Source organism: Lethenteron reissneri, chromosome 19 (genome assembly GCF_015708825.2).
Source record: "Lethenteron reissneri isolate LAM-NWPU_2019-01 chromosome 19, ASM1570882v1, whole genome shotgun sequence".
Classification (NCBI taxonomy): domain Eukaryota; kingdom Metazoa; phylum Chordata; class Hyperoartia; order Petromyzontiformes; family Petromyzontidae; genus Lethenteron; species Lethenteron reissneri.
The window spans coordinates 4397418-4541596 of record NC_083797.1 but is presented as its reverse complement, the minus strand read 5'-3'; the positions used below and the strand labels follow the sequence as shown (position 1 = coordinate 4541596).

Sequence of the window (144179 nt, the reverse complement as noted above, 5' to 3'; positions counted from 1 at the left end):
CCTTAATGTCGACTGTAGCCTGGTTCTTAATCGGAGTCAGTGTACTGGCAGTCTATAATGTAGACTGTAGCCTGGTTCTTAACCTCGGTGAGCGTACTGGCAGTCTATAATGTAGACTGTAGCAATGGGTATTAAACTGAGTGAGCGTACTGGCAGTCTAAAATGTAGATTGTATCAATGGCTATTGAACTGAGTGAGCGTATTGGCAATTTATTATTTATATTTTTATAATTTTTGTTTTTATTCACTTTCTTTTTATTATTATTTTTCTATCTACGTGACTTTCCCGAGAGAACCAAAGCATATGAATTCCTGCAGTCACGAAAGTTTTAAGTCAACATTTAAACGTACACTGCGGTGTCATCCGTTCTTTTCCATTAAAAAAAACCGATAGTCCCGTACAAGTGTTAACATTGTTTTGAAGCACCCTGTACTGCAAGAGGGCGGGGGTGGACTTAACGCGATGTCACCGCCACCAAACATGGGCAGCCCCCCCCCCCCCCCGCATCAAACGCGCCGTCTGTCTACAAATGCGCGGCGGTCGAATGGAACGCGTGGCTCGTGCTCGATAACTGCAAACCACGCCACAATGGGGCAGAGGTCGCAAACGGGTTTTGATTCCTTACCCGTACCCGGCCGCACCAGGGTCGCAAACGGGTACCCGTACCCGGTCGTACCCGTAGGGTACGGGTATCGGGCACCTGATTGCGACCTCTGGGATGAAGCCATGTTGCAGGCGAGGGTGGGTTGATTCTAGGAACTTGAATTGTGAGAAGAGACAAGACGTTGGGAAATGAGTGACAAACGGTGAATCACCAGTGACTCACGGCCTACCCGTACCCGTACCCGGCCGCACCAGGGTCGCAAACGGGTACCCGTACCCGGCCGGGTACGGGTAGCCGGGTATCGGGTAGGGTACAGGTATCGGATACCCGTTTGCGACCTCTGCAATGGGGCTACGATGTACGGCGGCTTGTCAAGTGCTCGCGTTGTCTGTGCTAGCCGCCCTTCAATCAACCCACGCTGGGCAAGTGTGGGCATTCAGTTCCCGTGGGAAGGCCCTCCCTCATCCAGCAGTGGGTTGGCAATGGGGCTGCGGCGTTTTGCGCGTGTGACGATGGAACGGGGCATTGGCTCGGCCTCAAGAGACGGAGGGTGATTTTTAGATGCCGCGAAGTCCCAAGAGGCCAATGTGTGTTGAGGACAGAGCGGTAAACAAGCGGAAGACTGTACATATTTATTGGGCGTGCGAAGATTTACCCCAACCCCAACAGCGCCCCAGGCGATTCTATGGATTTTCACGTTAGCAGGGTTGTGTTTAATTAAAGAATATATTTGTTTTGTCTTCATGTTGCTGCCTCCTTTGGTGTGTTTGTAATTATATTCATGTACAGTCACTGTTTAATGAGGGCCTCCCCATGCCATGCGCCAGCAAGGGAGTTATTTGACCATATTTTACCTTGAACAAAATTAACTGCCGGTGCAGTATTCACAAATAATTCGAAGGGACAGAAATTACATCGGTCGCTTTAAAAAAAAGCGTTTCTTTTTTTGGAATCATTTTATAGATTTTTAGCAAATGATACTCTTACTAATTATCGGCTGATAGATTATGCTTGTGTCAGCAGATTAATGACCTTGTGGTCTTGTGCCTACCTGTCAACGCACTGCTTTGGTGGTAGCTGGGACAACGCAGGGGACGCTGCGTTGACGCAGCACCACTGAAATCCTGGGTTTAACAGACTGTTGGAGCAAGTGCTGTTAGCGAGCACCTATGAAGGCCGGAACGGTACACGAGGGGGTGGGTGGGTCAGCACCACGCCCGGCCGCCTTTGTCTCCCCAGTGGCGATGGTAACGTACCACACGAGTTCATTTTACTCATTTTAGACTGAGTCGACCTAGGGGATGGCCAAGGACCGGTTCAAATAATCGTCACTGGTGTTAGCCGTGAGCTTGAATCGAACTCCCGTCGACAGATTTACAGCGCAGTGCTCTAACCACTACACTACCGTTCCCCACCACCATCACTGCGACCACCAATATTTCGACTGTCAGAAACAAGCTGTTCTCTGTAAAAGGACGTGTGGGAGACTGCTTCCCCTAGTGCGTGAATCAAAGATGCCTCTGCAAGGGATCTCAGGAACAAGTTCTGTAGTATTTACTTCTGCAGGTTGTTCTCTACCAAATGCACTAACGCACGATTCCAAAGAACACAGGATGAGATGTTATTATCCTTTGTGCAAGCACTTCCAAGAGTTCATGAACAGTGAGCCTGGTGAAATTTGGGGAGCGCATCGTCAGTAGTGAACCTTTGGGTCCTAGGGTGTTTCGGCCTTTCATACTATACACCCTCCCCAAAGGCGGCCAGCGACAGGGTGATCAATCCTACGCTTGCGTCCCATTCCCAATTAGTCATAGGAGTTGCCTTGTTGTTGGTAGCCAACATCCCATGGGACTATGCATTGCAGGGGCGTCCTCCTCCCTGAGTCAAGCATTGTTGACTGCATACCTCCTGGCCCTCTCACTTTGGGGCCCAGCTGGGGTCTTTCCTCTTCATCCAGAGCCACTGACTGCTGCCTTCTGCCGCCTCCGATACAGCTTTGATTGCCGAACGCTGGCTCTGGCCCTTAATTCCCAGGTCTCTAAGCAGTCTGGTTGTAGATGTTGCCACAAAACCTCTGCAGCCCACCTCCACTGGTCGGACTTCTGTGTTCCAGCCATGATGCCGTGCTTCGGCAGCTAGATCGGCATAGCGCAGATGTTTTCGCTCATAAGCCTCATCTACTGAGTCCTCCCAGGGTACTGTGAGCTCAATGATGAAGACCTTCTTGAGCGAACGGGACCAGAGCACCATGTCAGGTCTTAGGGTGGTGGTTGCGATCTCCGGAGGAAACACAAGTTGCCGGCCAATGTCAGCTAGCATTTTCCAGTCGCGGGCCAAGCGCAGCTGGTCTCGCTCTATTGGTGTAGAGCCGCTCTTCGGTGGTTTAGCCCCTTCGCGGACAAAGGTCGTCCGTAAGGGGTGTGATGCTGCTGGGGGTGGTAGGGAGTTGGTGGCAGCTCGCTTGTCCTCCAGGGCGGACGCAAGGTTTTTGAGGACTTGGTTGTGACGCCAAGTGTATCGTCCTTGGGTGAGGCTTGTTTTACACTCTGTGGAGAGCTCCAAATGGATTCTTCACCGCACGACATAACCCTAAAAGCACAGTTGGAAATTAAATAAAGCATTAAAAAAATTTAATTGTTGGCTAAAGGATAATTATGATTAGTATCATTATTAAGACGTTAATCAATAACCTCATGACATTTCTCGAGCAGTTCGTGAGATGCTGCTTGGAGACGTTGCAATTTCCCGTTGAAAGTCATTGTAACAAGGTAACGGTTCAATCACCCGGCATGACAGTTAAATAATGGTCGTCTTTCCAAAAACCCAAATCTGTGTATCCAGCTGCATGCGTGGGGTACACCACAGTGCTTCAATTCTTTCGCACTGCACGTAGCCAACTGTGCTAATCGAAGGTGTGGGGGATGGACAACAACTATGGGTCTCCATGTGAGTCTATGGGTCTCTGCGTGAGTCTATGGGTCTCTGCGCGAGGCTATGAAATTGTTGAACTTCTTTTGCAGTCAGTCGATCGGCAAGCAGGTCGTGTGCGATGGAGTCAAAGTCTGGCCACTCCCACCTCTGCCAAGATGCCTCGACCAGCGTCGAGGAGTCGGCCGAACACTCTCCCGGAGGGGCCGTCTCGAGCGATAGCCCCTTCATTCAGCGGTGGCGCGGGCGAGCAATTGCAGGGCTGCGCTTTTACAATCACCATTATTGGGCACGCGCGATGCTGCTCCCTCTCGGAATGTTGCACCGACGGTCATCGTCACCACCGCGCGTCTCCCGCAATGAGCACGCGCACGCACGCGCGCGCGCACGCACGCACGCGCCCAATCGACGCGCTCCGACAGCCGCTACCACAAACGCGGTGCGCTCTTAATAATTATGCCGGACGACTGAACCCCAACCGCACGGACAGGACCGCTGCACGTCAACGAAAATCAATGGTTCAATCAAAGTGATTAACTGCTGCAGTAGCCTTTGAGTTATTTTTTTAATCTCTCTCTCTTTCTCTCCCCCCCCTCACTTAGTCTTTAAAGATGTTGTTCTCTTCACGGTTCGGGCTCAGCGCGGGTGCGGTTTTGTCGTCGTTGTGTCTCTCTTCGTCCGTTTGCCCGCGCTCTGTCTCTCTCTCCGTATACGCGAGTCAGCGTTGTTCGTGCACGCGACGCCGCATCGCGGAATCGGTCTTGACGGGCGTGGGCAGTCTTCATCGCAGCACTCTGTGCCACCTGCGTTAAGACGTGCCGCGGCTGGTTATTGGAAGAGTGGAGTTCCCATGAATAAATAACGATGCTTTTATTTAAATGCTGAATGGACTCCGAAGTGCACCTCCATTCTACCCACCGGCGCATCAGCAATGAAAACGCCACTGTTTTGACACACACAGTGAAACGATCTCCACTGCGTTCTCATCAAGGAACATGAACCGTGATCACGCAAACCCCGGTCATCCTCGCAGCGGATCGTTGGCGAAACGTCGAACAAAGACGGCATCGCGCGGCGCTTTCAGATCCGCTTCTGCGGCCGTCTGGAACGCTCCTCCTTCCGACATTAGGAAGCCATTGTAGCCAAGCACTTTTAAATCACCTAGTTTTAAAACGAATTTTTTTAAAACTGCTGTTTGCGTTTAGTTTGTTGTCCTTCCCCCGCACCGCCGATTGGCTGGGTACCTACGCCGCGAAATAAGTTCAACGTGCATGTCCGGCTCACGGCCACTGACTTTTATTTATTGTCAATACGACGTCTCTAATTTGTGTTAGTTCTCCGATCCACGTGTTCCTCTTCGTCGCTCTCCCGCTCTCGGTGTAGCTGCAAGCAGGGGGCACTTCTTACGCTCACGACGCACGCGTCGAATCGCGCGCCTAGGAAACGATGATTTTCAAACGTCGTCTTAAAGTGCTTTGGATTGGTCGTTGCAGGTGCTTAGGGGTGCCAACATTCACAGCAGCTTTGGAATGAAAACAGAGTTGCGACCCCAGAAATCACGACAATCGAATCCACGCTTGGCTAGATCGCAGGGCCAGAACAATGGAGCGTGGCGAATGGGCAACTAATCACCACCTTGTAACACAACCTTGAAATAATCATAATTTACGGACATTTGTTAAATCCGCTACTTCGTCGCAATGGTCGATAGCGGGTTTTGGTGACCGGTCCAGATGTTTCAGTTTCATTTATTAGGTATAACCCTGTGAGCCATGATGGCTCTTGACAAAACAAAAACATGAACAAGAAACATCTTAAAGTGACTACACGCAACAGAAAAATCCTGGGGAAAACAGCAAAGTCTTCCAGAAAAAAACACCGTATTTCAACGCTGTGTTAGCCGTGTCCGGGGAATCGCGTTCAGGTCACTGGGTTTATCAGCACATCGCGTTTCACTTATGTCTGCAGGGACCAAACACGCCTTGCTTTTATCCACCAGGGCCACTGAACCGATACACAGATGCGAAAAGCCCCATCCGTGGGCATTACAACACGGAGAACAGCACTTTACTCGAGCGGAATTCGCAACGACGCGGGGAGTTTAGCGTGCAAGGCCACGCCATGAAGTTTCCCCGAGAAATAAATTGCGTTTCTCTCCGACGCAACGCTGCCTAGCCGCACGCCGGCAATAAAACTCCGCCTCGTGTGTGTGGAGCGTTGCCAGAGTTTTGTGACAGCCTCCAGTTGTTAACCTGCGCTCAAACGGGGAGGTCGCTCCTTCTCTACTGCAGCCCTCACCACCAATGCAAGTCCCATTTTTATATTCTTACGTAGGTAAAAATTTTAAATTAATAAAAGTAAAATAAAAATAAAATAAAAATCACGACGTTTCGGAGGCAACACAAGCTTCCTACGTGACTTTACCGAAAAAAACCTAAGAATGTGAATCCTTGCAGTCACGAAAGCTTGAAATCTAGAATTAATGCAATTCCCGTCCACCGCCTGTCCGCACTGATGAGGCCCCCCAATTCCTGGTGAGGATCGAGGCTCAAGACTATCCTCTTGTGCTCCACCTGCGATTCTCTCTCTGTGTGTGTGTGAAGCGTCTTCGTTTTCACGGCTCAAGCTGAAGATGTCCATCACGGCCTAAACCGTCGATGCCACACCTCAGGGCTTCGCGATGGCAAAATGTTAACTCCATCGCCTGCTATGGGGCCGTCCATAAATGACGTCACGCGATTTTGGACGATTTTTGACCCCCCCCCCCCCCGTCACACGGCGTCACAAGAAGTCAGACCCCCCCTCAAATGACGTCACAAAGCTCTGCCCCCCCCCCCCCCAAATAGAACATGCTGTAAATCGCTTTAAACTATTGTCATGTATTCAAAAGTCTATTTAAGTAAGTAGAACGTGTTGTCTATATTTATTAAAAGTTGCGCATTTTGATGTGACGTAACATTTCTCAAACCCCCCCTCGTCACACATCGTCACAAATATCTGACCCCCCCCCCCAGGTGCGTGACGTCATTTATGGACGGCCCCTATGCAGGCGGTCGTGGGTTCGATTCCGACCCTGACACCTGCTGGATATTTGAAGTTTGCGTGTCTCTCCCCCCCCCCGCCCCCCCCCCCCCGTGGTCGCGTGGATTTTTCTCCGGGTCCTCCAGTTTTTCCCCTCCACATTTAGAAACAACACGCGCTTAAGAGTATTTGACTGCTATACATTTCCACACGATAAGCCACTTCGTTGTGACCACATCTCTTATGAAAAAGAGCTATGTAGCTAAGTGGGTCTTACCTGGTAATATTTAGAAGTTTAGTTTAAGTTTAAGCACCCGCAGCTGCTACACAGCAGACAAGCAAACGTGATGTATGTCCTGTATGTCGAACTTATTTCGCACCGTACGTATCGTAGGCGCGACTGCCTGTCACTGACCTGAAGCTGTCTATCTCTGCTTTCCCTGCACAGACATAAAAACATCCCCCACCCACCTCCCCAACATAAAAAGAAAAGAACCCATCTTCTGTTAAACTCTAAAGATATCTTTCGATTTAAAGCTTTCGTGACTGCAGGGATTCATCTTCTTGGTTCTTTCATTAAAGTCACGTAGAAGGGAAATAAAAAATAATAAAACATAATAAAATAATTCTCACGACGTTTCGGCCACAACGCAAGCAGCCGTCCTCAGGTGAAGAATAAAACACCACCACGCTTGGAGCGTATATTTAAGCTGGGTTGGAGGGGGAAGAAGAGTGCCTTGACAAAATAATTTGCATATCAAGATATCCCCCCCCCCCCGTCTATTTTTACATTGTACTCCACTGGAACCCACTCGCCTGCCCCAGTGCATTGTTCCCACGCGCGGATCGAGCCCGATTGCCAGGCAAGCCCAGCCTACCTTTTCGAAACCACAACTTCCAGGCCGAAATATTCTCGAGCTCATTGTTGAAGAGCCAGAGCCGGAGCCAAGCACGGGCTTATTTAAAATAATAATAAATAAAAACAACGCATCCCAGACGATTTAAGAGGCGCTCGCTAAACGGGGCTACCGTTAACTCCCCCCTCCCCCCACGTTTCAATAGCAAATCGACCCGGCGGGTTTCATGTCCCAATTACTCCAACGCGCGCGCCGCGTGAGCCTTTGCCGACGAGCGGCTTGCCCATGAGGCTAATCACGACCGCACTTGGCCCAATGGGGCTGCTGTTTGGTACAGAGAGCGCCTCCCCGTCATGCTGCTGCGATGGGGGTGAAGCGCGATCGACGAGAGGTGCACGGAGTTCATTTCTGCCGGGTCTGTCTGCTCTTGCCCTTTGTTTTTTTTCGGTAAAGTCACGTAGGTAAAAAATTAAATAAATGAAAACAACTAAATTAAATCACGACGTTTCGGGCGCAACACAAGCGTCCGACATCAGGTGGGACGTTTGTGTTGCGCCCGAAACGTCGTGATTTAATTTAGTTGTTTTTATTTATTTTATTTTTTATCTACGTGACTTTACCGAAAAAGACCAAAGAGTATGAATCCGTGCAGTCACGAAAGCTTCGCCAACGCCGTAGGGAATGTCCGCGCCCGGCACAGCGCGTCCAGCCCCCGGTGGAGCTGTCTTTGTCCGTCGGGTTTCTACTCGTCGGGTGAACGGGCGACCTCGAAATATTCAGCGATACATTAAGGCCTCATCATAACCGTTGTCTAGGGCAGGGGTCGGGTCTTTAAGGACTGCTGCTTTCGTGTCGTTATTGATTCAGGGCCACCGACTCGTATTCACCACAAGCATTGCCGCTCTTAAAATAGGAGTTTTATTTTTTTACATAATCCGAAGAGAATTGCTCTTCTTGTCGTCTTGGTTTGAGTCACAATGCGTGCCTTTAAAAGGTTTTATTTTAATGTTAGTGTACGTACCGGTGTATAGTGCACCTTGTGATGGGACACAGGCCGGCTGTGTGTGCTAAGATTCCCAAACCCAATTTTCTTCGTGACCCACCATGGGACGTGAACCTTTAAATTTTCGCCATTCTCCTCCATAAATTGTCGTTTGTCTAATCAAGAATTTTACACGCCGCGGGTGCCCAATACTTTTCCTGAACACATCCCACGCGATGGAAAGCACCGATTCAAGCTGGGAATGCTGTGTACATCACGTGTCAATCCCCTCGTAGCGTTCTCTGGTTAACACCACTGAGTCAACCGTGTGTAGCTGTACATATGCACGGCGGGCAGTACATTTCCTGTGATGTCATTTGAAATGAGCAGGCCATCGTGTGCTGGTGTCATGGTCCCAAGTTTCCCAATATTAATAAATAGCTGCAACTTCAGTGTTATTACCGTATAGCGGCATCGCCCCCCCCTTGGGTGAAAGCAATGCAAACTATTCCTGCGAAAGAGCACCTTAGCGGTAGAAGCCTTGCCTTGCTATAAGCGTGGCAGGAGTACCACGTGATGGATAAATCGCGTTATAATAATATAAAATAGTGGGTAAAGCACAGTGCGCGATAACACGTGAGATGCGTACGCGGGTCGATCAAAGACCGAGGCGCGTGGGTAGCATCTAGAAGCATCCAGCAGCATCCCAGTGCCTTGTTGTGTGACGCTGCTATGCCGAGGCGGCCGTACGACTGCTTATTCCTACTCGCGTGACGTCGTTCCGTTCACTCGATCGCGTTATTTCCAATTCGCATCCGCGTTATATATACGTGAAAATACGTTCTCCTAAATACATTGATCGCATTATACAGGGTGCTTCAAATAATGCCACGATAAATATGCTGCCTCCGAGCTCTGGAGACCACCTGGAGAAGATTCCAGGCCACGTGTTGACGATGATGGCGGACAAGTGGAGAGTGACTTTTTGAAGTGATTCAACATACATTATTTTGTTGTCATGTTACAGTGTAGTATTATCCGTTCTATTTTTCCCATCAAAAACGATAGCCCACATAAGTGTTAACATTTTATTTGAAGCACCCCTGTATCTACAATTCGCCTTTATAAAATATAAAAAAACACGCCTTATAGGAGAACAGGTTGTACCAAATTTTCTACATTTTATTTTATATTATATTATTTTATAATGTTTTATTTTTATAATTTTATTATTTCCATTCTACGTGACATTACCGAAAGAACCAAGAAGATGAATCCCTGCAGTCACGAAAGCTTTAAATCGAAATTTCTAAATTCTGTTCAATGATCCTCCCCCTCCACCTCCACCACCACCACAGTTGAGGAACCTGAGCCTGGAGGAGCTGCACATGAGACTGGGTGCTCTCGACCCCCTGATGGAGCACGACCTGGAGCAGCTGCGCCGACGCTACCAGGCCAAGCGGCAGCCCATCCTGGACGCCATCGACGGGAAAAAGCGACGCCAACAGAACTTTTGAGCGGAGCCTGCCGGTCTGCAGGGTGAAGTTCTCAGCCACGCGGGGCGTTGTGATCGAGCCATGACATCGGACAGCCGACTACAACAACAACAAGAATCACCGATCAGAGATGTCGCCACCCCCCCCCCCCCCCATCAATTGTATTTGGAAGCAAAGCAAGCACGTGGCGTCATGTATTTGCCCGCCACATGTGGGTCGTTGCGGATTGCGAAAAGATGTTTGAATTCGTAGCGATGCGACTCGGTCGAACCGGCACAGCCAGCTACAGAGTGGATCGGGAATTCATCTTGGAAATGTCGATGAATTGGCACTGGGTGTATTGGCAATCTAGTCATTGGCAATCGATGTATTGGCAATACTTAGATCGAGTCGTCGTGTAACCCACCCACCCCCCACCCGCCTTTATTTGATTGGCTTCACATCAGCAGGGATCGGTGATTGTGTCGTAGTCGGCTCTAATTGCACCACATTGCCCCGCGTCGCCCATTCGTAAAGAAGCTAAAGTTGAAACGGCGTCGAGTTTTTGTTGTTTTTGTTGTTGTTGTTGTTGTCATTGCTACGGCGCGTGCTGCACCGCATAAACAACAACATTGTCGTCCTGTTTTATTTGCTTCGTTCAAAACGCAACAAAAGTAGCATTGCCAGAGGCGCAGGGCGGCCCCGAGCAAAACGCCGCGGTCGACGTGGCACTGGTGGGTTGATGCTCTTTTTTTTTGTCCGACCGGTATCGTGATGATTTAAGGGCTGTTTGATGTTCGTCATTATAATCGCGGTCCGCCGAGGGGCGCTGCGGGCTAAAGGAAGTTTGCACGAGGCCGTGGTCAACTTTGGAGCAGCTTTTGTGTCCGAGCGTGGTTTTTCTTTAAGTTTGAAAAAAGTTAACCTCGCCGCGCTTGGACTGACCGAGTTCGAACCACGTGGTCTTGGTCATAATGAATTCCTACATGGCACGCGTTTTATTTACGTATAGGACAATGTGGATAAGATTAATAATTAAACTTGATTATTGTGTATTTATATAGGTGAGTAACACACCCAGGTTAATTTTAAGATATTCCTTTTTTTATGTCTGCATATGTTTCAATCCAAAAGTTTCCCTTTCCTTGCCGAGATCCCCTCTCCCAGACTTTCTGGATTTGGGCCATCCAGGAGAGAAAGTGAGGGCGGATGCGGGGGCTCAGACCCTGCCTGTCGATGCTTTACTGACGATCGCCGACTTGGGCTGTCGTTGATTTTAATGGCTCGGTTAACGCAACAAGCGCGTTGCAAAAACCGAAGCAAGCACAACATTTGAAGCTTGCAACAGAGTTACAAAAGTTGGGCAGGATGCACCGTTTAATTTCAGCTTTGTGGACCACGGCGTTACACAAATGTCCAGCCTGTTGGGTGAAGGTTACCCCCCCCCTCCTACTCCGTGTTAGCGAAACAATCTGGGAGGCATTTGATCTCTGCAGATCATGGAGCATCGATCTGCACTCTGAATTTGGAGGCTACTACACACTCAAGGGGGCAGGTTGCCAAACTTGGCTGGAAAATGGCTAGGGGCCAACTTTGCGAAAGTCTGAAAAATTATTTTGCATAAAATTGGTGACCCAACCCAAAGTATTTCCATATCGCAATCAACAAAATAGTATTCATATCGCAATCTGTAATTTTATAATCGGTATATCGTTGGTGAAGAGGGGGGGGTGGTGGTGGTGAGGTTACAGAGTGGTGGCAGAGTGGTGAGCACGCTGCACTATGAACCCATTGAGCTGGATTCAATGTCCAGCCAACGGGTAACACGAGAGGGCAAGTTGATACCTGAATCTGTGCCTCTTTCACCAACTCGCACTGACCGGCAGGGTGACGGATGGTTGAAGCAAACCACGTGGTTGTCACGGCGTGGGGAGGCCTTCATCCAGCAGTGGATTGACCAAAGGGCTTGCGTAGTATTATAGTTGTATCGTTGTAAAGGTGACGGATGTGTGACGTCACCTGAGAGAATACGTTTCTTTCGGTTGAATACGTCGAAGGCTTTCACGACCAATGTTATCTATAGAGGTTTTTTAGGGGCGGTTAGATCGCGTAATTCTAGATGTGTCTTTAAACCCGCCACCGCCCGACAAAGCCAATTAGTTTAGTTTCTTACGTGAACACAACATGACAATTCGTCACTAGTACAGCAACACCGGTTGTGCATTGCAGAGTAAACCCACAACATTTACAATTCGAGTGTGACGGAAGAAAACAAGCGGCAGCATGTACAAGCACGGTGTACATGCATGTTGTATGTTGGTTACCCTACGAATAACCCAACCGGTAATGGGTATCTATTGTAATTCATATGCACACATTGACCCCTCCCCTCTGGCCTTCGCATCTGATTGGCTTGCAAGTGACGTCATCACATCTATCCCTCTATTTAAGAAGGAAACGGATTGCTCCACAACTCTGGCTGCCGCCTGATGATGCTAGTTGTAATTACCGGCGAAACGTCGCACTCGAATTGTAAACGTTGTGGGTTTACTCTCCAACACACCGGTGAGCTGCACTTGTAACGAATTGGCACGCTTCGTTTACACGACATACTACTAATTGGCTGTGTCGGGTGGTGACGGGTTTAACGACACATTCATATTTTACGTGATCTAACCCAAAAACACTCTTATGGACGTTTCTTTCAACTGCCAGGATAAATCAGCGTAATCTGTAACTTTACATATGTTAAGATAACTTTACCTTATCGTGTTACCAAATTATTTATTTATAGAGTTCACTTTACAAATGCGAGTATGGTTTAATATGTGTACGTGTGTTAATGCTTCCGAATCACATGCACTTTAAATATGTATGCATATTTACGCGTTTGCCACTTTAAGGGTTTGTTTTTTTATTATAATAGTCGGGGTATCCAGTGAAACTGAAACGCTTTGATTTTAATGTGTAAACAGAAGTGCCAATTTGGAGGTCACTTCAATGCTCCTTGGAATGATTAATTAGATACTTAATTTATTTCCTGATTTACAACGTCAGCCTCATAAAACATGGCGGCCATCACGTCCCCATGATTCATCCGCGCACGACACGGCTGAGCAGCACTGGCATTTCGACAGAACACACACACACCCATTATATACGCCTGTGACCAAGGCCACCCAGAACGCTCCACGATCTCGCAAGCTAAGCAGGCGCGAGCCTGGACAATGGCTTCAATGTGTGACCAGCGTGCTCGCATCGCAGGAGTTATAGGCTGCTGTGGGCAGCAGCAGCAGAGGGCAGTGCAGCAATATTCATGGTTCCTCAATCCTCCCACCTTAAACACCCCGGCGTTGTGAAGCATCCATACTCTTTGGTTCTTTGGGTAAAGTCACGTAGGTGAAAACATATAATCGAAAATAATAAAACAAAAATAAAAAGTATTCTTCTTTTTTATTTTTTATTACATTTTTCCACCTACGTGACTTTACCGAAAGAACCAAAGAGTATGGATCCTTGCAGTCACGAAAACTTCAAATCTAGAATGGTGAAGTATCGTCAACATATATTCCTCACGGCCAACAAAGCGTGGTGAAGTTTCCCATCCAGCAGTGGACTGACACAACGGGGGGTTGTACGTATGCACTGTACCGTGCACTGGTCACTGGAAGTGGGGGGGGGGGGGTGCCAGCTTTCTATCAGCTTTAGCGGCGCGCCCTTCCAAAATAACCACGGGCAATTTCTATTCTTAAAAGTTGCCATGTTTTCAAATCATCCACCTCAATAACCTCCAGATACAAACTTTCGTAAGCCTCCGTTCAGAAGTGAATGACTTTGTAACTTTTTGTATTTAAAGATTTTTTTGTTCAAGTAATGAATATTTCATATTTTTTCTAACCAAATTTCAGCACCATAAACCTAGACCATCATAATGTACATGAATCCCTCAGTCATTCACTCGTAGCCCTCTGTACATATTACACAATGTGTACTGTCACCTTCATTCAGTTTAAAATGGCCACAGGTCAGAGGAGTTGAAACCCACGGGGACATTTCCCCCCACCCAGAATGACCCAAAGCAACATGGCCGACGAATCAGGGCACCAAGCTCCACTGAGTGTCAGCTCTCCCTCAGCGGGGTCATGCAATGGGGACGTTTGACCTTTAGAGAGGGTTTTGGCCGCGTGCGAGAGAAAACCAGGGCGCGCGGAGAAAACCTACCGTCCCTACCACTCATCACTGCCATCTCCTGGCTACCTCACAGCACCATGGCCGAGAACATCTGACAAACCCCGGTGGCCTCCCATACAAGCACTAGCCAAGCTCAATCCGGCATAGGTCGAGGCTTGACACAAGCTCGATTTGGCCAGCGACAAAACCACAATCGTAGCCACTGCTGCCAGAGGGCACGGCTGTCGAGAATGTGCAGGTGGTACAATTGCACTGGGGCATATAGTGGACTCATGGGCACATTCGAGCATCAGACGTGCGCTACAAACGTCTGTCTGTTTTTCTTTCACTGTGCCCACACGTACATTACGCGTATGCACCCACACACGCTTGTATTATTCATAATACTATTCGTAGCTTGAAAACAAATAGCGTTGGTCGGATGCATGCAATGTGATATCAAGTGTCAAATGTAGTGTTAGAATTCATATACAGCCTGTCACAGATTGTTTTTTTTCTGTTCAAATCGTCGTTACGGAGAGACGTTTACTATTGTTAGCTTAATTTATACGAGCTAATTTGTGGATTTTTACTGATTTTTTTAAAGCAGTTGCCCTGGTGTTGCGTCCTACCAAGGAGCATTTCAGTAACTGGGTTTCCAATAAGCTGTGCGAACTTACTCGGCGTATTCCAGACAAGATGTATTTAAATAGATTGAGTAAACTCAGAAGGGAATTGTTGGCCTTGAATGACCACTTCTGGCGTCATCTGTTTTGACAGTGATGTCATGATTACAACCGTCTGTGATTGGATGGAACTCATTCACGTGTATGTCATTTAAAATGTAAACCCATTCGCTGGGTGGGTCCTCGATCAATGTAAAATATAATACGCATTTTTTTGGTTTGTCCCGCTTACAGGTAAGAATTATTTTTCAAATAGACAAGTACATTTTTATCCATCTCCATCCTATAAATGAGATTTCTCCCCCCCCCCCCCGAAAACAACTTGAATTCGAATAAACGGAACTTACGTGGAAAGACCAAGTGAATTGGAAACCCGGTAAATATTGCATGGTTTTATTATCGTGGACAGGTGTAACACGGTGTGCAATCTTTCTTATTGGGTTTGTACGTGAATACGTGGGCTTTTAAAGTACGTCAGTTGGCGACAATTTTGCCCGGCTTTTTTGACCGATGTGATGGATTGTATCGCACTTCTGCAATAATAATAATATCAATAATAATTAAAACACTAACTGTGACAATGTAACACGTGAAATTCGTCTTTTGTGTTTTTTTTTCTTGCACGGCACACTATGCATCCGTTCGTCGATGTTATAGTGTTACATTCGCGAGGCTCACGATGCATGCACTGAATCGCATTAGTAAACAAGCGATGTTGTTTTATTCATGAAGATCCCATTGTGAATAATAAGCGTCGACTAAAATAAGTGCATTATTAAACAAAAAGGTATCAATTCTAGACTTGAAGCTTTCGTGACTGCAAGGATTCATACTCTAAGTTCTTTCGGTAAAGTCACGTAGGTAAAAAATTAAATTAAAATTAATTTTATTTTTATTAATTTTAATTTCATTTTTTACCTACGTGACTTTACCGAAAGAACTAAGAGTATGAAAAAGGTATCGCTCGGCTTCGTGTCCATGAAACAATTAATGTCACTCGTAAAGAAGCTAACCAACAGCGAAACAGAGATGTAATAAGCGAAGCAGAATAAACAATACAAATAAAACGGTGAACATTTGTTTAAAAAATGTATTGATCGCGACCCCTTCGAGTCAAATTGCAAATTTCGAATGGCGACAGTTTAATTGAATTGCCGAGGTGAAGGGGTTGTGAGGTGGTGCATCGTTGTACGTGCAGTTTTAAGTAACGAAGTTTGGCTATTTCACGTGTGTTTAACTTCTTTCGCGCCGTACATCGCCAACCGTGCTAATCGGAGGTGCGGAGGACACAGAAAGCAGTTCGAGAGAAATTAGTTTTAAATCTAGATCATGTAAAAGTGCTTTAAGCTCCCAGTGACTTTCTGGTGCCGGAAGAAAGAGCGTTCCAGACGGCCGCAGAAGCGCATCTGGAATTGAGCGATGCAAGTGACCGTTTTTGTTTCACCGTTAACTTCTACTGCCACACGCGTACCACGTGACCCCCGCGTACGTCGGAACATATCGATGGCATTGCGAGTATAATCTCTGCAAACAACGTACAATGTCAAGACTGAACGTACAATGTCATTACATGCTGAGGTCCACATTTGATAGCTGTACGTACAATGCACCCAAGACTCGTGTGCCTTTTACAAATGGGTATTAATTACCAGATAGTGTCTTGAAATGGGACATTGCTTCTGTCGTGTTCACATGCCAAATGCTGGAGACTTGATAAACTTTAACTTCACAATTTACCAGCAGCGAATCGCAGTTTTTTTTTTACTCCAGATTCCAGTGGTCCAGTGGTTTCACCTATGCCGGATCTGAGAAGCGAAGCCCGGTTAGATTGTACCGATAATAACCCCGATTTACGTCGAGGATGCGTTCCTGAAATGCGCGGCGACGTATATCGAAACGACGGTAAATCGAAGCGATGTACAGGGCAGTAGCAGGTGGTGGAGGCGAAGGCTGAGAGGCGACGGATCGCGAGCAAGGACGGACGATGCGACGCAAACCGGGTGGCATCGTTAACAAAGTGACGACGTTTTTGCGCAACGTTAAAAATGGGGAAGACGTAAAATCGAGGCGTTAGTGTACTCGGATAGAAGGCCGCAAGTGGCCTGCCATGTGTTGTAGGCGTGGGGGGCTGCAAGGTGGCCGGGAGACGGCAGCGGGAAGTGTGCGCCTACTTTCCCAGCTGTATTTGTAAGGTTACTTTTTTTTTTACAACTTTATGACCGCCTCTGCCATGGGGTTAGGGCAGTAGCATAACTAGCGTGGGGGCAGGGGGTACCTTTCCACCTCCCCCCACGCCCTCACCGAGTGGCCAATGCTACGAGTTGGGGCCCCCTTGGCTATCACCACGAGATATGCTTTCAACTGTAATAAGACGGAGCCGCCCCTACAGCGTTAAATGTCTGAGTCCGTGAGCGTGACGATGATGATGATTACGCAAGAGGAGGCGCGATACGTAATAGCCTGGGTGAGAGACGAATAAAATACTGGGGGGCCCCACCTGACCGATTGCCCCCCCCTCCCCCCGACCTGATAATGTCGTCACTATGCCACAGGGTTAGGGGTTGGGGCCATGCAAGGTCTCAGTCCGAATGCATGGGCAATCACAATCTGCATTCTCCATTGCTGCCGTAAGGAACACGGAGACCAAGGGGCCACGTGGACTGCAACCCGCCCACCCGACCGTCTCGAACAGCAACGGGGAGGACGACGAAATTCAAGATTCGGGTGATTAAAAAAACATTTCCCCATTCAACTTTAATTTTGGGAAGTGCCGGCTTTAGTGGTGAGCGTGCTCTTCTTTGCCCTACGGACCCGGCCTCTTGGATCCAATCGCGACTAACGGCGAACGTCGACGGCGGGTGATATCTGGTTCTGGTTTCTCCTCTAGATCGACTCGGCCTTTACTCGAATGGTGTTCAGCCGCAGCGGCGTGTAAACGTCAGCTGTGGGGGATCGTGGCCGGGCACGGTGCTGGCCACACGGCACCATTCATGCCGGGTCCCCGCCGACTGTTATGTACGTAAGCATGTTGAACTTCTTTCGCACCGTACACTGTAGCCAATTATGAAGGGTTTCGCTGGCAGCGTTTGCCCACAACCGGTCTACACGGGGAGTGGAGGGGGCCGGAGGCGGGTGGATTTTTCTTTGTTTATTTTAAAAATGGGCGGATGCTGTGGCCTTCAAAACATTAATAGAAACACGGGCGACATTTGGCCTCGGAAATGCCCGGACCATCTATCACATTGTCCCCTCGAATGGCTCGGAAAGGGCAGGGAGATAAGGGGGACCCCCCCCCCCCCGGGCCCCCCCCCCCCCCCCCAATATCGTCCGTCTCGGCTGCGTTTCCACAAGCCACGTCAATCAATGCGAGTCGCGTCCATCTCGGTCTCAAAGTTGGGGGTAACAGAGACCGAAGCCCCCCCCCCGACCCCCCATTTAAGTCGATGTCAACATCACTGCCCAAAGTGCATGCACACTGCCAACTGTTCACATATCAATCGTCGGTTGCTCCTATACAACACCGTCCATTGTTCATATACGCCGTCAGTTGTTCATACATGGCACCATTGTTCATGTAGGACGCTACCCCATTGTTCATATACAGTACAATGTCTACTGTTCATGAATCCCATTGTTCATATTCATCATCAGTTGCTCATAAACTACACCACCCATTGTTCACATCCCACAATAACTATTGTTCATATACTGTACATCAACCGTTGTTCATGTACAACGCCATTCATTGCTCATATACAACCGTCCATTATTCATGTACAACACCACCCATTGTTCATATACAACAAAGTGCATTGCTAATTATACATCATCCATTGTCCATGTATGTACACCACTGTTCATATACACCATTTTCCATGTATATCATTGTTCATTGTTCATGTACACCATTGTTCATGTACCCCATTGTTCATGTACACCACTGCCCATTGTCCATGTACACCACTGTTCATATACACCATTTTCCATGTATACCATTGTTCATTGTTTATGTACATCATTGTTCATGTACACCATTGTTCATGTACACCACTGCCCATTGTCCATGTACATCGTCCTGCACACCTCTGTCAGTCCACTGCTGTGAGGTCCTTCACCACGGGGTGCGGGTCTTGGGGGGCTACACTTGACCATACTTTACCACGCTGGCGAGTGCGCGTTGATGAAGGCGAAGGGCGCATAGACACGGGGGGGGGGTAGTAGTGAGTAGGGAGTAACTGACGGTGGATTGCTGCTGTACTGCACTCTGCTGACAACGCATCACCGCGGGCAGCCTATAGCACCTGTTTCGTGCACCGCGGTCGTCCCATCCAAGCACTTTTCAGGCTCAACCCCTGCCCGTTTGCCTCCCGAGATGTCACGAAATCGGACGCATTCCGGCCGACTTGTGTTCGTCAAAACACGAATGCGTTGCTGCTCGTACACTTCATCCGGTGTTCTTCGACAGCAACTTCGATGGTCACACGCAGTCGGCTCGCATCTCGCGTGGCCCCGCACTCGAACGTCACCTTCATTTGCTCAGCTGTGTAATGAATGGCCTGGCACGTGGGTGGGTGGGAGCTCAGCATGGCCCACGGATGAGAGATGAGAATGCTGAATCGGACGATCTCGGTCACTGCCGTCCCACAAGAGTCGCCTCGTGGCCACACACAAGGCCGCTTACCACCGGGACGGAAAGGTTCAATTCCATTTTTTTTGCCAAAAGCACACCGGGCTCCCACTGCGAGGCGGGCAATTAAAACAAATCGAGCTCGCATGGCGATCCCACGCTTCGGAGTCATTGTGTTCATGAATCCCATTGTTACAGTTCCGATGATCACTGTTTCATTGCTTTTATGGATTTTCGAAAAGTTTTTTGGTTTGGCCATGTTTGTTTGTTGTAGTACAGAGTTAGACTGATGGTCTTAATCTAAGTTGTCTTGTGGTTGTTGTTGTTGTTTGACTTGCATCCCACTGGGATTTTTGCACACAGTGTTGGTGTACGGTGCTTTTTCTGCAATATTTTGCTGTCTTTTCTTGGATTTTCTGTTTGCCCATAGTCACATAGTCACTTTAAGATGTTTTCTTGTTCATGGTTTTGTTTTCTGTTTGTTGCGGTTGCACCCGATTCAAGAGCCGAATGGCTCACAGGGCTATACCTAATAAATGAAACTTGAACTTGTCTACCGACATCGGCGGCCTGCGTCGAGCTTCTAACTGCCAAGCGATCGTTTTTGTTCATCCGGTGCCGGTCGCGTGTTCACATTTTTTTTAAGACCGACAAACAGAAAGTCATCAAACGACAACGTGGATTCATTGACGCACTCGGCACGGGGGTGTCTCCTTCACTGCCTACGCACAAAAGCAACGGGGCACATCGTTGGTGCTCAGATGCAGGGGGACATCTGTGCTCCCGCCGTCGTCAGCGGGATTTGATCTCTCAGAGTGGACGAGACGCGATCGAGATCAGAAGTGAACGGATGAGGAGGAAATAAGGCGAGATTGGTACCCGTGTCGGACAAGCCGCTCGCTTGGCAGTCGCCTTTGATGGCTATAGGACCGTGTCAGGGGCAAACGGAAGCAAGGAGATTAACATGGAAACACCAGGGCCGGAGGAGGTAGGAGCCAAGGCGATTCGAAGTGGTGAAACTAAAATGCGAACGACAGTGGAGTGGACGCGGAGACGATAGTCCACGACAGAACGATGAGTGGCATCAGAGGAGGAGAAGGAGGAGACAGGGAGGTGGAGGAGTACGACACAGGGAGGAGGAAGAGGAGGAGGTGGACACAGAGGAGGATGATGATTGGGGATTTGGGGGGGGGGGGGCAACAGTGGAATGCATACTCGTTTGTTCTTTCGGTAAAGTCACGTAGGTATAAAATAAAATAAATCACGACGTTTCGGGCGCAACACAAGCGTCCGTCATCAGGTGCAGCAGGTCATGCATTTCCACCTGTGTTGCGCCCAAAACGTCGTGATTTATATTATTTTATTTTTATACCTACGTGACTTTACCGAAAGAACCAAAGATGATGCATTCCTGCAGTCACGAAAGCTTCAAATCAACAGTGGAATGGCCTAGGAGATGATGGCGCAGGGCCGAAATGAGTGAAAACGAGGACCAAGAAAACAACCCCATAAGTGAGTGGTTGTGGTGTTGGTGGTGGTGGGGGAACTTCAGACAGAAGAAGCGTGCTGGGCCGCCTTGCTCACGCGCGCGCGCACGGCATCGAAGAGTCCGCACACCGCCGGCCATCACGACAGCTCCCTCCGCTCGCCGCCAGACCTCGCCCGGAGCCGAGGGCCCCTCTCGGCTGCCCAGCGGCCGCTCGCGTCGCTGTCCTCGTCGTAGTCGACGCCGCCGCCGCCTCTCGTGGCCACGCTGCGCAGCAGCGATGTCATCTTGCGCGCGTAGTAGTCGCGGATGTTGACGCCGGGCACATCCTCTGCGCTCAAGCTCTGCTCGTCCGCCTGACGCACGGCGGCCTCCAGCGCCTTGTGCAGCTGATAGTACTTGGAGAACTTGTTGAAGATGATGGTGATGGGCAGCGCGACCACGAGGATGCCGCACACGATGCACGCGGTGCCCAGCATCTTGCCGAGCACTGTGATGGGGTACGTGTCCCCGTAGCCCACCGTGGTCATGCTGATGGTGGCCCACCACCAGCACATGGGGATGGTCTGCAGGCTGGATTCCTCCTCGTCCTTCTCCACGGAGTACACGAGCACGGAGAAGATGGAGATGCCGACCGAGAGGAAGAGCAGCAGGACGCCCACCTCCTCGTAGCTGTGTCTCAGAGTGGCGCCCAGCGAGCGGAGCCCCGTGGAGTGGCGAGCCAGCTTGAGGATGCGAAATATTCGCATCAGCCTGAGGATCTGCACCACGCGCCCCACGTTCTGCAGCTCGGCGCCGCTCTCCATCAGCCGGTCGACCGCCAGCGTGACGAAGAAGGGCATCACGGACACGAAGTCGATGACGTTGAGCGGATTTCGGACGAACGCCTTCACGTCGGGCGCAGTGGCCAACCTCAGGAAGAACTCGACCGTGAACCAGGCGACGCACGCGCCCTCCACCAGCTCGAGGTTCGGGTCCTCCATCTCCTTGCCCTCGGCGTCGTGGCGTCGGAACTCGGGCACGCTGTGGACGCACAGGGTGGCGATGGAGACGAGCACCGCGGCGAGCGAGCACACGGCCACGAGCTTGGCGACGAGCGAGTGCGCGGGATTCTCGAGCACGAGCCACAGCTCTCGACGGCACCGCGCACAGCGGCCACCCTGGGCCGCCTCGGCCGGCGCCTCGTAGAGTAGGTTCTCGATGAAGGAGCGGTCCGAGCTGTCGTCGCTGTGCCCGTCCCAGTCTTCGTCCTCGTCGTCGTCGTTGTTGTAGTCGTCGCGGTCGTGCATGCGCTCCTGGAAGCGCAGGCTGCAGCACGAGTCGAGGAAGAGCCGGTGGATGCCCCAGTACTCCATCTCCTGGCTGAAGGAGATGGCGCAAAGGTCGTCGGCCACGTGCAGCCGGCCCGTGTAGTAGAAGTTGACGATGCACGGGAACACGCACGGGTTGCGGTCGAAGTAGAACTCGCGCTCGGCCACGTCGTAGTCGTCGCACAGCTCCAGGATGGCTTCCTCCGAGTCGCAGCTCATCAGCCGGCCGAGTCTCGTGTGCGGGAAGCGGCTCAGCGTGCCCGCCTCGAGGCGTCGCTTGAAGCCGCCCACGTTCACCGCGATGGAAGCGGCTGCTGCGGCGGCTGCTGCTGCTGCGGAGTCAACGCTCTCGTCCACGCCGGTGCACTTGGAGCCGGTCCGCTGGAAGATTTGTCCGAAAACCATGGCGAGCGAGGGTGCTGGTGAGCGCTCGACTGCGGCGTGGTGTGCGCGTTGGGAGGGTGCGGAGTTCACGCCAAGCCGGGCTGCTCCTCGTGTTCGCACGCACCGCGCACCGAGAGCCCGACGTGGCTTAGAAACGCAAGCCGGATGAGTTTAACAGAGGAGATGGTTTTTGTTGTTGTTGATATACAATTTAAACAATGACCCTATGATGACGCCAATTTTTTTTCGATCAAATTAGCAACTTTACATGGCAATACAAATATATCTTTAAAAGGCACGTAATTTAGCTTTAAATCAAAGCTCATTTTGTACATGTATATACAACTCCAACGTACGATCATTTTAAACAAAGTGTACTTTTTGGCTTACAAAGACGCTACCCCCCCCCCCCCCTCTGCAGGCGCTAAGAGGCGCGTCTCGCTCCTCCAGGCACGGCGCGCCCACTGCGCGAGGCTCCCTCCTCCTCGAGTGAACGGACGTGCGGGGTAGCGACGGTGGCGTGGAGGAGGGGACGGAGAAACGGGGGGGGGGGTGGTGGTGGTGGGTAGTGGGGGGTAAGAAGGGAATCTCTCCTCTCCGCTCTCAACCCTCCGACGCGCACTGCTGCGGTTGTCGTAAACTAACGTGGCAAGGAGCAGTATATCCATCGTGGATGAGCGTCACCCTGCATACCCCCCCCCCTTTCGCTTGAGATATTTTTGGCCTTCGCTCTGCGTCTTCGTGCGGTGCGTGGGCGAGAGCCGCTCTCCACTCTCGCGGAAGGATTCCCCCCCATCCCCCCTCTGCATTCATTCACTCATCCGGGGGAAGCGACAGAGGTGGTGTTTTTTTTTTTTGTCGCCGCCGACTGAAATATGCGGAGGGCGTCTGCATGATTATCCGGCGAGTGCTGTGCACACGCAGGAGATGCGGCGGTGTGGTGGCTATCGAGTGTGCAGGCGGTGCAACTGCGCCGAGGTCTACGGGGACCCAAGAGGGGGGGGGGGGCTCGCGCACGCGAGTGGGGCGACACTCCACACTGCCCTCTCCTGGCCACCCCTCTCGGCTCCACTCCAACTTTAAACAGACCTCCTCGTGGTTACGAACGCAAGTTCCAACCGGGCAAGATCTTCGCGTCAATTGATCGCCGGCGTGCATCCCGAGGCATCGACTGCTTTATTAAAAGTATTCTCGCAACCGCGCCGCGATATCGCGCGTGTGTTTTAATCGATTATGGCTTTTAATATAACGTGCGTTGTATGGTTCACTCAGTCACTATCAGCAATCAACAAATGAAAAAGTTAAAATCGATAATTTAATCGAATCGTGAACAGGTAGTGGAACCACGATGGGTGAGAATTGTAACGTGCCAAATGGGCACTTAAATCACACTCGTTTAAAGAAACGCCCTAGGGGGGGGGGGGGGTAATATCGACTCGTGAAGGGAAGAACGTTCCAGACGGCCGCAGAAGCGTGTGATGAAAGCGCGCGATGCAGTGACCGTCGTTTTCAAAGTTTAGCCAAAAAAAGAAAACGCACGCACGGACGCGCAAAATGCCCAGAACCGGTTCAAGCGAAGCTTTGAGTCGGTTCACTTCAGCCAGAGCCAAGCCCGTGTCGTGACTAAGAATACAGGCCATCGTGTGCTGTTCATTAGTCTGGTCCACACCCAGATTACCTCCTGCTCCTCCTCATCCTGTGCAGTGAAGCGCGCACGCTCTCTTCCGTTGTTGGTCGTGATTCATTTATGTGCGCAGCTGCATCGGACAACGTTCGTGAAACGTCCAGTTAGATTTCTTATCAGGAATCAGTAAGGTAGATGTTAACCGAAGCTTAATGGTCTTTCACAGCGCACTGACAACCGTGGGCAAATGCATTGCCTTTAAAGCCTTTGACAAGTTGCGGCGTCCCATTTGGTAAGAGCACTCGCGCTTACGGTGATACACAATATGTTTTATGAGTGTTGGCAAAAAACCACCAGCACTAATAACAGCAACAATGGATGTATTCATTAGGCAGGGAGAAGTTAACAAGTTTTTTTTTTTGCAATTGAATTGTCACGTGTACTTGTTAGCAACATTTTTAAGAGAGTAAAACAATTTTTTCAAGTTATTTTGACAATAACAGTGACAGTTCCGTGTCAGCTGGAATGGATGATAGCACGCGGGTTCCTTTGGGCCACGTGTTCACGTGGCTGAAGATTGCCGCGCGCTGTCGGCTACGGCTATCATCGGCACTGCCACTCGACGGGCTGTCAGATGTCACCAGGCATGACACTCGTGGCCGTATTGTGCAGGCATCGCGTGCTCGTACAGTCGCCACGTCAATAGCCTGTGGAGCCCCGTGACATTTTGCCAGGTCACTGTAGATTGCTACAAGTGAATTTTAAAACACGCAATATTTACAGACGTTCACCCCGATGTTGTCGCCATTGTGCTCGCCGTGTCACGCAGCGCGGAAGGGACCGCGGCAGCAGACATCATAGAACTACTCTCTTCCTGAGATCCCTTAAATTCGGCTTCTTGACCACGCAGTAGGTGGGGGGGGGGGGGGGTAGCACTACCCCGCTGAGACAGCGACGCCGATGTGTACATTCTCAGAGCTAGAAGTCATCCAAATGCAATGCAGAACCCAATTTATTGTGACGGGGAGTTTGATGCAAGTCATTGGAGAGCGGACTGAGACAATTAACTCGCCACTTATGAGAACCCCGTTCAACGTGGGCGGCTGCCTGGACTCGAACTCGGGATTTCGGCGGTCCAAGCTCAGCCCTCTGAGCTATGAGCCACATCCACCTCAAGAGCAAGTTTCATGTTTACCGTGGATCGATTTCAGAATCCAAAACGCGGCCCCGAATTCCGAGAATTCATTCAATCGCAAAGGCTTGAGGAATCTGCACACCCATAGTGATTGATTAGCGTGACCCCTATAGCCACTAGAGGCGCTACAACAATGCACTGCGATGCATATTAAAAAAAAAAAACTTTTAAAAACACACTTTAATGAAATGTACCGTACGAGTAATGGCAGAACTCCACGACTCCAGGAAGTGGCTCCGAGGCTTGCCATAACGTAAGAGACCGTGGTTATTTATAGCGAACATCAGTTGAGCGTGGACAATTAGACCCAAGCCGAAACATAACATACAAAAAACAATGTTTAAAAAATATTGTATTTTTATTTTTTATGATAGAATATAGTATTGTCATCAGTATGACATAAGTATACCAGGTTTGCAGTCGATGCCACATTGGGAAGTGGGTTAAAATTAAGTTGCAAGATTTGAGGATACAACAACAGGCAGAGTGAGTTAAATAAAAGCGTGTACAAATCAGTGGCGGCTCGTCAATAGAGGGCGCAGGGGCGCCGCCCCCATCAATATTCAAGAAATATACATATACAAAATTTATACATAAATAAAATATTTTTTTCATACGATGTGCCGGCTGGTAGTAAGAAAAGCATCAGCATTTAATAAAAACTGGCTTTAATCGGTCAACTATTTTCTATGTTTTTCAATGTGTTTCATGCGGGGCGCCGGACAAATGGATGTCTATGTGAGACTTTAAATTTTCGGACAGCATGTGACCTGAAGCTGGTCTCTAATTGGTTTCTTAAAGATTCTCCTCGGGGCGCAAGTCGTTGCGTCCCTGGCCAATCAGAATTGGATACATGTTATTTTATCCAATCTGATTGGTTCTCGTCACCTGTCATTCAAATTTACGCTCTGGGCCACTACTGCGAGTGCGCAGGCGACACCACTTTGACACTTGCTAGACTGATCAAATTTTTTGTGTAAACAATGGCAGCAGTTCATCCAAATTCTGTAATTTATTTACAAAAAAACCCTTTCACAAGGCTTTCGCTGGAAGAAATTAAAAAGATAAAGGATCTCGGACCGGACCAACCCGATTTACAAATCCAGCAGCAGGCCAGTGACAGAGGACGAAGCTACACACGAAGCTTCACCCGCGCTTGTTATGAGAAACGGAGGTGGCTGGCTGGATGTGATGTTAGCAATTCTCTTTTTTGTTTTCCCTGTCTTTTATTTCAAAGTGTCGGCACTGAAGTTTTGTGGACAACGACGGGGGTAAGAGGCCTCAAACATCTCTCTGACAAATGCAAACGTCATGAAAGTAGCCGCAGCCATATTGATAATAGCATGAAACTACCGTTTTTTATGTTCAAGTAGGAAACATGCTTTTTGGTACTTTGGTCTGAAATGTATATAAAAGAGAAACATTTATGTTCAAGTAGGAAACATGCTTTTTGGTACTTCTTTTGGTCTGAAATGTAAATAAAGATCATCAAAATTTATATTCAAGTAGTCAAAATGGCTTTTGGTACTGCTTTATATTTATTTGCCCCCCTCAATAAAATAAAAAAAATGCGCCCCCCCAAAAATAAATATCACCAGCCGCCACTGGTACAAATAATATTCTTGTATTGGAACCACGACCTCAGATATTGAAAATTCATTTCAATCGTCACAAGGCAAGTTGACGTAAACGAACCACAACTGTGACTCGGACCACCGGATAAAGGGCTCGCTCAAAGTTCCATGGTCTCCTTCATGATATCTCTTCGGGCGCCGCGGTGGCTAGGAGATGTTAACTACCTCGCCTGGTATACAGGAGGTCGTGGGTTCGACCCTGACGCCTGCTGTGTATTTGGAGTCCGCGTGTCTCTCTCTCTCCCGCTCACCGTGGTCGCGTTGATTTTTTTCTGGGTCCTCTGTTCCCCCCCCCCCCCTCCACATTTTAGAATCAACATGCGTCTATAATAATTTGGCTGCTACACATTTCCACGTGATAAGCCAATTCGTTGAGCTATCATTCGTGATGGCAAAGTCGCTTCTGAAAAATATCTATTCATATAAAGAGCTCAGTCTTGCACAGTGGCGGATTATCCTCGTAGCAAAAGTAGCTACATATGCTACGGGCTCCGCACTTTCAAGGGCCCCGCGCTAAATTTTATCAAGCCATCAATTCCGGTTCAGTGATTCTGCACTTGCTATATTACTATAGTACTATTTTGCCTTCAACTTTTACAAACGGCTGGGTGTTTAAGGTGAGCGATTTGTCGTATTATCTGGCTGTGCAGCAAATGAAAAAATACAATTACTTTACTATGCAATTTCAATTGTGTTTATATATTTGTGTTTTTTTTTATTTAGGACCCCTTCATAACATATGCTACAGGGTCGGCACTAGCTTAATCCGGCACTGGTCTTACACATGGTAAAACAACGTGTTTAGTAGTGTTATCGTTTACTCGAGCGAAGGCGTGGAGAGGCAGAAGAGGTCGCAAACGGGTTTTGATTCCTTACCCGTACCCGTACCCGGCCGCACCAGGGTCGCAAATGGGTTCCCGTACCCGGCCGGGTACGGGTAGCCGGGTATCGGGTATGGTACGGGTGTCGGGTACCCGGTTGCGACCTCTGAGAGGCAGTGCCGTGGAGTCCACACGAGGGCGCACTCGTCCCATGGACTGGAGGACCGCCTCCAGCACAGACGCACGCGTCACGCCGCGTGTCTAACAGGCGTTACACACTCGCACGCTGAACCAGGTCTCTCCCCATGGGCTACAAAGCCCCGTGTGCCGATAGCGATGCCGCGCGTCCACGAACCACACAGCACTCGAGAAGCTAGTGCAGTTTGTGTCCCCTACACACACACACAACAACAACAACACAGTACACAATACACACACAGACACACACAAAAACACCACACCACACAATACACAATACACACACAACAGACACGCACAACAACAAACACACACACACAACAACAACACAACACACACACAACAGACACATACACAACAACAACACACCACACACACACAACAGACACACACACAACAATAACACACCACACACACAACACACAACAACAACACACCACATACAACATACACACAATACACACACAGACACAACAACACCACACACACAACAACACCACACAAAACGCACAGACACAACAACACAACACACCACATACAACACACACACACGACTCCACAATACACACAGACACAACAATACCCACACACACAATACACACACACACCACACAATACACACACACACAACGTTGGCAGGCGTTGTTACATCGCTGCACGGCCCCACTTTGCACAATCCACTGCTGGACGAGAGGTCCTCCAACCACGACGAGTTTTGGCTTCGTGGGCGTCCATTGACTCGGAGTACATCAGCACGCTGGACAGAGGGCGCGGGGCGGGGGGCACACACGTGTGGACTTGGAGGCTACAGGACAATGTGCATCACGGCACTGCTCCCGTCTGCTGGCTGGCAACGTGGCTCTGCGTCACCGCTCTCTGATGCGTCGTTGGTGGTTGATAATTGGTTTTTTACCCTTTTATCTGGCAACAAAACTGACACCTTTTTTTAACAAGGAGTCGTGTTTGCATAGAACACAATACCTGCGGTCGGAATGCAAACAAAAAACACAACTCTGATAATCTTAATTTTAGAACTTTCGTGACTGCAGGAATTATAACCGAAAGAACCAAATAATAACTCTGATAATGTATGCACTGTCCTTGAAGTTGATTGGTCCACATCCGAAACAGCTTTCCTTAGAGCCTAGTCTCATCTGGTTCAACACCATGTGAGACCTAGGCTCTAAGGAAAGCTGTTTCGGGTGTGGACCAATCAACTTCAAGGACAGTGCATACATTATCAGAGTTGTGTTTTTTGTTTGCATTCCGACCGCAGGTATTGTGGTCTATGCAAACATGACTCCGTGTAAAAAAAAAAGGTGTCCGTATTGTTGCCAGATAAAAGGGCAAAAAAACAATTATCATATTTTTTCTTCTGGTAAATGAGGTTCCAATGGTCGTTGATGGTTGTTCATCGAGCAAAAGTCGTTCTGAACCTTCACTGCAGCCTTGCACCCCCTTGGGTTCTCGAATCGTTACAAACGGCACGTATAATGTTCATAAATAGGTAGGAGTTTGAGTGAAACAAAGTAGTTGTACTGACGCGCCCGTGGGGCCGTCCATATATGACGTCATGCACCTATTGGGGGGGGGGGTCAAACATTTGTGACGATGTGTGACGAAGGGGGGGGGGTTTGAGAAATGTGACGTCACATCAAAATGCGCAACTTTAAATAAATTAGACAACACGTTCTACTTAATTAAATAGACTTTTTAATAAATGTTTTCTCCTACAACATCAGAGTGCAGCGGCACATTAAATACGCACTACAATGACAATAGTTTAAAGCGATTTGAAGCATGTTTTATTTGGGGGGGGGGGCAGAGCTTTGTGGCGTCATATTTGCGGGGGGAGGGGGTCTGACTTTTTGTGACGCCGTGTGACGAAGGGGGGGGGGGGGTCAAAAATCGTCCAAAATCGCGAGACGTAATTTATGGACAGCCCCTGTGTTTAATTTGCGTTTCGATGGTTTACCTTCTAAAAATAAAAATCTGTCCACGTCTCGCACCCCCCAGGAAAGGGCATCTCGCACCCCCAGGGAGTGCGCGCACCTCCCCCCCCCCCAGGTGAAGAAGAATCACGGATCGAAGAGTTCGCCAGACTTCAGCCTGCTTAGCTTCCGATATCGGAGGTCGGGCGTATTCCGGGCGACTCGTGTTCATCATCAGCATCATCAACAGCAGCAACAGCAGCATCAACAGCAGCAACAACAGCAGCAGCAACAGCATCATCATCAACAGCAGCAACAGCATCATCATCAACAGCAGCAGCAGCAACAGCAGTAGCAACAGCATCATCAACAGCATCATCAACAGCAGCAGCAACAGCATCATCATCATCAGCAGCAGCGCTGTTGATCGTGCAGCGACCGCGGTTCATCCACATTCGACCTCAAGCCACTCGCATCTCGTTCGCGGCTCGCACGCGCCTCTTTAGGGGGTCCCCGCTTGGCGACGTCGTTGATTAAGGACCACCCGTCTCTCGCATACACGTGCATTGCGGTTCTTGAAGTACAGAGTTGTTTTAGCTGAATTCGAAATGGCTCTCGTTGTTTTGTCGATTGCCTAACCCCTGCACTGCACAGTCCCCACACACACACGCAGACACAAAGACAAATATCCCCGTATAGCCTTAATTTGAGGCAGAGTAGACCTAGTGGAGGGCACAGGACCGTTTGAGATGATCGTCACTGCAGGGTGTTGGCCGTGAGCGGGACCAGTGCCGGATTATTCCAGTAGCAAAAGTAGCTACACGTGTAGCTACTACATGTGTAGTAGCTACGGGCCCCGCACTTTCAAGGGCCCCGCGCTAAATGCTTTCAAGCTATCAACTCCGGTTCAGTGATTCTGCACTTGCTCTATTACTATAGTACTATACCGCCTTAAACCTTTATGAACGACTGGGTGTTTAAGGTTAGCGATTTGTCGTATTATCTGGCTGTAAAGAAAATTAAAAAATAAAATTACTTTACTACGCAAGTTTTAAATGCATGTGTTTTAATATTTGCGTGTTTTTTTATATTGAGGACCCCCTTCATAACATCATGCTACAAGCCCCGCACCACTCACTTCCTCCGGCACTGAAAACAACGAAGACTCGCCCCTCCGCACAGCCTCACACGCACAGAAGCCGTCTCACACTCGCGTACGGAACACGAACTCACAGCTCGCTCGCGTAGGGCGCGCGCACACACACGCACACACGCAAACACACACACGCGCGCACACACACACACGCAAACACACACACACAGCCCTCTCTAGGGATTTACATATTGTTTGGACAATCGCTATCAGCGAGCATCTATTAAGGCCGGCACGCACACATCCACACATACACACACCATGCCACGCACTCACAAACCATGAAATGCACACACACCCCGACAGACACACACACACACATCCCGACAGACACACTCCCTGACATACGCACTGTGAAAGGCGCGCGCGCACACACCCCGACAGACACACACACACATCCCGACAGACACACACCCTGACACACGCACTGTGAAAGGCGCGCGCGCACACACCCCGACAGACACACACACACACACCCCGACAGACACACACAGACCGACAGACACACACACACCCCGACAGACACACAGATATACACCCTAACACACACACACACCCCCTGACAGGTACAAAAAAAGACAATCGACCTCAGGACCGGTTCAGATATGAATCGTCACTGGGTTGTTGGCCGTCAGAGGGAATCGAACTCGGGCCGCCGGGTTCGTAGCGCAGCGCGCTAACCGCCACGCTACCGCTCCCCCCACACACAGAGACACACACACTAACACACGCACCATAACAGGTACACACAGGCACCGTGACACACACAGACACACACACACATCTTGACACACACACACAGGCACCGTGACACACACACAGGCACCGTGACACACACAGGCACCCTGACACACACACACACACTGTGACACACACACGGGCACCCTGACACACACACACACGCACCGTGACACACACCACCGTGACACACACACCGTGACACACACACAGGCACCGTGACACACACACCGTGACACACACACACCCTGGCACCGTGACACACACAGGCACCGTGACACACACACACCCTGACACACACCCCCTGACACACACACACCCTAACACACACATACACCCTGACACACACACACAGGCACCGTGACACACACACAGGCACCGTGACACACACACACACACCCTGACACACACACACACAGGCACCGTGACACACACACACCCTGACACACACACACACCGTGACACACACAACCTGACACACACACACACCGTGACACACACACCGTGACACACACACACAGGCACCGTGACACGCACACCGTGACACACACACACAGGCACCGTGACACACACACACACCCTGACACACACACACACCCTGACACACACACACACACAGGCACCATGACACACACACACACAGGCACCGTGACACACACACACACAGGCACTCTGACACATACACACACAGGCACCGTGACACACACACATATACACATTTTCACCCACACCCTCCCCGGCACAGAAGAAACACGCAGAGCAGGAAAAGCGCCGAGCGCTGGGCGGGGTGCGCCAATGACTCGGGACACGAGTCGCTCGTACAGTGCGCGGCAGTGAGCCCCCTCTCGTCACATTCTCTCTCTCTCTCTAAAGAGAGAGAACACAACTCTTTCTGTTTTTTTTTTCCCAAGGGCGATAAAGCAGCCGAATTGTTGTGTCGTTAAGTCGGGACTCCCCCCTCCTTGCCCCACCCAAGAGAAGCGCCACACAGCGTCGGTGGCGATGATGATGGTCGTGATGATGATGGTGATGTTGGCGACAGACTGAAGGGGGTTCCTCCTCCTCTCTCTCGCTCTCGTCTCGCGTCTTCCACAGCACCCCGAGGAAGAGGACGAGGAGACGTGGGTGGTGGTGGGGGTGGATTCTGCGTCTTGGCGGAGTCGTCTGGCTGGAGTCGTGACGCTGTTCGCGACTCCCGGGCGCGGCGGCAGATGGAGGTCGCAGGCGGTGCCGTCAATGCCACCACGGCGACTCCCGAAACCTCGACCGCCGACGGCATCTTGAAGCCTCTGATCATTGACGTGAGGACACGCGCGCGCGCAAGTGTTCGTTCGTGTGTGTGCGTGCGTGCGCGCGTGCGCGCGTCGCCACTAGGGAGACAAAGGCGGCCCGGAGTGGTTCTGGCCACCCAACCCCTCTCCGTGCTGGCCACTCGCTGAGGGCGCTTGCTCCGAAAATGCCGAGGCTGTAATGGGGCATCTTGGGTTTAGTCTTTGTACGTGGGTCGGTGCGCTCGTCCGCCTTAAACGAGTAAGAGCTGGTGGTGTGTGTGTGTAAACATCAGCACCGGGGATACAAAGGTGGCCGGGCGTGGCACTTGCCACATCCTTCATCGTGCGACGTGCGGGCCATACAGAGCGTGCCCCGCCACCAACACTCGCAGCAGCTTTGCTCGCCAACAGAGCAAAGTCCAACGGCAGCGCTTGCACGGGCGAGGCGTGAAGAGCGGTGGCGCTCCGGTTAGCGCACTGCGCTACGAACTTCTGAGGAGCGGTGGCGCTGCGGTTAGCGCGCTGCGCCACGAACTTCTGAGGAGCGGTGGCGCTCCGGTTAGCGCACTGCGCCACGAACTTCTGAGGAGCGGTGGCGCTCCGGTTAGCGCGCTGCGCTACGAACTTCTGAGGAGCGGTGGCGCTCCGGTTAGCGCACTGCGCTACGAACTTCTGAGGAGCGGTGGCGCTCCGGTTAGCGCACTGCGCCACGAACTTTTGCGCCGCCCGAGTTTGATTTTGCCAGTCACGGCGAACGAAAATCGTGCAGTGGGCGAGCGAAATCCGCAGGCCCACCCACCCCTGGGTCAAAATTGGCCTTGAATTAATACCAAGCGCGGTGTTTAAACATTTACCATCTTTTTTTTTGGGGGGGGGGGGGGGGGACAGATGACCTTGAGTGACGCTGCCAAAATCAATCTGCTTTGGAGAGACATACGATCGGTGCTCGCGAACAGCACTTTCTCCACCTCCCCCTACTCCCCACCGGATCAGCGAGGGGGCCTTTTGTGTGACGACAGCTGTAGTGACACCACGGGGGGGGGGGGGTCCCCCGTGAATACGAGGTTAGAGTCCATAGAGACGGTGGTCAACACAAGCAGGAAGCAAGGGAGGGAGGGACGGACGCAGCGAGACGGGCACGGAGAGAGAGAGAGAGACATCGGGGAAAACGTGGAAAGGAGGGAGGGCAAGAGATGCCCAGTTAGGGGCCGTCCATAAATGACGTTACGCACTTGGGGGGGGGGGGTCAGACATCTGTGACGATGTGTGACGAGGGTGGGGGGTTTGAGAAATGTGACATCACATCAAAATGCGCAAATTTTAATAAATATAGACAACACGTTCTACTTAATTAAATCGACTTTTTAATAAATGTTTTCTCCTACAGCATCAGAGTGCAGCGGCACATTAAATACGCACTACAATGACAATAGTTTAAAGCGACTTGAAGCATGTTTTATTTTGGGGGGGCGGGGGCAGAGCTTTGTGACGTCATATCTGCGGGGGGGGGGGTCTGACTTTTTGCTGACTCCAGTGTGACGTGGTGGGGGGGGTCAAAAATCGTCAAAATCTCCCAAAATCGCAGTGACGTCATTTATGACGGCCCCTTACTCAAAAGACGATGAGACGTACGGGCGAAAGAGACGTGCAGAGGGGGAGACGGACAAAAAGACATTCGGGGTGGGGCGCAACAATTAGAATGTGCGCGTTGGTACAGTGGTGTTGTAGTAAAGCGCCCTAACAAGGCAAGGATATTTATTTTTTCTCAGGAGGGATGTGGGGCCAATTCCATTAGAGCCATTTGGCTGGCGTCGTGTGGGAGGAAACCCGAGTCAAGCAAAGCTATCCCCACCAATAATACGAGAGAGGGGTGGTGGGTGGTGGGGGGTACTCTAGAAAATTGTCCACCTCCCAGCCAAAGCTAACAACACACACGGGTGGTATACGCCGGCGGGAGATTGGGTCGCGTTTTGTATGCGTGCTGAACTTTTTTCGCACCGCACGCAGCCAGCCGTGCTAATCGGAGGGTGTGGTGAGGGTGTGGTGAGGGTCGAGGGTGATTCTGTGGTTTACCTTCATGAGACACGCGAGTCGAGACGACCCCATGGGTGCTATAATCTTAATTTTGGAGCTTTCGTGACTGCAGGAATTATTCTTTGGTTCTTTCGGTTAAGTCACGTCTAAAGAAAAATAATAAATTAAATAATAGCATATTACGACGTTTCGATGGGTGGTACCATGCGCTGGCCTTTTGCTTTCCTTTATCGGTCAGACCATCCCACCACACACACACACACCACGTCGTGTGTCCATGGCGAGACGCTGGGCAGTACTTGTATGGAATTTATCTCACTTGATACAGCAGTCGTGCTGTGACGGTTCCACCTGAAGACGGAAGCTTGTGTTGCCTCCGAAACGTCGTGATTTTTATTTTCTTTTTCTTTTACTTTTATTAATTTATTTATTTTAATCTACGTGACTTTACCGAAAAAACCTAAGAGTATGAATCCTTGCAGTCACGAAAGCTTCAAATCTAGAATTGTATGGACTACGTCAGCTCACGGAGTGTTTCATCTCCTGGCCTCTTACGTAGGACGGAAAGGTGGGGGTGGGGGGCGGTGGGTTACTTGAAAGTTGGTTTCGTTATGGATTCGTTCACATGACCACCACCACCATCGCAAGTTGAAATTGGGGGCAGCCTTAGCTCCAAAGTTGCGAGGCGACTCCCGGGGCGGAGAGTGAAACGTGTTAAACCGGTGTGGAGGCAAATTCCATTCAATAAAAAAAAATACCAATCAACCAGGAGTGCCTTTAAACACGCGTGCCTCTTGTCATAGATCGGCATTGTGTTGGTTAATTTACACCTTTCTCATTTAGCCTGTCGATGCCACCTGTTTGTCGTCGTCCTAAGTATAATTATATTTACAGCAGGACTTGGCATGAGAGGTGGGGTGTGGGGAAGTGGTGGATGGGGAGGGGGGTAATGCAATTCATTTCGCACTAAAAGCCAAACCGTGTGGTTCGTTGTTTCGTCGGTAAAGACGACGACGAGAGAGTTCGCTCCTCAGCTGTGCCCGGGCGCCATGCGCACGCGACAAATTGTACGGTAACATCTCGGCAACATCTTAGTAACATCTCATTAATATTTTAGCAACATCTCGGCAACATCTCGCTCGCACACTCACTCACTCTTTCTCTCGGTGTGGGTAGATCGAGCGCCTCAATGTAGCGCCTCAATGTAGCTAGAGGCTTGAGAATCGGCCTTACCCGGTTAATTAGCGTTGCTATTATTGTTGATGTTGTTGTTGTTGTCATCGCATAGTGATTTAAATGCCCTCTGGAGCAGCGGTTGTTCCTAACGTGGGGTGCACGCCACACCCCCCGGGGGTGCGAGACACGGCCAGATTTGTTTTTAGGAGGTAAATCGTCCAAACACAAATTAAGTACGGGCACGTAAGTACAACTTACTTTGTTTCATCAATCCCCTGTGTATTTGTTAACATGATACATTTTGTTTGACGCTTGGGAACCAAATGGATGCAAGGCTGCAGTAAAGGTTAATACGGGTTGGAACGTCCTGGTTACACCAGCCCACAGGGGATTATTGTGTCCGTCCGTCGTGCAGGGAGGAGCTGGGTGGGGGAGGGTGGGGAGGGGGCTGGGTGGGGTGGGGAGGGGCTGGGTGGGGAGGGGCTGGTGGGGAGGGCTGGTGGGGAGGGGAGGGTGGGGAGGGGCTGGTGGGGAGGGGTGGAGGAAGGTGGGGAGGGGCTGGTGGGGAGGGTGGGGCTGGGTGGGGGGTACGAGGGGTAGGGCTGGGTGGGGAGGGGCTGAGTGGGGAGGGGCTGGGTGGGGAGGGGCTGGGTGGGGAGGGCATGGTCACCCCGTGGTGCCCTTATAAAACTCAACGTTTAACCTACTCACGCCGGCTTGTGCCCGCCCTCAGTCGGGCATATTTGTGGAATACACCACGCCGCCGTTGACCCTGGCCATTGACCGAGCAACCCAACGTTCCTACCAGCTCCCTCCGCAGGAATGTGTTGAGACACCACTGCTCTCGATCGACTCGTGGACGGGGTTTTCAACCTTCGGCTCCGTAGCTGCATGCGGCTGGTTATTTTTTCAAGGACTGCTTCCTGGCGCTCTTTATTAAGGACGGCCGTCTCGTATTCACCGAAACAATAATAAGTATAACCCGTAAAAACTAAGTTTTTCACTATAAATCCTTTATATGCGTGGCGGCTAGAGTCCTTTCGTCCTTTGGCTTGAGATGGCTGCCACCTATGGGTCAGATGATTGTGTGCCAGTATTAAGCAATTGGTAATTAAATATTTAATTTGTTTTCCCTAAACATTGTAAAATTTTGGAAATTTTTGGTTCACGAACATTAATTGTCTCGCACAACGAGTCTGTGTGCAAAATGTCAGCTCGATTGGATCACAGGAAGTGGGTTAAAAAACGACCGAAAGATTTGCACGGTCGTAAGCAAGCAAGCACGCAAGCACGCGAGCAAGCAAGCAAGCGAACTTAATATAAAGGATTTAAAATGGTTCTCATTATTTTGGTTGCCATACCCTGGAATGGGTCACCCATCTCAATGTAGCAAGGACCCTCCTGTAACGGAGGCTTAAGATTCAGGCTTACCTGGTTAATTAGCATTGCCGTTATTAGTATTATTGTCATCCCACAGGGATTTTAAATACCATCCTAGAGGCTATTTATAGATGTCCCTCTTTGCGGAGACCTTCCATCGGCAGTGGTGTGAGCGAGTAATTGCAGGTCTGCGCCTGGTATTCTTAGAGGGGGGTTTTGGTTGTTAAATTGCTTCTCCTTTATCGGTCCGCTGCTGGATGAAAGCCCCCCCCCCCCCCACCACGCTCTCCGTCACTGGAATTGTTTGGGCAAACTTCCTCACAAAAACATAATAAGGATATTTCACAAGCCCTCACCGGTTGATCAATTATCAAGACACTCCACTGTACTTTAAACAACGATATATATATTTTAAAAATAATAATTGCAATGGGTAGCAGAGATTAGTGCAACTAAATTCCACTGTTGTACTGCACTTCTATGCTTCCATATCTGTGACCCTTGCCTTCGCCGGCACCCAGTGACCATCCCGATGAGGTATGGTCACATAACTACCACAACTCGCATTGCGTGGGGGGGGGGGGCTCATCCAGCAGTGGATGAGGGCAATCGGTCTGTGCACGTACTGGGACTGTACAGCGAGTTTATGAGATCATTTTTGAAATTGTGTGGTTTTTATTGTTCATGACGTAATGTTATAGTCTGAAGGCAATGATGCACTAAGCATGAACGGGATGACGTCAGGGTGGTTGCGTGTGTGTAGAACATTGTGTCCGTTGTGTGTACCGGTGTGCCTCACGAGTACATGGTGCCGTGTGTAAACGTCGCCACTAGGGAGACAAAGGCGGCCGGGCGTGGGCTTGGCCACCCACCCCCTCGTGTGCCGTTCCGGCCTTCGTAGGTGCTCGCTAACAGCACTTGCCCCAAGTCTGCTCAGGCTATACGGGGAATATCTCTCTGTGTGTGCGTGGGGAGCGGTGCTGTAGCGGTTGGCATGCTGTGCTAAGAACCCGGCGACCCGAGTTCGATTCTTGCTCATGGCCAACACCAGTGGCGTTTATCTGAACCGGTCATGGGCCTCCCCTAGGTCGACTCCGCCTTAAATGAGTACACGTTGCGGTGTGTAAACATCAACACCACTGGGGAGACGAAGGCGGCCGGGCGTGGTGCTGACCACCCACCCCCTCGTGTGCTGTGCTGGCCTTCGTAGCTGCTCGCTAACAGCACTTGCCCAAACAGTCTGTTAAGGCTATACGGGGGATCTTTGTCCACCAGTGGTAGAAATCTTATTAGTGTGTGGGTGATCACCCATCCAATCACCCCCTGCTTAAAGCTTCTGATCATTTAAGAGACGAGGTGCATTCTGGGAGATGTGGGCACAGGCCCAGTGCAATGTAGTTATGGGCTCTCAAATATGGTGTGTCCCATAAGTCGGTGTTATTATGAACTGTTGATGGATGTTTAATGGAGACTTATGGTAACGCCGCACTAACATAACATCTACCTGGACGTTTCATTGAAACTGGAAGAACCCCGATGAGTAGTTAAACTTCTTTTCACAGAGGAACATCCCAAATCTGGGGTCGGACGTGGTGTAAAATTATGGAGGAAGTTTCCCGGGGAGATGAATCGAACACACATCGTCAATAAACTAAATCAAATGTAAACTCGGTCATACGTAAGCTCAAAAAAAAAAAACAACGGAATAATTTCTCGTAAAAAATAAAACACGGCTGTAGTTAAATTTTGTACAAAGAGGATATATATTACACTTGCAAATCCACTGGTTGTCAGATCGCAGTTCGCAAATGAGGCTCCACGTGTACAACTTGATGGTAGTAGCGTCACCAGACTGAGAGCGAGAGAGATAGAGAGGGGAGGAGACAACGAGGAGGAGGAGGCTTTGCTACCAAGTCCCAGTCTCCTTCTGGGAACGCTTCAACTAACCGTTTGACGTTCGTTTTTTTGTTTAAATTGCCTCGGGCTTGCCAGTGGAGCTAAAGAGTTTGGCTAGACACAATGCATTGGCTCGATCACTCGTCGGCAACCAAAATGACAAGAGCCAATTTTTTTTTTCAAATTCAGTAGTAAAAAAAAAATCTAATTTTCCAGAGCTGCAATGCACGTGAGAGAACGAGACGATGGTCACTAATAAATAACTCTCGCGACGCGGTTTCTTAAAGAGCCGCACGCGTGTTGCCAAGCCCCTGGGCTAGATTGCAGGGGGCACATGAAACAATCCATGTTGTGTCCACCAGTATCTTCACGGGTTATGCCACACAACATTCTGGCCACAGGTAAACGTAATTTGTCTGGAAGACACATGCATGGGTCGATGGGCTAAACAAAAACACATTTAATTCATTTTGTAGAGAAGAATGGAATTCGCCCCCCACCCCCCAGCTCCAACCATGATGTTGCAGAGCAGCACCTATGAACGCGTCACCCCGGAATGAGCTCAATCTCATCAGATCTCGAAAGCTCGGCAGGTTCAAGCCTGGATAGTGCTTAGACGTGTGACCACCGTGCGTTCAACAGGTGCCCGCAATGCTTCTGCATCTCCGCTTGTGGCCTTCACCAACCACGATGACCTGGGTTATAAAGTACGGAGAGTCCTCGACTTACGCACACGATTAGTGGCATTCTCGTTCGTAAGTCAGGGAGTCTATCGTTCAACATGGTATGGGAGGCATTCGTTCAGCAGTGGATTAACAACGTGGGTGTGCTGTAGATGTGGTATACAGCATAGACGTGATTTGCATCGACTTTGGAAAGTCCCGGTTCGTTTTATGATTGTGCGGGAGGAGCGAAATAAAAAAACTGGTGATGAAAACGCTGCACGGATGTTGTCGCCCCGCATTCCTTCCATTCGCAGGACAACTTGGTGGGCACGCTGCTGGCAGTGATTGGAAACATCATCATCAGCATCTCGCTCAATGTCCAGGTGCCCGCATCGCCACCGCATCGCCACCACACAGGCACCACACGGGCAACACACGGACGCCACAGCCAACAACACGGGCACCACGCGGGCAGGACCCTGACCTCTATCCAGACAGGGTGGGTGGCCAGCACCATGCCTGCCTGCCCACCCGTGTCACCCCAGTGCCGTTGTTTTCACCCCACACCGGGCACCCATTTGAGGCCGAGTCGACCCTTGGTAGGCCCGGAACCGTTTCCGATTATTGTCACTGGAGTAGGAATTGAACTCGGGCCACACCGGGTTCGTAGAGCAGCCCGCCAACCTCTGCACTACCACTCCCCACAGATACACATTGACCCGTTATTTGCTCATGAAATCGGTAGATAATGTTGTCAAGCTCTGTGTACGAATGACAAACCCTATTAAACGTATGTTTAACTTTGTATTTGCGAACAATGGCAGGGAGTGGTGTTGTTATCTCGTAGAAGTTGACAAAGGAAAGAAACCAAATGAGGTTTTTAACAAGAAATCGGCGGTCAACTGAACTGCCGGAGTATAACTGCATCCTTCTACCGTGTGAATTCAGAGCAGCGGATTAAAGATGTAATTTTTAATTTGTTATGCACTCGATTGTCTTGTTCAGACGCAGAGTCGATCTCGTCCATCCCTCCTTTTTTTAAAGGAGTGAAGACAGCAGCTGTTGACAAATGTGGTCGATCGTTTGGGATTCGTGCCCGCACCACTCGCAGGCTGCCGAATCTTCAACGCAACATTTGTGTTCTAGATTTGAAGCTTTCGTGACTGCAAGGATTCATACTCTTAGTTCTTTCTTACTGAAAGAACTAAGAGTACAACGTTTGTGTGTGGCCCGGCCCCGATTCGCTTGATGGTCGACCCTTGGCGGCGGTGTGGAAGGTTGAAACTGCGGAGGCTCGATGGTAGGGTTGTGTGTGAGATGTCAGGACCATATAAAGCCTGCACAAGCGCAGTACAGGTATTCCTCGATTCACCAAAGGGATGCGTTCTTCAAAGAAACACGCGCGTGAAACGAAATTTCGTAAACGGGAACGGCTTTTCCCAATAATTTAAGACGAAAAACTAGGGACTTGTTACGGGCAGTCAATCCAAATCTACACCTAACGTGAAAATCTACACACACCTGAATCACTTTTCACAATACAAAAATAATAATAAAGAACGTAAATATAATATTCTATGAATTCCTGCAGTCACGAACGTTTTAAGTCAAAACATGAAAACGAATAATTCAATAAAAAAAATACTTTTCACGGAACTCGCCAATAACATCTGCTACATGTTGGAATGCCTGGAGAGGTTCAGTTCATGTATTAGGTCTAGCCCTGTGAGCCATGTCGCTCTTGACTTGGGTGCAACCGCAACAAACAAAATCATGAACAAGAAACATCTTAAAGTGACGACACGTCGCAGGGACACCGTGACGCTGTCGCAGATGGATGACACGACCTGGCCGCGGTGAAATTTCGTGAAAGCGGAAATGTACATTTCGTTCATCAAAAAGCGTCCGCAATTCGTCAATTGGGTTCACGTGAAATTTATAAACGGAACGTTCGCGAAGCGAGGGATACCAGCTGCTGGCGATTCGCTCGGTCGTGAGCTGACTGTTATTATGCTACTCGATATTCCGTGGGTTCCGTCATCGGAACAATCGGCAGTTGTGTCTCACTTTGTTAACAGGAAGACTGTAGCACTCAAATCCAAACATTGTTTGGATGTCTCGCGGCCAAATCTAAAGCGTAGCGAGCAACAGGCTGCGACGAATCGTGTTAGAGACAACTGCAACCCGGCAGGTGCGGCTGTTCCCTTCACTCGTGGAAAATGAGAGTGGCCCTCATTGTGAATTGTGGCGAAGTGCAATTTGGTAGTTACATAGCCCAGCGCTGCCCATTATTCGCTAACCCACAGGAGGTACTGCCGAGCAAACTCGTGATGCCCATCGGATGGATGACTTTAACTCGCCACGCAGCTACTGTATAATGTAATGATCAGTTGCTCTTCAATTGCTGAAAGAGACCGAGAGAGAACATCCACATCTAAAAATGTTGGGCAGATCATTGTGTGGTCGAACCAACAAGATAAATTATGAATCAATGTCTGAAAATGTTGGAGGTGTCCAGACCCCCCCATCCCCCGTGCAGGCCAGATGTGAGCCCCCTCCCTCGTGCCCGCTCCATAGCCGTTAAAAAGACCTTTGTGCATACAGTACCTATTGACTTGTTCAAGTTGCCTGCAGCTTGGCAACCAGCCGAGGACACGATGGAGACAGGTAAACACGGAATCTCTCCCGGTGTTTTCGGCTTGTGCTGGTGTACGATGTCCCCATGCTTCTTCAGGAACTAGTTAATTCCGAACAAAAAATAACTAAATGCGGTCCAACCCGAAAGCTGAGCTACACAACGCAGCCACGAAACCCAACGCAGGGTGCAGCAACGCTCGTGCACACGTTTGGTTTAATTCGTGGGGCTTCATTATGAACAGCTCGGAGACCATGAGTGTGTATATTTTCGTGTCAAACCATTACCGGGCTCTGAATTACAGCTGGGGTGACTCGCTGTTCAGAGGTGGTGGAGGCTGAGTGGAGACCGGGTGGTGGAAGTTGCTGTTGGTGGAAGTTTGCGGTGGTGGAGTCTGGGCGGTCGCTGTGTGGCAACTGCTTGCAGTCTGGACGCTATTTGTGGCCGTCCCGTTAACATTAATCATTTCCCGTTCCATACGTGTACGTCATCGGTTTTCTTCCGATTCTGTTCTGATGACGTACGTGTATGTCAATGGAACGGAACCTGAATAAAAAATAAAGTAACTTTATCGGTACCGAGGCTCTCACAAGGCCATGCAGGGGAGGGCGTGTGCTACAGTTTGGCGCCAGCTATCATAGAGTGTGGTCGTGTCGCTACGGTTCTCTGCGGTGAGTAACAACTTCTTTTAAGAACAGCGGGCGCTCCGCCTCTCTGAATAAAATTAACTCCAAACCGCTCGCGCGTTACGAGATTTGGCGAAGAACGGGGAACCCACACCCTGCAAAACTTGCAGTCTCAGAACGGGAAAGGAGTCGTATAAAAAAAAAAAAACGCGTGGTCCCACCTCCTGCAGAAATGTGCTCACTCGCGGGTCTCGGCGCTGGACGGCGAGCGGCGGCGTCCGTACGAGCGCAGCAAGCTGTGGTGGACGGGCCTGCTGCTCATGCTGCTCGGGGAGCTGGGCAACTTCGCGGCGTACGGCTTCGCTCCGGTGTCGCTCATCGCGCCGCTCGGTGCCATCACCGTCATCGGTGAGGGCGCCCGCTCGCGCGCGTGTTTTGTGCAACTCCGTGCGCGTTAACAATTTTTTTTAAAGATGTGTTTGACTTTTTATTTTTTTAAACCAGGTAAGGCCCACTGAGCTATATTGCTCTTTTTCAGAAGCGACCTGGCCACAAATGATAGCCCAACGAGAAGCGGCTTATCATCACGTGGACATTTATAGCGGGCAAATACTCTGAACGCACTTTGATTCAAAATCTGGAGGAGAAAAACTGGAGGATCCAGGGATAAATTCACGCAACCACGGGGAGAGTGAACATGCAAACTCCAAATATACAGGCGTCGGGGTCGAGGCGAGGTAGTTAACCGGGGCAATTTGCCGCACGATGCTGCTTAAGAACAGTTCCAAATGTTCACATTAACAATGCAATGAGGTGTTGAGAAGTGTCTCTCTAGCAAGAGTGCTTTGCTCTTGGCACTTGACCTGGAGTGCAGGAAAAACCGTTTCGTGGAGCGATTGATCGGTTGGCTGCGATTGCTCACTTAAAAGACGCCCGTTTGATGGATTGCTGAATTGGTGATTTTACACGTTTATCATTCACGCTGCTTGTTTTATTGCAAATGCGTTTTGTCGACCATTGCACCTTGAATTCGAGGACCTTAAAGATTTTTCGATTTAAAGCTTTCGTGACTGCAGGGATTCATCTTCTTGGTTCCTTCGGTAAAGTCACGTAGAAGGGAAGTAATAAAATAATAAAAATAGAACATAATAAAATAATTCTCACTATTATTTGTATTATTTCCCTTCTACGTGACTCTACCGAAAGAACCAAGAAGATGACCTTAAAGATTGCACGAGGTTGAGCCCCCCTGTGTGGCAATAAATCGTGGCTGCCGTGGTGCCGACGGCTGCCAAAGTCGATGCCGTAGCTGGGCACTACAAATGTGCAGCGCAAAATCCGACTCGATATTTGCGTGCGACTCCAGATTTTACACGATCTTGGTAACGACATGCGGCAGGGGGGGGGGGGGGCGTGGGAGTTAAATGACAGCCTGTGACCAAATCACCGGGAATCTGGGCCGATTTCAGGCGATCCCAGAAGCTTCTCGGCGGGTTTTTTAGCCTGGATAGTGCTTGGATTTGGTGACCACCGTGCACTCGAGGTTGTCGTAGGCAGCTGCCGGGGCTGTGGACACCAGAGGGCAATGCAGCAAAGTCGATTAGTTGTGCTGAACTTGGCTTATCATCGACGTTCATGGCTTCCGGCCTTCGCCGTCTGGCACCGGGGACCAGGTGGTTGTTGCAGCATCGTCAAGTTACCCCAACAGCCTGTACGGTGGAGAGAGGCCATCGTCCATCCGAATCTGAATATTTATACTGGAGGAATCCGATGAGCCGTGAAGTAATTTTTCACAGACGTCCAGTAAGGGGCAGGGTCAGAAAGTTACAAATAACAAACAATATAAAAAAAACCACGACAGACGTGAAAAGTCTAGGAAAGGTAAACAAATCGCACGCACAAATAAACTCTACCACTTTTTATTTTACCTGGTCAAGCCCACTGGGCTATCGGCTTCTTTTTTCAGAAGCGACCTGGCCACAAATAACCGCGCGTGCAAATAGCGCAGCGCAGCGGCGTGTGAACAGCGTTCGAAATCGAGTCATCACCTTTTTTCTGCCAAGTTCTCACTCGCACCCCTTCCTTGCCCGCTGCGTTTTCTTCCCCCCGCCTTTTAAGCGAGCGGCATCATCGCGGTGTTCTTCCTCAAGGAGGCGTGCCGAGCGTCGGACTTGCTGGGTAAGGCCCCTGCCAACGCACCGCGACGGCGGCCATCGCCGCTGCACCGTCGTTACCCACCACTGACGCTTCACTTAGAACAATCGCGCGCCAGAAGCCTCGTCGATTATTTCATTCCTCCGGTGCGAGGAATTCAATTATTGCCCCCCTCAACCAGTATATATACGGGGTAGTATCTCTTGGAATTTCTCATTTACTTGATACAGCAAGCGTGCTGTGACGGTTCCACCTGAAGATGGAAGCTTGTGTTGCCTCCGAAACGTCGTGATTTTTATTTTAATTTTATTTTACTTTAATTTTATTGATTTAAATTTAAATTTTTTACCTACGTGACTTTACCGAAAAAACCTAAGAATATGAATCCTTGCAGTCACGAAAGCTTCAAATCTAGAATTCTTGCCCCCCCCCCCCCCACCAACATGGCTTTGTAGCCTGGCGCTTGGACCTCTCCGGCTCCGTCGGATTAATGCGGTTGCAGCGCCTGCGCACACTCGATAGCCGTGCCGGCGTTTTAAAAAAAAATTCGTCAACGCCATCATCGTTGTTGTCGTCGTCGTCGTTGTCGTCGTTGTTGTCGTGATCATCATCATTGTTGTCGTTGTTGGTGTGCATGGCCGACCACTCCCCCCCCCCTCTCCTTTGCTCCCCTGCGGCCCGCTGATCGTGGCGTTCTTGGCAGGCGCTGCCCTGGGCCTCGCTGGCACGTACCTGCTCGTGACGTTTGCGCCCAGCGACCAGCAGCAGCTGACGGGCGACAACGTGGTGCAGTACACGATCAGCTGGGCCTTCCTCCTCTACTTGGTGAGCAGCAGAGCTTCGCCTGACGCATGTTCTCCAAAGCTTGTTGAGGGTTCCCCAACGCAAGTCAAGTCCGTGCGCTGCTTTCTTTCTCTCTCTCTCTCGGTGAAATTCCAGGCGTGCGCCTCTCCGCGCTGCTCTGCGCATCGTTGAGCTTCTGTTCAATTCCCTCCGCCGGCGACCCACGTTTGCGGTCCACGAAGTGCACACCGATTTGAAACATTTTCACCGGGAGGATTTTTGTTTGCGCCAATATCTACCCTTTTTTGTTGTTGTTGTTACAGTTGTTGGAAATCGTCCTCTTCTCCGCCCTCCTCTATTTCCACTTGAAGCTCGGCATCACCGACATCGTGGTGTGTCTTTTGCTGGCGGCGTTGATGGGTGAGCGAATTTTGTTACCCGATTTTCAAGGGCAGTCTGTTATCCAGATGAGGACGGTGGTGCTGGTGGTGAATAGGAATCTAAATCTTCACCAACCCACCATCACCATCCCCCCCCCCCCTACCTTCAGCGATTGAAGGGCCACCAAGATTAGGGGTCACGAATTGATTTAAGAATCGATTCGTGGTACGAGAGGATGTATAGAGCTGTGAGTGAACTTGCCGATGACTGGTACCGGCGGTGTTGAGAGATTGGCCTCTGTGGAGGAGGCTCGTGAAGGACGCTGCTACTGAGCAGTTGGAGGCAGTCGTCCTCCAGCAACAACGGAGGGCAGTGGAGCGACGCTCACAACAATGAACGGAGCGCCGGGCGGCTAAAACGCAGCAGATTGGCACAGTAGGGGGCACAGGTGGTGCATCGGCCAATTGTCTCGGTCAGTCGACCCGTGGCACCTGCTGGGTCTGCCCCGTGATCTCCTGCCAGCGGGCTTTCGGCACTTCATGTGGCCTTAAAGTGCACATAGCCCAGCACAAGCGCCGTGGTGACGTCACTGCCACTTAGTGGCGAATAGCGGTGGTTGTTGCGTGCGCGCATCTCGTTTTTGCCATCTCGTTTGTATTTTTGTTTCTCATTTGTATTGTTTGTGGTTTGCTCCACTTCGTCCATACGGCATCATTCGGTCCACGGGCACACGTGTAATATTCGCGGATTTTTACGTGTTCAGAACTTTCAGCGATCTTAAAACGATAACCGTCGATCTAAATGCTGGCATGGTGTCAAACGAGAATGAACGCTAAATGAATGATTTGATGCGTGTTGTTACATGCCGAGTGACGATTGTGATGATGACGGTGGTGCTTGCCCCATTTTTTTAATGCACTCCAAGGTGAGGGGGGGTTGAGGGGGGGGTACACAGTAAAAATCTCTTGAAGATGATGCCATGGGAACAACGCTTCGGTGACGTTGTTACCCAAAAAAAAATTCGCAAGGGCAAAACAGCGGGTGTGGTTTTGCAAAATATGCCAACGTGCTTCCCATTAGGTTTACCATTTAGGTGTACCAGGTAAGCCCCCCCCCTCCCCCCCCCCCCCCCCCCCCACTGAACTGTTACAGCTTATTCTTTTTTCAGAAGCGACCTGGCTCTCACAAATGACAACTCAACGAGAAGTGGCTTCTCATCATCGTGTGGAAATGTATAGCGGCCAAATAATGATGTGGAAGGGGGAAAAAACGGAGGACCCGGGGCGGGGGGGGAGAGAGACATACGAACTCATTGGAGGAATCCGAAAAGCTGTACAATTATTTTTCACAGATGTCCAGTTAGGGACGGGTCGGAATTGACGACAACAAACAGTACAACAACACAATAGCAGTTAAAAGTATAGGAAAGGTAAACAGATCACTTTAAAAAAATATTAAATGAAAACTAAACTAACGTCGTACTCGGATTGTAAATGTTGTGGCTTTGCTCTCTAACACACCAGTTAGTGCTGTACTCGTAACGAATTGGCACGTTCTGTTAACGTGACAAACCTTACGAATTGGCTGCGTCGGGTGGTGGTGGGTTTAATGACACATTATGTTTACGCGATCTAACCCAAAAACACCTTTTATGGAAAACTAAACTATTTTTTGTACCTTCCCAGATAAAGCCCACTACGCTGTTAGCTTCTTTTTTCAGAAGCACAAATGGTAACTCAACAAAGTGGCTTATCACGTGGAAATTTATAGCAGCAAAATAATCATAACGCACGTTGATTCTAAATGTGGAGGGGAAAACCGGAGGCCCCAGAAGAAAAAAAAAATCCACGCGACCACGGGCAGAGAGAGACACGCAAACTCCAAATACACAGCAGGCATCGTCAGGGTCGGGATCAAACCCACGACCTCCTGTGTATACTAGGTGAGGTAGTTAACATCTCCTAGCCACCGTGATGATGATGAGAGAGAGAGACACGCAAACTCCAAATACACAGCAGGCATCATCAGGGTTGTGATCAGACCCACGACCTCCTGCATACCAGGCGAGGTAGTTAACATCTCCTAGCCACCGTGGCTTTCCACCGACGGCCACCATCGGCATCCGGGGTTGCGAATTAAAATTCTTCGAAGGACAAACGCCGCGTGTTGCTGCAGAGCCTTGCACAAGCCACGCGTGTGCTCGATTTTGTCCTTGACTCTGTCACACTTGGGTGGGCAGGATCGATCACGGTGATCTCGGTGAAGGCCGTGTCTGGGATGGTGACGCTGTCCGCCCGCGGCAGCATGCAACTGGACCACCCCATCTTCTACGTCATGTTCGTCGTCATGGTGGCCACAGCAGTGGCCCAAGTCTCGTAAGGAGTCGTTCAATTATTAATTGATTAATTAGTTCGTTTGTGTTGTCCGCTGCCCGCGGCGTGTCCTGCTCTCGCACCAATTGCTGGTGGCGTCAACTCCGGTGATTGGCACGGTTGGCTATGTGCGGTGTGAAATAGGTTCTGCATACGTAATAGAAGATCCGTTTCACCGACTCCTAGAGTACCCATCATCATCACCATCATCAGTGCCCGTCACATTCATCGTCACATTCATCGTCACCATCATCACCATCGTCACCATCGTCACCATCGTCATCGTCGGCGATGATCGATTCTGGATGAAAGCCGCTCTGAGCCGATCCCATCTCCCATGGTCCTACCATGTGACAATCCACATGCAATGCGTATAAATTCAAGCCGATTTCACCACTCCATCTCCGGAGTGGTGAAATCGGCTGTCTGTCACGTCGGCTCCTTAAGTCGCCACTCCATCCTTAGTCTCGACCATTGGCCAGTATAATTTCGAGCGATGGATGAGTGTCCTGCCCAATCGCACGTTTGATCACAGTCGCTATGACGATGCCTCTACGTCTCGTGTGTTGCGTGAAATGCGTGCTCTCCTCTTTCTGCACCCTCGATATACTTCCAAGCGTGGGTCCTACCCGTGCCTCTCTGAACGTTTCGTCCCTTTAATCACATATTTGTGAATGTCCAGTGTTTCTAATCCATGCGTCGTATGTGCCGCATGTAAAGTTTCTTTGAAAAAAATATAATAACACGTTTGGTAGAGAAAGGTGCTGCACACGTTGAAGCGTAACTGGTAACACAGGCGATTAAACGTTTTTATGTTGAACTTCTTTCGCACCGTACGTAGCCAACCGTGCTAATCGGGGGTACGGGGGAAGGACAACAAACTAAACGCAACAAAACTGTTATAAAGAAATTAGATTTCAATCTAGATTTGAAAGTGTGTGCCTTGCGGATCCGTACAACTGCGTCGCTTTTCATGGTTGTGCTGCTGCCGCGCAGCCTCCGCCGTGTCTCCTGGGTTGTGTCGCGCGTTGTTCACGCTACGATGTCCGACGTATTGCCCCACGTGCTGTGCGGGGGTGGGGGGGGGGGGCGAGCTTCATAACAAAACGTGGAGCGAAACTTTGGACATCGTGGCCAAACAACGCACGGCAAGAGCCCCGATAAACACGCCGTGGGGTGCTCTTGAAATCCTCGTAACGTTGACGACGGACCGTCTCGTTGGCAGGTTCCTCCGTGAAGCCATGTGCCACCACGACTCCATCCACGTCGTTCCCATCAACTACGTGTTCTTCACCACCAGTGCCATCATCGCAGGTGAATCGTCGGAATCCTTTTTTTTTTCAAAATCTTTTTTTTTTTCAAAATCCTTTTTTTTTCAGAATCTTTTTTTTTTTATCCCGGAGAAAAATCCGATGAGCTGTGAATGTCATTAATTTTGTTTGCGCATTCCCAGGAGGACTGCACGGACGCACACTTTGAACGTGTCCCCCCTTTCCATCTCCTTGGCGTCTACATTTTGACGACGTGCGGATTTCCTGTTTGGCCAAGAGCGCAGCAAAACAAGCCGAGTTATTTCCTCGGGCTTTAGCGACCGACAACTGCCTGATGATGCTGATGATGCTGCTGGCTGTAACTACCAGCGAATCGTCCGTACCCAATCGTTAACTGTCGTAGTAATAAGTTGGTCTCGTTCGTTGACGAGCCAACTTTATTAATTGTCTGTATCAGGCGGCGGTGCGGGGGGCGGCTGGGGCGGAGTTGCGGTGCACCTTTTACTATCGGGCTTGAAGACTAACCCCTATAAAAAAACATTAATGGATAATATTGGTTGCGAAAACCTACGCGTTAAATCCACTCCCTGCGGTGTTACATTCTGCGCAGATGCACCAGCGGATCTCGTTTTCATTTTGCATCAGGCTAGGAGATGCACGTACACACACTCGTGTAAATTCCGCGCACACGCATGGCGATGCAGTCATGTTCTCGTGTTTCTTCAGGGGCCCGGGTAAATGTTTCATTTAACCTGTAAAGGCGAACACACTCGATATAAACTATAAAAAAAACTATAAAAAAAGTGTTTTTATTTTATCAGGTAAGACCCACTGAAACTGTATAGCTCTGTTTCAGAAGCAACCTGGCCACAAATGATATCCCGACAAAGTGGCTTATCGCGTGAAAGTTTAATAGCGGTGAACTTGCTTCCGGGGATCGGCAGGCGGTTTGTTATAACCGTTCAGTGGGGGGGGGGGGGGGGGGAATCGCCGGTTTTGTGTCGATACTGATGGCTTGGGGCTTTAGTTTGTGCTGTGAGGTGGGCCAGGAGATGGCAGGACAAGGGCGGATTGAATCCCCATGGGTGCAGAGCTTTCCGGCGTGGTTTTCTCCGGGCACTCTGGTTTCCTTTTAACTTGCCGAGGTCTTTAAAGTCGCAGTGGCACGCGAGCGCCACAGAGAGCCCGAGATGGGTCCCTATTTTATTGTATTTGGCCTACTCTTCCACGCAGGCCAGACATCTTCAAAGAGGTTATTTTATTAATTGGTCTTAATTTAACTATAAGCTTTTATTCGTTTTAAATTAAATTGCCCAATATACGTTTTTTGTTGTTTTTGTGTTAAACTAAAGATCACGTGTTTTTCTTAGCTTTGGGCTTCATGTACATTTTATTTTACGTGAAGCGTTCCTATGAACGCGAAGTAGCCTATCTAAGCAGATTGATTGGTTCATTTATTGACAGACTGGTTTGTTAATTGGTTGGACTGGATGATTGACTGGTTGATTAGTTGATTGGTGAACGAATGGTTGATTGTTCAGTGTGTTGATTGTTAAGTTGACTGTTCGGTTTTTTTGATTGTGTGCAGGCGCGATCTACTACCAGGAATTCTACGGGACCACCGTGCTCAACGTGACCATGTTCCTGTTTGGGTGAGCGCTCTCGCCGTTGTTCTTCTGAACGACACGTTAGGAAAATTCACGTGTGTACGCACGGATCGTGTACCACTCGGCAACGCGCGCGCTCCCCCTTGGCGTTACAGTACAACGTCGCATATCCTCGGCGGCTTTTGGCTGGCAATCGAACAAAGGCGGTCGCCGCATCGCACCTTTTTCGGGTGTGCTTCTGCGGCCGTCTGGAACGCTCTTCCTTGCGGTATTAGGAATCCACTGGAGCTACGCACTTTGAAATCATCTGGCTTGAAAACGAATTTCTTTAGAACTACTTTTTGTGTTTAGTTTGTCCTTCCCCTGCAACTCTAAGTTAGCACAGTTGGCTATGTACGGTGCGAAAGAAGTTCTGCATACTCACAAACGGACGCTGCCACGCTCGCTAACAGACACCGCTGCGCCCACAGACAGACGGACGAGCGCTGACGTGCACGCGTGGGGCGCCTTGTGTTTCACAGCTGCCTGCTCTCCTTCATGGGCGTCTTCCTCATCACTCGCAACCGGCCCAAGCCTGCGGCTCCCACGCCCTTCGTCAACATGGACATGTTCAGAGGTAGTGGGCGCCTCGCTTGTGCGCTGCCACTGCCGTGGTTGCTGCTGCTGCTGCTGTGTGCGCGGCTGGTAGGGGAGCAAAGCTGGTGCATCTGCCAATCATCTCACTCGGTCAACCCATGGGCAGCCGACTCTGTCACCGTGACCTCCTGCCAGCAGCGAGCGTTCGACACCTCGCATTGCCTCAAAGTGCACCTGGCCTGGCACAGGCGCCGTGGTGAAGTCACTGCCGCTTGGTGGACCAAACGGCGGTTGTAATCGTTGTGAGAGAGCGGTTTCGCAGCGGTGAGCTCGCTGCGCTGCGAATTCGGCGACTTGAGATTCACTCCGGGGTCATGCCCAGCATCTCACGCCAGCGGCAGCAGCATGTCCGCCCTCTGCCTGCCCCGCCGTGAATTCGGCCTTTAAATGAGCACCTGGTGCGGTGTGTAAACATCGGCACTTGAGACGACAAGGGTGGCCGGGCGCGGTGCTTTCTGTTGCCCCAGCAGTGTGTTTAGGCTACGTGGGTGATCTTTTGTCTACGTTTAGCGACATAAGGTAAGAGTTGAATGCCCAAACAAGGGCTTCCGGGGAAGATGGATCGTGAGTTTCCCAAAGTAATTTCCTGTGGCCCGACCCATCGTGTTTGCCAGATTTCTCTGCTCATGTTGACCAATTTTACTCTGTTCAAATGTTCCGTCCTGAACTGTGGAAGACCGAGCCCCAAGTCATTACACGCTGGATGCTCCGGACGATTGCCGAACGATGGCCCGACCATAACGCGGAGAAGCGTCGAGCCGAGTTCACAGTTGTGTCTACACCTTGCGGGATGCACGCAAACAGAGACGTGACAAAGATACCCCCCCCCACCCGAGATTGCCTTTACCAGACTGCTGGGGCAAGTGCTGTTCGTGAGCACCTGTGTGCGTGCGGACACACGGACAAAGATCCCCCATAGAGCCCTTATGAAACTGTTGGGGCAAGCACCTTTTTAGCGAGTAGCGTCTATGAAGGCCGGCACGGCACACGAGGGGGAGGGTACCCAGTGCCACGCCCAATCGCCTTGGTCTCCCGAGTTGGCTATGTGTACACACCACACCAGGTACTCATTTGAGACTGAGTCGACCTAGGGGAGATTCGGATAATCGTCATCACTGCTCTTGGCCGTGAGCGAGAATCTAACTCGGGTCGCCGGGTTCGTAGCGCAGCGCGCCGACCGCCGCACCACCGCTCCCCACGTACACACACCGCTTTTCCCACTTGTTAAATTCAATCTGCGTTCCGTACGTCGCTTACTGTCGAGCGCAATTTGCGTGCGGCGACTTGATTCGTATCTGAACGCTGACGATTGCTGAACGTGCAACGGTGGGTTGCGGCGAGTCCTGCCATAAAAGTAACCGGGTCTGCACCTAAACATTTCCTCCACAACGCAGTGAATCACAATGCGCTGTGAAATAATATAGAGTGGGCCAACAATTTGCACTTTGCACGAAATCTCAATGCACGCACCACGCTTTTTGTATCGCTTCATTCTCCCCTTACACAGGAGGGGCGCGACTGCCAAGGGAAAGCTGATCGGGCGTTATGCAACCTTCGCCAGTTATCATCGCAACGCTTTGTGTTCGCAAGCTCGCGCGCGTGGGGCGCACTTTGCTTGCGTAAGGGGGAAGTACATTGGAATTGCATCGAAGAAGCGGGGTGAGCTGGCTGAGTGGCTCAGATGTTGGAGCCGCTGAGAGGGACATCAGCCAAAGCGGAGACGAATGGTAGCCTCGAGTCTTAATGCCCGCGTGTGTGTGTGTGTGCGTGCGTACATGCGTGTGTGTGCGTGCGCATGTGTGTGTGCGCGTGTGTGTGTGTGCGTGTGTGTGCGTGTGTATGTGCGTGTGTGAGGTGGGGGGAGTGATAGTGTGTAGTAATTGTGTAATCCTAATAATAAAACTACTTTTATATAGCGTCATTCATGCTAATTTCATCTCATAACGCTATACGTTTATTATATATCAGCATCATGTCCTTATATACAGCTTCTATCAAGCAAATGGTAGGTAGCGGTTATCGTGCTGCGCTATGAACCTGGCAGCCCGAGTCGATTCCCGCTCACGGCCGTCACCAGCGACGATTATCTGAAACGGTCCTGGGCCCTCCCCTAGGTCTACTCGGCCTCAAACGAGTACCTGGTGCGGCGCGTAGCTACATCGCCGTTCGGCCGGGCGTGGCACTGCCGCCCCCCCCCCCCCCCCCCCCCGTGCGCCTTCCGGGCCTCCATCGGTGGTGATGCTCGCCAACAGCACCACGTGTTGCCCCGTTGTCCTGTTGTGCGTGCGCGCGGCATTCAGACCTCGGCAAGGTGATGAGCGAGAAGGAGCCGGTGCAGCCGGAGCTGGGGGGCACGGCGCTCTACGGGGCCCTCTCGGCCACCCAGCAGCCGCCGCCGGCGCCCGTCCAGTTCCCCCTGGGTGATGGTGACCTCCGTGACCCCTCGCACTGACGGACCCCCCACCTACGGATACCTTCGCAAGCCTCGCCGCGTAAAACTGACGGAGCAGGCGGGGGGAGATGGCCTGACGGCACGCTCGCTATGCCGCTGCACGTGGCGGATGCCTTTTCCGCACGTGGCGTGTTGTTGTTGTTGTTGTTGTTGTCGCTGTTGCCGCTTGGGCACGGGGGCTGACAGCGCTGTGCATGATGCGTGTCCGAAGGTGGGCGGTGTAGGCAGGCACCAGGTAACCATCGATGCCGCCACTCCCCCACTCCCCCACTCCCTCATCCCCACCACGAACGGTTTAACGAATCGTCGTTCGACGTTTCGGAGGCCGTAATTCGATTCGAGATATTGTCACGGCTCCTGATGACGTCGGGGTCATCCACAAAGCTCGATCTCGTGCTCGTTCTTGGGCGGGTGACCACCATCAACTCGGGCTTTGCCGGTTGGCGCTGTCGGCATGAATCCGTGAGGTGGCGAGGGAGATGGTGGTGATGAGTTGTACGTGTGCTGGGTTCTTCTCTGGGTTCTCCGCTTTACACCCCCCCCTCCACTCCGCGAATCATCCGAGACGGACTTTGCCGGGCGAGTGAGTTGTTCCGCGTCGCGTTATCCGGCCTCGTTCTGTCCGCTGCCATTTATTTTAACCCAGGTGTAGACCACGCATTGAGCCCCACGACTTCGACAAGTCGTAAATCATTGATCGATGATGCAGGGCGTCTTGCTCAGGAGGGGATGCCAAGCAGGGTGCTCGAGGTTGGTTTGACGAGAGGGGCGCCACTGGGAGTTGGGTCCCGCCCCCCCCCCACCCCCCGTGCATGGCAGATCTTAATCGGTGGCGCGAACCCCCGCCTGGCATGCGCTAATTCACGATACTCGATATCCGGCACGCGTATGCGGTTAATTGTATTGCTGTCTTCGCAGTCACACACCATTTGTGTATATTTTATTCTCTGTAAACATGTGCCTGTAAAGAGTTGCCGATTGCCTTGTTCTGTTTACATTTTTTGTATGTGTGTTTGTTTGTTTGTGTATATATCACTTTATATATATATAAACAAGAGAATTTGTCACTGCTCGTGAAAGTATAACATGTGTTATGTAGATAGGATGTGTAACGAATAAAGGAATACTAATCGTAGCTATATATTGTTCTGGATGCAACCTTAACTAATGAGATGTGCAGTTTGCAAATAACCTGCCTTTGCGGTTACACAAATCCAATTCACGCCGTCGCTTTAAAAGAAAAAAATCGCCTTTTTGAATGGTGCATTTCATGAGCACTTTACAACCATCTCCCGGAGTGGAAATAAAAGAAATGGGATGATGCAATGAATGATGCGAATGTGGTTTCTCCTTTTTTTGTGTCGATGGGAGTGTATTGACAACAGGTCTCATCGACTGATGGTGCACGCATGCAAGCAGTGGTCACGAGGCAGCGTCTGAAACTTGCACAGATCTGACACTTTCAATTGATGTTGAAAGTATTATTGCACAATATTATGTAATATTGTGCTTTCGGATACAGTGAAACCAAACTATTCTTTTTATTTTACCAGGTAAGACCCAATGAGCTATTTAGTGCTTTTTTCAGAAGCAACCTGGCCACATGATGGCTCAACGAAGTGGCATCACGTGGACATTGATTGCAGCCAAATGCTCTCAACGCTTGATGTTGATTCTCAGTTGTGGAGGGGGAAGTCCCGGAAGACGTGGAGAAAAAAACCACGCAACCACGGGCAGCGAGAGAGACGTGCAAACTCCACTATATACGGCAGGAGTCGGGGTCGGGATCGAACCGCACGGCGTGACGTATCCATCCACGAGCTGGGTGTGTCTTCGTGGGCCTGAATCGGGGAAGCTCCCGGAAGAAACGTAGATCGAAGCATCGGACTTCGGGGACGAATTAAAACTCCAGCGGTGCAACGACGGGAGAGCGATACAACGGCACAGCCACGCAAAGGCCGTACCGACTCCGTGAAGAGTTGAGACGCGCTGGGCGCAGGCCCGAAAGCACGAACCTCTCCCCCCCCCCCCCCCCCATTCTCGTGGGAGCACAAATGTCGTGGCCACGTCACGGTCAAGTGCCCTCGTGGTTCCTGAGAGCTTGGGCGTGTGGCTAGCCGCCAGTAGCGTCCCTATGCCTCTCAAATGTCATGCCGCACCATCCCCCGCTGCTGCTGCTGTCAGCTGTTTAACCATGAAATGCCACTGGTTTTGTTTTGAATGCGTCATAGAAATCTGTTTATGTTTAAATCACCCGGCATCTATCTCCTCCGATCTCGTGAAGCTTGTCGGGATGGAGCATGCTCAGCTTTTGATGGGTGGCTACCATGCACAACAGGTTGTTATATAAAATAAAGGTTGTATATATTTATATATATACAACCTTTAACCGTCGGGATTTAACAACACACATTTACACGATGCAACCCAAAACACCTTGATATTTTTCGCGAAATCCCACGTGTTAAACAGGTTGTCATCGGCTGCGGGCCTACGTGGTAGAAAGTGGGGGGCGGTGCGCAACTATCCATTGTACAGTACTTCTGTGCTCCCACGTTGCCTACCTTCACCGACCCACACTGACCAGCGTGGTGAAGTATGGCAGTGGATTGCCAAATGGGTGCCCCGTTAAATGCACGCGTGCAAATGTTTTTTGAGAAGCGATTTTTATAATTCACTGAACACCCAGACTGGGATGCTGGCTAATTGGGAAAACTCGCATTTAATGTATTTTCTTCATCCTAATTCTGTTACGTTTTGTGAAAATCTATTTGCTGCACGGTCGTGTTGCCGTGTGGCAAGCGATGGCTGACCTTATCCTGGGCCATCCCTTCACCAACCAGCACTGACCACTTTCGATCAGCACGGTTGGCTACGTACGGTGCGAAAGAAGATTGACATACGGCCAGCACGATGAGCTACGGGCAAATAAGGAGGCCTTCATCCAGCAGTGGATTGACAACGGGTTCTAAAGTATGATCATGACTGTGATATTTACACGACGATAAGAGCGCTAAAATGTGTCTGTTGATAAGTGGAAAACTGACCATCTGTGATGTGTGTTAAAGGGCAACGGTTATAGGTCAAACCCGTCAACTGCCCTGCTCACGCCGCCACTGCTGCTGGAAGGCCCTCACACTGTTTTGGTCTACTCTTCCCACAGCGGTGGTGCTCAGCTCTCCGTGGCTACCGTGACTCACCACCACCCCCTCGCATGACCCAGCCATGGTTCTGAGAAGATCAATGTACGAATAGTGAACATCAATATTGTAACAAGCGAATTAAAAAAAACTTACGCGTGACGTCATTTGTTCACGCTCGCCTATTACTCTTGGAAACCGAATTGTTTATGATTAATGAGTTCAGAAAGGTTTTTGTTTAATATATTTTTATATCGTTATAGGTTACCATATGGATTTAAGCTGTATCGTAGTTGTTTTATGTTGGCAAATTCGCAAGTGATTATTCACCAACGACTCGAATGCACGAGATCATTTCACGCAATTATAAACCACCGCGCGCGTAGCCCCCTGGGAAATCGCCACGTTTCTCCAGGAATCCGCGTTCTCCCGGTTACGAACCACTGGCGTAACAGGATTTAGTTATACTGCTGGGTGGACACAGGCGTGGGGGGGGGGGGAGATGAAAGATTTAAGAAACGTGCCCATTGCTTTAACTGCCGCACCTGGAGATCGATCCCACGATACCTTTGCATTGTGAGTCCAGCGGTGCGGTGGCGAGATGTTAACTACCTCGCCAGGAGGTCATGGGTTTGATCCCGACTGACGCCTGTTGTATATTTGTAATTTGCATGTCTTCTCTTTCCGTGGTCGGGTGGATTTTTCTCCAGGTCCTCTGTTCCCCCCCCCCCACCTCCTCCACATTTAGAACCAACGTGCGTTTAAATTATTTGGCCGCTATAAATTGTTGAGTTACCATTTGTGGCCAGGTCGCTTCTGAAAAGGAAGGAAAAAAAGAGCGATATTGCTCAAGTGGACCTTGCCTGGTGAATAGTTTTAACACGGAGGAGCAACGTGCAATCAGATTCACGAGGCCACAATCATCCCACTGAATGAATGAATACAGAGCGCATATTTATTTGCGAGTGCAAAACAGAGTTTCACCCGTGAAGCCTGAGATGTGTATTGCGTTCGCGTTGACCTCCGCGGGAATGAAAGGAGCACTACGTTCCAATTCGACACCGTGGGAGTGTTATGAAACAAGCGAGGACAATTATACGAGTTCATAAATCGAGAAGTCTGCGCTCATTGTTTGACAATGAACGGGACATTAATCTCGTGTTTTTTGCTCTGTTACACACGTTTTCATATACGCTTCGATACGTGCATTCTCTATCCATGAGTCTTTCAATGCTGACGCCACTCTTCATGGGGGCTCTTTGACCATACTTGACCACGCTGGTCAATGCGGCTGCAATCGAACCCACGTTGTCGGGTTCATGGCTCGGTGTGCCACTACAACTTGTTACGATAAAATCAGCCTTTCTCCATGTGTTATTGCAGGTCTTTCTGTTTTACTTATTTAGTAAGGAGCATTTTAATTGACAGCGTGATTTTGCAAATGTGTGCACAGACGATGTTTCTAGAATTGATGTACTTTGCAACTCATTGGCCTCTTACCTGGTGCTCAGTGAGCGGGGCTGGTATCGTCAGTGTCAGTGGTGTTACCACTGGCGATGTCGATAACGGCGATTGGTGGGGATGGCGGTGGTGGCGATAACCGTGGAAGTGGCGGCGGTGCAAATGATGATGATCGTAGTGGTGGTAATAGTAGTGGTGTAGATAACGATGATGGTATTAGTAGAGATAGGTGGTGATGATTTCTGATGATGATGATCGTAGTGGTGGTAATAGTAGTGATAATAGTAGTGGTAATAGTAGTGGTGTAGATAACGATGATGGTATTAGTAGAGGTAGGTGATTGTTCTGATGATGATGATGATCGTAGTGGTGGTAATAGTAGTGGTGTAGATAACGATGATGGTATTAGCAGCGGTAGGTGGTGATGATTGTTCTGATGATGATCGTGGTGGTGGTAATAGTAGTGGTGTAGATGACGATGATGGTATTAGTAGAGGTAGGTGGTGATCATTGTTCTGATGATGATGATCGTAGTGGTGGTTGCTACAGGGTGGCGCATGAAACCACACCCCGCAGGTCAATGCCCACGTGGACCTACCGCGAATTCGCCCCGAATGAGCGGAACGTGCTCTGACCGGTTCCGCTGCTCGCTCGACACGAACGCCGAGTTGCTGATGCTAAAGCACAGCCGCTCCTGAAATGCTGGGGGGGAGGGTGTGACTTTTTTTTACAAGGTGTCCCCAAAGAGCAGAGTCAAGCCACGCCTACGGGCGTTGACAAAGCGCACCCAGAATAGGACGTGAAGGTCCAATGCAACGAGCCACTGGGACAAGAGAAGTCACGCCCAACTTACGCCTCTCCACTCCGGAATGAAATAAAGAAAACTCCCAATACATTCGACGATCACACTGTGGCCCTTAAAAAAACATCATAGGCAACGTTTTGGACAATGGCTCTTCTTCATAGCACATACATCGAGGGACCAGAGAGAGTGATAATAGACGAGTGGTCTTGATTGGGGGGGGGGGGGGGCTGAACCAAATGATTGAGCAACACTAATGTGGTGGGCCATTGGCAATATTATTTATTAGTTTTCACCAGCAACATTTGTTTTAGGCAAGTTCTGGTTCGTTTAGCCCAACTTATCGGCAGAGCCAGGCTTGTTTCACAACATCAACAATAAATGCCGATTCTATCTTATTCTTGCCTTTGGCAATACGTTCAGGCGCTAAATTCCAATGTAGAGGCGATCTGCTAGCCAGGCGGAGAGGGCCTCATGAGAGCCCAGCTGAGTTACCCGATGCTATCTCGAGAGCAGGGCCGGATTCACCCTAAGGCCCTCATATTTTCGAGGCCCCTCCTTTAGGGCCCTCAATTTCACGTCGAAGTCACAGCTGAGTGACCGGAAGGCGCGGGACGTCGGGAATGGTTCTTTACGTCTTTGGGTTACGATGACTTTGCCACAGCGAAAGCTCAGGATTTTTTTTAATTGTTTGAAGGTGTGAGTGTACCGAGTGATTTATGTTCGATGACTGAAATGTACCTTTCCCCGAATACATTTAGTACAATTTTACATGGATTGAAAACTACTTTTTTCAGTGCTGCATTTCATTTTGCGTTTAATTTATGCCTCGCACCTCCGCTTAGCACGGGCTGGCTACGCACAGCGCGAAATAAGTTCACCATGGGTAAATAAATACATTAAATTTCAATTTAAAGCTTTCGTGACTGCAGGGATTCATCTTAAAGTCACGTAGAAGGGAAATAATTATATTATTATATTTCATTATATTATTATATTATATTATTATGTTTTATTTTTATTCTTTTATTATTTCCCTTTTACGTGACTTTACCGAAAGAACCAAGAAAATAAATACATGTTTGATGACTTAACACGTCTTTTTGCAATATGTAATACACACATACTTGAGCCCTTCCCTCCTTATTAGCCTCAAGGCCTCCCTCTTAAACCCCAATCCGGCACAGTTCGAGAGCACCGACGAATGGCGACATGACTTCACGAAATTTTCTCGCCCATTGAAAAAATTAACTCTGCTCCCGTTTCTCAAATCTCTCAAGGAGGATTTGTTCGGCTCTACGAGCGCTGGGGCAGTGGGGGGCACTGGGAGACGTGCCACGACTTGTCTGGAGTCGGACACTCAACGGCGCAGACATTCACGAGCGGAGGACTTTGCGCCGCTGATAGGATTATGTTTTTTTTTCACAGCGCAACGCCCTAAGGGATATCAACGGGCACCTACCTTGCCATGCCGCAGCTTCCCGTACGCCAAAGATGTTGTATGTACGTATGTAGAACTTCTTTCGCACCGTACGTTGCCAACCGTGCTAATCGGAGGTGTGGGATGGGGCGAGAGGTAAGGACACGACACTTCATCACAAAAAGGAGTTCTAAAAGACACGAGTTTACAATCGAGATGCTTTGAACGTGCTATAGCTCCAGCGGCTTCCTAGTATCGGGAGGAGAGAGCGTTCCAGACGGCCGCATCTGAAAAAAGCACGCGATGTGGGCGATATCGTTGACAGCAGCGGCATGCGCAGTTGTCCGTGCACAGCAGCGTTTTGTTGAGATCCGCCGCTGGACGAGGGCCCTCCCCGCGCCTTAAGAGCCGTGCGATACATTTGGCCATGCTTCTCACCACGCCGGCCAGTGCAGAACAATCATCGTTAGATTGGATTTTGCGGCACTGCCGCCTACTGCCCACAACGTAGCCCCGAAGCGCCTGGATGATGAATGATGGCCACTCGTGCAAGCCGTAATCGAAATATGAAATCAGTTTTTTCGTCCGATTTGCTCCATTTTCCAGGTAAATTTTAGTTTTAAAGAGGACGACGCTCACGTCGCGAGAGAACGCCCGAAGCCACGGGAACTCGTAAATACAAGACGAAGATCCACTCGATGACCTTGATAACCAGACTGTTGAGGCGAGTGGCTGTTAGCGAGCAACCTTTTAAGGCCCGCGCGGCACACTAGGTAGGTGAGTGGGTTAGCCAGTAGCACGCCCGGCTTGCTTTGTCTCCTCAATGCTGACGTTTCCATACCGCACTGGGAAATGTACTGACTTAACGCAGAATCGACCTAGCGAAGCCCTTGACCGGTTCGGATGTTGGTCATGAGCGTGAATCGAACGCGGTTAGCCGGGATCGTAGCGCAATGCGCTAACCACTGCTAGTACAAGTAAATACACACACACGCACGTTCAAATGCTGCCATTGCAATCCAATCGGTCAATTTTATTATTAAATAAGTACTTGTTAAAATTATTGTGCAAACTGTGATAAAAACAGCAAAGCGTTAAAGTGTAGAAACATTCACTATATAGACGCTGGCGGACGTACACCACCTGTGTTTGTATTGATCAAGTTTTCGTCGCTTTATCAGTTAAAAAAATAACTAAGACACTAAGAATAGTTAAACTTTATCAAATGTACATTTTTGACGCGCTCGATACACAAACGCACACACACGCGCACGTGTCTGTTTACAGGCGACATTAAATTCACATCATAATCGGCATCGTAAATGAACTGAATCTGACACGAGAATTCGGCCAAAGGGTGATCGGGACCGCAATGCCGAGTTGCACTTTTGGAGAGTTTCAGTTTTAGTACTGGCCAGTCGCTGGGTGCGACCGGCGTAATTAATCCGAATACTCGAACTCCACGCGTCATCGCAGAAACACCGTCATGCGTGGCGATTGTAAATTCACCCTCGAAGCAATGCAGCAAGGCTGCAGCGTGACCGAGTGTAGTTATGGCGTGGCATCTACACGCCGTCTTACCCCACGCGCTTTGATTTCGCGGACGGCGTTTGAGGCTTTTCTGAACAGTCCCCTAAGGACTATTCGTCGAAGCTCAGAAAAAAACTGTCCAAGAATTAATTATCTCGGCACGTGCCGCTGTACTAACTGCGCTGTTCATGTCACTTGCTATTTAACTGTTTTTTATATTTTAACCAGGTAAGGCCCACTGAGCTGTGTAGCTCTATTTTCAGAAGCGACCTGGCCACAAATGATAGCTCTACGAAGTGGCTTATCGCGTGGAATCGTACAGCAGCAGCCAAATCCTCTCAACGCACGTTTCGACATGTGGGGGGGGGGGGGGGGGGACCGGAGGACAGGGAGAAAATACAAACTCCAATTACACAGCAGGGTCGGTATCGAACCCACGACCTCCTGTATACCAGGCGAAGGTAGTTAAGATCTCGCCACTGTGGCGCCCTTTGCGATCGTGGAGGCCGACCAGACCAGCTTAGCATCACAGACTCTAGCGTGTTAAATAAACCCTCACACGTGTAATGACAGTCGAGTCTACACGCGGTGTGAGTGGACTAGTGGCCACGGCAGGTAATGACAGGGGAGTCAGCCTGCAGTGCGAAAGGACTAGTGGCCACGGGAGGTAATGACAGGGGAGTCAGTTGTGAGTGCGAAGGGACTGGTGACCACGGGAGGTAATGACAGGGGAGTCAGCTGTGAGTGCGAAGGGACTGGTGGCCACGGGAGGTAATGACAGGGGAGTCAGCTGTGAGTGCGAAGGGACTGGTGGCTACGGGAATGTTCGAGAAGGGAGCGTGGACAGGCGACGGAAGAGGACGGTGGAGTCTGCCGGTGGAGCGAGCGTCCAGAGGCAGCAAGAAGGTTCGAGAAGGGAGGCGTGGCCTCGTAGTGATATAAAAGTAAGATGCACGGGAGACTCGGGGCTGTTGCAGTGGGGGTCTCCGCCTGATGTCAAGCGAGCGTGTCTTCAATAAAGTGCCATCTCGAGAGGAGTGTGTCAAGTGGTATATACGATCGCCGAAATCGGCGAGCCAAACAATTCACTTCAACTTGGGGAGCGCGACGCTAAAAAGCCATCGAAAACGGCCTCACCGGCTGCGAGGACGTCTACGCGATCGTTTCCAAAAAAATCGCACAGGGCATCGCAACCGCGGAGGAGCGTTTTGTGTTTCCCTTGTGGTGCGTGTAACGCGAACAAACGAAACCAATTGCCTTTTGAAAACAAAAATTGCATGTAAATAACAGGAATAAAAGCCCACGCAACTTTCCATCGAGTCCCCCCGTCTCTATTATTCTCATTGTAACGCCTGACCGGTCCTCTTCCAGGTCGCCGCTTGATGCGAGAGTCTTGAGAGTGAATATGAGACCTCCCCCCACTAACCTCTTCCCCTTCTCTCTCCACTCGCCCCAAATAGCCCGCCTACAGACGCACACAGCCCACTTGACGCTGTCGGCTCGCCACTTGAGCAGCGAAGCGGTTGAGAAAACTTTGCCGCCGTACGGCCGAGGCGGCCGCCTTGACGGGTTCGCGAATTTGTTGCTTTAGAATTTCCCTCCGGTGTTTGGCCAAAGGCTGACTTTGCTGCTGTTGCTGTTGCTGCTGGCCACGTTGCAAAATTGAAGTTTTTCCATGGAATCGTGCGCGTGGAAATGTTGACTTAAAGCTTTCGCGACCGCAGGAATTCATATTCTTTGGGTTTTTCGGTAAAGTCAAATAGATGGTTCAAAGAAAATAAGAAAAAATAACAAAAAACTACTTTGAACCATCTACGTGACTTTACCGAAAGACCCAAAGAATATCGGCGCGTGGGTTTTCTTTTTGCTTCTTCAAATTAGTCTTTTTTTGCAAAACGGACGCGTCGAGTTATTTATTTTCCGTCCGTGGTTTCACGTGAAGCCACTAACCCCACGCATCTGTCGGTTTCAGGGCCGAGTGGCTTCTGGTGAATAATGGATGGATTGGGCCCGGATGAATGATCGGTCGTGGCCCCTGCCATGAGCAAGGCGTTCAAGCCGCTATTTATTTATTTACTGCCACCATTTATTTATGCGTTCGGTGCCGCGTACGGGCCGTCATCCGGCGGTGAATGGAGGGCGCTCACTTTACAGCGCTGTCACACGCATTGCGAGAAACTTCCCGTTGTCCGTCGACGAGTCGTTCCGTCAGTCACGGCACTTGGAGTAATATCTGTCGTAGATTTTAATTCAGTAGCTCTCATCGTGCGGAGTTGAGTCGCGGCGCGAACCAGGAACCGGTGGTAGTGCGTACGATGCTATGTGCAACCTATGACCTTTTGACCCGAGCCAAACAAAAACCGTGACTTAGGATTGTAGTTCAGAAAAAATATTTGGGCTCCGTTATTTTTGTCATACTATAGGCCTAAGGCGCAATCAGATCACTAACAAGCACTCTGATATAAATGCGTGATATATTTTTGTTTGCAAAAACTAAACAATAATAATGCAACTCATCACGTATGATATTATACATCCAACATCCTATACACTGGGCCACTACAAACTAAAATGCAGTGTTCCAGCTTTGTTTAAAGGCATCGCATTGGCAGCCTTCTTCACAGTGAACATGATTACTCATCCTTGTTGCTGCCTTACTTGCCATGAGTTCTCATCAAAGACAAAGATCCCCCATATAGCCTTCACAGACTAGTGGGTCAAGTGCTGTTAGCGAGCACCTATTAAGTCTGGCAAGGCACACGAGGGGGTGGGTGTCCAATACCGCGCCTGGCCGCCTTTATCTTCCCAGTGGCGATGTTTAATACACACCACACCAGGTACTCATTTGAGGCAGAGTCGACCTAGGGGATGTCCAAGTCCGGTTCAGATAATCGTCGAGTTCGAAGCGAAGCACGCGAACCGCTACACTACCTTGGTTGAGTTCTCACCAAACACACACGACACATACTACACACACACGCTACACACACACGACACACACACACGCCACACACGCGACACACACCACACACACACACTACACACACTCACACACGCTACACACACACACGACACATACTACACACACACGCTACATACACACTACACACACTCACTACACACACTCACTACACACACGCGACACACACACGCTACACACACACACACACGCTATACACACACACGCTACACACGACACACACACACGCTACATACACACGCTACACACGACACACACACACGCTACACACACACACGACACACACTCACGCGACACACACACACGCGACACACACACGCGACACACACACGCTACACATTCTACATCAGCAGGATCCTCCTCAATGCACCGAGTGCCATTTAAATGTTGCGCTTGCGTGTGGTTCCCTGCGCTTGGCCAAACACAACTTGTGAATCAGGCATTGGACTGGGTAGGATCCCACGAAACGCCCGACTAAGACCGCACAGGCTGCGTAAGTGCGCATGTTGAACTTCTTTCGCACCGTACGTAGCCAACGGTGCTCATTGGAGGTGCACGTGCATGTCTACCACAGCCCAATAATCGGGACATGCTGTGAGCACCCTTTCACGTGCACACGAAGTGGACACTTTATATATATGCCGAACGTATTTCGCAACCATAAGTAGCAGATGCTTCACCGTACGTAGATTGAACTACTTTTTGTGTTTAGTCTGATTAGCACGTGGTCGTGTTGCCACGTGGCAAGCGATGTCTGATCTTGTCCTGGGCCCTCCACCAACCAGCACTGACCACCTCCGATCAGCGCGGTTGGCTACGTACGGTGCGAAAGAAGTTCAACATATATACAGTACACACATAGGTAATAAAAAGGCACGTGTGAAATTATTGTTTGTATACAATTCTTCGTCGCAAGAATGGATGGTGGCGAATGGTGCATGAACAACAACAACAATGGAAGCGTGGCAGCCGAGGATTGGAACGCGTCCGAGGGTACGTCCACCGTGGAGAGATGGAGCGCGCCGGTGCATTGCTACGTCGCAGTGCTCGTCAGAGACGGCGTGGGGGAGGCCTTCATCCCAGCAGTGGATTTATCGTGGCCGACGAGTGTGGAGGGGAAACGAGATGGAGTGGCAGCCGTGGTGCTGTCTCCCCATGTAATGCGCTGGCCACGTGGCCCTCCTGGACACGTGTGAAAAAAGCTTTATAGCTCATCGGATTCCTCCAGTATGAATAAATATTATGATTCCGGGTGGATTTTTGCGTAGGGCGGCACGTGCTTGGGGCTGGTTTTAGCTCCTCGATTAAAAAATCGGATCGATGGACAAACAAACGCCCTCATATAATGCAGTGTGGTCATTCATTGATTGGAAAATATTGAAATTCAGCCATCTGCCAACCAATCGCTCGTTTCGACGAGTTTTCCCACTGTCCGTATGGGTTCATGTCCCTATGAAAAAAAAATCCTACAATTTGGAAGTTGTAATTCTGGCGAATCACTTCGCCCCTGCGCTGCTTTCGGGCTTCTTGCGCCGTGATCGAAACGACAAACGTCCGTCGCCAAACTCGACAATTGTGACTCAACAATGCTCTCAGTTGCCCTCCGACGAAGAGTCTGGACAGACGCCCGTAGCAGTCTCTGCCTCCTCCCGAGACTCCTCCGGCGCCGTGTCCACGGGGAGACCCGGCGTGGCCGTCTCCGGCACGTGGCCCTCTCGCGCCTCGACCCCGTCGGCCGCGTCTCCGCGAGCGGCCCCGTCTCCCACGCACATCAACGAAGACGAATCCGCCGCCGCTCCTGCCAGGCTCTCCGCGTCGGCCGGGGGGTCCGCCTCGCTCGACTCCGCGTTCCCTCCGCTCTGCGCGAGCCCTGCCCGCGGAGTCCCGTCGCCCGCCACGAACCCCGGCAGCGGCGGGTCGTCCGACAAACTTCGGGAGCGACCCACGGGGAGCGGACAGCCCCGGTCGGGAACGTCGCAGAGGTCCTCCGCCGACGTGGGCTGCGCGACGTCGCGTGTCGCCGCGTCCGAGCGAAGGTTCGCGTCGTCGTCGTCGTCCCCGGCGGACGAGCGACCGTCGGCACCCGCGGAGGAGCGAGGCTCGGCGCCTGCGGGGTCAACGAGTCCCGACGAGGGCAGCGGCGGCGGCAGCGGCCGCAGTGGCGGCGATCCGTCCGTCTCGGAATCGGCCGCGCAAACGTCCGCCAGGGTCTCGCCCGGGCCGGGTCGTCGTTGTTGTTGTTCTTGTTGTGTCACTTTGGACTCGGTCGATTCGAGGTCGAGGTCCTCTTCGCGCGGGCGTTCCGTCAACAGATCTGCGGGCGTGCGCATTGCAAGAGACGCGGCGTCAGTGAGGTCACATCGATGTTTTAGGGATGAGGTGGTGTAGTGTTTAGCACGCTGCGCTGCGAAAACGGTGGCCCAAGTTCGATTCCCGCTCACGGCGAACGCCAGTGACGATTATCTAAATCGATCCTGGGCCTCCCCTAGGTTGACTCAGCCTCAAATTAGTACCTGGTATGGTGTGCAAACATCGGCACTGGGGAGACAAAGGCGGTCGGGCGTGGTGTCCCGTTTCAGCCTATAGGTGCTCGCTAACAGCACTTTCCCCGCCAGCCTGTTAAGGCTATAGGGGGGATCTTTGTCTTTGCTATCTATATATATTGAAATACGTGTGCCGACGTGATACGCGTGCACGTCAGATTTCGGGGTGCTAAGCGGGGTTGAGCCCGGAGAGTGGTTGGATGGGCCACCGCCGTGTGTCAAGCAAGCGCTATGCACTTGTGACCTTGTGGGCAGAAGAGAGGTCAGTGTAGACCAGGGGTGGGGGACGTCCGGCCCGCGGGCCGTATGAGGCCCGAGAAATCATTTGGTGTGGCCCTGCCAAGGCAACCACAGGCAGGACTCGAAATTCAATAAATCTAGGAGCACACCTGGAAAAGCAGTTGCGAGTAGCAACATCGATACCAGCTAACATCACACGCCTCACCAAAGAGAAGCAGTTCCAGCCATCGCATTAGGGGTGAGTTAATTAAATGTTTGACCAAATATAACAGGCACATTTTTAAGTTGATAATTGTGTATGGCCCGCAAACGATGTTATAAATATCCAAATGGCCCTTGGCAGAAAAAAGGTTCCCCGCCCCTAGCGTAGACAAATGGATTGTTCGTCCACAAAACATTGTGGGTTAGATCGCGTAAATATATAAATGTGTCGTTAAAACCCGCCACCACCCGACACAGCCAACTAGTAAGGGTTGTCACGTAAACAGAACGTGGCCAATTCGTCACTAGTACAGCAACACCGGTTCTATGTTGGAGAGCCAAGCCACAACATTTACAATCCGAGTACGACGTTTCGCCAGTAATTACAACCAACTTCATCAGGCGACAGCCAGATTTGTGGAGAAGTCCACCTGTTTCGTTCCTTATATAGAGGCGTAGATGTGGTGACCACGCTTCTGCGCTCTGGCGCAAAGTGGGGGGGGGGGATTAATGAGTCAACGCACATGATGCATGTGCATTATGCGAGCCCTTTGATCTTGTCCTTCCTGTCCATTGTGTGTACTAGAATCGCCGTACCAACGGTAATGCCTATTGAAGTATGGTGGCCTGTATAGGCATGCATTAAAACAATGTTTTATTTGATGATTCGCTTCCATGCAGCACTAAGTCGGTAGCTATCCGAACGGTTAAAATATTTTTTTATATCTTTCAACTTCGATAGATTCTCTAATTATTCTCGGCCAGTAGTAACACACACAGCACGCGCACGCAGTACACACGCAGTACACACACAGTACACACACAGTACACACAGAGTACGCACACAGTACACACACAGCACGCACACAGTGCACACACACAGTGTACACACACAGTACACACACACAGTACACACACACAGTACACACACACAGTACACACACAGCACACACTGTTGTCCCACGTCCGACCACGTAGCCGCGTGCAGAGTGAACTCAGCTCGCACCGTGTGCCGCATGTTGGGTACAAACAGTTCAGCCGCAGCACGCACAGCGCGACAGCCGCACAAACCGAACCCGCACGGAACGAGGGCCACCTTGTAGACTGGGCAGGGGTGTGTGTTGGGGGGGGGGGGGGAGATTCAAGCAACTCTCACCCACTGCCGCGCTGGGAGATCGAACCGGCGATCATCTGGATTTGCACGCCCGGTGCGGTGCGAACCACAACGCTCATGCAGCGCCTCCCTGCAATTGTGCCGCGTGTTTGGGACGGTGGTGGTGGTGGTGGTGCCGGTGGCGGGGTGGATTTAATTCGTTGCTCCCAGATGCTCGGCACAACAACGCTGGGCCACCGCTCGCTGTAAGTTAGTGGAGGGCGCAGGAAAGAGATGGGGGGTGGGGGAGTTGGTGGTGCTGGGGGGGGGGCGAGGGGCAGCACGCGTGGAAGTGGATGAAGCGATTAATGCAATCGTGGAGAGGCTCTTAATGCGACCCCCCCCCCTCTCTCTCTACCGCGACTGAGAGAACACAGTGGGGGGGTGGGGGGGGGGGTTCTGGTCGAGCCGCCGCTCTTTGTGCCAAGTCAGCGCCACCCCCCCACCACCCATTCGCTCGAGTTACGCAGAGCGCGGCGAGCGAGAAGCCAGAATGTGTCTGATCGTGGGGGGTGCAGTGGGCTGGGGGCGGTCAGCAATGAGCATCCCATGGCGACTGGGGGCACTGCGCAGGCAGATCGCCGTCTCCCACGCGGGGAGCGGTGGTGTAGCGGTTAGCGCTACGCTGCGCTACCAACCTGGAGACCCGGGTTCGATTCTCGCTCACGGCCAACACCCGGTGACGATTTTCTGAACCGGTCCTGGGACTCCCCTAGGTTGACTCAGCCTCAAATGAGTATCCTGGTGCGGTGTGTAAACATCGCCACTGGGGAGACAAAGGCGGTCGGGCGTGGTGCTGGCCACCCACCCCCTTGTGTGCCGTGTCGGCCTTCATAGGTGCTCGCTAACAGCACTTGCTTCAAAAGTCTGTTTAGGTTAAAGTCATCTGGTGTGTGTCACTGATGACTGCCCCAATACAACCACGCGTGTTCTGATGGAACAAGCAGGCTCCTCCACTCAGCTACCCCAGTACAACACGCCTGTTCTGATGGAACAAGCGGGCTTCTCCACTCAGCTACCCCAGTACAACCACGCCTGTTCTGATGGAACAAGCAGGCTACTCCACTCAGCTACCCCAGTACAGCACGCGTGTTTTGATGGAACAAGCATGCTACTCCACTCAGCTACCCCAGTACAGCACGCGTGTTCTGATGGGACAAGCAGGCTACTCCACTCAGCTACCCCAGTACAGCACGCGTGTTCTGATGGGACAAGCAGGCTACTCCACTCAGCTACCCCAGTACAGCACGCGTGTTCTGATGGAACAAGCAGGCTACTCCACTCAGCTACCCCAGTACAGCACGCGTGTTTTGATGGAACAAGCATGCTACTCCACTCAGCTACCCCAGTACAGCACGCGTGTTCTGATGGAACAAGCAGGCTACTCCACTCAGCTACCCCAGTACAGCACGCGTGTTTTGATGGAACAAGCATGCTACTCCACTCAGCTACCCCAGTACAGCACGCGTGTTTTGATGGAACAAGCAGGCTACTCCACTCAGCTACCCCAGTACAGCACGCGTGTTTTGATGGAACAAGCAGGCTACTCCACTCAGCTACCCCAGTACAGCACGCGTGTTCTGATGGAACAAGCAGGCTACTCCACTCAGCTACCCCAGTACAGCACGCGTGTTTTGATGGAACAAGCATGCTACTCCACTCAGCTACCCCAGTACAGCACGCGTGTTTTGATGGAACAAGCATGCTACTCCACTCAGCTACCCCAGTACAGCACGCGTGTTCTGATGGAACAAGCAGGCTACTCCACTCAGCTACCCCAGTACAGCACGCGTGTTTTGATGGAACAAGCAGGCTACTCCACTCAGCTACCCCAGTACAGCACGCGTGTTTTGATGGAACAAGCATGCTACTCCACTCAGCTACCCCAGTACAGCACGCGTGTTCTGATGGAACAAGCAGGCTACTCCACTCAGCTACCCCAGTACAGCACGCGTGGTGTGGTGGAACAAGCAGGCTACTCCACTCAGCTACTACCCCGGATGCTGCCGTGGAATGGCTCGCAACATTAAATATGCAATTGTAGCCGATTGTTTTCAAACGGCATGTGGTGGCAGTGTTGAGTGTCAGTCACGTTTTCCCTGGTTTTCTCCAACACGAGGCCAAATATCCATTGTTTGTACGTACATTTGAACTTCTTTCGCACCGTACGTAGCCAGCCGTGCTAATCGGAGGTGCTATTCGACAAATACCCCAACGTCGAACTATCCTGACAAAGTGAGCCTTTCCTGCATTAAATAAAATAACATTTTTTAAATGAAATATCAACGATTAACACAAATGTTATCTTAATCGACAGGAATTTGATCACGTACGTTAACGGGCACTCCAAACGGGATACGTCGGCACTGTAATAGACTCTGCAACGCCAACGCTACAACCATAATACAGGTTTTTGGGGGGAGGGGGGGTTAGATCGGGTTAGATCACGTAAAACGCGAAGGTCCCCAGGTGTGAATATCAAGCAACACGACGATAACCCAAATCGGCCGCATCATTCACACACACAAACACACAACACGCTCTTATCTCGCTCGAGTACATATCCAGGAAGCTGAACTTTGGCACCGAAACCTGTTTTTTAGGGGGGGTTAGATCGGGTTTGATCGCGTAAAACCCCGATCTAACCCAAAACAACCTGTATTATGCATTGGTATTGGTCGCGAAAGCCGACGTGTAAACCCGACCGCTACAAGCTTTTGTAGACGCAGAGAGCGATGCAGAGAGCACTCTACAAACCCTCGCCTCTGCGTGTCAGGCAAAGGGCGGAGTGAAAGTCCCCGAGTGGGAATCTCAAGCGAGGCTTACAAACACGACGATAACCCAAATCGCCCCCATCGTTCATGCACGCACACTCGCTCGCTCGCTCGAGTGCATATCTAGGAAGCTGAACTTTGACACCGAAAAATGTATGGATGTATAGTAGTAGGTTTATATCCTTTAAACTGGTACAAAACTGACACGTTTATACAAGGCATCATGTTTGCAATAACTACAACACAAGTAGTCAAAATGCAAACAAAAAGAAACAACTCTGATAATGATAATAATATGCACTGTCCTTGAAGTTGATTGGTCCACACCCGAGACAGCTTTCCTTAGAGCCGAGTCTCCATTGGTGTTGGACCAGATGACACCAAAAGGTGTAGTTATTACAAACATGATGCCTTGTATAAAGGTGTCAGTTTTGTACCAGTGTAAAGGGTAAAAACCTACTACTATATTTTTTGCCACTGGTAAAGGAGGTCTCATAGTGTATGGATGTATGTTGAACATCATTCGAACCGCACGTAGCCAACCGTGCTAACCGGGAGGGAACGAGCACGGCCAAGTCTATGCCTGTAAAAGTATGAAACGTTCCAAAGCAATGTCCCGATTTGGGACAACCACTGCCTCTCTCCACCAGGGTGTTGCTGGAGCTCCACCGCGTCCAGAGGAGGTGAGACACGCCAGTCAACTTTGCGAGCAGCAGGCGACAGAGAAGAAATCCGTGTGATCCTTGAACGTGAATTCGGCTCTTGCGATGTCGCCTCTGAGCTGCCCGAACCCGAATTCTAGCGCTGAACTTCCTGCGGAACTGTCCGGACAGATATTCACATCCATCTCGACTTAGTTTGTCCTCATGCTTGTCATGAATCTGTTTGCAAGACAGTCGAAATCCACGGCACAATATAGGATTATTATGGATTGGTGTATCTGGTGCTTTAGTCGTAGTGCCTTACACCGAAAATCCGTACTACGACGAGCCACTCTAGCATCGTTCTGGAATTTTACGAGTGAAAAATTAACCTCTGCCCAACTCCAGCCCAAACCCTAAACTCTATTCCCTAAACGAAACAGACCCCCCCCCCCCCCCCTCACTTGAACGATCACACAATATCGTAGCTGGGACATAAATGGGCAGCATCGCAATTTCAGAATGCAGCGTGACAATGATTATGACGATCAACGCTGAGATTATGAACGAACCCAAGTTTCAAAAATCAGAACCGAAAATCATTCTGATTGGAAAAAAAAATCTTCATTCAGTAGGAAAGTTGCAATTTGGCCTCTGCTGCCTCCAGTATTCTCGAACTACCATCCATGCTGTCCACTCCCTGCCCACGTTCAAGTCCGGGCTAGAACAGTTTCCTCTTTTCCAATGCCTACGGACTCTTTCTCTTTATAGAACACATTTGCAAAACATAACGCAACACGTCAGCCTTGAAAAAAAAATAGGCGACGTTTTGGGCTAAGAGCCTTTGTCACAGCACATAAAAGAGGTCGGAGAGGTAGTGTGAGTAAAATATGCTTCATTTTCCAATAATGTAATGCCTACATCCAAATCCGAAGTGTATTCCAATATATATGTTAACGTTTAATGTTGGCATCTGTACAGCCAATGCTTAAGGCTATGCAAAAATCATTCCGAACAATTACGCCTGGAGGTTAATCGAGTTCAACTCATCGGGCGGCTCTCAGGCTAAAGTGCCACATGGCTGAACGTCAATCTCGTGCTAAACGCGTACAATCAGGATTACCTGTCACCAGATAATTCGCCTGGCATGGAGTGCGACGCTAAAGTCGATCAAAACAATTTCAAGCGAATTTTTTTTTAACGGATACCCAAAATTAATTTGTTTACACTATGATGGGGACCGTTTTCTGTCTACGTTCGTACGCAGTTTAACATCGGTACGCAGAGAACACGCAAACATACAGACGTCGGCGTCAAGATCGAACCCGCGACCTCCTGTATACCAGGCGAGGTAGTTAACACCCCCTAGCCACCTTGATGATGATGATGATGAGAGAAAGACAGGCAAACTCAAAATATACAGCAGGCGTCAGGATCGGGATCGAACCCGCGACCTCATGTATACCAGGCGAGGTAGTTAACATCACCTAGCCACCGTGATGATGATGATGATGAGATGAGAGAGACACGCAAACTCCAAATACACAGCAGGCGTCATCAGGATCGGGATCGAACCCGCGACCTCCTGCATACCAGGCGAGGTAGTTAACATCTCCTAGCCACGGCACCGAGCAGAGTGGCGGGGCATGGCAAAAACAACCGCACATCCGCGCGACACGGCGTTGGCAGTTGGCCTTCATCCGGCAGTAGATTTGAGAAAGCGGCTTGCACTGGACGCCTTACCCCGTGATGGGAGCCACGCTCTGAGAGCCGACGGAGCGGCTCTGGGTCTCCCGTTGCTGTGATGCACGCGTGTGCTGTGAGAACAGCCCATGGCGTCTGGCGTGGCGGCGCAGAACGAGGAGGAGCGCTAACCAGCCTGCTCCTGGCGCTCGGGAAGTGGCGCGCAAGGAGGAAGAACGGAGCCCCGGGTCAGCTTTTTATTTTAAAACGGAGCCACCAGCCAACGCTATTGGATACGTGGGTGGGGAGGAATGGTGGTATTTGGTGTGTGTGTGTGTTATGTGGGTGTGTATGTGATGTGTGTGTGTATGAGATGTGTGTGTGTGTATGAGATGTGTGTGTGTGCTGGGGTTGGGTGGGAGTGAGAGATGAAAGCAGCTTTACAATTTCTCTCCACCCGTCTATGCCCCGTTACCTCCCTCCAACCCTCCCACACTCCATCGCTCTCGCTCCCTCCCACACTCCCTCTATCCCTCCCACACTCGAAGCCACACCAAGCGCCCCAACCTTCCCAACACAGCCTCGCCGTAACAAGTACATACACTCCTCTGGGAGAATAATTGATACCCTTTCGCTAGTGAAGGCCTCGCAGCCACGCCGTGTCGGTCACGCGGTGTTCGCCTGACCATACTTCGCCACACTGGGTTAGTGTGGATCGGTGAAAGGAGTGGCGAGTGGTAGGGGGGGGTGAGTGGGCATTACCGGTTCAGCTGTCACTCACCCACTGGTTTTAGCCGTGGCCAGGAATCGAACTCGGGTCATCGGCTTCGTAGTGCAGCGCTCGAATGCGACGTCCACTCAGCAGCCTCTGAGCCAGCGGGCCCACTCCTCCTCCTCCTCCACCATCCACGCGGTTCATGAAGCTCCAGACCGAACGCGTGACACGCGCATGACCGCCACGCCGGTGGTTCCAGTTTCTTTATGGGGCCAATAAGGGCGAATCGTGCGATAACCGCGTGAAATAAGCGGAATGTCAACATCGTCTCACCGTTATTCAGCCACGCAAAATCAATCGGGATTACGTTAGAATTGCACCGATACCCGCACAGGGCCATGGCCTTAACAGCGGAGATGGCTTCTTCATCTTGTGACCCGAGCTGGCATCTATTAGTAACATTACCGAGGCCAGGTGGCACGTGTGAGAGAGAGAGAGAAAGGCCGCCCAGGGGGAGAGATGGAGCAGCGAAATCAGCTTGTGATGCATGATGAAGCCAGTGCGGGGCCTGTAGCATGATGTCATAAAGGGGCTCTAAATAAAATAAAAAAACACGTATATATTAAAAACACACATTGTTTTACTTGCATAGTAAAGTAATTGTATTTTTTATTTGCAATACGGCCAGATAATACGACAAATCGATCACCTTAAACACCAAGTCGTTCATAAAAGTTGAAGGCGGTATAATACTATAGTAATAAAGCAAGTGCAGAATCACTGAACCGGAATTGATAGCTTGAAAGCATGAAGCGCGGGGCCCTTGAACGTGCGGGGCCTGTAGAATATGTATTAGTAGCTGCTACTACATGTAGTAGCAGCTACTACATGTAGTAGCTACTACTACATGTAGTAGTATCTATGTAGCTACTTTTGCTACTAGGATAAGGCGGCACTGCGTGCAGGCGCTACAGAGACGATTCAGTCCCTATCAGGGTTGGCGAGAAGTGGCGACAATTTGTGGGAGGCCTTCATCCAGCAGTGGATTTGTCATGGATGGCGATGTTGGCTCGCACGGTTGATGATTAGCACGGTTTTGCTACGTACGTGGAATGTCACACTATTTTACGATTATTTAGCCATACAAAATCAATCGGTGTTACTTTATAATGGTACCAACATCTGCTTTGGCCTGTGGACTAACAGCGGAGCTATCTTCATTTGTGACCCAAGTAATGGGATAATAGGCTAATAGGCTGACACGCAAATAAGCCGACACCTATTGCCCCATTAATCGCACCTCCGATTAGCACGGTTGGCTACGTACGGTGCGAAAGAAGTTCAGAGTGCTGGACATACATCATGGCCAACATCGCACAATGCCCCATGTAGCGAGGCATGGGGCGTGATTCAGCGCTAGGTGGCAGCATTCTACCAGCCTGCCCTGTCGCCAGTGTCGATTTTGTGAACGGAATTGGTGGCCGTCCATAAATGATATCACTCGATTTTGGACGATTTTGGACCCCCCCCCCCCCCTCAAATATGACGTCACAAAGCTCTGCCCCCGCCCCCAAAACCATATTTCCATTTTGAAAATAAAACATGCTTCCAATCACTTTAAACTATTGTCATTGTAGTGCGTATTTAATGTGGCGCTGCACTCTGATGTTGTAGGAGAAAACATGTATTAAAAAGGAGGCGTTGGAAAGCTGAAATTTAGCATAAAATTCACTTGGAAATATTCAACGTCTAACTAAAACTGCAGATGTTCAGAATATTATATTGAAATTCTCTTATAATTATAAAATATTAAAAGTAATTATAACTAGAAACAATACTTGAAACTTCATAGTAGAACGAAGCAAAATGGAGAGTACAATTATAACAATCATATATTCATTCCATAGAATGAAAAGCCCTGGTAGAATCATTTAAATCTAAATGTTTAATAACAATCATTAAAAAAAAATACAAAATGTATGCTTCTGCATTCTCTGATGGAGAAGCAAAATGCTCCTTCATGAAATAAATAAAAAGTGACCTTTGTAAATTTAAATAATCAAATAGTTAAAATTGAAAATTAATCAAAATGAGTGTTGTTATAACAATTCTATTGTTAAGGTTTATTTAAAGTTGCACATTTTCATGTGACGTCACATTTCTCAAACCCCGTCACAAATGTCTGACCCCCCCTCCCCCCCCTAGGCGTGTGACGTCATTTATGGACGGCCCCGTAGTAGTGGTGATTGTCTATTTGTTTTTGGGATTCTCCCTTGTGATGTGACTTTGTAGGATAAACGTTGATATTTATAAGGGCCATGGGGTGACCAATAAGGTCCGAATTTGTCTGTAATAAGTTAGGGCACCGATAAGGGGTTGACAGGTATGCGAGTGGCATATCACACACCACGTCACAACCACTTACAAATTTCCACTTCTGCATTTACCCGACTGGTGAGTCGTTAATCCATTGTGCAAGCCATTGTGGTTGATATTACTCGGGGGTAAAATATTCGAGTCTCAACGTTACACCCCCCCCCCCGCCTCGCTCCCCCACCAACGCACAGAGATGTGCAGTCCAGTCCATGGACTTGTGGTCTGCTTGTGGTGTGTGCCGAGTCGTAAAATGGATAAGACTGCGGGTGTATTGGTCCATGAACACGGGCCGTCTGCTTCAGTGACCGTTAAATATCCCGTGGTAGGAACCTCCTGGTTACACCAGCCCACAGGGGATTATTGTGTCCGTCGTGCAGGGAGGGGCTGGGTGGAGAGGGGCTGGTCACCCCGTGGTGCCCTTATAAAACTCAACGTCTAACCTACTCACGCCGGCTTGTGCCCGCCCTCACAGTCGGGCATATTTGCGGAATACACCACGCCGCCGTTGACCCTGGCCATTGACCGAGCAACCCAACGTTCCTAGCAGCTCCCTCCGCAGCAGGAATGTGTTTTGAAGAACAGGCCGTGTGTCGGCGTCGTAGGTAGTTACCATCTCACCGCGGTGCGAGATGTTAACTACCTCGCCTGGTATACAGGAGGATGTGGGTTCAATCCCGACGCCTGCGGTATATTTGCATGTTTCTCGTGGTCGCGTGGATATTTCTCCGGCTTTTCCCTCTACATTTTGAAACAGGCGCGTTTTAGAGTAATTTTGGCTGCTATAAGATGTCCACGTGATAAGCCACTTCGTTGAGCTCCAATTTGTGGCCGGGTCGCTTCTGAAAAAAGCTAAGCAGCTCAAGCGGGCATTACCTGGTATTAATAAACAAAAATTGTTGAATAGTTTAAATTTACCAAACGCTGAAAAATTACCTGGTATTATTAAAATTGTTGGAAGTTTCAATAGCGCAAATTTTCCAATGTTGAAACATTACCTGGAATTCATAAAAAAAAGTTTGTTGAATAGTTTCAATAGCGCAAAGTTGTCAACGTTGAAACATTACCTGGTATAATTAAAAAGAATCAGTTTAATAGTTTAAATAGCGCAAATTTGCCAATGTTGAAACATTACCTGGAATTAATAAAAATGTTGAATAGTTTAAATAGCGCAAATTTTCCAACGTTGAAACATTACCTGATATCATTAAAAAAAAATAGTTTCATAGTTTATATAGTGCAAATTTGCCAATGTTGAAACATTACCTGATATAATAAAAAAAAATAGTTTAATAGTTTAAATAGCGCAAATTTTCCAACGTTGAAACATTACCTGCAATTGCTCAATTGGGAGACCACATGGCAGTCGTCGTCCCCGACTGCAAACTGACAGCCTTGTGCTGTTGAGAAAATGGCCCCAACACCAAGTGTACATGCAATGATTTGAACGGCTTAAAATAAATTGAAAGCCTATTATCATTTGGTAGCCGGGCGCAGACATAAACTCGGTGACTGATATCGGGATTTGAATCCAGGAACGCGTTTTGTAGGGTTATGGGTAATTTAAAAGGCAATACCTCGTGCTATGGACAAATCATGGACAAACAAGAATCATTTGAAAAATGTTGTTAATTTATTTGTCACAAACGTATATATAGAGCACATTGTTTTCCTTGTTTCATGTTTGAAACGATTGTTTGCTACAAACGTTTATACATTACATTCAAACCCCCATTTACCATAAAAGTGTTAAAATGTATACGCGAAATCGGCGAGTAAAAAAAGTAAAAACAATTGAGATGTTATTTATTTAGCTCATTGGTCAATGATCACGGTCGATAATCCGCTTTTCCACTGGCACATCTGAGCAAAGGCCTTTGCGGGGCCCTCACGATATGGGCGGTTTTTCCACTGGTCCATTGCCATGCCAAAGCCGGAACCGCACATGGATCTGGCTCGGGGCCAAGCAGGGCCAGGGGGTGGGACAAGTGACGGGTTCATTGCGTGTTGCCTCGGCTTCACACTCCCGAAATCGCCGCGTTTGACGTCGGCGGAGCGGCTCGGCTTCTGCAGTGGAAAAACGACCTCTGAATGCCTACCGAGCCACGCCAGGCTGGCTCAGCGTTGCACCAGCGCGGCTCGCTTGTGTTTTTAGGCAGGAGCCAAGGCGGGGCACGGAGGAAACCAACTCGTTCTAGATTTGAAGCTTTCGTGACTGCAAGGATTCATATTCTTAGGTTTTTTCGGTAAAGTCACATAGGTAAAAATAAAATTCATAAAAGTAAAATAAAATAAAAAATAAAATAAAAATCACGACGTTTCGGAGGCAACACAAGCTTCCGTCTTCAGGTGGAACCGTCACAGCACGCTTGCTATATCAAGTAAATGATTAATTTTAATTTTAACCTACGTGACTTTACCGAAAAAACCTAAGAATATGAAGCCAACTCGTTGTAGACCGTTAGTGGTTTTTGCAGGACGAATCATTAAAGTAGAACAAGCAAATATCTCCAATCAAACCACACTTGCATTACTTTTGCATAGGTTTTCAGTTCCTGAAGAAGCTCACAAGCAAGTGGAGCGAAACGTCGGACATCGTACCGCAGAATACGCGACGCAGCATGGAAACACTTCGGAGAGCGACGCACTTGCATTATTTACAAGCACATTACAAGTTCAAATATATATTTTTTTAAACTCGTAATACAACACGCACAGACGTAGCAACGGGCTGTAAGAATCAAAAGTGGCTCGGACAGACATTAATAAATATAAAAAAACGTTAAAAAAATTCCAGGCTCATCCACACGTGCACCATTTATAACAATAATAACGCTTTTGGCCCCACTGCTGCTCATGGCAGGATGACTTGAGCACGGCAGTTTAAACAATGGTTCAAGTTTATTGTTGTTGATCCCACGCCTCTCTCCACCCAGCGGTGCAGTCAATGGGTGCGTCGCAGTTGAGTCGTTCGGCAGGCCGCGTGTGAAGGGGGAAAACATTTGAAGACTCCCACCACTTCCGAGATGGCTGACGAGTGTGGAAGAGTAGGCCAAAGTCCCTCTTGGAGGGAGAAGGCTCTCCAGTGACCTTTCGTGGAGGCCCTTCTGCCGGCAGTGACATCAGCAAGCAATTGCAGGGCAACACCTTTACCTCTCGTCGCGAACAACAACAAAAATCACCGTCACGTTTTCACCACGGCTCCGTTCGTGCTTTCCGCACGAATCCCATTTCCGTCAAAGAACAACCTGACTTGGCTCTCCCTCTCGTGCGCCTCCACCCGGAAACAGAACCCCTCCGTCTCCACGCTGAACGGCTCGGAAGACGCCGCAAGGGCGGCTCTGACGTCGCTGACGAGGCTCTCGAAGGCGACGCCTTCCCGCGCGCGGATCCAAACGGCGTTGGGGCTCTCCGCCACGACCTCCCCCGAGGACGCCGCGTCCGCGAGTCCGACTCGCGGGGAGGGGGCGGCAGTCGCGACGGAAGACGCGCGCGGAAACGCCACCTTGCAGACGCGCGGCTCGGCGCACTCGTACGCCTCCCCGTCGTGCACGTACGCGCACCGCACGCTCGCGAGGAACGAGGCCGGCTCGCTCGTCAGGAAGCCCACTGTCTCCTCCATGGCGCCGTCGATCCGCACCAGGGAGCCTGCGCTGCGCACGCCGCACAGCGAGCGCCCGCGCCCGCCCAGCATCGTCACACGCTCCACGCGGAAGGCGAAGGAGTGGCGCTCGCTGCGGCGCGCGTACACCAGCAGGTCGGCGAGCGTGCGGGCGTGCAGCGGCAGCGCGGGGCCCCGCCGCTCGGCGTCGGGTTCCAGCGCCCAGCGCACGCGGGCGCAGAGCCGCGCGTCGAAACGGCTGCAGCGGAGCAACGAGTCGACCTCCGTTTGGACGTCCGGCACGACGACGCCGCTTTTGCCGCCGCTTTCGCCCAGGGGATTGTCCGCCGGGCTTTGCGAGGTCCGCGCCAGAATCTTGCGCAGCGACGTGCGCAGCTCCTCGTGGCTCTCGCTCTGCTGCTCTCTGCACAGCTTCTTTACCACCTGCGGACTGAGTCCTTCTCGACCACGACCAGGGGAGCATAAAGCACCGGCACTGTTAGTGGCGTTGTTCACAAACTACGCGATGGTATATATCTGTTGAGAAAGCGAGGGGTTCATATTCTTGGTTCTTTCGGTAAAGTCACGTAAGAAGGGAAATAACATTTTCTTGGCGTGGATTTCACACCTGATGACGATTGCTCGTGTTGCAATCGAGACGTCGTGAGAATTTTATTGTTTTATTTTATTATTTCCCTTCTACGTGACTTTACCAAAAGAACCAAGAATATGAATCCCTGCAGTCACGAAAGCTTTAAATCGAACAGCGAGGGGTGTTCTTTTTTTGCCAACATTTGTTATCCGTGCCCGAAAACCATCAGATGCGACGACTGCAATGCCCCCCCAAAGAACGAAGCGCGGTCGACTAAGACCAACAGACCTGACCATAAACAAACGCAGGTCGCTGCCTTCGGCTGGTCCTCGTCGCTACGAACGAACCGGCGTAACGGCGACCCGAACGAGGCGGCATTTCCCCGAGCGTGATTACACGCTCCCCCCCACCCCCCCAAGCGCACGCGCGAGTCTCACCAGTGAACCCGGTGACGCCCCAGAGTGAGTGCGGCATGCACGCGTACGCGTCCCGGGCTCGCACGTGCAGCCCGTACTGGGAGCCCCTCTCCGAGCCGGCCTTGAACAGCTCGCGCACCAGCTGCGCCGCCAGCATCGAGGCTTGCTCCAGGAAGGCCTCGTCCGGGTCGTCCAGGTCGCCGAGCAGCTCGTCGGCGCCCTCCCGGTGGAAGGGCGCCGTCTCCGCGACGCGCCGCAGGCAACGCTCGACGCTCGGCGGCGGCGGGGGGCGGGCAGCGTCGGGGAGGAGCTCCTCGTCGGAGGCGAGGGCGAGGGCGCAGTCACGCAGCACGATCGCGAGCAGGCGCAGCGCTTCCCGGACGCCCTCCGTCGCGTCGGTGGCCGCACGGAAGGCCTGGTGCGCCTTCGAGATGAGGTTCAGCAGGCAGACGCCGCGTTCGGAGACGAGGAACCCTGTCGTGGCGGGGGGGGGGAGGGCGCGAGCGAGGTCGTTTGCGGTTGCGGGGAAAATTCAAGGACGACGTGGGTGTTTGTGTTTTTTTAGCATTCTTTTGGGGCTTTTTTTTCTTCTGATAATGCGTGGGGGGTCGTCAAAAATGTTGCACGTGACGAAACCACAAGTTTATTTCTCGCAGGAGAAGTGTAAATGACAACTCCGTGGCTCAAGGCCAAGGGGGACGAGGAACAACGCTGCATTTGGCCGTGACACTCGCATCGACATTTTAAATTAAGTGCAGAAGCCACGGTTTGTTTTCACGCCACCACTGGCGACGTAGCCGAGACCATTTCACTGCACTCGAAAACCTGGTTTAAATAACAGGCAACAAACGGAATTTGAATTCGATGTCAGCGGTACCCGCCTCAACGCTCTGCCATCCGAGTGACCGGGACACTGCATTTTTGCGCTCATTCTGCGAGTGCGACAGCGACGTCCTTTGTTAACCCGCACTGACCAGCGCGTTCCAAGCATGGCCAAATGACCCCCACGACCCGAGCGCCACAGGGAAGGGGGCCCTCACCCGGCAGAGGATTGGCAAAAGTGTCCGTGCACATGCATTCGTGACGACGCCGCCACCGCCCGCTGCCTTACATGATGCATCTCCCTGTTTCAGCTTGTTACGGAGCCTCTGAGCATCGCCGCCTGTGGCCTTCAGGAAGGTGCACACGAGCGCGGTGACTTGACGCCGCACGTCCCAGCCGCCGGCCTCCTGCAGGGCCTCCCACGCGTGCTCACGGCCCAGCCCCAGCAACTCGGAGAAGCTCAGAATGTCGTAGTCGGGGCCCGTCGTAGCGGCGGCAGTTTCCAGGGACAGCGCGCGCATCACTTCGTTTGCCAGCTCTAGGGCGGGGGTGGAGGGGCGGGGTGCGCCACGGGGAGGGATTCATATGGGCCGTGCATACCACGTGTGCTTTGGTCACATGTTACTCGTATTTCTGGCAATGGCAGAGAGTTGCGTCCAGCCTCCGAAGGGTGTGTGGGATTTCACAAGGAGACCGCTCACCTTGCTCGGTGGCCGAGAGAGTGACACTCTCTCCTCCCACGGACTCCAGCGTCAGGCTGTCGCTGAACACTGGGGACAACGGATAAGAAAAGATCGTTGCTGACATCAACTGCTGGAGACCCCAAATATGAGGGCTTCTCAATTCCAGTCCGCTGTCGGTACGTACCAGAATCAAATCCATTGTCGCTGCTGCTGTTGGGCGTTGCTGGGTCGAAGTCCCGACTTGTCGCGAGGCTCCGGGGTTCTAAATGAAAGGAAATATTTTTTTTTAAACATAAAATGGAAATCGCATGGACATTTGCGTAGACAAACTGCCTATAACCACGCTGAGTGCAGCCCCCATCTCGTCAAATCTCGAAATGCTAAGCTGTGTTGAGCCTGCTCGGTGCTTCCATGGATGACAGTGGGGCTTGCCCAGGTGCTGTAGACATGGGGCTGTAAGGTGGCTAGGAGATGGCAGAGCTGAGTTGTAATCCACCCCCCCATCCCCCATACAAAGGGATTTCTCCGGGCATCCGTGTACACCCACATGAAGACAAATGCTCACGAACGGAGTTGGCCAAAACATCGCAGCGATGAGGTCTTGAGACGCCGCGAGACTTTTCCTCCAATGATGCAAATCGTGTCATTTTTGATAACGGACATCGGTTATTGACATAGCTTCGTCGCAACGTCAACGCACCTCCTGTGAGGCTTGCGCTCCTGCAAGCCAGGTGCAGATCGCTTCAGGCACGGGTGAGGAACACGTCATCGGTGGGCCAGACACAGCCCAAAAACGAACTTCTCAGGTCATCGAAATGGCCCGCAGATTGAATCGACTCGTCATGGGAAATATCTTGGCTGCACTAATCGGCTACTAGAGGGGAATATATTTTGAACCTGGCTCGACTGTGTTTATAATTTTAGCACGCTCCATGCATTTGTGTAACTGGCAAGGCATTTTGCAGTGACAGGAGTGAGTAACTGTGGTGTGCGCGCGCGTGTGTTTTAATGCGTGGCTCGCCAAAGGTTTAATTGAAAGTCATATCTTCCCTCGGCAAAGGATTCTCCTCCACACCTGTTCTGAGGCCAAGTTGCATTTGACCAAATGTATGGCAGTCGTCGTCAACAAATTTACTTCGGTAACTTTGCCCCGCATCTAGCAAAGAGTGACAAGGCCACTCAATTGATTTTGACAACGTTGAAGTGTTGTGTAAAACTAATTATTACTGGCCAAGACTAATTAGATGATCCATTGAAATTGAGAGAAACAGAAATAACTTCAATCGCTCTGACAGCTACTGGCTTCGTGCGGCCTGGAAGCGTATTCTTAAATAAATACAATTACAATTCCTTATAAGGGAAACAAATACCAATGAATAACAATTGAATGATTACCAATCTATATAATTACAATACCCTCCCCCTCTTTGCCTCGAATCACTGCACCAGATTTAATTAAATGATGACGTCACCCTGCTGCTGCTCTATTTAAGACCGGAAGCAACAGGAGAGCTTCACCATTCTTGCCCGATGAAGCTGATTGTAATTACCAGCGAAACGTCGGACTACTCAAATTTTAAAATGCTGTTGATTCTCTCTTCAACACACCGGTGGGCTAAAGTAGTGAATTATTTTGTCCTTTAAAAACGTGACACATTCTTTACTATTTGGCCGTGTCGGGTGGTGGAGGGTTACGACACATTTATAAATAACGCGATCTGACCCAAAAACCTATATTATGACTTGAGTTATGTCTGGCTAATTAAATCGGGATTGTTGAAAAGCGTTTTTGGTGAACGGCGACTGGTCCAGAGCTGGCAGACAAACCTCAGATGATCACGTGGCCTCTGCGAACTGATTGGACGCTACCATCCCAGTTACCCGCTTGAGTGAACAGCGACCAGACGCGTCTGTATTTGGACGACTGAATGTTTTTGTATTTTTACAAAAGAAAACGTCACGGTAACTGTTGCCGGCAAAGAACACTGGCGGCAATTACCCTACATGTCGACCTCGTGTATCGTGCCCTTGGAGACGCGGGCAACACAAGCAATGCAGCTGTACCGAGGTCATACCTACGATCAGTAATAATATCGTTTAGTTTGGTTAGATCGTGTCTTTAAACCCGCCACCGACCGACACAGCCATTTAGTGAGGTTTTCTCACGTAAACAGAACGTGCCAATTCGTTACTAACACAGCACACCGGTGTGTTGGAGAGCAAACCCACAACATTTACAATTCGAGTACGACGTTTCACTGGTGATTACAACCAGATTCATCATGCAATTAGCCAGAATTGTGAAGTTTTCAGTTTCGGTCTTAAACATGTGTGCTGAAGTCGTAACGAATTGGCGCGTTTTGTTCACGTAACAAACTTTACTGATTGGCTGTATCGGGTGGTGATGGGTTTAACGACACATTTATATTTACGCCATCTAATCCAAAAAAAACCCTTTATTATGGATAAAATTGGTCGCGAAAGCCTACATGTTCAACTTACCATCAGTGCTCTTTTCTCTGACCAGCCACGTAAGGTCACCTTGAACTATGAAAAAGACAGAAACAAACGAACCACACGCAGTTATACATGCGCACGCACGTGAGATTATACGCTCAGACATACACGGCGATTACTACATTATCACGATCATCGCAGCCTTGACCTATCCACCGCCATCCCTCGTGATCCTGCGATGCCACAATCCATATCCGCTCCTGCACACGCGTCGATCTTATCGCTCCATCCCGGCAGCGGCCGTGTTCCCTCCTTGTGACTGCTGCTCCGTTGTAAGCCTCAGGACATGTCGCTCGATGGGATGATGACTAGCGGTAGAGACTAATGACGGAGTGGCAGCCAGGGGAGGGAACTACGCCCGAGAGGACGCCCACTGTGGAGATGAGATGATGAAAGCAATTGCAGTGCAGGGTGCGAGATGGATTGTTACAAAGCAGGGACCACGAGAGGTGGCGATCGCTTGGTGAGGCCTTCATCCGGTGGTAGATCGATCACGGCAGACGATGACTCCATGTGCATCATCATTAGATTCAGTGGAAACCAATGCAGTCATAAAAGCAATTTACAGGCCAAGGCCTTCATAGAAAAATAACATTCAGATAATATGAAAATGATTCGTGGACACGGACGGGCTTCGCTGCGAACGCACAAATTACGAGTCAGAAGAAGTGGAGTCGGGCAAGGAGATGCGCTCTTGCCAAGGCTATTCATATCGGCATTGGAAGATAAACAGGCGGCCTCCGGTTTACGTTGGTCCACATTTACGACATTTATCAAATGCCACCATGGGTCAATTTACTACGCAGAAACTTGATTTACGGCGGGGTTTCCAGGAACGCAACGTGTCGTAAAAGCGGGGGCTGCCTGAATATGTTGTTTTAAGATGTACACTTGGGAAAGCGCTATAATAAGAAAAACCACAAGGTGCTTATCTTCTATTGTCACATTGTGAATGGCCTTGGCGAGGGCCCATCTCCTTGCCCTACTCATCAAGCGACTCCTCCCGCGTTAATCCACCGCTCTGAATTTACCTCCCGTCTCTGGGAAGGCGGTGGTGACCGGCGTCTGCGGAGAGACCGATACTTGGGAGACCAGCGAGCTTTGAGGAGGCTCCCCTAGACAAATGGAAAAGTAAAATCACATCAAACCAATGCAAGAGCAGACAACCCCCGAGCCGAACCGGTGACCACCCTTCTCCCCTTGCCAGCCACATTGCACGCACATCCTGACCTCACAACGACGAACATCAACTGCACTCGGTGCAACAATAAAATCAAAGTGCATGGACAATACCAACAGCTAGATTTGAAGTTTCCGTGACTGCAGGGATCCATACTCCTTGGTTCTTTCGGTAAAGTCACGTAGAGTAGAAAACAAAATAAATTAAATCACGATGTTTCGGGCGCAACACAAGCGTCCGTCATCAGGTGGGACAACCGCAGCAAGAAACAATTGCTGAAGTGAGCGAAAGTGCTGCTGTAACAAGAGGCTATATAGGTAAGAGAGGGGGGAGGAGCCAGGGAGGAGAGATAGAGAGGGGGGTGTACGGTAGGGGGAGTGGAGTGCTGCAAGCTAGAGGGATTACAGGACGAGCAAGGCACGAGCAAGGCACGAGCACGGCAAAATGCCGGGGGGGGGGGGGGGGGGGGAGAAGTGAGCGGGGCTGGGAGTGGGAGGCTGAAGAAACTGGAAATGCAGATATTATTTTATACCTACGTGACTTTACCGAAAGAACCAAAGAGTAATACCAACAGCGTTTGAATTGAAAGATGGCTAAGGTGCAGCCTCTCCCAATTGCTTGCCCGCTCGTTGGAGTTCTAGAGATCCCTCCCTACTCGTTTCAAATCGCCAAGACCATCTTTTAAGAGGTCAGAGTATCGACATTTGACCCCACCACACGCGACTAACCGTCGTGTACACATTTATACTGCTAAGGTTGACAGACGCAGGAGGATTTGTAGAACGATCATCTTCACCAACCTGCTTCTGTTGCTCACTTAAAACAACCCCCTATCTCATTTTCTGAGCCCATCCTGCTACTGCTACTCCCTGCCCCAGCTACGACCAGGCCGACCCCAACTCTTATCACTACCCCTACCCCCTCCTCCCTTAACCACTCCCAACTATTCTGTCACCATAACTACACCACCAGTTAATAACCACTATCTGTATTTCAACCACTATCATCTCGTGTACAATCTTAAGATTGGTATAAAGCGCCGTGCATTGAAGGTGCTCGATGAATCTATGTAAGATAAGATTTAAGACATGTTCCCATTGCCTTAACTGGGAGGTCGATTTGGCGGCATCTGGATTGCTAATTCCAGCGTGCCTACCGTTACACTGCGGCAGCTTCACCCCCCACGCGGCTAAGGAAAGCCGCACCCAACCTCAATTCGCTTTTTCAGGAGGGTCCTGCATTGATGTGTTTGGTCAATGTCTTTTTAAGAAGTTATTTGGCGATCCTGCGTTGGCAGTGGTGCACAAACGACAACAATCTCAAGACATTCGACAACAACACCAGCCCTAAGTGGGACATGTCATAGGCAACGTCTCAGGCAATGGGCCCTCAATCGTCGCATAGAGAAGCGTTGTGTGCGTTGCGTGTGGGAGGGAAACCAGAGTACCCGGAATAATTCTACACACGAGAGGCGGGGGGGATAACACTCAAAAAGTCCACAAAGGTGGATTTCAAAACTCAACCCAAATTTACCGTACTGCCTCCTCTTGGTCATGTCACATGTGACCAAGCGTGGGAATTTTTTTTTTTATATAAATTTACTTCACCCTCCAAAGCGCCTGGTTGAAGATGTGTGCGTCGCTGCGAAAGTGTCAACACACCTGTAGTTTCGACAGAGACGCAGGTCACGTTCTCGACTGGAAAGGCAAAATGACACCGTCAGCACGGCGATTTGCGAACGACCAAGGTAACATCGAAGCACGTCGATATCGTAAAACCGCGCGTTCACATTCCGATTCGTAAAAGAATGGTATGTGCGAGCTTATTCGTACGTAACCTGCAGCCTCCTCCATCCTATACACATTGTGCTTTTAGATAATGACCATCATCTTTGTATTCATGCTTCCACATCACCGTCATCATCATCACCTGCCGACATTAAACTCACGGGAACACTCGAGTCTTTCAAGAGGCAATTTAAGACCAACTTGTTTACCATCTCTTTTCCGTTTTCACAGTAAGGTGTGCTATGGAAGCCATCCAACTAAATAATCATCATCGTCTCGTGGAAACATACAAGTGGTGCAGAGGATGGAATAAGACAGCTCACAGATGTAAACATTTAAATGAGCACCCACAGATGAGAAACCTAAAGACCCTGAAGCCGGATGGCCGCGGATAGAGCCTGCCGGAGCGAGCCTTAGAGGTCGCGGGAGGGAGGGGTGGCGGCAGCCCTCACCGTCGAAGGCGCCCATCTCGCTGGCCAGGTTGGGGTCCTCGTGACGCAGGGCCTTGTAGAAGAGGCAGCAGGCGGGCTCGCCGCGCCGCAGGCACACGTCGATGAGCTTCTTGGAGCGGTCGAAGGGCGTGTTGGCATTCTCCACGTGCTCCTTCTCCACCTGGCCCAGCAGCTCGTTGGCGAAGAGCTGCACGGTGATGGGCGCCGTGAGGTCGCCCAGGCGATGGCACAGCTCGCTCGACTGGCGGCGGAGCTTCTCCACTGCGGCGGCACGAAGTAGAAGCACGCGGTGGGGAGAGGGGGGAGGGGTGTCAGCGCGGAGGGCTCGCCGGTTAGATCTCACCGGGGCGGTCGCTGAAATAACGTGACAGGGTTCTTGGATCCACTGGTACGAACGTGTGCGGTTGCGCTACTCCCCCCCCCCCCCCCCCCCGACACGTCTGGCCAGCGTGGACGAGTGGGTCACATCACCCTCCGAGGGGGTACTCTACAGCTCCCTCGGGTGGAGGTCTTTCCAGCAGTAGGGGCATGAGCAAGCAGTTGCAGAGCTGTACCTTTGCCGCTTGCAGTGAAATGCCTCTGATTCATTCACCTATCATCAATTCGTTTAGTTGTCCGTGCGTCGGAATCGACCCGGGGCAAATTCATATTATCTGCATGCCTACTTTCTCCTATCATCTGAGTAGAGTGTCGAGGAAAGTGGCTGTGAAACGCATTCTTTTATCACGAGATTTGTGTGTAGACGAGAGAAGCGGCTGCACAAATTCATCTTACGGTGCACGTTTGTCCACGCTTCATTACACGGACAAAATAAGGATAAAACGAACAGACAAACGATGCATCTCTCATCGCCTCGCCACTACCCTCGGTATACTAAGAATAATATTTCAATCCTATCACGATGCTTTCCACTTAAAAGTTAAGCAATGTCCAGTGTTGAGGCCATGATACACGACCACAACTTTGACTATCATAGGGCAAACGTCACTGGCAATCGTCACCAGACAACAACAAAAACTACAGACAACAACAACCGTGGCAACTTAGTATGGCAACACAGCAAAGGCGCTCTGTCTGGCTGATGAAAACAGAGTCTGTTTAAAACAATTCAATTCAAGTGGAAAGCATCGTGATACGACTTAAATATTCTTTTTAGTATGCCGAGGGCAGTGGCGAGGTGATGAGAGATGGATCGTTTGTCTGTGCGTTTTATACTTGTTTTGTCCGTGTAATGAAGTGTGGACAAACGTGCATTGTAAGATGAATTTGTGCAGCCGCTCCATCCGAAATGCTGTAACAGGGTGAACCGTGGATAGACACGCCACTGATTTCGAATTGCACTTCACACAAGTGTAGGGATATTGCGAAAGCGATGGCTCCGTATCTTACAGAGGAAAAGAGAATGGAAAGATTGAATACGAGAACTGTGATTGGTGGAGGGAATGTGTAGAGGCAATGAAATTAAACATTGGTTTTCCTATAATTTCTCCATATTTTTTAATGGGGGTATCGATACATTGATCATCCTTTATTTTTTTTTAAATGAATGTGTTCTTTCTCACCTGTTGGGAAACTTCTGACCTCTGAAAAGAGAAGATAGCAACATAAGACGACCGACATTTAAGTGAGTACCAAAAAATGAAGAGTGTATTCAAGCAAAGTCTTATTTCGATAGCCAACGTGAGCTTGCCGTTAGAATGTGAAAAGAAACTCTGCTTTGTTAGTAGCCGTGAGGCAAGCACATCCGGAGTTATGCCGCCTTCTACATACCTGTGTTGACATATCTTTTATCTGGAAGAATAAATTAGAAATAAAAGCAAATCAGAATGCGAAAAGGAACACCGTGCCATTATTATTCTCCCGAAAAAAGTGAAGAATTACTACGTGAAAATATCAAAGCACACTCTCAAACTACGCAATGAACAGAGTGACCGCGACTCGAATGATGTAAGGCAGCGGTGAAGTGATTAAAGACAGCGCCAAGTCATCTTGTCCATCTCCCGTCTTTTACGACCGACCCTTTGTGCGCCTTTTGGCGTCGTCTGGTCCAACACCAAGTTCAAGTTCATTTATTAGGTATAGCCCTGTGAGCCATTCGGCTCTTGAATCGGGTGCAACCGCAACAAACAAAAAACAAAAACATAAACAAAACAAAATCTTAAAGTGAATGTGACTGAGACTGGGCTCTAAGAAAAGCTGTCTTGGGTGTGGACCAATCAATTTCAAGGACAGTGCAATACATTATCAGAGTTGTGTTGTTTGTTTGCATTCCGACCGCAGGTATTGTGGTCAATGCAAACATGACTCCTTGTAAAAAAAAGGTGTCAGTTTTGTTGCCAGATAAAAGGGTAAAAAAAACAATTATCGACCCTTTGTTTTGAGTCGTGCTGTTTGTTGCCGGTCACATGGTGTTGTGGGCCTGTGCTCGGCAATCGCGATGTCACGCAAAATGGTCCCAACTAATTTCACGTTCACCCACCTTTTAAATACAATTTAAGTCGTTGCAAAAATCAGATGTTCGTCCGACCAGCGTGGTTAAGTATGGTCAACAACCCCAATGACCGGGAGGCCTTCATGCAGCGGCTGATTGACAAAACACTGTCAATCATTTTCTAGACTCGATTATGTGTCTGACGATCAGTGCACATCGCAGTCAATACAGAGTGCACTTGAATTAATGCCCTCCGTGTGATGTGAGACAAATACAAAGATCCCCCGTGTAGCCTTTAACAGACTGCGAGGGCAAGTGCTTGCCTGTTGGGGCAACTACCTATGAAGGCCGGCACGGCACACGAGGGGGTGGGTGCCAGTACCACGCCCCTGCCACCTTTGCCTCCCCAGTGGCGACATTTACACATCGCACCGGGTACTCAATTAAGGCCGAGTCGACCTAGGGGAGTCCCAGGACCGGTTCAAATATTTGCCACTGTCATTTGTTGCGAGCGGGAATCGAACTCGGGTCACCGAGTGTAGCCTATTAACCGATGGTCGGGGCAAGTGCTGTTAGCGAGCAACTATGAAGGGCCGGCACTGTGGCACACGAGGGGGTGGGTGGCCAGCATCACGCCCCGGCAGGCTTTGTCTCCCCAGTGGCGACATTTACACATCGCACAAGGTACTCACTTAAGGCCGAGTCGACCTAGGGGATGCCCATGACCGGTTCAGATATCATTGTCACTGGGTGTTGGCCGCGAGTGGGAACCGAACTCGGGCCCCCAGGTTCGTAGCTCGGCACGCCGCGCCACCGCGCCGCCGCTCGCCACGCGCGCAACACAGAGACGTGCACAGGCTGCCGGACAGAGGGCCGCACGTGGCGGGTAGCGGTGCGCACCTCCCGGCTGCGGGCGATGCTGCAGCAGTGTCCGCAGCTTGGGGTAGGCGGTCTGGCTGTTGGCGAGGCACTCGACAAACACCTCCACCTGCTGCTCGCTGAACTGCAGCCGCACGATCTCCAGCAGCTTGCGCGCCCTCTTCGTCGGGATGGGCTCCGCGCGCACCTGCCGCCGAGATTGGGGCAAGCGTCTCACAAACAGAACCCCCCCCCCGGCAGCCACCCCCGGGTCTCGCCAAGGCCCACGACCGAGGGCACCGCGGTGGCACAACCCTGTAGCCGCGACCTTGTTGAAACCGTGAACCCGTGGCGTGCCGATGTAAACGACGAGCTAGAAACATATGCTCAACGCGAAACAGCACGAGTGAAGATACGATCTTCTGCCGTCTTATCGTGCATTCCACTCTGGCTCTCGCACACCGCCCCCCCCCCCGCCCCTCAATTACCGAGGCGGTTCTCAACACCTAAAACGAAGCTTGCAGATTGAAAGACGGCTACAACAGGAAATCAGTCACATGCCATTGGCATTGGTAGACCACGTCCGGCTCTGCTGACGAGAACCAGACGTCTATCCCGGTTTAACAGTTTGCCATCTGATACGAATGTTGCTACGAAACATCCATAAACGGCGAGAGAGCGGGTAAATCTTTTTACGCAAAGAGATGAACATAGGACGCTGTTTGTGTGTTTAGCTTGTTGTCCTTCCCCCGCACCTCCGATCAGCACTGTTGGCTATGTACGGTGTGAAAGAAGTTCAACATACATACAAGGGTACAAGTGCAGTTATCTAAAAAATGTTCCCCCTTTCCTTGACGGCTGCCCGGTGTCCGGGCCCCTCCAGCACGTGCAGCCCTGGTGCGGTTATACCGCCTGCACACTCGATACCTAGGCCAACTGCACGGCAGCTACGGGTTAAAAATAACTACGCCACTAATGCAATGGAGCCGAGCAATGGAAAGGGAACAAAACAGCCCACGTGCTTCAAAAGCAAGGGTTGCTCAAGACCACCACTTCCTCGTGCACGCGCACAGCCCTTTTGTCAATCCAATGCGGGATTGAGGGCCTCCCTGCAACGTGCGGCTATTTTCATTCGGACTAAACCACGCTGGGCCAATGTGGGTTTGGTTGCTGAAAGAGCGGGCGAGGCACAGATGCGGGCGGTGTAGGCGTACGGCGCGCCGATGACAGTTCTCAAAATCCATTCCACCATTGCTCCCCCCCCCTCCCCCACAATCCACTTCTCCACATTTTACCAGCCTCCATTTCAAACGCGACTCAAATCGCCGCGGCGATCGCGGCGTTCGCGTGCAACGGCAATCGGCGGCGCTAATGTTTTCGAGTACAAGTGAAGTGCCTATTATTCTAAGATCAGATCGCTTCGAATGTGCCCCGTATCTCTCGGCAGATCTCGGAAAACTCAGCAGGGGTTGAGCGAGGGGAGCACTCGGATGGGCGAGCAACGTGCACAAGGCAGGGTGCCACAGGGGTGCAGATATATGTTTGGGGCAGCACAAGACCATGCAGCAACAACGATTCTTATACACTGGACTGTAGTTCCCATGTTCCCGTGTCTATGCTCTTCCCCCCACTCCCCCACCCCTCAATGACCTGGGTTCCACGTGCATTGCGCAACAGCGAAAAACACATTCCCTGCCCCGCGGCAATTCAAACCCCCGAATCGTGACGGTTCACGAGGGAGCCGAGCGAACAGAGCCGCCGGCGAACTCACCTCGTTGTAATTTTCGTCGGTGAGCACGAGCTTGGAGATGAGGCGGTCGAGCAGGTGGTCGATGCTGTAGAGGGCGTCCACGATCTTCTCGTGCGACTCCAGCACCCAGCGCTTCAGGGGGCCCATGGTTCCGGGCCAGTGCCCTGCAAAAAAAGCCGCGCCGCGTCACACGAACGCTCGCCCGTCCGCGACACCGCGCTACGTGGGCACGTTCGCAGCGAAGCACTTTTTTTTTTACAGTAAACTATCGGTTCGACAGCCACGACACGTTGCCTCTTGAGTTATGAAACTCGGAGGAAAGCCGTGCAAAAAACAACGGGAGAAAGCACCCAAAGTTGGCACTCGAACCGAGGGCATTCTTGCACGAGTGTTTGCCAATGCTCCACACTGTCACTCAAAGTTGAAAGCTAAACGAATAACGAAACAATTTTTATTTTACCAGGTAAGGCCCACCAAAGCGACCTGGCTATCACAAATGAGAGGTAAACGAAGTGGTTTATCACGTGGAAATGTATCGCAGACAAATACTCTAAAACGCACGTTGATTCTAAATGTGGAGGGGAAAACTGGAGGACTCGGAGAAAAATCCACGCGACCACGGAGAGAACACGCAAACTCCAAATACACAGGGGTCAGCGTCGGGATCGAGACCACGACCTCCTGTATACCAGGCAAGGTAGTTAACATCTCGCCACCACGGCGCACTTTCCAACGAAGGTTAAACACGAGTATGAATGAGCTTCGTCCATCCCTGATGAACGGGGGGGTGAGGGAGGCACTATATTTTTTTTCATAAAGATGCTCCAATATCAATCGAACTTTAATTCAAAGTTGTGTTGCTGTCGGAGACTTACTCCATAAAAATAATCGGCCAAATGGAAAAAAAGTGTTTGTTGGCCAAAACTTCGAAACACAAACCAGAGGGGAAAGGACTACAGTATTTAGAATTATGTAATATTTTGTTGTGCCAGCTGCCTGTCAAATATTTTTTGTATCTGTTCGCGAATGTTATCTAACAAGATCCAGTATGCATTCAGATATCTCTCTCTCTCACGGCGCAATACAAGCCCTCATGTTAGAGAACAGCCCACGAAAGTGGATGTCACAGAGCTTCTGCCGAGACCTGTTCTGGTCCACAGAGTAGTGGATGGTGATTTCCTACTCGCGCTGCCACTGAAAGTAACGTTCATCACCGCACCACAGCAAAACTGTTGTTTTCATTTCTCACAGCTGGAATTTAGCCAAATTAAATGTCGAGGCAAACTTAATGTGGTGGTCTTTCTGTGCAGTCATCAGTGACCAGGCTGAGACCATAAACCCACCATACTTGGGAAACGACTTGAATCAGACGCATCTGTCTCGATCTGTGCCCAAGGATTTCAGCGACGCGAGGAAACAGCTGTGTTAGAAGGGCTTAGCATGCGTTGACGATTTAGTCCAGGCTACGCAGAGCTTGCAGATATCACTAATGGTGGACGTTGAATGATACATCGACTCATCTATTAAAATGTATTATTGTGCACACCATACATACATTTATACATCGGAACATGCATATGAGAATCAATAATTTACCATTTGTACCAATCATGGGCAAATAATGGTAAGGTTATAGCTAGGCTATTGCCGTGAAAAAAGTATACGTAATATAAGACGGGAAAACAAGTTATAAATAATACAAACGAGATGGCAAAAATGAGACAGAACCGATTCTTGAATTGAATTGCTATCCAAATCGTGTCGATCCAACCGCTGTGGGAGGCGAATCGTCACTATGGGACATGGCACACGAATGGATAACGTGACACTCTCCCACAGGTGAGCGTCTTCTTCCGAAATGTTTTTAAGTGGCAGTATGAAAGCCGACAAAAATAGCCGACGAGGCAAGATGCACTTCCATATTTTCAAATACTGTCGTGTTTTTTTCACCTCTGGTTTGCGTCTTAACGTTTTGGGGAGCCATGTGATCAATGTAGCCGGTTTTCAATGGGGTAAGTCCCTAATATTATAAAGTTACACGCATTAGACGCAAAGAGCTTGCTACAAATGAACCAAATCGCTTCTGAATAATATATACTAAAAATAAAAAATTTAAAACACGCTTAAATGAAATGTACCGTACTAGTAATGGCAGAACTCCACGACTCCAGGAAGCGGCCCCGTGGCTTGCCACAACTTAAGGGGCCGTGGTCATTTACAGCCAACGTCAGTTGAGCGTGGACAATTAGACCCAAGCCGAAACATAACATATAAAAAAGATTGCTTAAAAATATAAATATTTTATTTTTTATTATAGAAAATAGTATTGTCACCATTATGACATAAGTATACCAAGTTTCCAGTCGATACAACATTGGGAAGTGGGTTAAAACTGTAAATCACCATGGCACCTTCCACTATGGCAAGCTTCGGGGCCACCTCCTGGAGTCGTTGAGTTGTGCCATTACTAGTATGGTACATTTCATTAAAGCGTGTTTTTAAAAAGTTTTTTTCAATATTACTTATTTAAACAAAAACCGTACATGCTACATTGAAAACACGAGGGAAGCCTAAAGTGTTTTTGGACCTCGACCCAATAAATCTAGTTGGGCAGCTTACAATTCCAAGTTGTGCATGTGCCGCTATATTGGTCTAGTTGGCGAAGGCAGGGACAATGGATGTGGGAGCATAGAAGTAAAGTACAACGGTGCATTTCGACGCACCACGTCGCCCCGCGGCAGCCTCGTCATGCACACTGGTCGCTCATCCAAACGCTATCCAAGCTCAAACCTGCTTAGCTTCCGAGATCTGATGAGACTGGGTGCATTCTGGATGATATAGTCACCTCCGGTTAGCACGGTTGGCTGCGTATGGTGCAAAAGAAGTTCAACATAAACATCATGGACAGTATCATCTAAATACAGCGCTATAAAGCAGCCAGGACCGCACAGCAGCGGTACACATGGCTTGCAACAGAAGGGTCATCTGAGCCCATTAATTATACACCACTTCATGGGGAAGTATACAACAGTGTGTTGTATAATGTAAACTTGTCCCCGCCAGAGGAATGTGGAGTTTATACCACTACCTTCGGGGCTGTTATTCGGAAATGAGTGGCAAGTGATGCTCAGCTGAGCAGGAAATAACTTCAACCCCGACAGGCTAGAAGCATCTCAAAATGCTGCCCACAACAGCAAGCGTATAGAGCATAAACCAGCCGACCACAAAAAGAAAACGTAACGAAATACAAGGAACACAAAAGTGCAAGTTGGGCAGATTGAGCGGTAAGTTACACAACGCGTGCCCACAAACCGTCCAAACCGCCACAAACGTCCCGCAGACAATTCAACGTGACAAACACTTTAGCAGGGGGCAGACGGAGGAAGCGGCTTGGACACCAACTTAAACCTCGCCCGGGTAAGAAAGAAACCAGTGAGGACAATGCATTCTGCACTGTGTTACAAGGTGACGCGTAACACATCTATCCACGCAAACACCTCAGCCGCGTACCTCCAACCACGCATTCAGTTTCCACGCTCTCTTCCCGTCTCCCGCAATGTCGTCATCCTACCCACCGTGACAAAAGGTGGCCTCTAAAAATCGGCGCAAATATTCTCACAAGTCCAGTGTCAAATCGAATGCTGCCGTGCCGTAATGGTCAGCTCGCTGGACTTGCAATCTTAGAGGTCGCCGGTTCAAATCTATCTCCTGGCACGGAAGTTGCTACATTGGTCAAGTTTCTTTAGTCCACACGTATGTATGTAGAACTTATTTCGCAGCGTACGTAGCCAAGCGTGAAATAAATGTTCAATCTGGGTTTAAAAGTGCATGGCTCCAGTAGTTTCGTAATATCGGAAGAGCGTTCCAGATGGCCACAGAAACGCATCTGAAAGCGCCCGATGCAGCGACCATCTTTAGATGCCCTCGTCTAAGCAGCAGTACATGTCGTGTGTAGGTTTAAACGTGTTTTAGTGTGCGTAGTCCAACCTCTGCAAGGTTGTCTGACCAGAGTGGAAGTGTGGGGCCAACACACCGTCCTGGAGAGGCTTTCTAGGGCTCCCTCTCGTGGTCCCACAGCAATGGAGAACAATTAATTGCAGTGCTGCACCTTTAAGTTTGTTACCAGTGTCGATGACGTAATGTTATTGCGTAATCGTTATAAATATCTGAGCCCTCACCGTAGGCAGGAGCCGCTGCCATCGTGAAGGCGGAAGGCGTGGAATCTTGAAAGCGCAACACACCAATTCAGCAAAGCGGTCTGTGGAACATCACGAATAACACAAAAAAATCGTTTTAAAAACAAGCGTGCGTGCACTTGCGCATTCACACACACACGCAGCGCACTTCCCTGTCTTACAGCGCTCGCACACAGGTAAACGGAAACAAATAAAATTGGACCGAGTAGATTTTCAGCAGTTGAGTCACACAGCCCCCAAGCGTGCTTTCGTGTTTGTGCCACGTGTTGTTCAGCACGAGGTCTGATGTTTCGCTCCACGTGCTTGGGGCTTTTTCAGGAGCCGCTTTGAGCGAAACGTTGGACATCGTGCCAAATAACCCATTGGTAAAAGCACGACCACAAATACAAGTTGGTGCACATTTGTATGAAAACATGAAACGGCAAAGGAGAAACAACCAGGAGCAGAGTGCTTTTGATTGTTTTTAGAAATGACAAAGGAAAAAAAGTTGGGCCCAAGTTATTTGTTTTGTCATTCATATATCTTTCTTCGACTACATCACAAGTTTTGAATCGGATTTTTTAAACAATACGCAGTCTCGTTAAACAACATGGACAGTATTCAGAATAATGTCAATGTCTTAAGAAGCTTTCCTGGACAAGTTCATCATAATTATTTCTACGGTAATTGCAATACAATTACTGGAATGCATCACACAAATACATATTTGCCCTTGGGATGTGCAATTATCTCTTGGAATTTGGAGGCTGGTCTCTACTCGCATTTGAATGAAAAAAAAACCAGGGCAATCTTGATTCAAGTAAGTTAACTCCCCTACGTCTTCAAGTAAAAGTAGCAAATGTTCAACAGACGTTTAATGATTCACTCTCATGAATCAGGGACGTGATTCTATTATAAGAAATCAGTTCTCATGACACAGTGGCGATTGTACCCCCCCCCCCCCACACACAAAAAAAACACTTAACAATATTAATCAATAACACTGTGGTCTTAAAAGGAATGATGTACACAATAGGCGACGTTCCGCGCAATTTCCCTTTCTCGTGCGCTCGAAGACTCGATATCAATTGGGGCATTGATGTGTCACGACACCCTCCGAAAGTTGCATCAGCAAGAGTCAAGTAAAAGCAACCTTAGAACAGACCGATTCTTAGTTTAGAAAGCTGAAAATAATCATGAACACTGAAGGTCTGCGATGTATATCGTGTTGTACGGCGTTTTTTTCGGTGATGTTGGGAAACTTATCCAATATAGCAGTATCGCTAGCAGCACAATTTGAAAACATGTCCTAGAGGAATGCAGACCGTCAAGAGCTCTTACTGACAAAGCATTCCATGGAAATGTCAAAGTTGTGAATTCAAGACTGTGGAGCCATGTGTGTGTGTGGGCGATTGTGGTGGTGGAGCGGTGGCGCTGGGGTTAGCGCGCACCGCGCAATTAACCCGGCGACTGGAGTTCAATCGCCGTACCGCTCACGGACAACATCAGTGGTGTACATCAAAACAGGTCCTGGGCCTCGACTAGGTTGACTCGGCATTAAACGAGTACCCGGTGCAGTGTGCAGGCGAGACGGAGGCGGCCAGGCATGGTAGTGGCCACACCACCCACGCTAAAAAATTCTACCATAAACAATCGCGGCCGTATCCTGATGCTGTTCATGGCTCGTGACCGATAGCGCCGATGCCAAAACACAGGGCAGTCCAGAAAGCGGGTGACGTGGAAGCCACTGGACCAAGCTAAATCGGGGTCTAACGATGAATCCATTCGACAACTGACATCGATTCTTAAGGCTCACGATACATGAAGCCAATGGCATATATGTGGATCAATGTTTAAAAATTGATGCAAATTATATGCAACTGACACGTCTCGTATGAAATGCATGCAAGCACAGCATAAGAGGTAAAACCAAGCAAACCAAATGAGACGGTGAATAGGAGACAAAACGAAGTATCCAATCAGAATCACAGCCCTGAATCGTGACCATTCATCGAATCGTTGGAGAGGTCGAGCAGTTTCACTCTCTAACAGCACCGATCGTTCCTTTATGGCCAGAATGTTTTCAGAACGCGCCACTTATACGATGATTTGCAGCTGATTATTTACGACTATATATCGGCATCAAGTACCAGTAAATATTACGCAAATGGACTCATTAGATGTTATGAAGCCCCACCAACAACTGTACACTTCCATGGTTGAATATGACGGTTTGGAATAGTATTACAATAATGTAGGACCCACTGACATATTAAATTAATTCTCAATTCTAAGCAGCTTACCCGAATATATATATTATTACGGCTGTGCAAAAAACATCCTTCTGGACTTTGCATCACACACAACAAAAATAACAACGTAATCTTAAAACTAAATTACTTTCAGGCTTTTGTCAATGCACTGCCGCATGGAAGCCTTGCCACACTGTGGCCATTGGGGGGTTGTTTGGTCATACTTCACCGCATAGGTCAATGCAAGCAAGCGAGCGAAGGAAATGGGGGGGGGGGGGGGTCGGGACTTGTTCAGATGTCACTCGCCACGGATGTTAGGCCATGGCCGAGCGATAAGTCAGGTCACCGACTCCGTCGTGTGGTGCGTTAACCACAGCGCCACCGCCTCCGCCGTATCTCAGATGTTGCTGGTGTGACTTTATTTGTTTCACCCGGGTCCAAGACTCAAGCGACCGGGATGAAGGAGTCTCATTTGCAAGAGTGACCTGGTTCACCAAAATGACAAAATTACAAAAGCAAACCAAATAAAATTAAATGCAGCAATGAAGCACATTTTATAACTGCTTTATTGACAACACTAAAGAAGTGACGATTACTATAATCTCTGTAGTATTCTTATCTTGCAGTGTATAATTGTAATCGACTTGGTTGTGATATCCACGAGGTAAACGTGGCTCTACAGGAAGAAGAGACAATGCTGGATCTGCCCTTCACGTTTTGGCAGCCAGTCAACAAGGATGTTGCACTGTACATTAACACTGTACCGACAGCATAGCCCATACAGCTTAAACAGCTATCTCCTCCGGCATACTTTCCTTTTGTAAACTATTATCTTGCTGGAATGGCACTCCACTACTGGATGAAGCCCTCTCTCCGGCGAGGGTTTTTTTTGACAAAGCGGCACCACAGCTTCGGTGAATCTCAATCATCTCTCGTCTCGATATTTTTTTACCTTCGAGATATATCCACCCGGTTGGTTTTTTTTAACCATACTTCACCACTACGTATAGCCACAATAAAGTATAGTATTCAAAATACAGGTACGATGGTCCGACTTACGATATTTCGATCTTACGATGGCGATACGACAAAATTGCCATCAACAACCTAACATCGTTCAAGTATGCAGACGACGGACAGAATCTTGGTGGCGTACAGCACAATATGATACGTTACGATACGTTCAATGCATGTATGATACGTAGCTTTAGCGATTTCATCTTAAGGTTACCACGATACGATACGTTCAATGCATGTTAAAAGTTTTTTTTCATAGCAGATAGGATTGTTTCCTGAAAAAACTTTCTATTAAATTGCAGTTCACATAGGTAGGCTAAGAATTTACCTTGTTTTTTTTACTTTACATGTTACTGTGCAATACAGTATTGTAATTAATACATACAGTATATAGTTTATACAGTACGGTACTGTAAATTGCTCTGTTTTGCTAAATTATCACCATTCTTTAAGACTCCTGGGTAGGCTAGGCCATCTTCGACTTACGGTATTTTAGACTTACGATGGGGTCATCGTAACGCATCTCCATCGTAAGTCGGGGACTACCTGTAAACAAAGGTTTGTTTCTCCACGTGAAAATAAATTAACTCTCACGTCCATGCACCGATAGCCCTACTGAACCCGTGTGGTCTCCATCCAGAAAACTCTGGAGGTGGTTTCTACTCTGGCAGTCTCATCAGCAGAGCCAGACCTATCATCATCTCATCATCATACTATATCATCTCTGATACTATAATGGAGGAAGTGTACGTTTGCCTGATACCGTTTGTCCAGAATTTATTTTTAAAAGGCCCTTTTTGTTTTAGCGCGTAACATTTGTAAAAACATTAATATTCACTCAAATATCGTTTTCATTTATATTTTATTTACGCGAGTAAAAATGTCGATTTCAAATTTGGGAAACATTACAGGCGGTATCCGGTTTAGGAAGGTCTTATTTACGACCCATATTTGCGACGTGCATATAATGCCACCATGGATCGATTTCAAGACAGAAACTTCATTTACGACGCATCTTCCCGACATGACTCCGGAACACATTTGAACGGTGATGATTCTACTGCGAAACACAGTAGAGGAAGGAAGACGAGGTACAAAAATAAGGTTGATCAAAATTACTTCGTGTCAATTTTGATTAAAAAATTGTATGTTTAGTACTAAACTGTATACTTAACACTCTTTTCCTATGAATTTATAGCACTAGGAGATTGTTTTGGAACATGTTATATAATGTGGAATGGTTAATACGTTGTTTTTGAAATGAAAACAAATCTTAATCGTATTATCTATTAACTTCTAACATAAGAGTAGTTCAAATTTTAGGTTAGGTGAGGCTTCATAGGTCAGAATTTGAGCCTTCCACAAATCTTCCAGTCAACACATTGGGTAATGGAGCTGTGCCTGATTAAACATGGGCCCGCCTGCTTAAAACACATTTCCACGATGAAAAGAAACCGGTCACAAGGCCGATAGTGAACTGTTATTTAATGTTAAGTTGATGTGGAGAATCGTACGTTTCCCTTTGATAGAAAATGAGGACAGAATTGTGGATTTACCCCTTGGTGAAGTTATGGTCAAACAACCCATGTGGTCTCCACAGCGTGGGGATGCCTTCCTCAAAGCAGTGGTCTAACACAGACTAAAGTTGTTTTGGGTGTCGTTACCCATCATCATCATCGTCAGACATGACCTAATTGACTGCTGAAAGCCTAAAAAAAACAATTACATGGCAAAGCTAACTGGGCAAAATCAAGAACGCATATATTATCAAAGTATGTTTTTTATTTGCATTTTGACCACAAGTATTGTAGTTAATGCAGACATGATTCCTTGTAAAAGGTTTCAGTTTGGTGTTGTAACAACTTAACACACCTGTTTTGTTGCCAGATAAAGGGGAAAAAACCTATTCTCAAAATCAAGAACGTTAACTACAAACCTAGTAAACACGGAACGTTGGCCCAACGTTGCTCCAATGATTCAATGGTTTACTGGGAAGATGGTGAACACAGATCAACATAGGACGTAGCCGATTTTATACTCTAAGCAACGGAGTCAGTCATGTGCAGAGCAACATTAGATATACAGTACTATTGTTATGACAGTTTAAAGACTTCCATCAGGAATCATCTTTAAAATGCCATTCAAATCGGGCCTCATGGCGTAGGGTTCAGTCTACAACTCTAAATAGACACTCCTACCATAATCAGAAGTTTATTTCCCAAGTAAAACCCATTGAGCTAATCATCTCTTTTAAAACTAAACTATTTTTTTTTATTTTACAAGGTGAGGCCCACTCAGCTATACAGCTCTTTTCAAAGCGACCTGGCCACAAATGATAAGTCAACGAAGTGGCTTATCAATGTGGAAATATATCAGCCTGTTTCTAAATGTGGAGGGAAAACCCGGAGGACCCCGGAGAAAAATCCACGCAACCACGGGGAGAGAAAGACATGCAAACTCCAAGTATACAGCAGGTGTCATCATGGATGGGATCGAACCCACGACCTCCTGTATACCAGGCGACGGTAGTTAACATCTCCTAGCCACCGTGGTGATGATGATGAGAGAGAGACACGCAAACTCCAAGTATACAGCAGGCGTTATCAGGGTTGGGATCGAACCCACGACCTCCTGTATAGCAGGCGAGGTAGTTAACATCTCCTAGCCACCATGGTGATGATGATGAGAGAGACACACGCAAACTCCAAATACTGTATACAGCAGGCGTCATCAGGGTTGGGATCGAACCCACGACCTCCTGTATACCAGGCGAGGTAGTTAACATCTCCTAGCCACCGTGGTGATGATGATGAGAGAGACACACGCAAACTCCAAATACTGTATACAGCAGGCATCGTCAGGGTTGGGATCGAACCCACGACCTCCTGTACACCAGGCGAGGTAGTTAACATCTCCTAGCCACCGTGGCGCCCCAAAGGGCGACTCTCTGGCCTATGAGCCATGACGATACGGGCCATTGTCAGAAACGTCGACTTTCCTACATTTGTGTTCCGTTCAAGGCCACAAAAGGTTGCCTTTTTTTGTTGTTACTGTCCTTAGCGTCTTATAATCGTGATGACGAGCAAATTGTCAACAGTGAGCGAGCGTTAACCGCGAGTCGCAAATCGCCTTCAAAATCAACATTCCGCGCGAACAACACAACGCGAACTTACGAAGTCAAAAGGCCAACACACAAAAAAACCACGCATCTCCAGACGTCAAAGGGGGAGGGAGGGAAGAAGACAACGAGGATTTCACGCTGACAACATTTCCAGGAAGCAACTGCAGCAGAGAAGGCCCCCACCGGTCCGTCGGTGGAAGATGGGGGCAAAATCGGTGGTGTTTTGGTAAAATCAGTGGTGTTGGTGGTAACATCGGTGGTGTTGGGGGTAAAATCGGTGGTGTTGGGGGCAAAATCGGTGGTGTTGGTGCAAATTCGGTGGTGTTGGTGGCAAAATCAGTGGCGTTGGTGGCAAAATCAGTGGCGTTGGTGGTAAAATCAGTGGCGTTGGTGGTAAAATCAGTGGCGTTGGGGCCTCTCTCCCACCCAGCCCGACGCCTTCAAACCAAACCGTCGAAATTTTTACATCTCACACCGTGACGTCGAAGGTGCTCCCCCCCCCACCACCACTAAACACGGGGCCCGGGGCGGTCGACCCGATTTGAAGTGTCGCCTAGAAAAGGGCTCTGGCGAGCAGAGAAAGACACGCACGTGGCGAAAACAAAGATAAAGATGCCCCGTGTAGCCTGTGACAGACTGCTGGGGCAAGTGCTGTTAGCGAGCACCTATGAAGGCCGGCACGGCACACGAGAGGGGGGTGGGGTGGCCAGCAACCACGCCCGGCCGCCTTTGTCTCCCCAGTAGCGATGTTTACTCCACACCGCGCAGGGGAATAATTTTGAGGCCGAGTCGACCTAGGTGGGGGGGGGGGGGGTGCGGGACATCGGCTGGGTGCAATAGCACCGGGGGGGTCATTGTGTTTGTGTCTAAACATTGTCCATTTAAAACAAATTAACGATTGAACCCAAAAAAGAAAGAGGAGTCAAAACAGCGGCGATAAACATTTACGCGTTTCTGTGCCCAGCCGAATTGGTCGCGTACCATGAATATTTTCATTTATTCTTAATTTAAAAACCACACACACAACAACAACAAAGATGCCGCCGAGGTTCATCTACTCACCCAACTCTCCTCCGTCTGTCTCGCAGACCTCGTCCCGCCGCCACCGAACAGGGAGAGGAGACACTCTCTCTCGAGGCGGATTCACATCGAGGCTCTGCGCGCAAAGTCGCTCGCGGAAATGACATCAGCGTGTTGTGGTGGGCGGGTTGGTGGGTGGATGGGCGGGTGGGTGGGCGGGTTGGTGGGCGGGTGGGTGGGTAGATGGGCGGGTTGGTGGGCTGGGAGATGGGCGGGTGGGCGGGTTGGTGCGTGGATGAGTGGTTGGGTGGGCGGGTTGGTGGGTGGGTGTGTGGGCGGGTTGGTGGGTGGATGGGTGGGTGGGTAGATGGGCAAATGGGTGGATGGGTGGGTAGGTGGGCGGGTTGGTGGGTGGATGGGTGGGTAGATGGGTAGGTGGGTGGGTTGGTGGGCGGGCAGATGGGTGGGTGGGCAAATGGGTGGGTAGGTGGGCGGGTTGGTGGGTGGGTAGATGGGCAAATGGGCGGATGGGTGGGTAGGTGGGCGGGTTGGTGGGTGGGTAGATGGGTAGGTGGGTGGGTTGGTGGGCGGGCAGATGGGTGGGTGGGCAAATGGGTGGGTAGGTGGGCGGGTTGGTGGGTGGGTAGATGGGCAAATGGGCGGATGGGTGGGTAGGTGGGCGGGTTGGTGGGTGGGTAGATGGGTAGGTGGGTGGGTTGGTGGGTGGGCAAATGGGTGGATGGGTGGGTAGGTGGGCGGGTTGGTGGGTGGGTGGGTAGATGGGTAGGTGGGTGGGTTGGTTGGGCGGGCAGATGGGTGGGTGGGCAAATGGGTGAATGGGTGGGAAGGCGGGTGGGTGGATGGGTGGGTAGGTGGGTGGGCAAATGGGTGGGTAGGTGGGCGGGCAGATGGGTGGGTGGGTTAGGTGACGATGGCGAGCGCCTCTCTCTCTCTGCACCGATAGCGCTCACCTGCCTCGGGGTGGCGTGATCCGGGCCAAGTTGTTTGTCTGTAAGTGGGGGGCCAGGCTTGTGTCCACGTGTCTCTACACCCCCCCCCCCCAACTACCCACACACATCGCTACCGGGGGAGACAAAGGCGGTCTGGTGGCCACCCACCCAGCCACCTATCCTCCTGATCGTGTGCCGTGCCGGCCTTCTTGTGTGCTGCTACTGGCTAAGGGGTCGTCCATAAATGACGTCACGCACCTGGGGGGGGGGGGGGGTCAGACATTTGTGAAGATGTGTGACGAAGTGGGGGGGGGGGGGGTGAGAAATGGGACGTCACATCAAAATGCGCAACTTTATATCAATATAGACAACACGTTCTACTTAATTAAATAGACATTTTAATAAATGTTTACTCCTACAACATCAGAGTGCAGCGCCACATTAAATACGCACTACAATGATAATAGTTTAAAGCGATTTGAAGCAGGTTTTATTTTCAGGGGGGGGCAGAGCTTTGTGACGTCATATTTGAGGGGGGGGTCTGACTTTTTGTGATGCCGTGTGACTCGGAGGGGGGGGGGTCAAAAATCGTCCAAAATCGCGTGACGTCATTTATGGACAACCCCTAACAGCACTTGCACCCATCAGTCTCGAATAGACGGGGTTTTTTTTTGGGGGGGGGGGGTTAGATCGCGTCAATATATAAATGTGTCGTTAAAACCCCCACCACCCGACACAGCCAGCCTCTATTATGGATGATGATATTGGTCGCTAAAAGCCTTACGTGTCAAACTACCCAGCAGTCTGTTGTTGTTTTTTCTTCCAGGATTGCTGTTTTTTCCAAAAAATTTCTATTGCGCGTGTAGTCACTTTAAGATCTTCTTGTTCATGTTTTTGTTTTGTTGCGGTTGCACCCGAATCAAGAGCCAGCATGGCTCACAGGGTTATACCTAATGAATGAAAACTGAAACAGGCTTTCCGTGATGGTGGGGGGGGGGGTCTTTGAGCTCGGCCCCTGTTGGAGGAGGCTCGTGAAGGATTTTACCGAAAAAACCTAAGAGTATGAATCCTTGCAGTCACGAAAGCTTCAAATCTACAATCAAATCTAGAACTTCCAGGGCAGTCAAAGAAGGGGCCCAAGCCGCTCTCCGTTGAACAACAGCGGAGGAGCGACGCTCACAAACAACGGCTCTCTGCTGACCCAGACAGTGAGAGAGAGAGAGAGAGCCATCGGTTGAGATCTCCATGTGCACCTAGCCTGGCACGAGCGCCGCAGTTGCTGGTGGGTGGTTACGTGATCATTGTCACTGCCGCTCAGTGGTGAACTGCGGCTGCAGAGCGGCGTTGGTGTTTGGGTGGTGGTGGTGGTGTGTGTGAGGGCCCCCTCTGGGTATTTCCCACGCACGGGCAAACTCAACGAACTCTGCCGCGGGCAGGGGTATTTCCCAGTGATGGATACATTTTTTTTTAAACCCTCCCTCCCACACACACACACAATTGTAGGCGCACAAGAAGCGTGGTGCTTGCTGTGTCTTTCAATGAGAGATGTTCAGAGTTGGGGAGGGAAGGGAGCAGCAGAGGGCGTGCGGGGAAATTCCATTGGCGGGGTGGGAAAATGCATTTAACCCACGCCATGGTTTCGGTTGCGTTCTGCAATGGGTGGTGGAGGTGGTGGTGGTGGTGGTTCTTGCGCTTAGCGAGATGAAGCCATCGAACAAAGGCGGTGGTCAACGACATCGTCGCGCGTGGCGCCTCCAGATCCGCTTCTGCGGCCGTCTGGAACGCTCTCGCTTCCCGGTGTTAGGAAGTCATTGGGGGTTATGCGCTTTTAAATCGTTGAGATTGCAAACTCGTTTGTTTTAATAGAACTGCTCTGTTCGTGTTTAGTTTGACCTTACCGCAGGGTGCGAAATAAGTTCAACATAACGTACTAATATATGAACGATGCATTGCTTATCTGTTTTGTAATTATCAACAAATCTCCGATCTCTAACGAGTCTGGATCTCTTCATATCTCATATTTTCTCCGTATTTTGTTTACTATTATGGGCAAGTAGCCTAGCACCGGCTCTGTGGGATAATATTTTTTCTGTTTATGCGGCGATTGTCAATGCGGTGTTGTAAGCACGGAGCTCACTCAGACACGCACGCGTCCGTTCAGATTAATAATTATAATCAAAACAAGATTGCACGCGATCACAAGATACACAGTGAGTCAAGCAAATATACCCACCCACCTGACCACTTCTGGATAAATACATTATTAAACAAAGACAACGATCCACTGTGTACCCTTTAACAGACTGTTTGAACAAGTGCTGTTAGCGAGCACCTATGAAGGCCGGAACGCCACACGAAGGGGTGGGTGGCCAGCACCACGCCCGGCCGCCTTTGTCTCCCTGGGGGCAATATTTACACAACCGCAGCAGGTATTCCTTTGAGGCCAAGTCGACCTAGGGGAGGCCCAGGACCGATTGAGATAATCTTCAACGGTGTTCACGGTCTTTTCGATTTAAAGCGTTCGTGACTGCATGGATTAATATTCTTGGTTCTTTCGGTAAAGTCACGTAGAAGGGAAATAATAAAATAATATTATTTTATTATTTCCCTTCTACGTGACTTCATGGTGTTCATGGCCGTGAGCCGGAATCGAACTCGGGTGGGCCAGGTTCGTAGCGCAGCGTAGCGCTCACCGCTACAGAGAGAGGCCGTCCGTGCCTCCCGCCCGGCTTGGAAGGTCTCGGGGCCACTCCCAGCCTGCGTGGCCCTCCACTGCTGCCGTGTAACATGGGGCCCTGGTGGCAAGCCGACAACGCTGATTATACTGGTAGGAACCTCCTGGTTACACCAGCTCACAGGGGATTATTGTGTCCGTCCGTCTGTCGTGCAGGGAGGGGCTGGGTGGGGAGGGGAGGGTGGGGATGGGCTGGGTCGGGACGGTGGGGCTGGGTGGGGAGGGGCTGGTCACCCCGTGGTGCCCTTATAAAACTCAACGTTTAACCTACTCACGCCGACTTGTGCCCGCCCTCACAGTCGGGCATATTTGCGGAATACACCATGCAGCCGTTGACCCTGGCCATTGACCGAACAACCCAACGTTCCTACCAGCTCCCTCCACAGGAATGTGTTTATATCGCTGAGACATTTATACACCCTGCCACAATCATGGGTAATGAAATCTGAGTTGCAGGTGACTTGAGTTCCTGTACTATTGGGAGGGAAAATGCCATCGCACTCCACCATGCAGGCCTGTGAAATTAATCTTCTCCTGAAAATAAATTCAGGCAGCATCTGCACCAAGCAAGTCAATCCTGCCACTATTACTTTTTTTATTTTACCAAGTGTAGTGACGCGGAATGAGTCACTGGAGCGCGTGCCGCTGGGAGATTGGTCGACAACAGCATTGGGGGTAGTAACAGCCCGTTCTTCCAGTTCCACCCGGGGCAAGGCACGGAGCAACCTGGGGGATCCAGAGGGGTGCAGGGGCCGAGGGCGGAGCCTGGTCACGCTGGGCAGGTATAAGGCGAGCTCCGACTCAGAGTCGGGGGTGCGGCAGAGGTCGCAACCGGGTACCCGATACCCGTACCCTACCCGATACCCGGCTACCCGTACCCGGCCGGTTACGGGTTCGGGTAGCCGTTTGCGAACCTGGTGCGGCCGGGTACGGGTACGGGTAGGCCGTGAGTCACTGGTGAGTAACCGTTAGTCACTCATTTCGGGTAGGGTACGGGTAAGGAATCAAAACCCGTTTGCGACCTCTGGGGTGCGGTGATGATCGTCTCCGCAAGCCGTGGGTCTGGCAGCATGCTGACTGTCCCGACCCAGTATGGAGTTATCCACAAAGGCTGAGAAGGCCGGAAATAAAGAGCGAGTACCTCCAACTCGCGTCTCGAGTTTAGAACACAACACAGGTAAACTCTGTAGCTCTTTTTCAGACGCGACCTGGCCACATATGATAGCCCTGCGGAACTGGCCTATGTGGAAATGTATAGCAGCCAAATAGTCGAAACGCATGTGGAGAATCGTACATTTTCCTTCGATAGAAAATGAGGACAGGATTGTGGATTTACACGTTGGTGAAGTTATGGTCAAACAACCCATGTGGTCTACACAGCGTGGGGACGTCTTCCTCAAAGCAGTGGTCTAACAAAGGTCTGAAAGTTGTTTTGATTGTCATTACCCATCATCATCGTCAGATATGATCTAATTGACTACTGAAAGCCAAAAAAACTATTCAAAGCTAACTGGGCAAAATCAAGAACGTTAACTACAAACCTAGTAAACACGGAACGTTGGCCCAACGTTGGTACAATGATTCCAATGGTTTACTGGGAAGATGGTGAACGCAGATCAACGTAGAGGATGTAGCCGATTGTATCCTCTAAGCAACGGAGTCATGTGCAGAGCAACATCATATATACAGTATATAAAAAGGCAACTATAGTTATGCCAGTTTAAAAACTTCCATTAGGAATCAACTTTAAAATGTTATTCAAATCGGGCCTCATGGCGTAGGGTTCAGTCTACAACTCTAAATAGACACTCTTATCAGAATCAGAAGTTTTTCCCCCAAGTAAAACCCATTGATCTAATACTCTCTTTTAAAACTAAACTATAAACTATTTTTTCATTTTACCAGGGAAGGCCCACTGGCCACAATAATAACTCAACGAAGTGGCTTATCAATGTGGACATATATCAGCGTGTTTCTAAGTGTGAAGGGAAAAACCGGATGACCCGGGGAAAAACCCACGCGACCACGGGGAGAACATGCAAACTCCAAATATATACCGCTGTCAGGGTTGCAATCGAACCCATGCGTATTAGGCAAGGTAGTTGGCATCTCGCCACCGTGGTGCCCTGAAGTGTGAAAGTGCACGCTTCCCCTGGGCGTTAGCCTCGTCGTCTGACACACTCAGAATTCTTGCGAATAAAAAAAACACCACGCAACGCCAACTCGCGTTTTGGCCAATGTTCTTGAACCGTTGCAAGCACCACCGCAATGCATCTCTGTCTTCCGTATTGTGAAACGAAATCAGCTGCCGCCCGCTCACACGGAGCCGGGGAGATGGGGTGGGTATCTTGGTCGTTTGGCAGCCGAGGTCTTGACCCTTCACATTTTGAAGGACTGCACACAGCGTGCTTGGGGCTCGTGGTGTCAATCTATTTTCATTGCTTCTTGATTTTTAGACACGTGGAGATGGGCAGTGACGTACGTGACGTGTAACGCAAATATGTAATGTCATTTACATTTGTAAGTTGTAATTGTTATTTCAATGAAACACCTCAAAAGAATTGAGGTTAGTTACACGAGACACAATTACTTGATAATTTGTATCTACATTACATTAATATGCCAGTAATTTGAATGTATTTTTTATGCCATCTTTTTGTTTTAAAATAAAAGTCAAAGAATGTGCCCCAATTTTTCACATCTGGCTTTGAGGGCAGCAGCAGCACGACTCGCCATGCATGGCACGTGTCTAGATCGAGTACCAACCACTCCCACAAGAGGGGCCGTTACATCCAGTGGCGTAGCTATCCAGGGTGCAGGCGGTGCGACTGCACCGGGGTCGATGGGCTGGTGGCGTGGGGGTTCAAGCACCAGACAACAAAGGGAGGGAGCGGGGAATTGGACAGGGCCTTCCGTTTCATTCCTTGCCACCAGGGCCCACGTCAACCCGCACCGACACGCCACAAGTCACTTTGCTGCACTTGTGTAGTGATACAGCGCCGACTGCTGTACAGCAGCGGCAACTGCAGGTGGACACTTGGCCACATGAATTGTCGAAAGCTCGCTGCTGACAGGAGGTCACGGGACAGACCCAGCAGGTGCCATGGGTTGGCCGGTTGAGATGACTGGCAAATGTACCAACAGCTGTAACCCCTACTGTGCCAACTTGCTTCATTTTATACGCCCGGCGTTCCGCTCGTTGTTGTGAGCGTCCCGTTGTTGTGAGCGTCCCCTGCAGGCATTGTAGGGCTGCGCCCAGCAGGAGCACTCGGAGGGCGCTCCACAAGACGCGAGAGCTGGGTGAGAAAAAATTAACCCGTAAAAACAAAGTTTTTCACTATAAATCCTTTATATGCGTGGCGGCTAGAGTCCTCTCGTCCTCTGGCTTGAGATGGCTGCCACCTATGGGTCAGATTATTGCATTGCACCATTAAGCAATTGGCAATTAAATATATTTTTGTCCTAAAAAGTGTAAAATTTGGAACTAAAATTTTCACGAACATTAATTGTCACGCACAACGAGTCTGTGTGGAAAATGTCAGTTCGATTGCATCACAGGAAGTGGGTTAAAAAACGACCGAAAGATTTGCACGGTCGTAAGCAAGCAAGCGAACTTAATATAAAGGATTTAATAAGTATAACCCGTAAAAACAAAGTTTTTCACTCTAAATCCTTTATATGCGTGGCGGCTAGAGTCCTCTCGTCCTCTGGCTTGAGATGGCTGCCACCTATGGGTCAGATGATTGTCTGCAGTATTAAACAATTGGTAATTAAATATTTAATTTGTTTTCCCTAAACAGTGTAAAATTTTGGAAAAAAAATTTCACGAACATTAATTGTCTCGCACAACGAGTCTGTGTGCAAAATGTCAGCTCTATTGGATCACGGGAAGTGGGTTAAAAAACGACCGAAAGGTTTGCACGGTCGTAAGCAAGCAAGCAAGCACGCAAGCAAGCGAACTTAATATAAGTATAACCAGTAAAAACAAAGTTTTTCACTATAAATCCTTTATATGCGTGGCGGCTAGAGTCCTCTCGTCCTCTGGCTTGAGATGGCTGCCACCTATGGGTCAGATGATTGTCTGCCAGTATTAAGCAATTGGTAATTAAATATTTAATTTGTTTTCCCTAAACAGTGTAAAAGTTTGGAAAAACATTTTCACGAACATTAATTGTCTCGCACAACGAGTCTGTGTGCAAAATGTCAGCTCGATTGGATCACGGGAAGTGGGTTAAAAAACGACCGAAAGATTTGCACGGTCGTAAGCAAGCAAGCACGCAAGCAAGCAAGCAAGCAAGCGAACTTAATCTAAAGGATTTAATAAAGGATTTAAAAATACGCGCTCCTGTTTGGGAAAGCGGACATTCGGTCCCGGTTATAGTCCGTGGATGCAGGCGGACTCGTCACTCCATCTGTGAAGGCATCGCAGCCACATCCCCGGGGCCGTGTTTCGTGTTCTAAAGGCAAGTTGACGATCGTCTACACGCTTTGCAAGTCACTAACGGGTTTGTGTGTGTGTGGCCCGATTGAGTGGTTCGGAGAGGGCTCCTTCCGCTGCCTTCCTCCGCTGCTGTGCCCACAGTCTAGAATTTCCTTCCTCTGACTGTCCGCACTGCTGAGGCTCTCATCGTGTTTAGGTCCAGGTGTGAGACCTTTAACGTATTCTGTTGCAAGTCTACCATAACATCGTCTCGACTCCCCTATTTGGCCTGCAGCATTCTTACTCTCCGTCCCTGCTTAACGTTGGGTGTTTTTAACCCCTCTCTTCTTCAAACGCCCGAGAAGTGCACGTCTTCCCTACAACCTCAAAGCGACTTGAGATGCGGTCCGCATTTGGTGGACGGTGTTTTAAACTTCACCCCGTCGCGTCTACGTCGCTGTCCAGACAGGCGTGGGTGCTGAAAGACAACAAATAATACGTGTCCCCCACAACGTGAACTCGCGTGAGTTGTTGTTCTTTGTGTGTGTACACGACTATGAACGCGCGGACCCTTACAGCTCTGGGTAAGGCAAGAGAGCGAGAGAGAGAGAGACAGAGAGACGCACTCCGACGGTCGATTGGCTCCAGGCGATGCTCGTTTCCGAAGGAGTCCAGAAACGCCCGCTGCTCGCTCTGTGAAATCCAAGGCGACCCAACCTGCACGGCTGAGCCCGGCGCTGCCAAATGTGACGCAGTGAAGGGATTCCTTTATTCCTCCTCCAACCCAGCCGCCCACCATCATCCCTCACTTATTTTCCCCTTGCAGTCAATATGCTGCCTCTAATTTCTGTTTGTTCCCCCGAGTCACGTGTTCGTATGTCTTTTCATTGTAAATCTCAGACGTGACATTGAAACACGTGATTAAATAGGACTTTTGTTTTATTGAATATTGAACTGCATATAATACGCAAAGATGATGGCGATTGGGTGAGTGACTGATCTTGTTAGAATAGCTGACGGGCTATTGTTAGAAGAGCTCCACAAAAAAAAAAGATTTCTCACAAATGACTTAGAAAACTCCAAAGTCGGCGTATTTGAAATTGCGTCCCCAAGATCCGATGACACGGGGCAACATTGGGTTCACTCACAGGGCAGGGTCAACCTACTTACAAGTCCTGCATAAGATTCACATCACCAGCGAACCAAGCAAGTACATTGTCTCACGTGAAGTGTGACACCAAAGCTGGTTGTAGAGCGGGTGAAGGTTACGAACTGGATACTGATGAAGCATAGAACACACGTACAGAAGTTAAACACGTGGGTCGACAGTGCAGCAGCGCATATACGAACAGCTGCATTGGGCATTGGCCAGCCACGCACATCCATTATTGCACTCTACTTATATGCTCCCACATCGATTATCCCCCACCTTTAACCAGCGTGGCGATGTATAATCAGTGTCCACTAACCACACCATGCGGGCTAAGGGGCCGTCCATAAATGACCTCACGCGATTTTGGACGATTTTTGACCCCCCCCCCCCCCATCGGCACACGGCTTCACAAAAAGTCAGACCCCCCTCAAATATGTTCTGCCCCCCCCCCCCCAAAATAAAACATGCTTCAAATCGCTTTAAACTATTGTCATTGTAGTGCGTATTTAATGTGGCGCTGCACTTATTTAAAGTTACGCATTTTGATGTGACCTCACATTTCTCAACCCCCCCCCCCTCGTCACAAATGTCTGACCTCCCCCCCCCCCTCTCAGGTGCGTGATGTCATTTATGGACGGCCCCTAAAATCATTATCCAGCAGTGGATTAACTAAAGGGCTGTACAGGCATACACGAATACAACTGCAGTACCTTGTAACATGGCACATTCATTTCATACGCCAGTGATTGTTCACCTTCACTGGTTCTCAATCGTAAAAAATGTACGTTCATAAATGCATAAGTTTGATTAAACAAAGTAGTTGTGTTTACACGGCCGTGCTGAATTTGTTTCGACGATTTCCCTTCTAAAAGAAATCTGCCCACGTCTCGCACGCCCACAAAGGGCATCTCGCTTCCCCCAAAGGTGTGTGCACTCCAGGTTAAGAACCACCGCTCTACGCATTGCTCCACGTCTTCCTTATGCACCACGGACGCACCATCTGAAGTGGTCCTGTTGTGTAAATTTTCCACACTTGTTTTGCAATTCGGAGCACATGGTTGGAAATGGTTGAAGCTAAAAAGCTATTTTTTTGTCCTCGAAGGCATTACGAAAAATCTCAACAGTAAGCCTCCCTGGCGTCTGTCTGGGCCCTATATTTACAATGCCAATCATTTAATCGCTAAGAGCATTGTTTTGCTTGGCGAAGCATACCTTCAGGGGCTTGGCAACCGATTAAAGTGTGTAATACAAACCTGTTTAGAGTCTTAACAGAAAATAACACGAAATACCACGAGACGTCATGGCACCCGTCACGATGAACTCCGATACAAATTAAAAAAAACCACACGACTCCGGACACAAAATAAAGTGCGGGCCAAAGAGCCGAGTGTTGGGCCAATGTAAATAAATACAGCTTCCCAGCACACTTCACCAGTGACTTGCGTACAAATATATACCTTTAAAATAATCTCAACAGATCCGTTTAAAACTTAAGCCAACGACCCAGAGCCAAATTGAATTCCAAGCCAAAGCCAACATGAGTATCGTATGATATCAGAACTCATCCCGCCCCCCTTCACCGACCAATGTGTATGGGGATGTAAGGTCACCCCCACCAGCCCATGCTCAACATGATGTTGGAAGGCCTTTATCCATTGTTGATTAAAACTTTTTTTAGCCCCCCCCCCTCCCAATACGTTCCATTCATTGGCTACCACATTGATAAGCTCCCCCCTCCTCTCCTCCCCCTTAACTTGTATTTAAGAACTTGCATCTTGGAATCCCTGCCTCACTTGATGCAGCAAATCTGGCTGTGACGGTCCCACCTGATGACGGAGACTTCTGTTGTCTCCGAAACGTCGTGATTTTTTATTATTTTATTTCTATTATTACTTTTATTAATATTAATTTAATTTTTTACCCACGTGACTTTACCAAAAAAACTAAGAGTATGAATCCTTGCAGTCACGAAAGCTTCAAATCTAGAATTAACAAAATGGCTGGATTGTTTTTGTTGTGACTGTATATGTAGTCATTATCAACCCACTGCTGGATAAGGGGTTTCCCATGTCGTGCATGTTGTGGGGATTATTTGGCCATAATTGGCAACACTGATCATCAGTGCACAGTAAAGGTGGAGCATAGACAATTGAGCATAGCACTTCAGTACTGTACAACAATGCATATCGCTGTACTGACCTCTACTGCCCACACCCGACCCACAGCCTATAACATTCATGAAATATTCCAGACAACTATTGAACATTTACAGATCTTATACTGGTAGGAACCTCCTGGTTACACCAGCCCACAGGGGATTGTGTCCGTCGTGCAGGGAGGGGCTGGGTGAGGAGGGTGGGGCTGGGTGTGGAGGGTGGAGAGGGGCTGGGTGGGGAGGGTGGGAAGGGGGCTTGGTGGGGACGGTGATGCTGGGTGGGGAGAGGAGGGTGGGGAGGGGCTGGTCACCCCGTGGTGCCCTTACAAAACTCAACGTTTAACCTACTCACGCCGGCTTGTGCCCGCGCTCACAGTCGGGCATATTTGCGGAATACACCACGCCGCCGTTGACCCTGGCCATTGACCGAGCAACCCAACGTTCCTACCAGCTCCCTCCGCAGGAATGTGTTATAATGAACCATGAAAAACCACACACGAGTTGGACAATCATACAAATTATATTTATTATAGTGACTTAAGATTCCTGAAAATGCTAACAAAAAATAACACATTTAATTTACCGTCATGTGCAGTCTCTATATGCATATCAGTAATCGCAGTTTATAAACAATAGCGGTGGTGTTTTCAAAACTGGGCATTAAATTAAAAGATATCCTTTGCGTATGGCAAAGCATGCAACAAAACATTGCAATTCCACACGGCCACAAGGAAAATATTGCAACGATCCGTCCCAAGTTTTTAAACTAGCGATGACTGCAATTGAATAGAACAACCCCTTCTTGGGAGCGACTGTAAAGAAAATGTGCATGGAATGGATACAGCATCGGCTACGTTACACACTTTAAAGATATGGATCACTAACGGGGGCGAGGGATGGAAACACATTGAAACATCACAATACAGCCACAAAACGTTATGGTGCCAGCAATGCGCCTACCTTGAACGAAAGACGAAAATTAGTTTAAGCCTCTTCCATGTATGGTAAAACATACTTATACTGTTAAGTCCTGCAAACACGATACAAATATCCTAGGAAAATAGACATCTGAAGGAGTGGACATGGCTAATTAGGAGAAACTAATTTGCCATGGCTCTCAGTCCTTGAAGACAGCAGTTATTTAAATATATTTACTGGATGTAGATCTCTTCATTTTTATAAATCTTCCTTCATCGCTTACCACAAGATATACTTTTCTCTAAAGTCACATTCCTTGCATGAGTAACCTGTGAAACTTGGAACATTTTAACTTGTAAATAAAGGTATGGAGCACACAATATAACCGTTTTGAAGTCACACGCTACTAGAAGCAAACAAAAAGCACGTATTAAAATTAAGATTACAATCGATATATTGTGTACCCCTGGGGCCAGACTACAAAAATCGTCAATTCAAACTTAATTTAAAGAGTAACTTAACAACAATGCACACACAGCAAAAAAAGCGAACGAAAACTCCGTTAAATATTCTGCACTTTGAAAATATGAGTCACGCACACACATTTTAACCAAATAACACAGCAATTAAGATTACCTACGGCATGTAAAGCAGCAAAAAAACATAATCTACGAGGAATGTGGTGATTGTCTTCCAATAGGGATTGCGAACATGAGGCAAAGGGTTCCAGAAATGCCATACGCAGGGTGTCTCCTACACTTCAAGTTTCAGGGATTCCGATTTAAAGCTTTCATAACTGCAAGGGATTCATCTTCTTGGTTCTTTCGTTAAAGTCATGTAGAAGGGAAATAATAAAAACAAAACATAATAAAATACAATTCTCACTGATGTTTCGGCCACAACGCAAGCAGCCGTCCTCAGGTGTGGCCGAAACGTCGTGAGAATTATTTTATTATGTTAAATTCGTATTATTTAATTATTTCCCTTCTACGTGACTTTACCGAAAAGAACCAAGAAGATTTCAGGGATTCAGTTACACCACTTGCACCTTGGGGCAACCGCAACGCAATTCTTACGCAACATCCTGCAAGCACACACGGCAGTCCACCTCCAGATATTTCCGATGTCATGAATTCTGTTTTGCTTCAGAGGACACTCCCAATGAACCTTTTGCCTGAGGTTCGCAACTTCCGTGCCAAGACACGGAAGCGAAATCGATGGGCACTTTGCTAGAGTTGCTGGGGCTTGCTGGCTCACTGCACCAGCAGCAGGCCGCGGGGACCGGTCCCTGCTACTTAAGCCGGAGTGTACGGAGGAGGGTCGTCGTCCTTGGGTGGAATCTTCATCACAACCATCTCGTACGGAGGCAGCAGGTACTGTGAACGCATACACACGCGCACGGCATTAATCATTATCATCATCATCAGCCATGCAAAATCCGCTGCTTGATGAGGGCCTTGCCATGCCACTTTAACAAGCCGATTCATCGCTCCATCTCCATAGTGGACACACTCCCGGGCGTGTTAAAAATGGTGTACAATGTCAAACGAGTATAATAAAAAATCTAACATTCTAGATTTGAAGCTTTCGTGACTGCAAGGATTCATACTCTTAGGTTTTTTTGGTAAAGTCGCATAGGTAAAAAATTAAATTAAAAGTTAATAAAAGTAATAGTGGAAATAACATAAAATAATAAATCACGACGTTTCGGAGGCAACACAAGTCTTCGTCATCAGGTGGGACCGTCACAGCTAAAATGACTGCATCAGTAATTTTACTGCATTAGTAATTTTAGCTGTGATGTCCCACCTGATGACGGAGACTTGTGTTGCCTCCGAAATGTCGTGATTTATTATTTTATTTCCATTATTACTTTTATTAACTTTTAATTACATTTTTTACCTACGTGACTTTACCGAAAAAAACCTAAGAGTATAAAATCTAACAGTCAATTCAACTTAAAATAAAACTTATATAACTGAACTTTAAGCGAAAAAACACATCCTTCCAAACACTAAACACCGACCGACCAACGTACATGTCGAGCCCTTGCCCCAGTCTACTGTTTGATGCGGGCCTCCCCATGCCAAGCAAGGTTGTTGGGGTTACTCGACCGTACAACACCACATTGTTCAGTGCGGGTTGGTGAAGGCGGGGGGAGCAGAGACGTTGGAGCGTAGAAGCGCAGTACAGCAATGGATGTATTTTCTGCACTGCCGTCTGCTGCTGCGCCCCAAACGACCCCAAGGTTGTCATGACACAAACTGGTCGTGCGTGGTGGTCAGTTTCCGACATGTGACGAGACCAGGTGCATTCTGGTTTGATTCGGTCACAATTCAGCTCTTATCGTCTAACCACTTTCAACAAGGAAACTGTACAAAGTTTACACGGGCGACATACACTGATTGTGCATTCACGTTTTGCTTAGAATGCATTCAACTGCATTCACTTCCGTGCACGAAGCTTTAATTTTCACGTGCGCAGTAAAGTACGACAGTATTACAACACAAACGTAGGACTTAATAAACATTTCCCCTAAATAGCATTATTTTGTTGCTCAAGCTTAAGGAGATGCCTCATATTTTTTTTCTTTGCTATACAATGCAAAAAAGTAACACAAAGACCTTCTTGTTTCCGCGAGTGTCCGTCATCCCCCCGCGAGTCTAATAGCTCGCCGTTGCTTTGCAATATCCGTGGTATGGCGCAGGCCTTGATATATGTAACATGTGATGATAAACGAACAAAACAAAGTTGAGAATGTGAAAAATTCCTGAACATTAACAGCACTAAAGAGCACTACAATGCAAAGAAAACCTTGTGCCACTCTTCATCAAAACCGCACACAAAAGCACAAGATATATAAAAATGATATAAAACACATTCCTTCGGAGGGAGCTGGTAGGAACGTTGAGTTGCTCGGTCAATGGCCAGGGTCAACGGCGGCGTGGTGTATTCCGCAAATATGGCCGACTGTGAGGGTGGGCACAAGCCGGCGTGAGCAGGTTAAACGTTGAGTTTTATAAGGGCACCACGGGGTGACCAGCCCCACCCCACCCAGCCCCACCCTCCCCACCCAGCCCCTCCCCCCCCACCCAGCCCCTCCCCACCCTCCCCACCCTTCCCTCCCCACCCAGCCCCACCCTCCATACCCAGCCCAGCCCCTCCCCACCTCCCCTCCCTCCCCACCCAGCCCCTCCCTCCCCACCCAGCCACTCCCCACCCTCCCCTCTCCACCCAGCCCCACCCCTCCTATTTTTGGATGCACGACAGACGGACGGACACAATAATCCCCTGTGGGCTGGTGGAACCAGGAGGTTCCAACCAGTAAAAGGAAACATGTCCAAGCTTCTCAACAGCAGATAAAGGACAAAGGGCTAGCCAAGCCCGCCCCACGCACAGCAGCAGAGTAGCGAAGGTCAGCGTCGCGTGACAACTGCAGCGAGGAGAGGCTCAAGGTGCGTCCACGTAAAATTATCGTCACGGCTCGAGTCAACAGACAAATCGGGGTGAACAAAGCCCGTAGGCGGTTACCAGAGCGTCCTTGCTAGGCTGAGTAAGGCGATGCAGTGCCGAGCCTTCAAACCCCCCCCCCCCCCCCCCCCACCTTGCATAGTCGCTGACTCTTTTTTACACGCTTTCTTTTAACTCACTCCGTCTGTTGTTGTTGTCGTTGTTGTATCCTCAAATCTTGCAACTCAATTTTAACCCACTTCCCAATGTGGTATCGACTGAAAACTTGGTATACTTAAGTGATACTGATGACAATAATATATTCTATCATCAAACATTATTTTTTTAGATGTTATGTTTCGGCTTGGGTCTCATTGTCCACGGTCAACTGACGTTGGCTGTAATTGACCATGGCCCCTTACGTTATGGAAAGCTTCGGGGCTACTTCCTGGAGTCGTGCAGTTCTGCCATTACTAGTAGGGTACATTTCATAAAAGCGTGTTTACATTTTTTTTTATTACTTATTAAAATACCTGCAGAGAGTCAGTATTGTTCGGAGGCTGGTAAAGAAGCCTGCTCCTGATCATGTTAACGCCCTCACATCTAACCCTCACGACACACAGCGATAAATCAACAGTTAATAGCGCTGGGCCTGAAATACAGCAGAACCCCTCTTAACGACAGTAATTGGTTCCGCAAAACCGTTTGTTAAGTGATTTACTCGTTAAGCAAGTTTAGGAAATACACGTCAAAGGCTTAATTTGGTCCGATAAGCATCGCGAGTCATCAATTTTTCACCCAAAAGACGTACGTTATAATATTTAAACAAAGGATATGAATAAATAAAGATACTAACAACATTATAAACACATAATATACATAATATTAAAATAAACACGGTTAATCAATGCATTCATTAATATTTGCTGGACCTACAACAGCCTGTCGTTAACAGGGGGTGGTCGTTAAGAGGGGGTTCTACTGTATATGGTAGTGCACACTGTTGTATTGCCTTAATATATATTAACGATATTTCTTTACACCATCTAAACTTGTCATTTACAAAAAAAAACTATTCATTTTCCTAAAAAAAAGGGGGTTTTCACAGTTCATTAAAACTTTAAATAAATAAATAAAAATGCTGACTTGCACGTGAAAAGTAAAGCCAGATAAGCCAGCAGCTGTTTGCAAATGTAGCTTGCCCCCAAGCATATCAGCTGCCCACACACTCGCCAAGTCGTAGAAAACAGGCAAGAGTTTGGTAGCACAGAGCACAGACTCTGATTCGGCATCACTAACACCAGCTCAAGTATGGGGGCGGCGGGGGGGGCGTGAAACGTGAGAATTCCCCTCCGAACTCACTCCACTGCCTAGTCACACGGATTACCCATTGGCAGCTCGCCTCTACCGAAGACAAGGCTTCTCTTATTCCCCCCATTACGTTCCGTCTTTATAGAGAGCGTGGTTTTAACTGTGCTTGGTTTCAGATTCCGCAAGCTTACAAACTCTAGAGGAAAAGATGGCCCCAGTGGATTTTTTTCTGTGTACCCTGTGCGGGTCCCTTTCCACACAAGCGTTGCATTCAGGTTTTCCGAATTAACCGTTGCAAATCAGGTGTCAAGCCAAAACCAAGAAATGTTGACTCACAAATTATACCGCTTTGCCTAACTAACTTAGCAATCTTTGAACTAACTTAGCAATCTTTCTAACTTAGCAATCTTTGAAATATGTAATCGACCAGGCTATGCGTTAATTGTGTGTTGACCGACTCTCTGTGTTGCATTACATTACATTTCAATATTTTGCTAGGTTATTTAATTTAATGTGTCTCTCTCCCGTTCTCCTAATTTTCAAGCTTGCGTGCTTTACCACCCGTCGTCCTACCCATTGACATGCTAATTGTTTCTCTAACCCCCTCCCTCTCTTCGCCCCCACCCCCTCTCTCTATTTAAGGCCTCGTCACAGAGACGTTCTCTCTCTGTGTGCCTATGTGTTGCTCTCTCTCTATGTATCTTGGTGATATCTGTCTGCTTATATGTCTGTCTATAGTTTTCTGGTTAGATTTTTGTTGCTATTTCATTTATACCTGATGATGATTGCTTGTGTTGCAATCCAAACGTCGTATGCCATTATTTATTTTTTTATTTTATCTTTATACGTGGCTTTCCCGAAAGAACCAAAGAGTATTCATGGCGATTGTTTAACTGCGCTTCACCGTGCTCATCAGTGCTGATTAATGAAAGGAGTTGGGGAGGGGGATTTGCGAAGACCGGTTTGAATATCACTCGTCAACTACTCCGATTAACACGGCTGGCTAGGTACGGTCCGAAAAAAGCTCCGCATTTAGAAACATGCATTTAGACTATTTAGATTATTTTGCTGCTAAAAATGTTCAAGTGATAAGCCAATTTGTTGAGCTATCATTTGTGGCCAGGCTGCCTTTGAACAATAAGTTAATACACCTCAGTGGGCTTTGTCTGGTTGGATGGGGATGGTTTTGTTTCATTTTTACGTGTTTGTGTGATTGTTTACCTTTCTCGTACTTTACACTATCATGTTTTGTATTGTTTGTGGTTGTAACGTTCATCGGATTCCTCCAGTATATATGAACATTCTGATTCTGACCTGCAAGCATACTGATAGCCGAGTCCAGGGGTCGAATACAGGTGGCAGAGTGCAGTGGGCTAGCCAATGCACAACCACTCCCTCCAAGAGATATGAAGATTGGAACTAGATATCACAAATTGCTACACTGGCGTTTCACAGACTCGATCAGCAGATGGCCGAACCATTACGTTCACACACCACAAATGACTTCGCCATTGGAATAGAAATCCCAATTTGGGAGCAGCTAAACCATGAATGAAATAAGAAAAAACATACTTATAAAACAAATATGCTGTTATACAACAAACACAATAAGTTTATTTTCCCAATACTCTGCTTTGTTTTAGTGGGCTCTTGTCAATATCAATACATTGAACCAGATGTGCTTCTGTCTGGTAATTCCAAAGCATTAATGGGTGAAGGTCAGAGCCAGAGGCTAATCACAGAAACGGTTCTAATACTTAAATCCCCCAGTTTGGATGGCGAAGTGCAACAGGAAGGGATTAACTCAATTTCTGGCCAGTACTCTCCGCCAATGGATGATGATTTCGGTTACAGTAAAACCTTGGATTGCGAGCATAATTCGTTCCGGAAACGTGTTTGTAATCCAAAGCACTCGTACATCAAAGCACTCGTATATCAGTTGTGATCACGTGACGCTTGGCAAAGCGTATACACGTACTACTCGTATTGCAAGACCTCGCTCGTTTATCAAATTAATATTTATTTAAAAATTTTGCTCGTCTTGCAAAACACTCGCAGACAAAGTTACTCGCAATCCAAGGTTTTACTGTACATTACTTACCAATGACGGGAGTCCGGATACACTAAAATGAATGGGTAAACCGTACCTCGTTGTTCTGATCCGTGAAGACGGTCATGTCTGGGATGTTCCTGTTCACAATGTACTTGTAGCAGTTCCACACGCAGCAGATCATGTAAGCCTGCAATGACAAACCACAGCAAAATTAGCACCTACTCTTGCGGTCGTCGCATGTGTGTGGAATATTAATTGTTCGGCGGTCGTCGGGAATTAGGATAAAGGTGGACATTTTGAAACCACACGAAACACTGAACCCCCCCCCCGCCCCCCTCTTTTACGTAAATGCCACGCAATGCAGTGAGCACCCACGCAAGCTGTGTGTTTGACCAACCTTGAACGACAGGACAAATGCGAAGAGCAGCACAAAGATGAGCACCACCCAAGTGGAATCCATGCTCTCAATGTCCTCCTTGTACGTGAAGTTCGGCTGAAGTACACGATAACAAAACAACATGAAAAATCGGGTCGGTTAACCACAGGTGCGCACTGACGGTTTAAGTCACTGACATTTTTCACTGTCCTGTGAAAGCCACGAGTGGTAGAAAAAAAAAGGCTTTCCATTGTTGTGAATAAACGTTCCGTGGAAGAGAAACACTGTCAGTTATCAATGCATTTCATTGTCCGTCACTTTCCGACACACACTACCTTGGGACAAACCTTACTAGCTAGCCTTTTGCCCGTCCTAGGACGGAAGCTGTAATATTTACGAAAAAAGAATTGAGCAGAGTATAATTGTTTCTTGTGTAAATTTAATGGCAGTGAATGTTGCACAAAAGTACGTCATCAAAAACCTCGCTGCATTTCACTGTAGCACTGTATTACCGGCAGTGATTCTTGCATAAAACACCTCACTTCATGTCACTGTCGCACTGTATATAACGGACCCTCAATTTGTTCAAACTCACTGCTCTGATACTTTATTCTCTTCTGTGTTCGGTCGCTGAGGTTGAAATTAACATGAAATCGATACAATATCTGGAAAATCACTGAGAAATGTCTATTTTACCATAATGTAGAAGCATACATTAGACTTACCTTTTGTCGCAAGTGCTGAAGAAATAAATAAAGACACCAAATCCACTTTGTTGCTGCGTAGAATTATTTATTAGATTAACTTTCAATAAAGAAATGTGAAACTTAAAGCGAATTTGCAAAAAAAACCATTTCTTTCCGCTCGACCTTCTTCTGCGCGAGTGTAAAATTACACCCGCTCATAAATATTAATGATGGGGGGGGGGGGGGGGTGTGGCATGTGGAGTGACGTCACGCGTGTGACACAAAAATTGGCTGCGTCGAGTGGTGGCAGGTTTAACGACACATCTCATCTATATTTACGCGATCTAACCCAAAAAAAAAACCTTCGTTATGGATATTGGTCGCGAAAGCTTACTACGTGTTAATCTACCTGGGAGAATTTAGGGAAATAAAACACAAACTCCAAAATAAAGTATAATATTACTGCAGAGCAAGAACTACCTTTACTTATGTTTATCTCAGCTACAATACCATCGTGAGTATTAAAACACTCACAATGTTTAGTCGGGCCTACTGAAACTCCATCGCTACATTATGGAGATTTTTTTCAGTTTTCGTAGTGATACTTTTTATATATATAGAACATTTTACAGCCCTATGTTGTGAAGGGGGTGCCCGATGAATGATTCAAATATCACTCACCACTGCTTGTCAGCCATGGCTGGAAATAAAATGGAGTTCGCTGGATGCAAAGCGTAGTGCACTCACAACTAAACCATCGCTATAACATTTAAGTGCCATCCACGTGAAAACCCTTATCCTTACACTGGTGAGTTTCCAGTAGAACGGCTGATGTATGTATGTTGAACTTCTTTTGCATGGTACGTATGGGGTAAGGACAACAACAAACTAAACACAAAAAGCAGTTGTAAAGAAACGAGTTTTTCAATCTAGATTATTTTAAAGTGCACAGCTCCAGTGCCTTCCTAATAACCCAACGGAAAAGCGTTCCAGACGGCCGCAGAAGCGCATCTGAAACTGTGCGATGCAGCGACCGTCTTTGTTCGATGGCCAGCCAAAAGCCGCTGCTGTGAGGGTGACCGGAGTTCGCGTGATGTAATGTTCAATCAATTACCAGCTGGTCCACGTAGTCCTTGAACTTGGGCAGGTAGGTGAGGAATCCCACAGCCACAAGGCAGGTGAGAGCAAAATCGAAAAGCTGATAGCAGAAGAATGGGATGAGAAGGCCACTGCGATGCTGGGAACAGAAAGAAAAGATGTGGCCATGGTCACTCAACTGCTTCACACCAGAGCTGGCTCCTACAACATCCTACATCAACAAACACTACTTTATATCATTTCCATAACCAGTATCTTCGATTCAGGTAAAATCTACTGAAAACAAAATATGACTTTAAAAGTGAAAAGCATGTACGCACAGGTTGCATTGGTCGATTACGTTTATGTACGATTTATTCAGTGGCTTATTTTTAAGTTTGACCGTGTCTACAAATAACCATTGCATGCACTCAATGACAAATACATGAGATATGTAATTAACACATGGACGTACTTTGAACGACCCGTAGACCAGCATCCCACTCATTATCATCATCAGCAGAGATATCACCATAGCAATGGAGCTGTCTGTAAGCAAAAGCATAATTCATCAGACAGAACACCATACCACAACAATTATTTCACTCTCAAGACGATTCCTGTGACCATATTAGCTAAAATGCACCTGACCTCATCCGATCTCAGAAGTCGAGAAGACAGTGCTTGCGTGGGTGACCACCATGCGCATGCCAGGTTGGTAAAAGCAACTGCAGGGCAGTGCTACATAAATACAGGACACCAAATCCATTGTTGTACTGTATTTATATGCTCTCACAGCTATGCTCCCATGGTAACTAACCACATGAACCAAATTTCGATTTAAAGCTTTCGTGACTGCAGGGATTCATCTTCTTGGTTCTTTCACGTCGTGATAATTATTTAATGATTTATTATTATTTTATTATTTACATTCTACGTGACTTTACCGAAAGAACCAAGAAGACACATGAACCAACTTTGTGAAGTATGGTCAAATGACCCACATGGCATGGGGAGGCCCTCATCCAATAGTTTTACACATAGAACATACGTTGCATGACATTGGATTGGGGTAGGAATTCAACTTGAACGCTTTGCTTAGTCATCCACCGAAATAGCTCATGATACACGATCTTAAAAAAATAAACAAACTGTAATTTATGTAAATCTTTACGTTAAGCTTTTGTGACCGCATGAATTCATATTCTTTGGGTCTTTAGGTAAAGTCACGTAGATAGGTTCTAAGAAAATAACAAAAAATAACAAAAAACTACGACATTTCGATTGCATCAAATCCTGATGACAAACGCTTGTGTTGCGATCGAAACGTCGTAGTTTTTTGTTATTTTTTCTTATTTTCTTTGAACCCATCTACGTGGCTTTACCGAAAGACCCAAAGAATATGTAATTTATGTATTCACACAAATATAACATGTATAATCATTCCGTGATAAAGTCGCAGGATTTATTCTGCTGCATTCAAAAAAGATTAGTGCTAAATAGTCAGCAATAGAATATATTTGGAAATGCTCCTGATATCAGCTTAGGCTACTTAGCATGCATATGTACTGTACAGTAAATCCTAATCGTGTGCCACGGTGGGGAGACGATAACTCCCTCGCCTATTCTGCAGGCAGTCGTGGGTTCGATCCCGACCCTGACACCTGTATATTTGGAGTTTGCGTGTTCTCCCCATGGTCGCGTGGATTTCTATCGGGGTCCTCCGATTTTTCACCTCCACATTTAAAAAACGTGCGTTTAGAAAAACCTGCTATAAATTCCCACATGAATAAGCCACTTCCTTGAGCTGTCATTTGTGACCAGGTAGCTTCTGACAAAGAGCTACATAGCTCAGTGGGCGTTTACCTGGTACAATAAAAATAGAAGTAACAGAAGACGTAAAATGCAATGTGATCTGTACCGGCGGAAGGATCCCACTAATCTGGTTATAAAGAAAACAGGAACGGTAATACATACAGAGTTTATTTTTAACTTGGCCGAGCGACTTAACATGGAATTCCTAAATTGCAGTCACACGACCGAAACCCATCTGCATAAAGGGGCGAATGCAAACATGGAAATGACACCGACAGAGACTGCTGACACCAAGCTTACCGACGCCGTCGGACATGTTTGAGTAGTAGCTGTTGGGAAGGTCGTACTTGTGTGCGAACTCTGCTACCTCATCGGGGCTGATGGTGGCAGCCGCGAGAAATGACGCCATCACCAAATACATCAGCTGGAGAGAGAAAAAGGAACAAGATTGGGACGACAGTCGGTGTTTCGAAAACTCAGGCCCCAGAACTTAGTTCCCCACAACAACAATAACACAAACCCCACGACACATTCACATTATTGTGTTTCACGGTGGAACGGGTGGCGCAGTGGCTGGTACAATTCTCAGCAAACTGATGAATACCGAGGCTGGAAACCACAGCAGTGGCAAGCGTCTCACCATCCCACCCGCTTGTCTTTACCAACCAGCTCTGACCAGCAGGGATTTTGATCAAAGTTAAACTCTCAGGACGGACACAGCAAGTCTGGCGGAAGACCTTCATCCAACAGTGGGTTGGGCAAAAGGGCTGGCAATTGTAATTGTATTTTTTTCCAATCTGTTATCTCCACGGCAGATGTTTATACTTCCTAATTTGTTTTGGTCAACATGAATTGCACCATGTCACCACATTTTTTTGTTGTTGTTACGTTTAAGCGGATATGTTTGTCAAAACATAAGACATGCTCGACAGTGCAGGAAACATATTACATACTAAATTAAAGCCTGGAAATATACATACCAATAATGACACTTAATAATGTTTATTTTGTATGTGGTCCACAGCGTTCTGGAGACTTCACTAATATATAGTGGGATTCAAGGAGGGTACAGCACCAAGGCAAGTGGGGTTAAGGAGCGTGTTTAATAATTATGAAATGATATTTGTGCTTGCCACAAAGTGCACTCACAATGGCAATGGTGGGTGATGTGAATTTATTATAAAGCTGTATGAGCTGCAATGCTTTCTTTTTCTAATTTTTAAACTAAGTGTTGGGTGGATTTACCGAACAAAAGTAATCACGTCGTCAGAATCAATTATTGTCACCTAACAGTCTTACCAATCCATTGTAACCCAAGTTCAAGTTTGTATACAAACCAATTAAATCAACTTTCCTAATAACCTAAGTCGTACAAGTTTACAAGTGAAGATTAACATCCGTGTACACAAGAACGTCATCATGTAAACTACAAAACGCGTTGTGCCCCACCACCATGAAAGCACACAAATTGTTGTTTTGTAACAGAACACAACCGCTGTACTTTTCTGCCTGTGAACACTCATCAATCTAGAAACACCAGCTCCTCCCTACGACGGTATAAGATACTAGTCCACGCAATTAACACCGTCTGCGTCACGTGTATGTTAATGTACTGTGTGATGTACTTTGTGATGTACTGTGTGTTGTTCTGTGTTAATGGGGAGCGGTGGTGTAGCGATAAGCGCGCTGCCCTACGAACCCGGCATCCAGAGGTCGATTCCCGCTCACGGCCAACACCAGTGACGATTAATTATCTGAACCGGTCCTGGGCCTCCCCGAGGTCGACTCAGCCTCAAATGCTCACCTGGTGCGGTGTGTATACATCGACAATAGGGAGACAAAGGCGGCCGGGTGTGGTGTTGGCCACCCACCCCTTCGTGTACCGTGCCGGCCTTCATAGGTGCCCGCTAACAGCGCTTTCCCCAACAATCTGTTCAGGCTTTACGGGGAATCTTTATCTTTGTTAAACTTCTTTCACACCTTACGTAGCCCAGCCGTGCTAATCATGTAACACATGCGCCTAGGCGCACACCGCAATCTTAATTTGAATCGGCTTTATTAACGCGAATTTCTTGTCGCGTCACGTGGGAGGAACGTGTTTAACAATAATCGGGCGCGTGCAGCGTGCAACGAGTTAAATTTGTACTGTATTTGAATGGAGGAGGGGGGGGGGATAAATTGGCAAACACGGAAAGACGGAGCGCTGTGGGTCCCGAGGCCTGAAGATTGGGGAACCCTCGAGTGAAGTGGGTGTCTAAAGCTACCTCTAGTTCCACATTATGCCACGGTGGCGACATTAACTACCTCGCCTGGTATACAGGAGGTCGTGAGTTCTACCCTGACGCCTGCTGTATATTTGTAGTTTGCGTGTTTCTCTATCTCATCATCATCACAGTGGCGAGATGTTAACTACCTCGCCTGGTATACAGGCGGTCGTGAGTTCGACCCTGACGCCTGCTGTATATTTGGAGTTTGCGTGTTTCTCTATCTCATCATCATCACAGTGGCGAGATGTTAACTACCTCGCCTGGTATACAGGAGGTCGTGAGTTCTACCCCGACGCCTGCTGTATATTTGGAGTTTGCGTGTTTCTCTCTCTCATCATCATCACAGTGGCGAGATGTTAACTACCTCGCCTGGTATACAGGAGGTCGTGAGTTCTACCCCGACGCCTGCTGTATATTTGGAGTTTGCGTGTTTCTCTCTCTCATCATCATCACAGTGGCGAGATGTTAACTACCTCGCCTGGTATACAGGAGGTCGTGGGTTCTACCCCGACTCCTGCTGTATATGTGGATTCTAGATTTGAAGTTTTCGTGACTATGTAAAGAGTATGTATATTTGGAGTGTGCGTGTTTCTCCCCCCGTGGTTGTGTGGATTTTTCTCCGGGTCCTCCAGGTTTTCCCTCCGCATTTAGAAAACACGCGTTTAGAGTATTTGGCTGCTATACATTTCCACTTCATCAGCCACTTCGTTGAGCTATCATTTGTGGCGAGGTCGCTTTTTAAAAAGAGCTACATAGCTCAGTGGGCCTTACCTGGTAAAATACAAAATAGTTTAAATAGTTAAGTTTGTCAAGTCATTCTCTCCTTAAAAAGACTATTGTACACGAAACGGACAGCTGTTATCTTGAAGCTAAACGCCTAGGGCTTTGCAGATCTGCACCATTCAGAATTTTTTTTTAAAAAACTCTACAGAAGCTGATTGTAAATACTCCTAGTATAAGCACAGGTCTGATATAAGCAATACAGCGCACAACCTTACATTGCTAGTAGGCCAAGGGCAACTTCTGATATAAACATCACTCTCAATGGGTGTTCTTATATCCAGCTACGATTATTGATTAAAACAAATCAACTGTAAGCCACGATGTTGACATTGCTACCGTGTGATAATAGACACTCTAAAGTTTAAGAGACGTCGTGGCAGCAAGGCAAGGCAAGGAGGTTCCACATCAGGAGCCCTTGATGACAATCACTCCACTGCTGGATGAAGGATCGCCCCCAAAGCCACCCATCCACCTGGCGCCTTCAATGATCGATTTCATCGCTCCATCTCCTCGTTATCGGTAGAACAATTTTAATTTTTTAAACTAAACTTAAGCATACACTTTTTCGTCATTAACGACGCTTTAAACCGGCGTCATAAACAACCCCGACACTCACGCAGCTTACAAAAACACGACGCGATTACAATTCCACAACACAGGTTGTTGTTGTTTTGGATGAGATCGCGTAAACGTGTGTGTCGTTAAACCCACCACCACCCGACCCAGCCAATTAGTAAGGTTTGTCACGTAAAACAAAACATGCCAATTCGTTACTAGCACAGCACAGAGAGCAAATCCACAAAACATTTACAATCAATTATCGTGTTCTTTTTCAGTGCCATCTATTCGCTTAATCGCATTGAAGTGCGCAAGAGCGCGGCCTAACTCGACGTCGGTGAAGCCTACGGCCTTGCCTGATGCCCACCCCGGGCCTCACCCCCCCCACCCCCCGCGAGCCGACAACGACGTCGGCGTCCTCACCGCGTAGGCGCCGCCGAGCAGCATCGCGCCCGTGCGGACGTGGAAACAGACGCAGCAGCTGGTGGAGTAGAACTGGTAACGGAAGGGCGACTTGAAAGACATGGCTGGACGACGTTTAAAGTTTAACTTACAGAGAGAATTGGAATTATTTATAACAACGGAGAGAAGCGCTACGCGAACCCCTCCACTCCCCTCGCGGAGTGATACACAAGCAGAGCGGCGGCGAGCGGAACTAACGGTAGTGGTGACGTCACGGCACGAGATAAGCATTACGTCACCCCCCCACCCTCAACCCCCCCCAACCTAAACCCCCCACTCTCAACCCCCCACCCTCACCCCCCCACCCTAACCCCCCACCCTCAACCCCCCCACCCTCAACCACCCTCAACCACCCTCAACCCCCCCCACCCTCAATACCCCCACCCTCAAACTTCCCACTCTCAACCCCCCCACCCTCAACCCCCACCCCCAACCCTCAACCCCCCCCACCCTCAACCACCCCACCCTCAACCCCCCACCCTCAACCCCCCCCACCCTCAATACCCCCACCCTCAAACTTCCCACTCTCAACCCCCCCACCCTCAACCCCACCCCCAACCCTCAACCCCCCCCACCCTCAACCACCCCACCCTCAACCCCCCACCCTCAACCCCCCCCACCCTCAACCACCCCACCCTCAACCACCCCACCCTCAACCCCTTCCGAACCTCAACCCCCCACTCTCAACCCCCCACCCTTCCCCCCACCCTCAACCCCCACCCTCAACCCCCCCACCCTCACCCCCCACCCCCCAAACCCTCACCCCTGCCACCCTTACCCCTCAACCTCACCCCCCACACCCCCACCCACCTACACCGTCACCCTAATCCCACTCACCCCCCCACCCCCTCCCCTAACCCCCCACCAATAGCAACACCGCCCGCTATAAAGGAGGCATCGGTTGGCGCGTCACAACAGGACGGGGTGCATGGTCACGTGACGACAGCAGGATGTCTTCAGTAAGGGAGTTGCCGAAACCCGTGCATAATGTTGAAGTGATGCCATCGAATGATCGATTGCAGCAGGCAGCTGCTATCACGATGCGGTGTCGTGGTTGTAGACTCACTCAGACGGAGATTAAACTATTATATTTTATTTTTACCAGCAATGCCCACTGAGCTTCTTTTCTCAGAAGCTATCTGGCCACAAACGACAGCTCAACGAAGTGGCTTAGGCACCGTCCATAAATGACGTCACGCACCTATGGGGGGGGGGGGGGGGTCAGACATTTGTGACGATGTGTAACGAAGGGGGGGGGGGGGTGAGAAATGTGACGTCACATCAAAATGCGCAACTTTAAATAAATATAGACAACACGTTCTACTTTTTAATAAATGTTTTCTCCTACAACATCAGAGTGCATCGCCACATTAAATACGCACTACAATACAATGACAATAGTTTAAAGCGATTTGAAACTTTTTTTGGGGGGGCAGAGCTTTGTGACGTCATATTTGAGGGGGGGGGGGTCTGACTTTTTGTGACGCCGTATGACGATGGGGGGGGGGAGGGGTAAAAAATCGTCTAAAATCGCGTGACGTCATTTATGGACGGCCCCTTATCATGTGAAAATTTAAGAAGATAAATACTTTAAACGCGTGATGTTGATTCTAAATGTAGAGGGGAAAAACCCAAGAACTTGGAGAAAAATTCGCGCGACCACGAGCAAATATACAGCAGGCGCCAGAGTCTGGTTCGAACCCACGACTTCCTTTATACCAGACGAGGTATTTCATATCTCGGCACCGCGGCGTTTATGATTAAGATAGTCATGCATGTTTTTTTAATAGAACCACTCTTGTTTACGCTGGGGCCATGGAGTCAACATTGGGGGGGGGACCAAATCTTCCAGGGTGTCTGGGGGTCCCAACCCAGAAAAATATCTCAATTTTTTAACTCATTTCCTGCCTAAAATATTTAAAAATTCACTAACACATGGGATGAACTTTTTTTTTTTACAATAATGTCTAATAGTGTATTGTATTACATTGCTCTGTTGTTACTTTTTTACCATTTCTTGTTTCATTGTATGTAATGGCAGAGATTAGGGATTAATGACGTACAACTATCACCACAATCATATAAACAAAAATCTATGCATTGATTTATATGAAGACAAGTGCAGATATTGTGGCCAAGATTTAACACATTTTTATTTACATAGCATCGCAATTATTTTTTTATAGCAATATATTGGGGGGGGGGGACATTTTGAGCATATTTGAATATTTAGGGGGGATGTGTCCCCCCCCCCCAATATAAATATATATATTATAAATACGGCCTTGATCTCAACACATTTTAGAGGGTACCCCACCCTCCACCCCCAGTGGCACATGTCCCAGCACAGTACAACGTGCCCCAGCATCTCACGTTCAAGCTGACTGGCGATGTTTGCTGTGTGTAATCCCAATTGAGTACAGTCATGAGATAGATACTGTACCCTTATTCTGCACTTACATCACGAGCCATGGACTCGCAGAGAGACCCATATGGTGGCGTATTGATCATAACCATCATCCATGGCCAAGACTGTAAAGCTTGGTCCAGATGTCTTGTGACCCCTGTTGCATTCTCTAAAACCTAATATATATTTTAAATAAGGTTTATTTAAAACAGAACAGAATATACGAAGGAAGCAAATGTTAGTGGTCAATTAATGAATTACGTTCTAGATTTGAAGTTTTCGTGACTGCAAGGATCCATACTCTTGGTTCTTTCGGTAAAGTCACATAGGTAAAGAAAATTTAAAAATGAATTATGGTTCACAAGACATCTGGACCACCCTGTACACGGCTGGGTCAGGTGACGTATGGTCGGATTGACCATACGTCACCTCGCCGGTCAGTGTTGGTTGGTGCTGGAAATGGGAAGAAATTACTCAATGGGCTCATAAATGCTCACCCCCCACCACCACCACGCTCGCTAAGGACAAACCATCCTCTGCAAGATCTGGAACTAAATCCACCCACTTGGAGCTGGATCGTACCAACTCGACTGCAGTCCTTCGACATGCGATGCTAAAAGTGCTTTCTTGGCATACGATGCTTCGACTTTGTCATAAACGTCACCGTCATTGCATCTGCGACCGGTCTCCCCCGCGCCCGAGAGCCGAGTTCGAGGGTGAGACGGCGACCGGTGCCACTTTGTGGGCGCGTGACCCACGTCTCGACGCGCAAACTCCAGCAGCAAAATCGCGCTCACTCCGGGCTGGCGGTCGACGTTCAGAGTGAGGACTGCGACCATCAAAGAAATGACGCCACTCCCGTGATCCATGGATCAAACAAATCACTCCAGACGCCCGGTGTATGGCAGCAAGAGGAGCAGTTGATGCGAATGCTGCCGCAGTGAGTCACACCAAAGCCGTAGCCATGGAGTCAACATTGGGTGGGGGGAGACCAAATCTTCCAGGGTGTCTGGGGGTCCCAACCCAGAAAAATATCTCAATTTTAAAACTAATTTCCTGCCTAAAATATTTAAAAAATTCACTAACACATGGATGGACTTTTTATTTATTTTTTACAATAATGTCTAATGGCGTATTGTATTACATTGCTCTGTTTTAACTTTTTTACCCTTTCCTGTTTCATTGTATGTAATGGCAGAGATTAGGGATTAATAAAGTACAATCATAACCACAATCATATAAACATAAATGTAAGCATTGATTAATATGAAGACAAGTCCAGATATTGTGGCCAAGGTTTAGCAAATTGTTTTTATTTACATAGCATAGCAATTATTATTTTTATAGCAATATATTTGGGGGGGGGGGGGCATTTTAGCATATTTGAATATATATTCTAATTACGCCATTGAGTCACACGTTCGTTGCAACTGCCTTCGCGATGCACGAACTGAACGAGAGCGCAAGGGAGTGGTGGCGGATGGCAGAATTGACGACCAAATTCACGTTTTACCCTTTGCACGGCGTTCGTTATCATAAAAAAAGTATATTCTCAGACCTTATACACAGTTGTATGCGCATTTTGGAGATCCAAAGCGGTAGTGAGATGTTAACTACCTCGCCTGGTATGCAAGAGATATTGGGTTTGATCCAGACCCGAACGCATGTCTATTTGGAATTCTCATGTCCTCCCCGTGTTATCGTGGATTTTTCTCCACCTCCTCCGGTTCTTCCCTCCACATTTAACAACAAACATGCGCTGTAGAGTATTTATTTGGCTGCAATAAATGTCCAGATTAACCACTTCGTTTAGCTATAATTTGAGGTCAGGTCGCTTCCGAAATATAGACAAATAGCTCAGTGGGCCTTGCCTGGTAATAAAAACAAAGTGAATACCCTCCCCGACACGTGTCACGGTATCCTTATCAAATTCCTCCAGGATGAGTAAGTATATTCGGATTGTGTATCCTTTCGGAGCGTGGTCGGGTTCAAATGTCCTCCCCACCGCGCCGTCTCGACTCGTTCTGGCGTCGTATTCCCACCGCTGGCGGCGCGGATCGAAGTGTTGGGAGGATGCAGCATGAGAGCACAGCACATGCACTGGTAGGAACCTCCTGGTTACACCAGCCCACATGGGATTATTGTGTCCGTCGTGCAGGGAGGGGCTGGGTGGGGAGGGGCTGGGTGGGTGGGAGGGTTGGGGCTGGGTGGGGAGGGGCTGGTCACCCCGTGGTGCCCTTATAACACTCAACGTTTAACCTACTCACGCCGGCTTGTGCCCGCCCTCACAGTCGGGCACATTTGCGGAATAAACCACGCCGCCGTTGACCCTGGCCATTGACCGAGCAACCCAACGTTCCTACCAGCTCCCTCTGCAGGATTGTGTTTAAAGCGTCGAAGGGGATTTTTCCGCAACCGCCCTCTGCTGACAACGTAGCCAGGGTCACGAGCCTCCAGTGGTTATGCACGCTGGTGACTCACCAAAGCACTCGTCAGACGGGCTCAAGCTCTGCATAGCTGCCGAGAACTGACGACACGGGGTGCATTCCGGGTGAGTTTTCCACATCCCGCCGTTGCATCACACTTCCTCTTTTAGGTTGTCGTCACAATGTAATCCTGTCTCTCAATGCTTGCGCATTCGTTCAAAAGTTTAAAAAGTGTGATGGTTGCGATTATTGAAATCTGTTAAAATAAAGATTCCAATTCTGTTGTGCATTTTCAATGTCCATTGGGCAGGGTTATAATTTGATTAACTTTGGCTATGGATGGTTTGACATATTTCCACCCTGCTGTTGCAAAAGGGATCTAACGCTCCGTGCTAACCACGTGATGATGCTCCCTGACACGCCAATGCAATTGAAGGTGGCCAAACTTGAAATACAAACAAGTGCAGAGCCATAAAATGTAAGTGAACACGAAAAAAGTTTATTCTAATAAGTTTCAAGTTATCACAAAATTAGCAAAAAGAAAATGACAATGGCTTGAAGAAACCAATGATTAATTACCAGTCTTTTAAGGCGGGTAGGGCAGCAATTAAGGGCTTGAAACTGCACGTTTCAACCTGCCCTCCCCTCCTAAATTCAAGGGAACAATACTAAACTACAAACAGATAATAGACTGAATGGTCGAAAACATTACACTTGGCAATCATACGAAATCCAACTATTACATCTCCTATCATTATATATCCACATTTCAGCAACCCGTTCATGAAGTTCTATGTGTGTGCGATACATTATGAACCACATTTTCTTTGTTGCACTTAAAATCAAGAGTTTTTATTTGTTTGTGTGTTTTTTTGCATCAAGACAGACATGTATTTTCATTGGGGGTGGGGGTTCAAGACTCATCTGACCCAAGAAACATGATCCACTACACAGAATGAAAGATTCCAACATCACCCATAGCCAAATGGGCTAATAAGAGCCTCTTGTTACAGATAAGCATGTTTTTTTCCCCTCTCCAACTGCACTACATAAAGGTGAATCAGCAAACGAGCGTGGTGGATGTGTTCCAAATAAACACGACTGTGTTGCTCCCCAGCAAAGCTCTGTACCCACATGGCACTCGGGCAAGCCTCTGAAATGACTTCTAATACACGTGGTATTTCAATTGCCATTACTTCGTTGTATACATCCGAATGTACAATAAAACCACACAGCCCGTGTCACAGAGCATCTTTAATGTTAAACGCCTAATACTAAGCTGAAAAATAGTGGCCGCAAACATGTCATCTATATATTTCATAACCAAAACATACTTTAAAAGTTATCACAAACTTTATTGCAATAGAAATTTAAAAAAATCAAACTACGACAAAATTAACGAACCAAATCTAACGTATTACGTAACGTACTACTGCAATTCAAAAAAAAAACATAAGAAATTATTTTAAACAGAAATTCTAGGTCAAGCATAGTCTATTCAATCTAAGTGCATTTCCCCAGATGTGTTATAGGTATGAAAACCCACTGATGCCTATTTTAAATTGACAAGACTTGACAATATTAATTTAGGAGCTTATCTGTTAACAGATATTTGGCAAAGGGAAATAAAGTAAAATGGAACATTTCAAATGATACTAAAACATCGCGGTGAATGGTGGGATACTTAAGGCATTACACCAGCCAGCTTGAACAAACAAAGTAAGAAAACCACAGACAACCGAGGATCTAGGTTTGGAGTATATCCTTAGCTTGTTCAGAACTTGTGACGACAAATGGTGCAATTCGTGGAACTCGTAGTTCTCATATGGGACACAGAAATTTCAGTTCGATTCATTACAAGCTATTTATGGCATAATAAAAAAAAGATTCTCTGCAGCATATATCTTCAAAAAGTGTCACCCTCAAATAGGTACTCCATCAATACCTCTTCGTCATGGAAACCAACACCAATGACGATGAAGCCACAAGGATTTTCTCAGTGGAAAGAAACCAATAGAATGGTACAATGCATCCAGCAATAAAGATCAAACGAAGAAGGAAAGGCATTTGGTTTGTCGGTATAAAACTGCACATATCATACAAGGGTAGGGTGCAGATACATTACATAAACCACCTGGGGTCAAGTAAGTAAGAGCCTTATTACTTGTGCCATGTCCTTACGAGAAAACCTCGGGCATATTTTTTTTATTTGCATGATCGTCAATAACAAGGGAAGGAACTGTAAATATGAAGCAAGCACCTTGCACGTTTAAGCCACTGTCGGCTGTTGCATCCACCTCGCTTGTGTAAAAGCACAATGCCCCACATTGCTAATGGTTATTGATACAGTGGCCCCCTTTAAACTTGCAGATCACGGACCGGTCATTATAATCCGCCATTCACTGTGAGCCCTTTAGATTGCAAGTTCCAAAAAGCCAGTTGCCATGGCCCTCATTTCGTTTCCATCACAAGGCTTTCACTCACAGTGAACCCAGGAGGTTTTAACACTGTTATCAAAACCTTGCGTATAAGAAAATAGCCCTTTTGTAATCAGATTTCTCTCCGAGCTTTTTTCTTTCCTGCCTTCTTAGCTTGCTTGACACCCTCCCAGTTTTCTTCAGCTTGACCTGCAACGGAGCAAGAAGGCATTGGCGGTTTAAGAACACTCCAGTTGATAGCTGTTATACAAGACAACAGTTCAGCCAGTGGAAAAACATCAACATGCAAGGGGGAAAAAAATACACTATTACCATCATTACATTCACACGCCTGTTTTTACCTAAAACAAAAAGGTTTGAAATATTTTAATACATGTAATGTTCATGTTGGTAAAGTCTAAAAAAGCTCAAGTCAAATTAGTCAAGTATATTCTAGATTGAAATTTTCGTGACTGCAAGGATCCATGCTCTTGGTTCTTTCTGTAAAGTCATGGAGATAATAATAAAAAAAAAAGATAAATATTCAAGTATAGCCCTTTGTCCATCCACTGCTGGATGAGGGCCTCAACACACATGTTGTGGTGGGGGTCATATTTGAACATACTACTAATTGCTGGGAGTTTTTTTTACCATAATTCATCGCGCTACTCAGTACAGGTTGGTGAAGGTGTTGTGATCCCCACCTTCAATCCGCACTGACCAGCGTGAAGGTGATCGCACAGAGCAGGGCACGGGGCAACCTGTGCCGCCAGATCCACATGCGGCTCTTTAAGGACTGATTTCGTCATGTTATTCACATGCACTGGCGGCTCTTGAAATATTTTACCGAATTAAAAAAAAGTCTCCATTTGTTATTTTGGTTGCCAATGCCTGCAATTCGTTTGCTTGTTGTACTGCCCTCTGCTGCCCACCATGTCACCCAGCAGCCCGATGACAACCTGTTTGGAGCACGGTAGGGCACCCAGACTCAACGCTTCTTTTGGCTTCCGAAATCCGACAGGGTCGGTAATATTAGGGGTGATTAGGTCATCGCTAGCACAGATCTTATTACAAATGCTTAATTCGAAATTCTATTCATGATTTTCACAGCATAATTAACCATTAATTTTAAAGCCCATTCACAATTTAGACCATTCAGTCGTGAAACTATGAACGAAAAAGTTTATACTTTTCCAACACAGAAAATTTTATAATGAGCTTTTTTGAGAAGTGGTGCAAGTGAATTGCCACAGATCATCAGCAATGCTGCTCCCGACTGAAGCCCTTCAAGCGACAAGCGAACGGGTCCCAACCCTGTCTTTTCCACTGCAGGAATCGAAGCAGCAGCCGGCAGGCAATTGGAATGCATGAGGAAGGACGTTCAGCGCAATGCACCAGTTCAAGGTAAAATTTTGCCAGTCGCTTTCAAATGTAGTCACTTGTTTATCTGGTGGTCAATTACCTCTCCTTATCGCTCCTCAATCGCTACCAGCATGGTTACCAGTCTCGTAAACCTCACCCCATTGATTCTTACACCCGTGTTGAGGATTCGGTTAACCATACTGTGTTCGGCCACTACAATGCATTACAAAAATCACGACCCTTTTCTGCTTTTTTTCCCACCACATTGGTCAACTTTTAAATTCCTTTCCATTGTAATTTTTTGACCAAGTTGCTGGATACAGGAAACATTAACTCTCATCCATGGTGCTGTTTGTTGCTAGCCATTTTGGCATTTTAGAACTCTGTGGACCTATGTGTTAGATAACTGTATTTTACAACACAAAAAAACCCCAACATTTCCACAAATCAACAACAACTTACCCTCTCGCTCTGGGCTGTAACCAAAACCACAATGCAAAGCAAAGAGCAACACAAACCCTAAACGTTGTGGGACATTTTTTGGCAGTATCAAGGTATGACAAATAACAATAGGGTTTTACCCTTTCTGGCAATAAAACAGTTGTGTTAAGATCTTGACTTAAAGCTTTCATGAATGCAGGAATTCATATTCTTTGGGTCTTTCGGTGAAGCCACATAGATAGAATAAATAATAATAACAATATCATGACGTTTCGATCGCAACACTAGCAATCGTCATCAGGTGAGAAATATAGCGGGAGAGCTGCTGAGAATATATATTGTCTTCTTGGTTCTTTCGGTAAAGTCACGTAGAAGGGAAGTAATAAAATAATAAAAATAAAACATAATAAAACAATTGTTTTATTATGTTTTATTTATAAAACAATTGTTTTATTATGTTTTAT

General features: G+C 48.7%; 7 protein-coding genes across 14 annotated transcripts in view; 2 read left to right on the top strand and 5 right to left on the bottom strand.

The window, feature by feature from the left end:
- Positions 1-15319, top strand: part of LOC133344036 (serine/threonine-protein kinase 3-like) — a 49951-nt gene extending 34632 nt beyond the window's left edge. The window contains exon 5 of the mRNA XM_061553987.1: positions 9752-15319. Coding sequence (XP_061409971.1) covers positions 9752-9910 — 159 coding nt within the window. The 3' untranslated portion in view covers positions 9911-15319. The remainder of the gene's footprint in view (positions 1-9751) is intronic.
- Positions 15320-20977: 5658 nt separating this feature from the next.
- LOC133344053 (potassium voltage-gated channel subfamily S member 3-like) lies at positions 20978-22877 on the bottom strand. Its single transcript, XM_061553999.1, has one exon. The coding sequence runs from the start codon at positions 22550-22552 to the stop codon at positions 20978-20980; it is 1575 nt and encodes a 524-aa protein (XP_061409983.1). The 5' UTR covers positions 22553-22877.
- A 9711-nt stretch (positions 22878-32588) lies between these two features.
- On the top strand, positions 32589-56494 carry LOC133344188 (NIPA-like protein 3). The gene is made up of 11 exons (XM_061554215.1): positions 32589-33126; positions 40562-40630; positions 43739-43916; positions 45627-45686; positions 46366-46487; positions 46769-46865; positions 49066-49201; positions 50424-50512; positions 52058-52121; positions 52598-52692; positions 55013-56494. Exons 1-11 carry the CDS (start codon positions 33037-33039, stop codon positions 55162-55164), a joined length of 1152 nt encoding a protein of 383 aa, XP_061410199.1. The 5' UTR covers positions 32589-33036; the 3' UTR covers positions 55165-56494.
- Positions 56495-63019: 6525 nt separating this feature from the next.
- Positions 63020-76740, bottom strand: LOC133344187 (uncharacterized). 2 transcript variants are annotated; one of them, XM_061554213.1, is made up of 3 exons: positions 76514-76740; positions 75793-75934; positions 63020-68811 (listed from the first exon to the last, which is right to left on the bottom strand). In XM_061554213.1, the coding sequence occupies exons 2-3, from the start codon at positions 75881-75883 to the stop codon at positions 68090-68092; spliced, it is 813 nt and encodes a 270-aa protein (XP_061410197.1). In that variant the 5' UTR covers positions 75884-75934; positions 76514-76740; the 3' UTR covers positions 63020-68089. The 2 variants fall into 2 exon arrangements, with proteins under 2 accessions (XP_061410197.1, XP_061410198.1); XM_061554214.1 differs by lacking the exons at positions 75793-75934; positions 76514-76740 and adding an exon at positions 75643-75700.
- Positions 76741-80375: 3635 nt separating this feature from the next.
- On the bottom strand, positions 80376-107657 carry CARD18 (caspase recruitment domain family member 18). Of its 3 annotated transcripts, none has more exons than XM_061554210.1 (15): positions 107537-107657; positions 100088-100167; positions 95931-96073; positions 94202-94367; positions 92641-92661; positions 92433-92453; positions 90871-91131; positions 90293-90328; positions 88483-88566; positions 87437-87481; positions 85119-85196; positions 84953-85021; positions 84541-84789; positions 83451-83903; positions 80377-82879 (listed from the first exon to the last, which is right to left on the bottom strand). In XM_061554210.1, the coding sequence occupies exons 2-15, from the start codon at positions 100107-100109 to the stop codon at positions 82005-82007; spliced, it is 2523 nt and encodes an 840-aa protein (XP_061410194.1). In that variant the 5' UTR covers positions 100110-100167; positions 107537-107657; the 3' UTR covers positions 80377-82004. The 3 variants fall into 3 exon arrangements, with proteins under 3 accessions (XP_061410196.1, XP_061410194.1, XP_061410195.1); XM_061554211.1 differs by lacking the exon at positions 107537-107657 and adding an exon at positions 102643-102673; XM_061554212.1 differs by lacking the exon at positions 92641-92661 and having other exon boundaries at positions 80376-82879.
- Positions 107658-119407: 11750 nt separating this feature from the next.
- LAPTM4B (lysosomal protein transmembrane 4 beta) lies at positions 119408-134850 on the bottom strand. The gene is made up of 7 exons (XM_061554209.1): positions 134624-134850; positions 130893-131016; positions 129253-129326; positions 128815-128937; positions 127036-127131; positions 126733-126825; positions 119408-121200 (listed from the first exon to the last, which is right to left on the bottom strand). Exons 1-7 carry the CDS (start codon positions 134723-134725, stop codon positions 121120-121122), a joined length of 693 nt encoding a protein of 230 aa, XP_061410193.1. The 5' UTR covers positions 134726-134850; the 3' UTR covers positions 119408-121119.
- Positions 134851-139972: 5122 nt separating this feature from the next.
- MTDH (metadherin) overlaps positions 139973-144179 on the bottom strand; it is a 20644-nt gene continuing 16437 nt past the window's right edge. For all 5 annotated transcript variants that reach the window (XM_061554208.1, XM_061554205.1, XM_061554207.1 and 2 more), the window contains one exon: positions 139973-142122. In XM_061554208.1, the coding sequence (XP_061410192.1) occupies positions 142046-142122 (77 nt within the window). In that variant the 3' untranslated portion in view covers positions 139973-142045. The remainder of the gene's footprint in view (positions 142123-144179) is intronic.

What these genes read in the sequence shown, in the direction of transcription:
- LOC133344053 (XM_061553999.1), bottom strand. Translation starts at nt 22,552, where the DNA reads ATGGTTTTCGGACAAATCTTCCAGCGGACCGGCTCCAAGTGCACCGGC.
- LOC133344188 (XM_061554215.1), top strand. Translation starts at nt 33,037, where the DNA reads ATGGAGGTCGCAGGCGGTGCCGTCAATGCCACCACGGCGACTCCCGAA. An exon ending in GGGCCTTCCTCCTCTACTTG is followed by an intron (nt 46,488 to 46,768) that starts GTGAGCAGCAGA and finishes TTGTTGTTACAG; the next exon opens with TTGTTGGAAATCGTCCTCTT. An exon ending in GTGACCATGTTCCTGTTTGG is followed by an intron (nt 52,122 to 52,597) that starts GTGAGCGCTCTC and finishes TGTGTTTCACAG; the next exon opens with CTGCCTGCTCTCCTTCATGG.
- LOC133344187 (XM_061554213.1), bottom strand. Translation starts at nt 75,883, where the DNA reads ATGGGCTGTTCTCACAGCACACGCGTGCATCACAGCAACGGGAGACCC. An exon ending in AGCGTGGCTCCCATCACGGG is followed by an intron (nt 68,812 to 75,792) that starts GTAAGGCGTCCA and finishes GCACGCCCGCAG; the next exon opens with ATCTGTTGACGGAACGCCCG.
- CARD18 (XM_061554210.1), bottom strand. Translation starts at nt 100,109, where the DNA reads ATGGCAGCGGCTCCTGCCTACG. An exon ending in CGACAATGGATTTGATTCTG is followed by an intron (nt 85,022 to 85,118) that starts GTACGTACCGAC and finishes CGTTGTCCCCAG; the next exon opens with TGTTCAGCGACAGCCTGACG. An exon ending in TCTCTCGGCCACCGAGCAAG is followed by an intron (nt 84,790 to 84,952) that starts GTGAGCGGTCTC and finishes CCCCCGCCCTAG; the next exon opens with AGCTGGCAAACGAAGTGATG.
- LAPTM4B (XM_061554209.1), bottom strand. Translation starts at nt 134,725, where the DNA reads ATGTCTTTCAAGTCGCCCTTCCGTTACCAGTTCTACTCCACCAGCTGC. An exon ending in AAACATGTCCGACGGCGTCG is followed by an intron (nt 129,327 to 130,892) that starts GTAAGCTTGGTG and finishes TTTTGCTTACAG; the next exon opens with ACAGCTCCATTGCTATGGTG. An exon ending in CATTTGTCCTGTCGTTCAAG is followed by an intron (nt 126,826 to 127,035) that starts GTTGGTCAAACA and finishes TTGTCATTGCAG; the next exon opens with GCTTACATGATCTGCTGCGT.